Source organism: Aristolochia californica, unplaced genomic scaffold, assembly GCF_029961685.1.
Source record: "Aristolochia californica isolate CCGP_79_NKW_82.1479 unplaced genomic scaffold, dmAriCali1.0.hap1 SCAF_14, whole genome shotgun sequence".
In the NCBI taxonomy this organism is placed as follows: domain Eukaryota; kingdom Viridiplantae; phylum Streptophyta; class Magnoliopsida; order Piperales; family Aristolochiaceae; genus Aristolochia; species Aristolochia californica.
The window spans coordinates 3,297,792-3,407,400 of NW_027181815.1; the positions used below are offsets into that span (position 1 = coordinate 3,297,792).

The following is a 109,609-nucleotide window of genomic DNA, read 5'->3' on the forward strand; positions in this document are numbered from 1 at the left end:
AATCCGAAGTTTTTTAAAGCCTCCATCATCCGTGTTTGTTGAGCAGCGACCTCCCTCTGCAACTATTTCCGGAATCCGGGATAGATGGTTATTAAGATGTGAATTATTGTGTGAAGCGCATCAGTCGTCCAGTAATTCACAATCTTCAGTTTAAGGCATTGAACACGAGAGCAAACAAGCTTCTTACAAATCTCTGACAACATGATTCTATGAAAATTTACAAATGTTATGTTTGACCATCGAATCTGAAGTCACCCTGCCTTCATTTGTTTGTTTCTATTCCATCGATCACATGAGGTCCTCTAATCTAAAGACGGTTTGATGTCGATGGTTTCTGGGTTTTTTATCTCCGTTTATAGCATAAAAACCAAACAACTATTTGTCTTTCTGGCGAAAAATATATATGAACTTGATTCCCGATCGAAGTCCCCAACTGCTCTCTTTGCGGCACTTTTTGATCCACCTTTTTAATTCGTCTGGAACGATCATCTTCAAGGGGCACGATTACACGACCGATATCTCTGTTACCTTGTCTTGTCGCTAAAGATAAGGTAATTGACTCTGAGAATTCATTCCAGCCTCATCAATGACTCAATTCAATGTCGACTAGACTTACGCGTTGTGCGTGCGCGACACTGGATTATTTTTATCTGTAGGAGTCCCCACGTGCTCCCATTTTTTACGACCCATTCAAAGTTTCAAACCCACTCGCCGTTCACGACGGACGAGATTTCTGTACAGTGTGGGTGGAAGGCCTACAGTCTGCATACCAGTGAGAAGACGGAGACGGTCATGGATCGGTTTGTCCGGCCAGCTCACCTACCGAGTAGTGCAAGTTGAAAGAAGAATGGAGCGTTGAAATGACGAGTCTAGGCCTCCACGTTAACGTGTCAAGCGAGTTAAGCCTCTTGATGATTTTCCGACTGTAAATGGGCGACAATTAATCATCGTTTTAATTGAGGTAGCTGGAGAGGGTATGGTTGGGTTGAGAAGACGGAAGGGGGAGAGAGTGATAAAAGATGAGAAGGTTTCATGTGTACTGCAACTTGAAAAAGAAGTTCCATGCTTTGATAGCTGGCTCTATATGGAGCAACAAATCGTCCTCTCCATTAATCAGCACGAATGAGACTGATGATAAGAAATCTTATTCATACTCTTTAGCTAATTAATGAATAATAATGAATTCAAGGTTCTTCGTTGAGAAAATTATTAAATTACTTATTTTTTTAACAAATATTAACAAAAATAACCAAACTTCCAAACTTAGAATAAAAAATATCCAACTTTGACCCGTCAACAACACATCTATATAGCCAAACGCCACATGTCAACTTTGACCGTTTATGTGGTGCAACATCAGCATGCCACATCAATAAACAAATGAAATAATGCATGTCACCTACCACGTCATTGGAATGCAATGTCATCAAACTCCATGTCAGCATACAATTTTTCTCTCATTATTGATTTAAGTTCTTTTGTAATTTTAAAAGCATTAATTCCTGGTTTTTAAAATATTACATTACATTAAATTTAATATAATAAAAAATATAAATTTTGTAATTTAATTATTTAACAAAGGTACGTGTGCTTGACAATGTGGCATTTCAGTGATGTGGTAGGTGATAGGCATTGTTTTCTCCGTTTGACTGATGTGGCATGTTATCGTGTTACCACATAAGCGGTCAAAATTGATGTATTGTGTTTGACTGTACATATGTGTAGTTGATCAGTCAAAGTTAGGTGTCCAATTTTTTGTTACTTCCAAGTGTTATTGTTTTTGTTATGTGGCTCTACTCAAAACATTTTTATCACCGATTTATATATAAATTTATTTAATTCATGTAATTCATTTATTTGACCATGATCACTAGGAGGTGGGTGTCATATTAACATTATATCCTCGAGCCTTATGCTCAATTTTTTATTTGGGTTTATAATATTAAAAATTGAGATAATTCACTTAGACCTTTGCATGTTAGATCAGTAATATAATGTATTGGACATAAAATAGTCACATAAAAATATTATTTGATGCATCTGGTCACTTTGGAAGGTTTGTATTTTCTATAAAATTTTGGAGGTTTTTGTTCCATGAGAAACGCATTTGAAGGGGCAAAGTCATAATTTTGAAAAAATAATAAACCCAAAAATTATTTTTTATTTAAAAATATGGATATTATGAATTTGATAGGTGGTTTTATGGATAAGTATTTTAATATTATTTTAAATTAACTTTATATTAAACTTTATTGACCTCACTAAATTATTGGGGGGGTTGTACTTGGCATGAAACCTTAGCTAGAGTGCGAGTTTAAGTAGGAAGCTGAGATAGAGAAGGAATCCTCGTCGAATTCAGACATGGAGGAGATTTTTTTGCAAATAATAAGTATACAAACCATTTTAGAATGCATAGGCCTTGTTAGTGCATTTTTCTAGATACGATGGAAAAGGTATTTCTAGTAGAAATATGTTTCAAATAACCATTAGTACCTCATATTTTTTAGAAACACTTTTATAGTTGATTTTTTTTACCAGTAAAATCATATAATTTTTGAATAAGTATTTGACAATTGATGCTATAATACTTTCAACACAAGGTAGATTTTCATGCCAATTTTCTATTTGATAATTTGTTTTACTGAAGATTTATCGGATAAGTATGTTAATGTATGAGATTAATTATTAGTTTTTATTTATTTTCCTTTAAAAAACACTAACATGTCCATTTAAATTTTCATGGAATCTTTTTTAAAAACATTCATGTAATTCCCAGTAAGGACTAATAGGATTTTTTTTTTTTTTGTGATTTTAGGGGTCTAATACATTACTTGATATCCTCTTTTTGGAGCCATAGTGGAATCAAAGAGTGGTTCCAATTAAACCGGGTTAGCTGCCCGATCCGGTCCAACTCCTATAATAGTCGTCCCGGCGGAAGATCAGCAGAGCGAGGCATCCTAGCAGTTTCTTTTTTCCTTTTTTCTGGGGCCTATTAACGAAAGGGTGATGTTGGAGCAGGGGACTGCGGGACGAGGAAGGGCGGGCTGCTACGTTGCCGTTCCCTTCAAGGATTCTTCGTCATTGGCTTTCCCCTCATCCCTCTCCTCGTCTTTCTTCCTCCCTGCCGTTGATTCTCCCTCTCTCTCTCTCTATATATATATATATAAATATCTTTCTTATTTTTTTCCTTGATTAATACGGATGGGCATTTTTGAAATCGTTCTGGACCTAGGGGAACAATCCAGGATTTGAAAGGCTTTTTATCACTCCTTTGAAATTTGACGATCCCGTTTCATGTGTCTTTTTTCTTACCATTTTATGAACGTGTCGATGAACCGGATTCTCTTGCTACTTCAGCATAAAGATTTCTCCTTTTGCCTTCAGAGGGATCGATGGGATAAGGAGTTTGCAAAATTACAGTTCGGCTAATTGAGATTTCAACTGGTTAGTTCATTAGGATTTTGTAGGTTTGGATTTATTTATTTGGTAAGGTAGTAGAGATGGATCCTTCGCAAGGGTCCACTCTTAAGACGAATGTGGTGGAACTCGTTGATGGCTCGTCTGCGTCATTTCTTGACTGCTTGCCTGTGTATGTTAAAGAATTGATTGCTGGCGGTGCCGCCGGAGCATTTGCCAAAACGGCTGTGGCGCCTTTGGAGCGGATAAAGATCCTCTTGCAAGTAAGTTAGCTTCTTTTTTTTTTAATCTCTACTTGTTGGTCCAATTGCTTGGTTTACTTTGAGAAACTTTAGATTTTTTTGGCATTCCGATATTCGACTTTTTTTAAGCACTCGTACGATCTGTCTACTAGAGGTTGCTAGCTGCGTTTTATTTCTCAGTTCTGAAGAAGACATTGAACTCGTGTCCAGAATGATAAGGCTTTAGAACCATTAATTGTCTACATTGATCAGATTTTCCCGTGCATTTGTCTCCTAAGATAGGCTTTCTGTATTAATGTCGATGTACCTTAGTAATGCCTGGAATGTTCTCTTGTGAAATAGAACATCATCTGTGAAGCTGCTAATATACTGCTAACAAGCTGCCAAATTTACTTTAATGGCCTTTTGGGTTGGTTAACTCACAATGAACAAGTGTGAGCCGTGAGTGGTTATCCTTTTGAAAAGAGGTTTTGCCGCTTACTCTGTTAGTTTGAGAAATTCTGGTAATAATTCACATAAGCTGGAAAAAGCATACTAGAGAGGACAAGGATGGATACTCAAATCATGCAGGTGTGGGGCATGATCAGGTTTGCAGATTCTTACCCCAATCCCTGCTTTACCCCAGGTTGCCATTTACTTACTAATTGTCGATTTTTAGGAGAGCAAGAGAATCTTATCATCATTAGCAGTTTTCTTTGACCATCAAGATTCCTTTTATTGAGTTGTTGCTGGAATATGAAAAAAATAGAATGACAAGAGGGGAAAGGAAATTCATCAATTATTACGACCTCAAGATTGAATCGCAACCTTGCCACAAAGCCAGCAATCCCCATGCTTTTCTCGCTTCACATTTTTTCTCTTGCCTTTTCACTGATGTGCAGTAGAAGCAAAAGCAATAAAGATATAAATTTCTGCATATACGAATGTTTTTGGGTTTTTGTACTTGTTCCGAATTTTACTTTTTTCACAAGAACTTGAAAAAACTGTAGCAAAAGATTTGGGAAGTTATAGATCAAAATGAACGTAAAGAATTCTACCTTGGCAGAATTGAAACAAGCCTTCAATGTCAATGCTTACCTCTTTATATGAAGTATCTGACTGGGCCATGTTTATATCTGTATCCTATGTTCTTCGTTTGTTTATTCTATTCGTTTTGCCTTCCTATGTGCAGACAAGAACTGAGGGATTTCATTCTCTTGGGGTTTTCCAATCCTTAAGAAAGCTGATGAAGCATGAAGGTGTTTTTGGATTCTATAAGTGAGTTCAACAATTGTTAATACATATTTGGCCTGTTGATAAGTGAAAATTTGCTGTTTTTTAAGGTGTGTATTTTTTTGTTTTTGTTTTTGGGTGATTCAGAGGAAACGGTGCTAGTGTTCTTCGGATAGTTCCTTATGCAGCTCTGCACTTCATGACATATGAACAATATCGATGTTGGATATTGAATAACTATTCAAGCTTGGGAACGGGGCCTTTTATCGATCTTCTTGCTGGCTCAGCTTCTGGGGGAACAGCTGTCTTATGCACTTACCCCTTGGACTTGGCTCGTACTAAACTTGCTTATCAGGTAGTGATGCTACAAGGTGTACAAGTTTTTGGTCATTATTATCATGTTGGATGGGAACAACGTTGTTTTGTTTATTCTAAGAAAATAAAAAAAGGTGATATGGCATAATAACCCATGATGTTTTGCATGGTTTCTTAAGGAAAGATGTTATTTTTCATGGAGTTGACCATAACTAACCCCAACTTCCTTTGTATTTGGGCCCTGTATTATAGGTGAAGGGCACAGGCGCCAGTTTTGGGAACAGTACGAGGAGCTTACATGCACAGCCTGTATATCACGGGATTAAAGATGTCTTTAAGAGTGTTTATCTGGAAGGCGGTATGCGTGCTTTGTATAGAGGAGTAGGTATGTATCAGATTCCAAGAGAAGCATTTTCACTGTTTAGGTTTTGCTGTTGTAATGTGAGTTCTGTACATCTGTTTTACTCACTGAGATTTCTTTGTCTTTGACATTGAGAGTGGCATTTTCCCTTGACCCACACATTTGTTTTCCCTAAATTTTTTCTTTCTCGAAAGACTAGGCAAATTGGGGCGAATTGCAGCTAATTGTCTAGGATATGTGTCATAATGGTCAAACTAGGGTCTGGTATTTGATTTTTAAAGATTACACCAGGCCCATTGTGTTGTTTTCTGCTTGTATCTTATCCTCACCTCCCTCCCCAACTGATGAGGATTTGACATTCTTGTACTGATTGATTTTTCTATTTTTCATCAGGGCCTACCCTCATTGGCATACTCCCTTATGCTGGCCTCAAATTCTATATCTTTGAGGAGCTCAAGACTCGTGTACCTGAAGATTATCAAACGTCCATTGTAATGCGTCTCTCTTGTGGGGCTTTAGCTGGTCTCTTTGGCCAAACCTTTACTTATCCATTAGATGTAGTCAGACGACAGATGCAGGTATTACCCTTAGGGTGATGTATATTACATACACTTGTCAATAAATGCACATGTTTTAATCAATAGTTGTGAATTCAGGTTCAAGGTCTACAGCAGCCAACGCAACAAGCTGACCCAAATAGAGTTAGAGGCACAATCCAAGGGCTTGCCATAATTGTTCGTAATCAAGGTTGGCAACAGTTGTTTGCTGGATTGAGCATCAACTATGTCAAGGTAATGAAAAAAAATTCCCTTATATTTAACAATTTCAGCAAATATTCTCTTATCATTCTTTTAACCATGCATAGGCCAAAAAATACTATCATGAGATGCTGTGAGGCAGCTAGAAGAATTTTGTAGTATGAGGTTGTAGCCATACCCATTTTATTTGAACTGGAACTTTGAGGAAGACTGTTTTGATGGGCATCTTAATGTTGTAGATTGTTCCCTCTGTGGCCATTGGTTTCACTGCATATGACATGATGAAGTCTTGGCTAAGGGTGCCACCTCGGGAGAAGTCTAGAAATGTGTCTTCATGATGTAAGGATGAAACTCACACAATGACAAACATAACTTGAGGAACCATTATGTTCGGCAGATGCTAGTGATGGTGAGCAAACTGAATTGGAAGCTCATCTAGCTTGTTTAAGAGTTACAATTTATATATTTCAATTATATTTTACTTCATGACATTTTGGAAGCCAAAGTGCTCCTCACATTTGGGCAACAGAGATCTAAAGAATTGGCTCGTCTTGTTTTTCCTTAACGGCGCTGGGGATGCCAGTGAAACAGGGAGGAGAAATCAGGAAAGTAATCTTCCTGCAAACACCAGCCAGGCTCCTCTGCTATTACTGTACAGTAATATATCAAGTCACTAACTATAATAGAAAAAGTAAAAAATTTCAGAATGCCTTTACTTATTCAGATAACTTGACGAAGACTGTGACAGCAGTGAGGTCTCTCAATGGTACTACGACACAACACCCATCAAAGATCTGTTTTGCTTTTCAAGAAATTTTCGTCCCGTGGCCTTTTCATTCTTTCCATAGCTATGGGGGGTCCTCGCTTGCACTTGGATATGTGTGTCTATCTTGCAGAGATTCTGTGATGATCGATGCTGACATTACCGTTGGCTGCAAAAGGATTTTACTCACGTCGTGAAAAGAAAGAAATGAAGACGAAAAATAGTTTCTTCAGTTATAACTTAAATCTGCTGGGCACCTTCACAGTGGTTATCTACTACAGCATTGATTGCATGTAGTTGTATTCTGTTTCTAAAGTTTGGTATCTATTGAAACGTGAGAAGGAATTACTGAGCTCGCGGTGGGGTTATTTAATTCCGTTCTGTTATTGGAAGGATCATCAGTCGCTCGGCAGTCAAGGAAGTCTGAGTTCCCTCTTAATTTCCAGGATAGGCGGGCAGGTTCTCGCACTTCGGAAACTTGAAAGTAGACCAACAGCAGATTGGAAAAGAGATTAATGAGGCTTTAATGCAGTTTCCTCTTCTTTTTCTTTTTGGGTCAAACAGTGAAATAACTGTAGAGATCCTTGAAGAGAGCAGAGAGATTCTGGCCCAGTGAGAACGATTGGATCATACGGTCTTGAAGCGAGTTGTCAAAGACTCAAAAAAAGTAGGAATTTTGTGCCTTGGAAGGCAGGAAGGATCGCTTGTTATGAAGCAAGCAATATTTGAAACAGAAGAAAACTAACAAAAACAAAGACACGAAAGGATCAATTTTCATCAACTCAAGTCTCTTTACAGTCTTCTCCTGATTCTTCTACAGTCATTTTAGCATCACCAGTCACCACTCCTTCAAACCACCATGCGAGCTCAAAAGCTCAGTTTTTGCGCAATGCTACTCTTCCTTCTGCTAATAAGGTTCTTGGTGGCTGCCGGAAATAGACCTTTTCCTCCTGTGCTAGTTAATAAGCAAGGTAATGGCCCCTTTTACCTTAACCCGTTCCTCTTACCTGCTCTTACTTCTTTTCAAACTTTTTAGTCCATTTTGGATTGAACTTGACAAGAACAAAAGCAGCTCAACTTTCTGGGATGCTAAATATTCTATTCTTTTGTCAAAAAGAAACAAGAAATGGATGCATCCATCCCAAACAGATGAAACTTTTACTGACCTTTTTTAGTCCAAAACACAGCCTCATCCGCATACTCCTTGCATTCCAGGTGGGAATCGAAACAGGTACCTGATTTCTCTTCTTAGTTTTTCTTCCGTTTCTGTAAATCTTGAACTGCTTATTAGCTGGTTAGATCTTGTTTTCTGAGTAGCTTCTGATTCAGTCAGTTTGTTTTTCTTCTACCAGTTGGAAGAAAAAAATGGAAAAGAAGGTTTCAGAGGTAAGGATACTCTTGGGTCGAGGCCACCAAGCTGTGATCACAAGTGTGGGCGTTGTGTCCCTTGTGAACCCACACAGGTTCCCACCACAACTAATCATTTCGGCGTCCAGTATTCAAACTACGAGCCAGAGGGATGGAAATGCAAGTGTGGAACTTCTCTGTATAACCCATGATGAAAGAACAATGAAGACGGCATTTTTGTTTTATTCTCTGTTTCGTCTGTACCAGATTTGTCATTCATTTATACCGCTCGGCACGATTGTCAAAATTTCCAAGAAACAGGTGTTTTTTGCTCATCTTATTTTTAATTATTCTTGATGGATAGTGATAGGAATTCGAATTCTCTCTCACTTTACCCAAAATCATTAGCGCGTGTCCGTGAGGGAAAGTGGGAGTGAATGAACTATGTAATTTACTTTCACTCTCCTCTCTCGACACTCTCTACATCCCTCGAACGCACTCTATTTCTCAACCCTTGTCTCTCTCGCCAGTACTCGACCTCATCGTCACCCTCAACCTAGGTCAGGTGGAACCCCGAAATAGTTAGCGTCCGCCCAAGAACCGGGCAAGGGGATCCGAATACTAAACCTGACGCCTAGCTCTGATACCACTTGTTAGGGCCTAACCAGATGTTCCACATGACTGCTTCAAAAAAAGGGTCAGGCGGAACCCCAAAATAGTTAGCGCCCACCCAGGAACCGACGCCGATGTTCACGTCCACCAACTCATCCTTTGATCTTACTATTGTTCGACATTGCCCTCCCCTGTTGCAATGCTGCTTCCCTTTCATCTTGCTGCCAACTCTCTCAAAGTTGAACTATAAATAATTTTATTTTTTTAATTATTTTATTAATTTATATAACACTAAATTTTATCTTATTTTATTAATAATATATCATATTTTTTGTTTATTATATTTATTACTTTAATATTAAATTAAATTATTATTTTAAAAGTGATAATTAAGATATTGTAAAAGTAAGAATTTGAAGTAAATATTTTTGTTTAAGTATTTTATATTTTTAATTAATTAAATTATTATTATTTTACTTATAGTTATTGTATTAATTTAGACTACACTAAAATTTATCTTATTTTAATAATAAAATACCCTATTTATTTATTTATTATATTAATAACTTTTAATACTATATTATATTACTAATTTAAGAGTAATAATTAAGTTATTGTAAACGTTATAATTTAGACATTATAAAAGTAACCATATTTAATTAAATTAATATTTATTTTTTATTCCAAATGAGAGGAGCGTTTTTCTTCTTCTTTTTAATTTATTTTTTATCCAGAATTTTACTTTTAAAATCCACGTATCCACGAAGCAGGGAAGGAAAGAAAAGGAAGAGGGAAAATACCATCGCCCTCTCCTTCTCTCTTCTGCTCAGTAGTTCCGCTGCGCGCGCCCTGTCCAGTTTCTCCCTCGCCGTCGACAGGTATCTTTCTCCTTTTCTTTCTCTTTCTCTCTTGTGTGATGGCATCTCTGGCTTTCTCGTTCGTTATTTCTGGTCGGCTTTCCCGTTAGTTATTTCTGGTCGGCTTTCCTCGCTTATCCTTTCCAACCGTTAGCATCGTCGGCGGCTTTGCACACTTCCTGGACTCAGTTCACAATTTTCAGAAGAAACTGTCCTGTTGGGTAAGGGGAACTTAAAAAGGTCCATGATTTTCCATTTAATTTAAGATTCTATGTACATGTAGGCCTGCATCGATGGTCTCTGGAGTGGCTACCAGGGAGCATCATTTTCTGATATACCGGTTCTTCTGACTACTTTTTCTTGCTTTTTGATATCTTAGGTGTTCTTGATTACATTTCTGACTTCTGGGTCCTTACACTTCTCACTATTCTTTTACGGGCATCAGATTCTAAAGCTGATATTTTTGTTGCCGAAATGATTTATAAGCACTTAGACAGCTGTTGTAAACTGCTCTTCACTGTTTTCTGTGGGATTTTTCTGCATTTTTTGTCGGTTCTTTTATAGTAGCCGGTGGTGATTATACTCCTGCTAATTGATTCTCTAAGAAATTTAATCCATTTGGATGTAAGTGCCACGGTAAGAATAAGCAAAAAGATTCAAAATAAAAATAGAAAAGAAGTGCCTGCTTAGTGAAATCAGGCAGTGATACTGACAAGTGGCAACGCATTAGGAGAACTTTGGGGAGATAGATTAGTGTTGTTTATGATGGTGATGTGGTGGGATTTTACCATGATTAACGAGTAAGTGGATATTAATAAACACCAATAGCTAATATGGGTTGAATCTTCTTAATTATAACCTGAGCTTCTTCCTTTCTTGGACAGGTAACTACTGTTGGTGGTTTTGGCAACAAAATTAAGCCACTTCCAGTTAGTTGTTATTATTGTTATGTCCATATACTCTACTATACTGTTAATGCTTCCATCTTTCTCACATATTTTTAAATTAGTTGATCCATTGGTATGTATTGAATCTTCACATTTAATGTATCTGCACAGTTGTATTTGTTCTTTTCATTTCTTGAATTGCTTGATAATTTGTTCTTTAAGGCAGTCATTCCTCCAGTTTCATCTTCTGATCATTCTCCTTATCAAGCTAGATATTAATAAATAATAGAAGCTACATCCCTGCTAACAGGAGAACGGAAGCGCGAAAGCTAAGCACTTTGTATTGGTGTTTGTTTGGCATCAATAGAGAGGGATGAAACAACTAATAGCTCTTGGTTTTGAAGGTTCAGCCAATAAGATTGGTGTAGGTGTCGTCGCCTTAGATGGAACGATATTATCTAATCCTCGCCATACATACATTACCCCACCTGGTCAGGGCTTCCTGCCCAGGGAGACTGCACACCACCACCTCCAGCATGTTCTTCCACTCATTAAATCTGCCCTTGAAACTGCCAACATTACACCTGATGCCATTGATTGCCTATGCTATACAAAGGGCCCTGGTATGGGGGCTCCACTCCAGGTTGCTGCTGTGGTTGTTCGTGTCCTTTCCCAGCTATGGAAGAAACCGATAGTAGCTGTCAATCACTGTGTTGCTCACATTGAAATGGGGAGGATTGTGACAGGAGCTCAAGATCCCGTCGTGTTGTATGTGAGTGGTGGGAACACACAGGTTATCGCATATAGTGAAGGTCGGTACCGGATATTTGGTGAAACAATTGATATTGCTGTGGGAAATTGCTTGGATCGCTTTGCTAGAGTTTTAACATTGTCCAATGATCCCAGTCCAGGCTATAATATAGAACAGGTGTGTTTTTTTTTTTCTTTGTGTTTTCCTATTTTGTCATTTCTTTAGAAATCTTCTCTAGATGCAGTGAGGACTCTACATATGTTTTTTCTTTTACAATGACTTTATACTGAGACCCCCAGGTTCAGTGAGGCTTGAACCTGATACCTTGCACTAGAAAACTCCCCATGAGAGGACTGAGCTGCAGCCCGAATTTCAGTTGGGACTCTACATGTAGAATGTGGTCAAAGCAATTTGAGCATTGACCTGGTGACACCCTGCAAAAGTTCTCAAGAGGTGTCAAGTATTTGATAATAGTATCTTTAGTTGCTGGCTGGAGGCTTTAGGATTGATCTTTATAATCCAAAGTTACATGCGGGTTACATCCTTAAAAAATGACTTCTATAATATGGTTCTTTCTTGGCATAACATCCAAGATCAGAAGTTGGCTTTGTGTCATTCTTTTTTATCTTCATGTTCATCTTCATTAGTGTGCATGCAAGATGCTATGTGTCAATCTATGCAAATAATGGATAGCATGCATGCACACTCACAAAAGGATCTTTATGGCTTATCGTGTGAACCCTCATAGATATTAAGCTTTTTAATATATTTGCAAGGTTACCATGAAAAACACTTAGTTATACTTTTGGGACCAGCTTCCGGTTTCTTCCTTTTGCTTTCTCTACCTTGTGTATGGCTTATCATTACACTTGTAGTTTGGGAATCTCAGACACTTTTCCACTTTTCTTCGTAATATGATTTTTATTATTCTTTGAAATGTCATTTCTTGGTTCATATGGTTTTCGTGTGGGTTATTAAGTGGCAAATGAATGTGTTTAATGCACAGAAGACTCGCATATGAAAATGTTGTGACTTATTCATTGTGTTTCTTTTAAAATTTCAGCTAGCAAAGAAAGGGGAGCAATTTTTGGATCTTCCTTATGCCGTTAAAGGAATGGATGTTTCTTTTAGTGGCATTCTTAGTTATATAGAAGCTGCAGCTGTGGAGAAGCTGAAAAACAATGAATGCACACCTGCTGATTTATGCTACTCACTGCAGGTATCTGAAGCATTTAGTTTAGTCTTTAATTGTAGACATGTGAATGTATTGTAACTACTATCTTATGGCTCTCTTGCTAACCAGTGTGGCATGATACCTGTTGCCTGACTTCTCATGGCAACTCAAACATTTGTTTTTTGATTGGTACTATTGAGACCATCAGTTTATTTTGTCAATTGAGCAGATCTTTCAATAAGGTTTCATTCTCTTGTCACAAGTAAGATTTTTAAGATAGAGAAGGCTGATTTTACTTTTGCATCGCCCATCTATGGTCCTCATCATTTATCTCTGTGGAAATCTGGCTGTGACTCACCCAGACTGCACTGTTAGATACTGCCAATATGTTTGTGTACTCATTAGGCTCTAGAAAATTGATATCATACTTAACATTTTTTCACATTTTGGGGTTGCAGGAAACTGTGTTTGCTATGCTTGTGGAAATTACAGAACGAGCCATGGCACATTGTGACAAGAAAGATGTTCTTATCGTTGGGGGTGTTGGATGCAATGAGAGGTTGCAAGAGATGATGAGAATCATGTGTGAGGAAAGGGATGGGAGGTTGTTTGCTACCGACGATAGGTATTGTATTGATAATGGTGCCATGATAGCTTATACTGGTCTCCTTGCTTATGCGCATGGGACGACAACCCCATTGGAGGATTCTACATTCACTCAGAGGTTCAGAACTGATGAAGTGCAAGCCATTTGGAGAGAGAAAAACCTCTAATACCAATGGTTCTGGAACTGATAACACTTCCCTTGAGTTGGAACGTTTGAGTAATTGTTTTTTTGCATCTTCAAAGCATGTATTTTCCCGAGCCCTCTGCTTCTGTCGATGCAGTGAAGACGGGTAATCTATTCGAATGCAGAGTGTCGTAGTGTTTGTCACATTATTGTCATAATGTAGATTCAGTCTTGATTTATGCCAGGACTTGGTGCTTCTTGGTCACTTTTTAAAGATAATTTGTAATTCAATTAATAAAAAAATTAAATAAGTAATGATTTTAAAATATTTAAAGTGATAATAAGATTTTTAATTAAATAACAAGAATTTTATTTTTTTATTATGAATTAATTCGAAATTAATTTATTTACAATCAATGATAAATAATCATAAAATCTTCAAGTAATTTATATAAAAATAATCGAATAATGAAAAAAAAGGACGAATGAAGGAGCAATTAATGAGGTGTATTTGAAAATTATCTAAAATTAAAACACAGATAATTATGACGGTTTTCACCGATTGACGCAACCTGTTGGGCAGGCACACCGGTTCATGTTAACCTGCGTCCATGACGTTTGGTTCGTGTCCACCAAAAGCCAAAGACGAGCTATCCGGTTTCAGAAGACACCGGGAGGCAGGCGGACGTGCGACTTCTCGAGTCCCCGAAAGTTGATTCATCGATGGCTGAGGCAAAACCTGATCATGTTTCAGGTTTGATTTAATTTTCTCTTCTGGTTGCATTTACGCTTTCCTCCGTTTTCGTCTTTGCGTGGTGTTCATCTCGTCCTTTTTGTTCTGATTAGACTTTTGTATATCATTTTAGTCGGTTCTATTTTCCTTGTCTTTATGTATGAAAATATTATTCTGCTCCAAGTTTTTCGCTTTTGATTGGACAACAAATTTGTCTGTTTTTGTTCTGTTTTCACCTTCATTTGAAGTATCCACTGGTTTCATTCTTTGAAAACTTCTGTTAGATCTGGTCAAATTGTACCAAGAAATTTTTGGTTTTCTAGTTCTTATTCCTTTCATCTGTGTGTTTCTTAATGCTCAAACTGGATGAGTCCGTTGGATATTGATTTTCTAACTTTTATTGTTATTTGCTCGGTGAACATAATTGTTTGACTGCCACTGATACACTTATGCTTTTCATGTTTTGGACAGAGAGTGATGTAAAGGCACCGAATATATTGGAAAGGGCTAAGGAAGAAATCAAAGCTATCGTGCACTCCGGGAAACCCCACCACCATGGGGAAACCCATGGAACCAGTCCGGACATTGATGCAAACACCCCTGTTGATGAAGTCAAGGCCCCAAACATTTTTGAGCGAGCCAAAGAAGAGGTTGAAGCTCTCGTTGAAGCAATTCATCCAAAGAAAGAGTCTGATCACAGTTCCTCTTCCCACAAGGACGGGGGATTCTGGGGCTTCCTTGCAAGAAGGTTTGAGAAATTCTGCTCCCCTTGGGATAGAAAGACAAGATAATGCTGCCCGAGGAAAAGAAAGACAAGATTTTTGCCTTTCATTTGATTTGATCTTACGTGTCTTCTTTCTTGTTTATCTGGCTTCTTTTTCTTGAAAATGACTGTTTGCACTTCTTATGTGGAGAATGTAACGCGGCTTCTAAGCTATGTTGATTAAAAATAATTCATTTCCTTTCTCAATCATTTCTTTTTCGCATTACTGCTACTGAAAAACTCTTGTCAATCTCTTCTTCTATGTGAATGAAAGGTTTTTACTCTCTTAAGAGTCGTATAGGTGGTTTAGTGTCACCCTGGAATATGAGGATGGCCTTTATTCTGAAGTTTTTTTTTTCCCAAGAAGACACACATTTAAGAAATTATTTAGTACTCACTCATATAGTCAGATTAGTAGGTTATCACAAACATACTCCTCTCCTCATCTGGACTTTGATGAGGTACATTAGGGATCCTTGAATTCTCAAACACTAGGGGATGATTGTGTTTATGCTCAGAATGCCAGGGTAAACTTTTAGGCACTCATTTAATACCTATTTTAGGTCATGAAGAACTTACCTTGGTTTCAAGTGCTTTGGCTTTACATTTGTTGAATAATCAAAATATTCTGGAGTTGATATAGGCATGAGAAAATTTGGTCTCAGACTGCAGGGCATATAAGTAAACACTAAATCAGAAGTTCTAGGGTAGTACTGTTCTTGATTGACTGTGAAGGAATAGTTTTGTCACGTTTCCTATCTTGATATATCCTTTTAACAGTTTAGGAGTAGTATCATCAATTATGTATGAAAAACTTCTCTTTTGTTTTCTCTTCTGCTTATCTGTAAAAGTCCCATGGTTTTACACCAAGTACTGTGGTTGAAATTCCCTATAACTGTTCTTTGAGATGTCTCTCTCAGCATTATTGGTGAATGAGGGCTTCTTGGGTGTCTCTTCTGATGTGAAGGTACTGTGTCTTCACTCATTTTTCTCATACTGTGGCCTATATGTAATCTTTCGTAAAAATATGTCGTATTGTTTGAGTGAGAACAACAATGGCTGCCTCTCTGATTGTTTCAGAATCTTTAGAAGTTTGCCCAATGTCTGGGATTTTAGCTGAACGACCTTGAGCAAATTGAAACTTTTGTGTGCTGTGGATGGTGGGTCTGGATCTGTCACATAAAACATTTATACTGAATTGTTTGTATCTTTGTATGTTTTTACCTCTCTAAATATAGAACTGAAAAAATAACTCTAGTTTCCAAGTAATAGAAATTCTATTTCAAAGTCTTATCATGTTCTTTCAGTTGAATGGGAAATGGACCTTCTGAAATGGTTTTTGCATATTCCTTATCTTTGCCTCAACCAACATGCATGTAACAATATCAATGTTGATTTCTTAATGAGCTTTGAACTATTCGTGATAATCTTAGTCTGGAAGTTTGACATGGTCTAGCTCTCTATGCGACCAGTAGCCTTTAGTCTTGTAGTTTACAATGGGACTTCTGTTTGTTTTCCTAGAGCCTCAAAAACTTTGAATTATATCATATAGAGTGGGACTGAGGTTCAATATCAATCCACTTTATGGACATTTTCCAGGATAAGAAATTGGCCTCATTTGTCCTTTTTAAGTGGAGGATCCACTGTGAATGGGTTTTGCCTGTGCTACATGCAAAATCCCGGTGAGCCTCAATTTGATGGTGGTGCTAGAGTTCTTAACAAATGGAACTAAAGTATTTTAAGGTTGTCAGCATTCTTTGCTGCTTCCTTATCAGAAGTCTGATAAGTTTCTCCCTGAATTCATTTGTTGGAGAACAAGTTCAAGACTGTAAGGAAGCTACCCTGGAAACTAAAAGAGGGAAATTTTAGGGTTAAGGTTTCTTGAAGACAATTGAGCTCTTCTGCGACAGTGTCAAGTTTATAGATGAAGGACAGTTTGAGCTTGGACCACTAAAAAAAAAAAAAAAAAAAAAAAAGATAAAAGGATTGAGCTAGGTCTATTGGTATCTCTCACTATGGACCAGATGAAGCATTATTTGCATTGAATTTTATTTTGTTTGATTTCTTGGAAAGAAGTGGATGTAGTTTTCTACACCCAACCCTAACCCACTTTAAAAACATCCTGTCTTTTTGGATTTCTTAATAGGGCAAAAAAGTAGTCTGGAAGCAACCCATGCATTCTAATGCTTTTCTGTCTTCTTTCAACTGATAGAGAGTGATGTGAATGCAGTGAAAATGTTGAAGACACCAAAGAAGCTGCTGAGTCCCACAAAAGGGAGTCCCATTAAACCAGTGCAGACGCAGAAGAAAAATCCCTTATGGAAATCATAGCTTCAAACGTTAAACAAGCCAAGGAAGGGATTCGAATCTCATCAGTAATAAAACATGCAGATAGAACAGATTACAGTTTATCTTCCAAGAGAGAAAAGGGTGTATGAATTCTGGACCCTGGAAGAATGTTGAAGAAAACTCTGCTCACATTTTAGGATGAAGAGAGATTGCCACCTTGGTTCATTTCTCAAATTATTATGCCAATGGAATTTAACTTTTCTAAAAGAAGATTGTGAATTTGTGATTAAGTAGGGATTACATGGTTTTTATTTAAAAATCTAAGATTGTATTTAATGACATGATATAATTGCTTTTGAAATAAGCTGGATCCTTAGAAAATGATGTCAAGCTATTTTTATGTAATTATATTTTCTTTTTTATTTCTCACATAAAAAAAAAAAATGAATCATCTAGATGAAAGTGAATTCAGTCCATTTTTTCTCGATCGATTTGTTCGTCAAATCTCTAAGAAAGCCAATTATCTAGAGATCTTCTCTTTATGTACTAACGATGTTGGAAATGCAATTTTTGTAGTGAACCAGAAATTTTTACTCTCTCCTCACTTCTCTCCTTTCCTTGCTGGTGGGAGGGAAGGAGGGAGCCTTTTCTACCCTTTCCTGTTTTTCCCTTAACATGCCATCTAAGCACACGTGTACAAAGATGAGTTCCAATCTTGCTTTGTAACTCCACTGATAACCCTTTCCTGTTTTTCCCTTAACATGCCATCTAAGCACACGTGTACAAAGATGAGTTCCAATCTTGCCTTGTAACTCCACTGATAACCCTATCTTTTACCTATCTCGAGCCATATTACAACCTAGGCCCCGTCCCACCCACCCCACCTTGCCTTAGTGACAGGGTTGTTATACCACTCAACTCTATTCAATCTCACCAAAAGGTCTACTTCTAATTGTCTCTACCTTGTATCATACAGTGATTTACTAATACATAAAAATTTAAAATTTTCATTTAAAAAATTTAAAGGTATATATTATAAAAACTCATGATATAACTATAATATAAAGATGCCAACTCGTGGTTATCTTTGTGAGTCTTTCTTGATCTTCCAACCAGCTTGTAGTTATTTCTATGAGTTTCTTGATCTTCTAACTTATGCGATAAGGATATCAATTCGTGGTAATCATGGTGAGTCTTACTTCTTACATGCTTGGACACATCTTGTGGGCCTTCCTTGGTCGTGTAGGTTAGAACCCATCTTCCAACAGTAATTTTATTATTCTAATTTATCAAAATACCCTTACTAAAATTACCCTATATTGAAATTTTATTTTTATTATTTTAATTTACCAAAATACCTTTATTATCAACATCGATATAGTGCCTATTATAATGGAAAGCTGATATTTATCTACGCCCAATATAAAACTAATTTAAATTATAGAAGTGTGGTGAGAACTCGTAAAAAGATTTTTATTATATAAATGTCTAATACAACCTAAGGCCCTGTTAGTGCCCCTAATTGAAAATTTATCATAAAATATCTTTTTTAGGATATATATTTAAAAAAAACCTTCAATATAAAATCCTATTAATACTTTACTAAGAAATTACTTGAAATTTTTTAAAATTTTCTTATAGCTATTAAAACATTTTTCAAGGCAAGACCGGAGTGGCTGTTTTGTATGTTAATGGATTTAATCAGAAACCCTAGGATCTTGATTGTTTTTCTATCCGGTCTTCTTCCTCGTGATTATAGTTATCTTTGACCAAGTGCATTCAAATGATATAGCATTCCAGTACTGTGTCTGCCATTGGCATTACTTTCGAAAAAGGGAGGCGCACGGGGAATTGAGAAAATCTCAAGAGTGTAAAGAAGGAAAGAGAGGGAGAAAGAATCAGCGCCAAAAATTCGAAGATAGTTGAAGATAACAAATTCGGAGGAAAGACAAAAGAATGCCAATTGAAGAAGAACAGACGACGGAGAGATATAGAAAAAAACAAGGCAATTACCTCTCGGTATCTTTTGCAAGAACATCTTCCAAGAAATTATCGGCCATTCAGATTCACTGGGCGGTCGGATGCCTTCATCTTTTCTTGATCTTCGTCAACATCACCGTCCGGTTCTTTGACGACGCTCGTTCTCAGCAAACATCAGCGTCGTCCCCTTGTGGATTCCAAGAAAGACAACTGATGAGCGCAAGAACGGCAACGCAGCGGAACTTGACGATGATGCAGATGAAGACCAAGAAGACAGGAAGGCCAATGGTGTCAGTTGTGAGTCTGCGCGTAAGCTTCGGCTTCGTCTTCCTCCCGACGCTCTTCTTGAAAATTTCTGTTAACCCTTAATGACTTTTGTGTAAACTCCTAACCCTGTGCTTTCAATAAAAAGCGTCAAAAAGCGTTTATTTATTCGGGTTGGGCTTGTTACGTTTCAATTAGACCATGCACAAGCCCAGTGGTCTTCGAAACGAAAACCCGTTAATTTCTACAAGAACTTTGTACAAGTTAAACAATGCTTATATTGGTAATCAGCCCCACCGCTTCCCTCCTCTGTTCTTGATCTTGTTCTAAACGCGAAAACTTCCTCCTCAGAGATTCGATCCGACTATCTCCGGAACCAGTTCATGGAACTAGTATCCGAAGCTGGTTTGAATATCAGGCTCGAAAACAAGATGGAGATTGGAAGACGTGTAGGATTTCATTCAGACGATCGAACTATCTCACGTCGCCATGTGGTCTTGGCGCTGAAAGAATATGAACCGGATGGGGATGTCAGGGTGGCGTTCGAGGTTGTGGGGAAGAACCCCATCTTGGTCGTCAGAAGCGGTGGCACTGATAAAAAGGTTTTCAGAACTTCGGATAAAGGTGAGTTGAGCGTTGGCGACCAGCTATCCCCCTCCCTGAAAAAGCCTGTTTTTGTAATTTTGAAGAACGTGGTGTCTGGGGAAGAAGAACATGAAAGGAAGAGGGCTCAGGAAGCGGTGGAGCGCAGTAAGTTGGGGACTTTGGAGGGAGAAGACAAAGGAACGGCAGATACTCTCTATGGTGGAGTGACTGGGAGTGAAGATGTGGGTGTGAAGTCTTTTGACCTATCGCAGATCGATCCCGTTAAAGGTGAGGACTTTCTCTGTGTATCTTGTTGAGGATTTGCTAAATTTGAATTTTTAAAAGAGGTCTTTATGTCCTTGATCCTTTTTTTTTTTTTTTTTTGCCTAAATAGGCATGAGTTTTGAGTTTGTCGAATATGTTGTTCAAGATAGACAAGTGATGTTTTCACCTTCGCTGTTGATGACCCGCCAGGAGATACTCTCTGGGTCCAAAGAATAGCGGATTGAACAATCAAACAGGTTTGGGCAGTTGGATTCACTGGCCTTTGTAAAGTATCGATGTCCCAATGATAGCTCAGATGATGACATTGGTCGTTCCCAACGTGACTTGATGCCCATCAAGGAGCTGTTGAATCCCGACAGTTAACAAAAAATGTCTCAGTTATTTCATGCTTTTGCTTTTGGATTTTTTTCCTTTATTTCCCAATGTGTTCTCATCTTATTTTGAAACTGTTGGTAACTTGGAATGCAGAGTTTGGTTTCTTGGTGAAGGGTCTAGAGTTTAACCATTACTCAAAGGAAAGGATCCGTGATGTTAGACATTGGAAATGGTTTATTGAAGAATCGACAGGAATTAGTGAAGATGATGAGGGAAGGAGTCCCGAAGGAAGGAAGCACAGGAAGAGAAAGGGTAAGAAAATTGAAGATGACGAAGATGAAGATTGGACTGGTGAAAGCGAGGATGACAAGGCATCTATGGCAAAATTAAGAAATTCCAAGAGACCCAAATACTGTAACACTAGATCCAGAGAGATGAAGAAACCCTTGAAAGACAATGCTAAGAAGTCAATTGAACAAAAAACCATGCATGACTATAATGAAGAAGGAGAAGAAGAACAACAAGATGAAGATACCTGAGGTGGTTTCATTATTAATGAGGATGAAGAGCCTGAAGAGGTTGAAGCTGATGATCTTGATGAAGAGGAAGAATTCGATGATGAAGATGAAGATGATGATGATGATGGGACATGGCGTGGAGGAAAATGAACAGGAAGTAAGATGATGGAAGGTGGAACTCGTATCTTTTTCTGTATATATGGGTTGGTATATGTTGATGTAACATTGAGAAAAAGCTAACCTGCCATTGCCAGTTTTGCCGAAGGCGTGACATGTAAGTATGTTGAGTTTTTTGAAGATGTAACACATAAATGTGTTGCCGTCTTATAGTATCTCCTCCACATTGAATTTTAAGCGTTTGCACTTCTATTCTATTTTTAGTTTCTCTACTACATTGGGTTTATACTTGGTGACCCCAAGTCTATTGAGAATTGTCACTTGAACTCAGACTTCAATCTGGCATACCCCTCAAAGAGACCACTAAGCTGTAGCCCAAGTCTCTCTGTGATTTTCACGTTATTTATAAGGTGTGATTTGCTTATTTATATATTTTTATTTTAAGATTAATTACACACACTTACTATATCTCATACCCTAAACCCAAGACCTCACAATAAAAGTCCCCCTATATAGCCATTGAGCCACCCACTCCATTTATGTATGATGCTCTCATTATTTTAACAGAAAAAAGCCAAAAATAAATGATTTTCTCTGGCTTCTTTTCCCACATGTTATGCTTTCAAAGGAGTTATGTAAAAATGGGTTTAACTAATGATGGAGTACAACGAAGCACCATATCCAGCCATCTTGACATAGTTGAGATATGGCTAATATGATCATGATCTTGAATAAAATTAGTCTTGAGGACTGCTCAGTGCTTTTCGGGAGTGTCAATTTGCTCATTAGTGTTTTTCTTTGTTTTTGCTTGCTGTTTGCTTCCTCTTTCTTTTAATGTAATTTCTACTTTCTGGAGTTTCTTTAATGAAATCTCATTTCTTTTTGTTTTCAAAGAAAATGGGGGAACAAATAATTAGGAGAAGAGAAAAAAGAAGAAGTAATTACTCAGTTTCTGATCAGAGAATATCGCCTTTGTTTTCATTAAAAAAATTTACTTCAGTAGAAGAGGAATTGCCCCCGTCATCTTTTGTTTTCATAGAATCCTCCAATTGAGATCTCCCAATCAACTGTCTGTTTTAGATAAAGTGATGGTTGTGATGTTACAATCACTCTGATGTTGCCACCACCTAAAGAAGACCCATTTGTTCTTCTACCGTTCCTCTCTCTTAATTCATTTGTTAATCTACTCTTTTCCTTTTGCCACTTCTGTATGCGCTATTATTTCTGAAAAATCAAAATGGGTGTTTCTCAAAGTACCTCACAACATTGCTTGTGGCAATCCAGGCTTACTAAGAAATCGAAAAACATGGAAATTTTTTTTTTCTAAAGTAACAAGTATCTCTAAAGTAGTAACAAAATTAAAGATGGATGATGGTGAAACCAGGTCTAGGAAATCCAGACATGCCAGTTGATGATACTCCAGTTGATCCTGTAAGGTTTGGTTAACATCGGTTCAGGAGATCAAGACAGGTTGGCCGATGCAAGGGATTTGGGAGAAATGGAACCGTGAATTCGTTATGGTTTGACTTTGATTTTACTGCATGGCTAGGTATGGAAGAGACTTCCATTCTGACTTGAGTTCTAGGATGGTCACATGCATTTCATGAAAGTAAAAGGCAAGAGAAAGAAGCTGCCCCCAAAAGCCATTGAGTAGTAACCTGTTTAAGGATAGGTGAACATTAATGTCAGCAAAACTGGGATGGAGACCCTTTCAGAGTAGATGAGTGGGCTTCCTCCACAGAGACATTGCCTGGAAGATCCACTATGATAACTTTGGAATTCTTGCCTAGATGGTATCCTTGTGTGACAAGAGGATAGAGGATATGGGGTAGCTTGGCTGCTTTCACATCTGTTTTCTGAAAGTTTCAGAAGGGTTATAAGGGATACGGTATAGTTGTCAGTTATACTAACTTACCCTTTCAAGCTTCCTTCCTTTCTTCTGTCTTTCCTCCTTTGTCATTTGTTGTTGTAGTCAACACTCTTCTTACGTGTGGGCATTTAATTATCTATAGAAGAGATTAGGACTATCCGTAGTCTTAACCATTTGAAAATGACTTAACACCCCACTCAGGAGAGGGGCTTAGGAGCTATTTTGATTCTTCCATGTTTCCAAGTGAATGAACAAAGACTCTGGACGGTTTCAGTGATGGCTAGGCAAGTAAAAGAAGGGATTCTTGCAATCAAGTGACTTTGGTAAGTCAAGATCTTGCTTTTATCTTCTATCATAAGCATGCATTTGAAATCTTAGGATGTGGCTCCATCTTTGTGGCTACCAAAGTGTGTTCAAACTAGTATTGGATTTCACTTATTCTGGCACTGCTTGGATACTTGTAGATCATCCTTATTAACTCTCTTTTTATTACTAAAAAAGGGTGTTGTATTACATTCTATTAGTGTGAGTGAAATAGCTGTAGTTGTTAAAATAACTGTAGTTCCAATTTAAGTGAAAATGAAACAGATGTAGTTTTTGAAAGTTTACATTTTGCCTCATATCTGCAGAATTCTATTTCCATATGAGATAGAGGATTTGGAATTATTCAGGAGGAAATTAAACAATGTAATGATTAAGATGCTTTATGATACTTTGCTTTAGTTAGCAAAAACTTATTTTACCTTTCAAATGCTTTCTCCACTTCCTTATTTCGATCTTGATGGTGTTTTTTTATCTACATTACATGTCTCCTACTTCCAGTAGTTTCTGCATTCCAAAGCAAGTAACTGGCAACCTCCATTGAATTCTCTGGAGGCCTAGAAATGGGTTTAATGGAAAAAAAACATCACTGATTATAATGATAGTGGCAAAATCAATTTCTGACAGCTTTCTCCAAATTGGTAAACTTCCAAGTAAAATGTTACTGGATTCTTATTCTTAGCACTTGCAGAAAACTTCTACAGTATCAGTGTTGTTGTCATTATCATTAGCATTGCTAATAAGAGAATTCATGCACCTCAATTTCTATCAAGAACTAATGACCTCTTTTGTTTCTTCAAGCTGGCCTTCTATCAAGTCTCCATATTTGATCATTAAATAAATTAAAATATGACAAGTCTATTAAATGGTTGATCAATGGAATGGCGTGTTTATTTTTCATACAGTATTTATCACTGGATAAACGTTATTCTATTTTTTTGCTTGATCAAATTAGAGAAACTATTCTTAACTTATCCAGGAAATGAGACAGAGAATACCTCTTTTTCATAAGTTTTCCCTTTCAATTGCTTACAATTGCTAATCTATCAGAGAAAGACACAAAAGGAATCCCTTTACGCGAGAATCTGAACAAGGAAAGAAACCATAGTCAGAAGTCGAAACAAATACCGCAGCTCTCATGTCTAATCTGATTGAATTGGAAGAAGAGAAGAGAAAAATACCTGTGTAGGATGAAGAAAATGACAGAAAGAAAAAAATAGAAAATCACATAAATGGGAGAATAAGGGAAAGGAAAGTTGCAGTTGAAGTTCCAGTACCCAAAACTCATGAAGAACTAAAATTGGGTTGCTTTTTAGAGGCTTGCGGCCCCAAAAATTAAATACAGGAACACGTACTCTGTTTTAAAACCCACGTAGTTGCTGCTGAATCAGGAACCTTTTTCCTTCTTATTTTCCATTTACATGCAGTTGAATGAATGAAAAGAAAAGCTGCAGTCATCACCTTCCGTAGGTTCCTTTAAATCCAAATCAACCCAGAGTAGACATTACTACCTCAATTTCTCAAGCTGTATTACCATCATGTGTTGTCTCATAGAAGACAAAAACTAGAAGAAGTTCATAAAAAGGGTAAGATGCTTTTAAGGGTGCAACTTTTTCCTGCAAGTCAATGACCTGTTAAAGGATACCGTCCTCATTAAATTCACAACCAGGGTATTCAGTTGGACGGCAACAATGCAGTTCTACTGTTTGGATTTCATGAGTTCGGCTTATGCTTATCGACTGAGCTCCTGGTTTGTTGTTTTCTAGTAATTTCAGGGGGGCAGCTGTGTGCAGGTTGTGATAGATGAGAGAGAAGAAACAAGGGGAAGTGGTGGGCTCTGTTAATGGTTTTTGAAGGAGGGTGAGGGAGGGAGTGAGAAGGAGAGAAAGAGAAGAATGGGCCACCATTCTTGCTGCAGCAAACAGAAGGTCAGGCGAGGGCTCTGGTCACCTGAGGAGGATGAGAAACTCATCAACTACATTTCCACCTATGGTCATGGCTGCTGGAGCTCAGTTCCAAGACTTGCAGGTGCACATTTAAAAGATGCAGGAAGAAAAATAAAGTGTAGTTCCTGTCACTTCGTTTCTTTTGTGAGCTTTCAAAGTTGCTTTCAAGGCTTCCATTCATTATATTTTTTATATCCAGAAAACTAAACATCTTTTCTGCTGGTCACCGAGATGACAAGATTTTTCTGTATTAAAAATGTTCCCACTTTCATCTGTTTTCATGTTCATTGCAAAGTAAAGTTTCTGGATGATCTTTTTCGTGCAGGTCTGCAAAGATGTGGCAAAAGTTGCAGGCTAAGATGGATCAATTACCTAAGACCAGATCTTAAACGTGGAAGCTTCTCTCCCCAAGAAGAGTCACTCATCATTGAACTCCACAGGATGCTGGGAAACAGGTTATAATATGTTTCTGATTTGGTCTTAACAGATCATTTTCGTTTCGTAGAAAAAGAATCTTCAAAACAGTGCAATAACAGTAAGGTCTCTGGTTCGTGAATGCAGATGGGCTCAGATTGCCAAAAACCTTCCTGGAAGAACAGATAATGAAGTGAAGAACTACTGGAACTCAAGCATAAAGAAGAAGTTCATCTCTCAGGGAACTAATTTTGCAGAGACAACAATTCTCAACAGCTCCAAGCCAGACCCACCATTCATAAACGTGGACTTCAATCAAATGGTCACTTCCTCACATGATGTTTACATTCCTGGTGCAACTACTCCACTAGATTTCGCAGGTGAAGAGCTCAAAACAGATATTATTGGCTACAATCCGGATTCCTATGAAGCGGCAGCACCGCCACAACTACCCTCCCCATTTGAGTCATTTCCCTTTCAGTACTCTACATGGGCATTTCAGCAGCAACTTCACAGTAACGATCAACTGGAGAGTTCCGGATTTGATGTAAGCGAGGGAAATTTCAGGACGCCTTGCGATTCTCTGGTAGGATCCACCATGCCAAGAGCCCTCCATGAGACCATAGACATGGATGAGACTTCAGTCCCATCTTCTTCTTCATCACAGGAAGTTGCTTCAAGCTTGCAACTCCCTTTCTTTTCAGATAGGTCTTACCAGTTTGATCCTCACGTACCCATGAGTCACATGGAAGCCATAGACGTCGTCTTGGGATCATATTGGTCCTCGACTCTTTCATGTGAAACTGGTTCGATGAACCCTGGCCTGGCCACGTACTGGGAGACCTGAGCTTGAGTTATGGGTGATGGAGTCCGTGCAATAAACAGCCGACGGATTTAATGTGGGAGATTCTCAAGACGGAAGGTTCTGTGATGCATTCTGTGAGCTAATATTTATGTAGATGATATATACATCTGAAGGAATGAATGAAACAATAAAATATACGTTGATAACCATTATCTACAATTTCTAACGTACTTCTCCTTGTATCGTATTTCTGAGAATGCTCGGATGCTGATGTTTTTAGCCATGAGTTTAGGATATTCTTTCTTTTTCATCGATGAAGAGATAAGGTATTTATAGAATTACAACACTAAGCGTAGAGTTTACAACTCTTCGGAGTTTGAATTTAAGTGTATTTGGTATTTGTATTTTGATTCTTATCCATATCTCTATAAGAACACAAGACTAAGTTATAGAACTAAAGACAAGTAAAAACTTTTAGGCGTAAGAAAAAACAAATTGTTCTCCCATGCCAAGCTCGTATCTATGCTTTTAGTTTTTCATGTATTTTGGATATGTATTCTAGGATATACAAGGTCTTAACTTAGTTTTAGAAATAGAGGGGCATTTTTATAATTTATATTGATCTCAATTAATAAAAAGACTCTTCTCAATTTCACTCTTCCTCTCAAGAGGGGTTTTCTCCTGAGTTTGAAGTTGACAAGCCTTCTATATGATTTTTCATGATTCCATGAGAATTGGAAATTAAGAACTCTTGTTGTTAAGAATTAGATGTCCTAATTCTAAACTAACGAGAGTAATAATAATAATCGTGAAAAAAAGAAAAACAAGCAATAAAAAATAACAAGAAGATTTATATAAATTCGTCTTAAGATGAAACTTCGTCTTGTCTTCCGCCACTGCAATAATTCACTACGAAGATGAAATAGTTTACAAATAGAAATCACACACACTTACATGTGTTTTTCTCTAACATTTCTCAGTTGCAACTCAAAGTTTCCGTGATGATTATAAAACTCTAATAACAATACCCCCCAAATTATAAAAAAAAGACTAGGGCATCCATTTTATAAGAGTGAAATTTCCAATATACTTTTAATGAAACAACAATCAATATATCATAGATTTGGAAAAGACTTCCCGCCCCTTTTCCAACCCCATAGTGACCTTACCACAAAAGTCGATCCGCGTACTAACTCAGTGTAAGGCATTAATTAGGCTCCATAACTTAACACTTTGTATCGCTAAGTTTTGACATAGTGGAAGCACTAAACAAAAACATTACTTCTGTCTGTACTACGCTCAGTTTGTACCCAGTCAACTCTCAACATTATAAGTGAGAGTTTACACTGCAGCTGCTGATGCTGGAAATGAAGCTTGTTTCACTCGGCTGTAATTTAAATCTATGTAATCTTCGTTTGCTTCTACCCCACTTGAAGAAGCCCTGCGCTGTGCATACATCAACCTCCAGGCTTTTGCTTTTGATTAGTACTCCCCTGGCCAGCCCTAGCCGGGAAAAGAATTACAATGAAAATCTCTTGTAATAAGCATAAATAGTGTAAAGAATACTATGGCCGTATTTTATAACAAAACTGATTGAGGAAAAACAGGAAGGCCAAACGCAGAACTTATATATGGAGCTTCAGTAACGTGCTGGACTACATAATGAGTTTGAACTTCAAATTTTTTTGAAAGAATGGTAGATACAGAGTATTTATTGCTCAACTTTCCTCTGCAATATTGCCCTACTGATTTTCTGCCGTACTTGTGGAGCCAAAGCCACCATGGGGGTTTGAAGCAACTAAATTTAACTGGTTTAGCAGTCTTGAAAACTTCCCAGAGCTTGAGAACAATGACTTACTCTCAAGACGCTCTTTGAGAACTTCGATCAAAACAACTCCTGCAGTCAAGTTTTCGGAGTCATTAGGTGAATAACTACGAATTAACATAACCTTGAAAAGAGTAGCTTTAAAGGTCATGGCATGCACTTATTCATTAGCTTTCCCTTACTATTCATGACTGGAGAGCATTTTGAAATCAAAACACATCAGATTCTACACATTAAGAAATAGAAGATAGATAACCTCATTTAGCACCGTAGGCCAATCAAGAAACTTGCATGGATTTTCGATAAAGTCAAGTCCATGGGGTGACACTGTTTAAGTTTCATTCGGCTAAGAGGTACTGAGTCAACTTTCCAATAAACTTTGACCTAAATATTTAATCTTATTCAATATCACAATGGTATATATTCTTTTCTACCATCAAAAGACAATTTATCTGCAATACATCACATGAACTATGTTATATTTATTAAAAAAAAATTAATAATCAATAAGATATCCTCGGATGCATCAGCATGCAGTCATCACAAGTAAGACCAAGTCGAACATAATTTTAAATTAAGATATTTATGCACTCTGCTTTTATATAAATAATTTGATACTAATAGGATCTATTGTTCCATCCATGGTCTGAGAAAGCTTGTCATTGTCTTGTGCAAAGACCACTATGCACCCCTCACTCTCTTTGGGAGGTGTGCAATCCGTAAGCTTTCATGACCTTATTTCCCTTCCCCTCGCCTTTGATTGGTCAATACACAAACAATACAAAAACAAGTTTGAAAAATTATGCAGTCAACTTGAAGAATAAGCCAAGTTAATCCAGGTAAAAGCTTGTTTCGCAAACCAAATGGACTCTGTCATCAGTCAAGGGGACATGAGGCGTTCAAGATTACAGGACTTTCTTTCCTTTTTCTCCTGGACAGTAAAATTCAACTTGGGTATGGGATTTCCAAATGAAGCTTCTCTTTAGGTAACTAGAATTCTAGTTTCATATCTGGAGGACGAGTATTGCTGCTCCACCTCACTAAATCTTGGGTCTATACCATATTTAAGACCATCTTTTCTGAACACATTTTAAGGCATATATCATATTCTGTTGATTTAAGGAGGAATTAAAATTTTCGAGTCTAAATATTTAGATCTGAGTTAGATTCAACAAAAAGCTGGTTAATACCTGCTTGATGACAACTTTCTAAACAATTACTGTGTCTATACTGTCTAAACCAAATTGCAATAGCTGCTCCACCTCAATATGTTTGACCATTTTGAAATTATCTACTATATCTAGTGTGGTATCCGAGTATTTGTTGTTGCTAAGATTAAGATGGAAAAAAAATTCAATCAGGTGTCTCCACTTAACCCAAACCAATGGAAGTAAATGGGTAGTCAACAACCTAATCTTCTCCTTTCTTCCCCTCTATCAGAAACTTCCAAATCTTAACACTTTGGGCCTACCAAAGTAGTTGAACAATTTATATCCACAACATCAAAGCTCATTCATACAAAATTTACCATTTGTTCGGATAGAAATAAGCAGTTCATACACAACTCTCGTCTGAAAGAAGCGGCATGATGCCTGCTAACAAGTAACAATAACAAAAGCATGACTGGTTAACATAATTACCTTACTGATAGCAACACAAGATTCTTCATTAACTGTTAGGAGATTGGTGACACACATACTCTCATCTAAGCCATTTCCACCTATACACTATAACATCTATGTATAATCCCTTCTCCCAGAAACAAAGACAACCATTGAAGGAAAGTCTTTCCAACTGATAAATACTATATCAGAAGCATTTACGTTCGTCTTATCATTATCGGGTTTTTTTCTTTTTCTTTTTGAATGAAGTCTTATCAATATCAAAATGTTAAGCAATTAGCTCCTATATTTTCTACATATATTTTTCAGAGACATATGATTGATAGCAATTATATGGAAGAGTAAGCTATCAGTATTGAGGTCAACAATGAATTTCGCCACTGCAAATTACGTCATAACGCATGGATACTTCCACATTACATCCTCTTCCATGTACTAGCTCGATTGAAAAATCTTATAAAACTGGTCAAACAAAACTTTCTAGTAATTGAAACATACCAAGAGAACGAAGCATCTTCAAATCAAAATTTTCTATTAGTTTCTCTTGTCCAATCACACTTGCACGTTGATTCACCAGCTTTTTCAAGCTAACCAGCAAATCCTGCAAACAAGTTTATATGAGATACCAAGCAAATTTCAGACCATAAAAAAGAGGAAGAATGTCCACTATTGAATTTCTGTTTAAACAAGGACAGATTTGGATCAAGAATCCTTCGGAGGGCTGGAATAACCCGACTCTTTTAAGCAGGAACAAATTTTAATCATGTTGCATCAATAACATCTGAAAAAAAAACAGTCAGAACAACATGGAATCAGGGACCACAGGTAAGCAGTTTCACATCTACACGGAATTGCAGCTGTCAATCGATTCAACCAAACGATTTGGGTATTCAGGCCAAACTCTGGTTCCCAGAAATTTCTCACGATTTCATGAAAAATATCAATGTAAACAATCAAGGTGCAGAAACTCGAAACCAAAACCTTCGCGATTAACCTCGTGAGGGTTTTGCTACACGAAAATAAAGAGAGAGTTTCACTTTGTGAACTGATTGAAGGCAAAAAAGAAAAACGCTTTTGCTTTGTCTACCATCAATACTTTTCTGATTTTTTTCGAAAAATTCAATCTTTTCTTGATACGGCAATTACGTTCCCTTTTTTCTTTTCTTTTTTTATAAAGCTATGGCAGTCATTCAGATATTTTCTCCCATCACCAACCATAAATTTAATATCTAAAGCCATCTAAGGAATACTTCAACTTACAATTTCTGAATCAGAGAGGGTTGAAAGCCAAGCCACGTCTTCGGGACGACAATTCCCGATTTCTTCCCCTCTATCCATCAGGCAAAAACAACCGCGAAATCTTTGAAAAGGAAGCGAGAATAGTGACTCCTCTTTGGCCTGGCAGAAAACGAAAAGGACAAATATAGGGTAGAATGTTCGTCGCGTGGTCCCGTAAGATGAACGGCAGAGATCACATATCGACGGTCATCCTTCATTGACCGAAAGAGATTTCCGAGAAAAACTGACGACATCTGAAGTTTGAACGGAAAGCGAATTTAAAACTGCGGCGGTGAAAATGAGAGTCCGGGAAATAGATTTTCGTGCCTGCCCACGTCGTGACCTCCCTCTCTCCCAAGTTTGTTTGGTCGCTCGCTTCATGTATTTGTAATCTTTCCAATGACCGATCCCTGCTCTCACTCCTTTGCTTGCTGGTTTGCTCGCCCAAATCGAACCCATTTTCATGGAATTTTGCTCCCCCCCTCGTAGTGTTTCTCCCTCACATGGCCACTACCCCTGCCTTCTCAGACTCCAACGATACCCACGGCAGCAGTATCTGCTACGTTTCCAACGTCGAGACCTTCTCTTCCTCTCCCGACTTCCCCACGGCCGATATCCCCGCTCTCCACCGACTGTCTAAGTATTTCGAGGCAATCTTCCAGTCCCCGGAGTATGTTTTCTACTCGGATGCCCATCCACCGTTGCTTCCTCGGGGCAAGGAGCCCTTTTTTCCGTTCTGTGTTTGCCGCCGCCGCCAAGGATAGGACGTCCAAGTTCGAATTGAAGGAGTTGGCTAAGGATTTCGATGTGGGGTACGATGCTTTCGTTTCGGTTCTGTCTTATTTGTACACTGGGAGAGTGAGGCCGCCGCCAGAGGGGGTGTGCGTCTGTGTGGACGAAAATTGCTGTCACTTTTCGTGTCGGCCGAAGGTGGATTTCATGGTGGAGGTTTTGTATGCGTCTTTCACTTTCCAGATTGCGGAGTCGGTTGGCTTGTATCAGGTTGCGAGTGAATTCTCTGCTACATCTCAAGTATTGTCTTACTACAAAGGCTCAAAATAACCTTTCTTTTTTTTTTCTTTTTCTTTTTTGCGGAGGCACCTTCTTGACATCCTTGACAAAGTTGCAATAGATTATATTCCTCTAATTTTATCTGTTGCTAATATTTGTGACAAAGCTTGTACTAGATTACTTGCCAAATGCTTTGAGGTTGTTAAAAACTCCAATCTTGATGATGTAACTTTAGAGGTATTTGTGCCTGCATTGCTTATTCTTTGTTGTTTAGGTTCTACCCATGTTTATATCATCCATTTTTCCTGTGAATTGAACCGAGGAAATTTATATGGAAGGAGCGGATCTACAGGAGCTACATGAAGCTGTAAAGATAACTGATAGCTTCCTATATGTTAGAGGAACAGAAACAGTCTCTGGCTTTTGATGTTTTAGATGATTGCAAATCTGATCTTGTACTTTGGAGGACGTTTTAATACAGTTGGGCTAGCTAAGTTACTGTTCTCAGCGGAAGCAAAAAGTGGATTGCACCTCTGAGGTACTACCTGATGCCAGATCAAAGCTAACGGGTGGAAATCAGGTTAGGGTGAAGGACGAGCATCTCTCTAGGAGGTTTAAGGCACTGTCTAGAACTGGTATGATACTCAATCCGTTGTTCCTTTTGTGTTTACTTGCGTTTACTGCAATATTCTTGTTTCAAATGGGTCTGTTAATTGGGAATCCTCACCAAATTTGCTCACCTTCTGCCATTTTTGTGAAAAAAACCAGTGGAGGTTGGAAAACGTTATTTTCCTCGATGCTTAGTGATACTCAACGGTATCATGGACAATGATGACCTCGCGAACCTTGCATTTGAAAATTCAGAAGAGCAGTTACAAGAAAAAGTGGAGATTCATGGAAATCCAAGATGCCCTTGGTAAGGCATTCAGCGAGGACAGGGAAGAGAATAAAAGAACTGCCACGCCCTCGTCTTCTTCGCCCGCCCTCGATGGATTCATAACCACGTCAGGCATGCGATAGCATTGTGTGGCGCATATTATGAATGTTGCAGAGAGATACCTTCATTAAATGAAGGTTGCAGTGGCTCGTCTTCTCTTTGTTTCCCTTTTCTCTCATGGAAAAACACAGGCAGCGCATGGGAGGTTTTGTATAATGTGATCTATTTGCTATTTTCGCTTCAGAGACAATTAAGATACTTAACAGTCTATACTTCCTGTTGAAATTTAGCAGAATTGGCAGTTTGTGGTCCTGTGAGATGCTCTTCCTGAGCTAGATTGAGAACGGAAACTAATGTTCGACATAAGATTTACAGAAAAAACAATGAAGATCATGCACTCTGCACAATCAAAATCTATTCTGAACTTGTACGAAAAGAATGTCAAACTTCAAAAAAAAAAAAAAAAATGTTTCTAACGGCAGCTTTCTATATCCATTAAAATGCAAGTTTTCTGTTTCATGAGAACTAGTTTTCCCTGGCATAGCTGCTGAGCAGAAGAAACTCGGTGAGCCAAGCCAGTAGTGCTCGGTATATAAAGCTCTGGTCCTCGGTATTTCATAAAGCATCAGGTCCCCAACAGTCTCTGTTACTTGCTACGAAAGAGCAAAAGAAAGCGGCAGGCTCTGCAATGCTCCTCGATTGTGCACAGTCATCTTCTCCAACCACTCGGACCCTACAAAACAGAGGTAAAACGGACATAATCAACTCAAAAACGAATATGCATTCCCATACAGAATTCGGAGAAAAAATATCAAAGGAGCACTGAAAGAAGAGGGAGATTTGTGAAAACATATATATGTTGGATATAGAAACACAATCATCTTCATCCTCTACGCCGCTTCTCGCTGCTGCATAATCGCCCTCATGCCTTCTGCTTCAGTAACACCACATTTTTATTTATTATCATGTATACATATAGCAGCGAGAAGCGGGCTCAGCATTTCAAAAACACCAGAAAGATCAAAGTTCACCATACTCGTCACAGAGAAAGACAGAGGGCTAAGCAAAGGCCAACTATGAACACCAAGCCAGGTCGAGTCTCTAGGCTTATGGCTTCGAACCCAAAAAGCCCAGCTGCTCCACCAGAACCTGTACATCGTCGTCATCTCCCCATTCTGGCTGTTTCTCGGCCAGGATCTCGACTTCCACGTCAATCTCGTTCTGTTTCCCACACCCCTCTTCTCCCTCTTCGGTGAGTAGCTCTTCGTTCAGTAAATCTTCCCACACAATCTCAGTACCCAAGATGGGATCAGGACCAGTAAGAACTTCGACCTTTCGAGCGTTACAAGAGTTCACCAGTTCGCTTTCCATGGCGGAAAATAGACTCTCGATGTCTGGCTCCGCCACAATTTCTTCCTGGACCGAATCGGAGTAATCTGCCATGTCAGGATCCATAACAACCGCTTCAGGCAATTGGTGTATATCTTCCGAACTCCCGCTTGCAGGCAATCTTCGTTTCTTTCCGACGCTGCCTCGCAGTTCCTTGCGTCGTTCACGGTTTTGGATCAATTGCTGAAAAAAGGTAGGGTTTTTAAGACCTCTGGCCAGAAAGGCCATCGTCTGTTGCTGCCTCCGTTCAGTGCCTTGCAATCGGTCTTCCATGGCAATAAGTTGAGTCCGTGAGTGTTGCTGCTGCTGTCTGAGCTTGACGATTTCAACCATCAGTACGCTTCGGTCTCTTCTGAGTCGCTCGATTTCCTCTTCAATACCGAATTTTCCCAATTCCACGCACGCACCCATATCCTGATGCTGCAAGTTCTGAGAAACATGCCGCCTTCTCTTAATGCCCTTCAACATATGTCTTTGTCCTCCTAAAAACCCTTCATTTGCGAATTCCCATCTATCTGGATCAACCTTTCTGAAACCCTGTAACCATCGTTTCCGAGGTAAATGGTCGAGAAACTTCATGTAAATTTGGGAAAACTATACAAACAATTGCGATCTTACAAACGATTAAAAAAAAACAAAAAACAAAAACAGATGGCGGGAGCTAGTCTCTATTTCATCAAACAGAAGACAAAACTTCAGCAAAAGATAACAGAAATTCGATCATCGTCATCACCGTTAGTTCTGGAATCAGAATTAGCTTCACGAAAGAAGACGACAAACTTCTGAAATGAAGGTACTAGAATTTTCAAGAAGGTTTTAATGGAATCCGTTTCCGAAAATCTTACGGACGACAGAAATTCGGAGAATAAAAAAATTAGAGAGAGACTAAGAAATACGAAGCTTCGGGTTTGTTTGTCGTGGACAACTAAATTCACCAGAAAGCTGGAGAAAGGCCTAGATAAAAAAGAACTGTAATCCAATACTGATCTGCAATGCAGCTATTGAACGGCGACAATGCCGAAAAGTTTGTATTTTCAACATTAAACAACTCCAAGTATCACACCACTCAGTTGATCTCGGGGCTACTAACGTAACCGCTAAAAAAAAAAAAAAAAAAAAAAAAAAAAAAAAATGAAAAAAAAAAAAGAGAATTGCAGCAAATACTTACATATGTGTTAAGCTGCCGAATAAAGCTGGAGAAATTGCTGTGCTTGAAGTATTTGGGGAGGAGATTGGTAGCAAATTTATGAGCATCCCAGACGATGAAACTATTTCGAGCTTGGCTCCATGAAACAACCGCATCGGTTGCCGGGTCTTCAACCATATCAAATGTTTTAGAGAGGAAAGGAGGCGGCCCCGAGTCATGAAGCCCTTCCATGGGCAACGGCGGCGGACCCACAGGAGACGAACCAATGCCGAGATCTTCTACCTTCACCTTAACACCATCCATGTCTTCACCTGTAAACGGCCCGAGACACACACCGAGAATTAATTATGTCCACCAAAACAGTCCCAAACGAAGCACCAGAACCCCGGCTATCTTTCCCCTCCGAACAGGCAAACACCGCGCTCCCGACCAGATTCGTAATCCCACAAAACCCCAAATTTGTCTCAAAACATCTCAGTGCCAGATAAGAGACGAAATCAGATTTCCAGGTCTCGGCAGTTGGTATCGGGGAATTCAAAATTGCAGGTCCTTTGATCAATCGGATAGCTTCAGATAACAGTCGGATACCAGGGCAAAATCGCAAACAAAAAAACACAAACACGAAAAAGCACGGTACCACACTTGAATCGAGACCTCAAGTCGCAAGCTCAAGCTAAAACTGCGGGGAAAGTAGGATTTGCTGTAGGCAAGTGAGCGTAGTCAAGACCAAGTGGAGACGCGTAAAAATAGCAGGTGGCAGTGGCTGCCGGCGAGTATATATGGAAGAAGAATGGAAAGTTCTGGAGAAAATGGTCCTTCACAAGATATTTCCATTCGAACTTTCCCTAGCTGGATATCCGCCCCCCCCCTAAGTTTCTAGAAACTTCCACGCATTTGGATTATGACTTGGGGATTATTAATAAGGCAAAAAGAGATCGAAATCGCCACCGTCCATCTTCTGGGACCCATGAGCAGTGACTAAAATGATTTATTCATCGGCCTTAAAAAAGAGTCACATTTAGTCTCTTTTGTAATATTAATTACTAACCCCTATTCCTCTCGAAAAGGAAATAATATTGCCCGGGCGGATAAACACCGCTGCTCCCCTCCCCGTCTGAAGCGAGACGTGGACTCGTGGGCCCGCAATCATTTTTTGGATAACCTGTTCCATACAGCCGACGCGTGGCCGGACCCACAACCCTTTCCCAATAAGGAAATCACGGTCGTGTCCTTAATATTATTTTAATGTCCATGCTCCTGATCTGGAACCCAACAGAAAAGTGACACCTCCTTTTTCTATATTTTATGATGGTGAAGCTCCTAGATGCTATTAATTAAATATTAATTTCCAGCGGGTCCCATTCTATTAAAAAAATACCTTTCTTGAAAATTCAATTTCTGTGCTTTTAATTTTAAAAAATAAAATAAATTAATTATTATTATCTTTAATTCCCATATAAACTATCGATATGATCGCAAGTCTTTGACGATTGAGATAATGAGACAAAATCTAATATCTTTTCATGCTTTATGAGAACAGTCTACAGAAACCTTCTTAAAAAAAAACTCATATTTTATACTTGAACGGCCTCAAATGTTTCCAGGCTTGGAACCCTTGGTTTTTTTTTGTACAGTGGGGCAGTTTCTAGCATCAAAGGCTAGAACTTGTGAGATTCCAGAAGAGCCATCCAGAAACGAGAGGTGAGCTGTGAATATTCTTTGTCAACTACCTAAACAATTGGTGGTCAAAGCATCATGATTTAGTCTCAGTGATCATGCAATAAATTTTACGATTATTATTCCATACAGACCCTAGAGGAAGAACACGAGTGCATCAAAGTTCTCAATTCTTAGAGCTAGGAAAAAAAAATCACAGCCCAGATTACAGAAGAGCAATGTGAAAGCAGATAGTACACCACCACGTCTTGAAGAGAAGCTAATCGTCATGGAAAAAGAATCTCTGTCCATCAGTAATTTGGTCGTTTATGTCAGTCAGTCCAAGGCTCCTCCGGTACCAGGAGATTAGATTAGGCTCTGCGCGTTTGTTGACTCTTGGGCAGCAAACTGATTTGCTAAGCTGTTATCCTATACCTGCCCTTGGCTACTCTTCTCGCGATCACCCTTCTCCCACCTTTGGTCTCCTTCCTGCATTGCACGAGGAGAAGACACACTGTTAGTACAACACATCAAACAAAAGACATGGAACCAGGTCATGCCCTTTCGATCTTCCCATGCTCCAAGTCAGATTTTCCTAGAGGAGAATTCCAATAGCCAAATTTTGACATAGATGCAGATTAGGAAATCCTCTATATACCAATCATAATTTCCAGACTCAAGTGGCCATAACTGTACAAGATCCAGTTATAAAACAAGTGGAACAAGGCTTTTCTTTTTTTTTTTTTTTTTCTTTAATTCATGGAACCATTGCAACAAGAACAAGGGAGTTACCGAGCAAAAAAACCATGGTTGCGCTTCCGCCTTATGACGCTAGGCTGATATGTTCTTTTTGGGAGCAAAAGCATTGAATTCTCTGGCACATTATCAACTTCTGGTGGAAAGTAAAGAGCATTATCAGCAGGAAATCCATAATGAACACAACCCGGGTTGGTATGCATAAATCCCAACTTTATTAGTGGAAAGGAAATGTGGCCATATTGGAGAAAAACAATAATCTCATATCCCATGCGGGAGGATATATCTTTGAATACCTCATGAACTTGATCCAGAAATGCAACTGCTGAAGTGAGTCCACAAATGAATCAGCAGATTCAGTAGTTAATGCAACTCAATTCCCAAATCAAATACAGATCATATGATAAATTCCCGGCACAAAATAATTACAAATCAGTTATCAAATGCATACTATAACTTTATAAATCAATTGAAAATACCTAATGTCTATGTATTTTTAGTATGATAAAGCAACTGAAACGGACTTCTCACAAGTATCAGTTAAAAGTCCCCAATGCCTAATAAGCTTCATGTGTTTGTCAATATGGTTCTGATAAAGAGAGTATGAGAGTTGGGCATGGAGTTAGAAAAGCACAAATGCTGCTTGCAGCACTTTGTGCCTAAATGTGAGTGTGTTCATGAGAGCAAGAAGGGGAGGGGGTTGGGTTATGCCTAGATTTTTTCGTACTTGCAGGGATTATTGAGTGTTTTTTTTTTTTTTTTGAGAATGAGGATTAATGTATTTCCTGCAAAAAACAATTTAAGACAATTGGCAAGTTTTTCTCTGCCAAAATAAGTCACTTGTTCTATTTCATGTGGAAAGAGAATGAAAGATCACAGATTGTTCTTTCTTTCTTTTTTTGAAAATTTCTTTCAAATTTTTTGAAGAATTAATAACAGAGAGTAAGCCAGAGCAGAACATTGACCCAGAAGTAAACATATTGAAAAGGCATGCACAAGTCCCATTCAGAATCAACCAAACCATACTTGCAGCTAATCTGAGCAAGGTGAGAGACTTTAAACAAGTCCCTACGAGCTTGAACTTGGTCTCTCTACTACATTAACATTCATTTTGATACTGTGGTCATCCTGATATGCCTCATTAAGTCATAGATTCAAAAAAATTTAAAAAAATAATGTTTCTCCAAACAACAACTATGTTTCTTAAAGATTCTTGGATTTGAGATACATAGTGGAAAGGCAGTAACCACCTATATTACATGAAAATAGGTTAAAATGTACTATTGATCTGCAAAAGGGTCAATCCATAGTAAAAGCATATGACCCCAGAAAGACAGGTGACAATCTCTGCAAGCCCAGATAACAGTAGAAAGGGAAACAGAAGCATAGTGCTCCCCAAAAAATCTATTAAAATACGTTAAAAGAATCTCAAAAATACATCTTATTGTTCACAAAGAAAATTTGAAACAAAATGACGAAATTATTCAAAAAAAAATAAACCAAAGGATTGGGTAATCACCGTCTTGTATGAAGAATCGAAGAGAAGGAATACCAAAAGGGTGATTAAATCCATCAACTGCTGCTCTTTCGAGAGCTTTGGATTCATCTTCCGGTAATGAGAGAGGAGGTTCGAGCTTTGACGCAAAAAATGGTAGGAGATGACTAGCGGAGCTCTTTACGAAGAGATTCGCGTTTGCATTCTGGAAACTAGTAGGATGGATGAAGCGATTAACCACAGAAGCACCGGCCCATAAAAGGGTTTTGGACGCCATTTTTTGAGTAAAACCCTACTCCGAGAGAGAGCGTTGTCGCTTTGTCACGGGAGAAAGAGGATCGTCGGAGTGTCGCGCCAATCCGGTTTTGCTTTCGTGCTTTCTCTCTTCCCATCTAATCTGGTCCGCACGATCCATCGGTTCCACAGAGAGATAAATCCTACCCGTTGATTCTGAGAAACAAATCCAACGGAGCAGGTCTGAGGCCCATTAACAAAATCTAGTTAGTGTCGTTGGACAGAGCCAATGGATCTGACGGGACTGGGCAGGCTATTTAATAATTTACTCAATAATAATGGGCTTAAATATTTGGCCCATCAGTCTGTTTCTTACATTTCTTTCAATGGGCTTATAACTGCACTGCTCAGGCAGGCTTTTAGTTTTGTTCTATTAGAATGAGTTATTACCTTAGATTGTTGGACTCTTGTCAATCACTTCACATAATTAATCAACAGTAAATCTATCTGCTAAGTAATTAAATTAATAAATACAGTATATTTGACTACCAATTGTCTAGTAACCAATTGAATTGCCCATTACTCTTATCAAATAGCCCAATTATTATTGATGTAGGCACCAACATAGGCACTGGAGTGTGAATAATTCAAGCTAAGGATTGTTAAGTTGTGGAGTCTAATTAACGCCTTATGTAGAGTCTATGACATATTGTCTGTTGTTTTATTAAAGGTAGTTTAGGAGTTTCACACTTGTATTTTGGTTGTCTTGGTTTTCTCTTTATATTTGGGGGCGCCTTTATTATGATTATCTTCGATCATCATGAGTTGAGAGAGAGAGGGCAGAGAAAAACACTTGGGGGGGGGGGGGGTTAGTCCACAATGAAGTGGAATGAATTCCCCCCGCATTACCTAATTCATAAAAAATGGCGTTAGTGTAAAAAGACTTGAATTGAGGTGAAATTACACCATTTCATTCGCTCAGGCAAAAATGGGAGAAAGTTGTTTCCTACCTATTTTGAGAATCATCAGCTTCCCACTCGGCCTCCATCTCCACTCCCTCTCGACCTCCGTCGCAAAGCACGGGAAGTCGAGCCTCTGTCGTCGGCCTCCCGACTTCTCTTCTCTCTCGGCCTCCCTCTTTTCTCCCTCTCGGCGTACCATCAGAGTGTCGCCTCCATCGCTGTGGCCCCCCTCATCGTCGTTGCCCGCCGCTGAGGAAGACGAAGACGATGTTTAATTTTTTTAAGTTAGGAAAAATAAACCATCGTCATAATTGGTTTAATTATCCAATTAATTAAACCATTAGTTTTTCATTTTTTGTTAATATACTATTAATTAATAATATGTAAAATATATATGATGTTATTGATAAATTAATTAATTTATTTAGTTATTATGTATTTTTTATTTTGTATTAAAATAGTGAGTTTTAATGTTAAACTCTATCTTATGTTATTAAAAAATAATTTATTTATTAATTATATTCACTTATGTTATTTTTAACTTTTTATTTATTTTAAATAATTTATTCTAGTCACACGTAATTAGTATATTAATTTATAATAAATTTTAATTATTAATTGGTTTAATTATCCAATTGCTATAATTAATTAAACCATTAGGTTTATTTATTATATTCTCTTGTGTTATTTTTTAATTTTTTATTATTTTTGTATAATTTATTCTAGTCACACGTAATTATTGTTTTAATTTATAATAAATTATAATCATTAAGTAATATAATATAATTTTTCATTAATTATGATATTAATATATTCTAATACTACACATTAAATCACTTATAAGTGTAGTAACAACGTTTATTTTGTTAATTATATATTTAAATATATGTTCTATTTAAGTATATTATAAAAGGTTACTCATTCTCTTCTTTATATCATATTTTTCATTAGGGGGCACTAACACTGGAATCTATTTTCCAACCACTTGAACTCGTCTACACTAACACCCAAACATGAGTTGAAATTGAATCAATTCATTTTACTTCAATTCAAGTTCATTCTGGACTAACCCCCCCTTGAGTGTGTCGGTATCACTTGTAAACTACTTCATCATCATAGTGAATTATTGCGACAGCGAAAAATATGACGTAGTCTTACCTTGAGGCGAACCTATATAAATATTATGATTTCGTGTTTTATTATTTATTTTTCTACTATTAGTATTGTTCTATTTACTTTTTGTCTCCTCAAGTACTTTGCAAATCTAATGTTTCTGATTATTTTGGCCCATTTATTAGAACCATTGTTCTAAAAGATCGACCTTGTAGAGAAAGAACAACGTGAATATTAAAGTCAGGGACCAAATTCCAACACTCCCCCGCAAGTGCGATACTCACAACACGGGCACCCCATCAATGGGGGACCAAATTTGTTAACATAGATATTGGGGGCAGTGGGATTTGAACCCTTGGTCTAAAAGATCGACCTGAATATTAAAGACATAGGCCAAATTCCAACACCATTGGTAAAAGATATTGAGCTCATTGGCCAATATTTCGACTGTATTTATTGGGAAGGGTCTTGAGGGGATTTGCCTTCCCCTTCCCAACACAGTTGGTCGTTCTTCTATTATAAGGAAAGGGAGCGGAGGACAATTACTCCGGTGGAAGAGGGAGGTAGCTGCCCAGCCCCTCCCTTTTTTGTAGATGGAAGGGGGTGACCAGCCACGTAACTGTGGCTTTCATGATGCTATCGAAGGGCCGTCACGATAACAAAATCTCTTTCGCTTCAGTCATCCGTAAGTACTCATTAGACAGTTCTTTCTACCGGAAGATCTGAACAACTTATTACGATAGCACGACAGAAATATAAACAAACTATCAATCCCGTTTTTCCAGAACTCATGGTCAAAGACTGGTACGCCGGGTATGCATCCCTTCTTAACCTTCGATACGAGAAAGCAACTGTGTTTTTCTGCTTCCTTTCAAGCTTGCGTTGATGCAACTATCCACGTTCAGAGGATCCAGCTCCTTTTCTTCTTTTCTCAGTTAGGTATTTTTTCTTTTCACCGGTTGCTTTCCTATTATCCTGTCCCCAGTTGAATTGACGGACAAAAAGATTAGCCGATCTCGTATCTAAAAAATAAAAGAACCGAAAAGATCGAGCTAGAGTTTCCCATTTCTGGGTGGACAGAATTTCTCCAGAGCCCTAATTGGTTCCTGAGAAACTGGTGATCCGATGTGAGCAGCCCAGAAAGACAATTAACAGATCTACCTCCCCAGAAATCAAACAAACCGAAGAAAAGCAGAAAAAGAGGAAAAAAAACAAGGAGATGGGAGCTGCAACTTTTGGATTAAAGAAAGAAATGACACGCACTTCCTTAGCACTCAAGTATCACTACAGTTCATCAAACCACTCCAAACTCGCGGGGAGCGTCTTCAAACTTCATTCCAATCGCTTATTCCGTAAAAAAGCGACGGGACGACTCTGGGCAGTGGAAACTGCTTAGATCAGATACTACTGCCAAGAAAGGGCCGACGGGGGTGACATCATTTATGACCTGGATCCCCTTCCAATGTTACTGCGAAGCTTCTTCTGGACCCAACGTCACCGGTTTTGATTCTCCGGACCCACAGCGTACTTATTGTGTCGGTGGTGTGACTCTAAGGCTTCTCTCGTTCCACTACCACTAGCCGAACTTACGACTCCCTGATCTAAATAATTCCAACTCAAACTCGTTTTAACTAGAATCCAATAAATTTAATCTAGTTCCAACTCCCATTTATATTTAAAAATTTGCATAAAATTATTCATAAAATTGTATAATTATGTATAAATTTTATTCAATAATCAAACACAAAAATATTCATTTGAAAGGAAACGCTAGTTTTGTTCATTTGTACTCGATGAAATCGTTTAATTCAATTACTAGAAAACCAGATCATATACAGAGAAAAAAGTTTTTAAAAAATGATTTAGGATGACTTAATTGTATGCCTATTATTTGTTTTTTCTTCCAAACATAGACTCATACAGCAACAGTTTTGAAATGTTACTGATCTGTTCTTCTAAAAAACTTGAATGGAGTTAGCATTAAAAGAGTACCTCAAACAATTTGAGTCTCTTCAAGAGCCATGAGGAAGTGACACCTGGAGTTCAAGAAAGAGTTTCTTTTTTTTTTCACGTGCTTATGATTTCACATAAGCGAAGGTCACACGTGCGAAATTGCACGATGTCTTCACACACAAGGGGAAAATTTATTTATCCCCTAACTTGGGTATTTGGTTTTCCCGTGAGACGATGCGAGGGGTAGGGGGTATAGCAGCGCTGGCGAGGAGCTGATGTCGGGGCTGACGACTACGATGGAGGCGACAGTGACGGATGCAACGACGAAGGCAGGAGAGGAAGAAATCGAACCGAGCAGCGGTGAAGGCAGTTGTCGACGACGAAAAGCAGCCACAAAAGCTGACTGGAGGGGAGGAAGAATCCCCCCCAGTTCCCGCTCTCGCTCCCTATTCCTAAACCCTCATTAAGTTAATGAGCTAACTCGTGAACTTTCAAACTGAACCATGGTTCGGTTGAGCTCGACTTGTTAACTCAAACGTGTCTTATATCCAGATAAATCGAATTGAATTGAGACAGACCAGAACCGATCTCGAGCCGCTTGCGAATAGGCTTAGTTCAATACCACCCCTAGTTACCACGGCATTGTACACCTTCAACCGGATCTAAAAGATGCAACGGTTGGGATAGTTCAATCAGTTCTTACTTTTTTTTTTTAAGGGTGGACATTTTATGCTATCAAACAGCGGCAAATAAATATTTAGCCTGATTGATAATTACAAGAAAAATAAGAAAAAGGAAAAGGGCGCACTTGTCGAGGTAGGGCTCGTCGGCTACCCTTTCCATCTTCTAAACACAACGACATGACATGACGTCCCCCTTGCATTATTGTAATCGTTCCAATTACTCAAACACTTCCTCTTTCCGAACGTAAACACAGAACGATGAGAAGAAAATCACCTGAATCTGACCTCAGTTTTCTGTAAATACGGTTAAATAGATCTGTTGCAAATTCTGATTGCAGTAGGATCTTAAATCATCTTCTTCTTCTTCTTCTTCGGTCTAGCTACCGATTTTCAGTACTCTCTCAGGTTCCAGACAGACAGTTGCATTTATATATATATATATATATATAGTTATCATCATGTATACAGACTAAATGACTAAAATTTCGAAGCAAGCAGCAGCAAATCCATCATCCATGGACGCGATAGCAAAGAAACTAAATCCATTACCGAGAAAACAGTACACAAAGCGAGAATTTCGAAGTTCATAACCAGGTGGCACCGACCTCTCTGAGTTTGGGGATGAGCTTGCCGCTGAGGTGGAGAGCCATGAGACTCTCCAGCCCGCCGACATGCGCGCCTCCGATGAAGACCGCCGGAAAGATCGGATCGGCGGCGCCGAGGACAGGCCTGGCCTTCTCCATCTCCACCTCGTCCAGCTCGATCACCGTCGGGTGGACTCCGATCGTGGTGAGTAGCCGCTTCATGACGTGGCACATGCAACAGGAGGATCTGCTGAAGATGATCACAGGATTCTCCGAGATCAGCCGCTGGATCCTCCGCTCCGTCGTCTCTCCGGCGTCGATCGTCAGTGGCGCTTTAGTCGTCAGCACCCCTTGCATCTCCTTTCCTCTTACCTCGTTGGCGATTTCAAACAAAATCTCCAAATCCAGACGCAGAACAGAGAACGAGGGTTGTCAAGAGAAGACGATGAAGAAGGCCGCAAGAGGGGGTGGTATAAAAGCCACAGCAGGTCACATGGGAACGATGAGCTCACTGCCACGTCACCAATAGAAAAAGCCTGTGCTACATCACGTGCAAGAGCCTGACGTCACTCAGGTTCCTTTGGGGCTCCACGTATTAACACGTGGCGCCTTCTGAGCCTGCCAAGTCAGTCGTTTTCTTGTCTGGAGAAGAAATTCCGGAGGAGATTCAATTGCACCCAACGAGAGGGTTCCTCGTGGAAACCACGATGAATCTCGACCACCGTTGTTGCGTATCTTCAACGACTTTGTCTGACAACGTGGCATGCCACGCTGGAGGCAGCACTAAGTTTTTTATTTCTTTTCTTTTCGAATGGTTCCTCCCCTCCACCGTGGCTACTATATATATATTTTTTTATATATTATATAAATATAATAATTTTGAAGTGGAAATTTGCTTTAGTGGCAAGAGCAGAAAAAGACCTGTTTACAGAAAATTACGCCTGAACGACTCCGACGACCTCAACCTCAGAAAGCGTCAAATCGTCGGAGTGGGGTGACGATAAGCAGCACTTAGCGTTGGGTCCCATCAGGTTTTGAGCCGTCCATTTTCCGGATCTTACTATGAATGACGTGGCTTTGGTGTTTCTTGACCGTTCGTGAGGCGGAGATTTGAAAGAAATCTAGTCAGTGCACGTCACGGAGTTGCAGACAGCTCGCCCTGTTTTTAGATTCTTTTGTTCTTTAATTTTCTTTCATCCTCTCGCAGATCAGATGTCTCAAACGCTTATCGATTGTATTCTATCTCGAAACGAAGCAACGCACTGTGGCGGATTAATACGAGAAAAGAGAGAGAATGATAAGAGTTTGGTTGCAGAAGCACTGGTTAAGGAAACAGTAGTAGAAAACGATGGAGAACTCTGAGTAGAGAAAACTATTTTTTTATGAGTTTCCGCTTGTGATTTTTTACGTGCGTTACTAACAGATGCAAAGTGGAAGAATCTGGTTGGAACTCGGAAGGACGATAAGACGTTGATCATTAAAAAAAAAAAAAATCGCATCTCTTCATTCTGCTTACCATAACGAAGGGAACCGGTTCAACACGGGCAATTTTAATTTCTGCTACTTCTCTTTAGCTAACAATGAATTTGACGAAGAACAGGCGATGACAGGAAAACAGAAAGCTGCTGTGGAACGTCTTTTCTCATTTTTTTTCCGTTTGTCTGTTGGCAGAAAGTGCAGTGTGTCTTCTCAGCTCCACTGGCATTAATATCTCTGAAGTGGTAAAACTGTTTGTGTTCTGTAAAATTTTGATGGCGAGAGATTGGACTATAGACGTACATTCTCCACCAGAGGTGGACGTAACATGTTCTTCGTAAATTCGTGACTAATGAAGAAACCTAACTATTCTTATTGATCATTTGACGCCATGGTGGTACGGACGCTGTCTGTTGTGTCATCTATTCAGTCTCATCCAGATCCTTTCAGCCGAAACCAACCACTAGTTTGATGCGCGGGCATGAGAAAACTTGCAGTGATGGGTGTTCTTCAGGCATTTAGTCATAGAGTGAATTCATTTTGTGGTAATTCATTTGCTTTTTTTTTAATCCCATAAGAAGTTTCAAGTCATAATATCGTTTTTCGGAAAAGGAAAAAGCTTCAATGCTTCAAAGAATGGCCACCACATAAATTGATCCCGACTTCTTTTTTCACCGGAAACGTGATCACCTTCGTCGTTTTCTGAATATAGAATCAATCCAGAGAAGGAGATGTTCCCAAAATATCAACAACACAACCACTTGTCTGGATTGCCAAAACGATATAAACAGTGGCGTACGTGATGTCCTTCTTTTTGTTTTCCAGCTTTATCTCTCGTTCATGATCAGTTCATCTTCTTCGTTTTCGGTCATCGGTAATTAACTCTTCTAATAATTTATATATTCAGCTCTTCCGATTTAAAGCAAATAAACAACGTAGCTAGCTCAGAAAAGCCGCACAATCCCAAGAGAACAAACTGCTGCTCTAATGCCCGTCATCAGACCTCAAATCCCGCACTGCGTGCATGATGTAGTCTAGTAAAGTAAACGCGTTCATTTAAGACAGTAGACTGCGAGAGAGAGAGAGAGAGAGAGAGAACTAAAGCTAATTTACTTAAAGAACAAGAGAAGTAAGTGGCCAAGAGCAGTCAATGGGGGAGTTTGTCGCGTAGCGAATAGCACGTGCTTGGGGCAGGATCACGTGCCGGAGGACACGGAACGGGGTGCCGGGGAGGGGAGAGCGACGTGTCGGTTGTTCGGGGAGCTGACTCGTTTTTTGTCCGTATCCATTGACCCAAATATAGATGACGTGTCAGTGACGCAACCGGAGAGGGACAAGTCGGATGGGTGGCGGCCGTCATTTGACGACAGCCTCTGTATCTTTGTCGGGGCCCTTTTGCACAATTTTCCGGCGCACCCTCCCATAACCGGATTTCGCATTATCGGAGACCGAAACCTTGTGGAACCATTCATATTTCATAATATTCATATTTAACGATCGGACTCCGATCGCGGCGGGATAATTGATCATCAGAAAACTCAGAAAAGGAGAGAATCAATGCGGAGAGGTGGAGGAGGAAACCCGGAAAAAAGAATTAAAGAAAAGAGAGAGGTCAGGGATGAGGTCATCGGCGCATGAACTCAGGTAGCTATCTAACTCAGGTAGCGCTCTGCGTAGATTTCTATCTGCCCCTTCTTTTCCCTGTGCGTGAATCAGTACATCCGATCCAAACACGGAACATAAAAATGACATATTTTCTTCACCTTTTCATTTGCTTTCGTGTGCCATGACGAAAGAAGCCCTACACATTTAGCTATGGATCAGACTCGATTATCTGTTCAATAACAATTAGCAAGCACGGTTACCTGTTGGCAACTCAGTTGAACCAAACTGTGGGTAACAAATAAATGGAGGAGTTTAATCTCAGTTTGGTCATGAAACATGTAACTGGTTGCTAGGAACACAAACATCCTCCAATACTTGCACATTCAAAAATTACATTAGCAGGGGGAGAAATACTTGAGTGTAATTAAATTACAAAGAGAAACAAAAGAAGAAAAAAAAAACGCAAAAAAGAAGAAGAACCCAAAAAAAATAAAGAGAATAAATATCAGCATGGATAAGAATAAAATGCACTCTAAAAATCAGCAGTAAATGAGATCCACCTCCTAGTGTATACAAATCTACCCCTGGTGTCAAAGCTTTATTCCTCCGGGGCAAGAGCTGTTGTAAGCCAGTCAGATGCAGAAGTATGCATTTCTGTCTCTGTATATGAAGATAAACACAGAGGCGTAATTGTGACCTGAGAATTGTACACAATAAGAATCAGCCTCAAAAGTACACTATTGACTGGAACCAGAAGAATAATGAGAAAAAAATCAATTGACAGTTGACTCACAAAACCACTCTCTAGTGCCCTGCAATCGAGATCCTCATCTGTGTCTTCTTTCTCTTGGTGCAGAAACTGTCACACAATGTAGTGGTGCTTCCATTACTTCAGAACATGTTTGAAACTACTATTTGCAGGTAATGTTATTCATAACACTTGCTGCTGAAAAGGAAGACAAAATACATGTTTCTTATCCATCTACACTGTTTTACAACATTTAGGAAACTCCTAGTGATTGCAACCAGCATGATAGTTTAGCTTTTCAACCATCAAATAGACTTTTACCATACATATGGTGCATCTTCGGATTGATCTGCTAGGCCACAAGCCTAAATATTTTCCAATTATTCTTCTTTCCACTTAAGTCCCAAAACAATCCTCTAGAAAAATATCTATGGCATAGATTGTGTTGATAGTCACTCTCAAGCAACAGCACAAATTATGACCAACTGGACAACAGTGCTTCCAAGATTCAAGTTTGCCAATCTGGGTACCCCACATGCAGTTCCATAATGAATTGAATGATTTTTTTATTATCGTTACAAACACTGCGTTATCATGTTAGATTAACACTTTGCATTAGTAATTGAGTAAATATTCCCATAGACAAATTGCCATTGATGCACTAATTAAAACACAAACCAGATCTCTTCCAAACAAAGAAGAATTCACCGTATCCAAGATAGGGTTTGAAGTAGATGATGTAAATGTTGCAAGAGCTCCAATTTATGTCTCCAGACGAAAGTACTTCTTAACTTGTCCTTTCTTTGCTTCAGGTTTCCCTGCTTCAGCGACTGACTCAATCTCCACTGACTTCCTTTGTGTAGTGATTCTACGTGCAGCACCCTGCATGACAAATTCCTTTTTAAATTCCTCTCATCATTTAAAAGGTAAACTCATTTTAAAAAGCAGACAATTGCAACAATCTTGGAACTCACAGCAGCAGAGGCATCTCGACTGAGCTGAGCAAGCTGAATGCCTAGGCTCTGTTGCTTTGACATGAAATTACCAGCACCTGCATAACGATTTCCTGACACCGCTTGCCAGCTTGGTGTGGACCTCCACAAACTTCTCCTTGTTACTTTGAAACCCTATTAAGATCACAAATCCAACAAGAACATGCACCAACAAAGAACTTCAAATTTACAAAATCATCATGAAACTGAAATGCTGACTAAACATACATAAGCAATAAATATTTACTATTTAAATTAAGAATTCCAAACTACCAAGTCACTGGTCCTTCCCAACATGACATGCTACACCAAATATTCAGATAGACACTTCTCTGTTTTTACATGCAAGAAACCTGTTGAAGAGAAAATAAAAGAACTCCCCAAGGAAAGATGATTACACATTGGTGGAGGTAATGAAAACCAGAGCTTTCTATTTTAGGTATGAGACTTGGTACATGCGACATCAACATTTAAATAAACAGGGCTAGTCACCAGTATCAGATGAGAAAATATATGTTGTCCATGTGCCTGAGAAAGAGAGAGAGATGCATAGAAAGCATGGTTTGGCAGCAATTACACAGGAAATGGGAGCAACAAAGAAGGATAAAGGGGAAAAAGCATACCCTCGAGACTTGAACCAATAAATCTCAACAAAAACAAATAGACTTCCATCCCATCTAATCAGAATCATTTAATAATGAGAAGAATTAGCAAAATATCTTTTAAACCCTAATCATATGGAGCATAAAAACACAAACTTATTGGATTAAGAACATTAAAAAGAAAGATATCCACATGGACCAAATTAAGCTGCTGATCTGCTCGTGTATACACAAGAAAGAGAAAGTGGGGGGCACCGGGGAGGGACTGGGGACAGGATTTGGTATTCAGAAACATCTTCTTCAAAGCCAGGGAAGCATAATCCTTGAATCTCATAATTGGCTGTACAATGTATAATTTGAAAACTAGATCAAGTGGGCATGATTCATATTCTATATTTTTCTTTTATATGATAATATATAGACGATGCACTAACAATCAGACAATAGCAGGGAATGTTACTCGACTCTGTATATACACTTACCATGATGATGTTTAGATCTGCTATTTATTTCTGAAACAGCAGTAGTAACAAGATGTTGTTAAAGTAAATTGGGGTGGTTTCCAGAAATTTACATTAGAATTAGCTTTAATATTTAATAAAAATGTAACATAATCATTCAATAATTAATACAAACTATTGGGATTGATTTCTTCCTTGATTGCCCTATGTTTATCTTTATAAAAGCTGTTTGTGATAGCGAAACAGGGATGAGGTAACTGGTAACGGATTGCTTTAAAGGTACTAGGTTATTAGATGTAGGCACATCCCAGAACAAGTGAACATAAGTTCTACTTGACAGCATTTAGACAATGTGCCAACTATTTATAGAGAATGAGAGATTCCATGACAATGTTTGGATGGATGTGAGGCCATCCAAAGAAGAAAAATTGAGAAATGATTGTAGTATGAAACAATCACAAAGTATCCTCAAGGGCAATAACACCTTCTCTTTTCAAAAAATAAAAAACACCTTCCCTTTTCAAAACAAAGACCTTTCCTTTTCAAAACAAACACCTTCCCTTTAAAAAAAACACCTTCCATTTTCAAAAGAAACACCTTCCCTTAACTGCAACCAAGAACAAGGATAAGATCACAACAGCATAGTTTTTCACAAGTATCTGATATCCTTTTCTTCTGAAAATGCATATACCCAATATCCCTCCCTTCACTTCTTCTTTTTAATGTTGAACATAGGCACACTCCCCCTTAACCCCAGGTGAGATTTGAACCCAAGACAACTCTTCTCATGAGCTACCCCATAGATCAAGTGACAACTCTTCTCATGAATCCCCCAAGTGACCACTGAGACCAAGGCCTAAGTATCATGAACCAGAAAGCCATCTCCTATCTGTTACCAGTAACTTAACCAACCAAAGAGTTCTATATAAAACAAAGAAAACAAAGTCTTTGGGCTAGAAGGGCCCAAGCAATATTAAATCTGACCTAAATTTACATTTTTAAAGCTGGACAACCAGAAAGAGATTATATTTATGAGAGAGAAACAAAAGTTCTTGAAAGAGAAGGATATAAATAAGGATTAGCAAAGCTATGACAAAAAGGATGGGCAAAGATACACAGACAGCAAAACAGAAAGGAAACAAGGAATTCTTAAGACGAGTCTCCTACAAGAATATGCTGCAGGGTGTCCTACCCAAGAAATCAGCTGGGTGATGCAAGGAGCCGAGGACATAGACAACTTCATCAAAGACATGGAGGAAGCACCATGTGGAGAGAGGATAAAGGGAGGTGTCTAGGCCTGGAAAAAAAGAGACCATAACTCACCTCAATCAAGTTGGAATGACTGAAAGGAACACAGCACCAATGTTAATTGGAGAGCTGCTGTTAAGAATGAGCCTCCAACTAACCTCAAGAGGTGCCCATTGGAGGAGACAACCTGCAACCCAATAAGATCTCAATTTGATGGTGGATAATAAGTCCTACCATTCTAGCATTGTAAAAACATTCCATGCCTCAGGCTATCTGTTTTGAGGGGTGAAGTAATTACAAAGGTAGGTCTCATTTTTGCAATGACTTGGAAAGATCTTGTCCCTTGCCACTAGGGAGGAGACTTTCTACTTTCAGTTAATCATTTGGAGGAACTGTTCCAACTTCAAAATGGCATAAAAGCAAATTCCAGCCCATCTGCTTGTGTTTCATGGCCCATGAATGCATTTTTCATTGGTATATTCTCCACATCCTGGGTCAAGTTGTCTATTTAAGCTTAGAGGTATGGGTAAGTGTTGGAGGGTAAAAAATCCCACCATTCTGTGGCTATACATGTGCACACAAATTGGGCTAGTTGTTTGAAAGTAATAGTAGTCAGAGAGAAGTCCTATGTGGGTTTGGAAAGATCCTATTTTTATTAGTCGGGAAGAGGTCCCCTAACTTTGGCTTGTTATTTGGAAGGAAGAAGCTTAGTTTCAATATATTCACGTAAAGATATTCACTCACCTAGTGCATCAACTTTGCAATGCCACAATCATCCTGCTCAAGCAATTAAAGTTTTACTATTGTGATCCTTCTAAACACACCCAAGAGATGCTGAAGAAGGGAGCTCTCAAAGATTACACCCAACCATACCATGGGAGAAGCCAAGAACCACTGTGGGATGTGAGAGGAGGAAGAAGCAGTAATGGAACCCGAAATAACAAAACAGGCATCTTAGATCCCAGAGGGAAGAAAACAGCAGACAAAGAGGTGGTTTCCCCATAAAAATATGCTAGCAAGTTCAATGCTCAATATGTCTACCCAATGTACCACTAGACGAATAAGATAGATAATAGCACTTGATAAGATTTTTAAGGTAAAATTTTGACTTGGATTTGCATTCTTCAAGATGAAGAAAGGCGCCTGCCAAAGGCAAGCTTTTGAGGAGATCGATGCTATCTGCTTCCCTTTGGCATATACAAAGAGAACAAGAGCTATACAATACATAAAAAAATCCCCTATCAGATGGAGTTGTTAGAAGACCCATCACACACTTGCCTGAGTCCTTCTCCTTGAGTTTAACGACTACCCTAGAACTATGATTCGTCTCAACTAGAAAGATATAGCTTGTCTGACAATTCAAACTCTTACTAGGTCCCCCTCCCCCATGTTTCTTGAAGATCCATTTTGATAAAAATTCTGGACATGTTCAAGTGGGACACATAATCAAAAGATGACGAAGGCAGGCTTCTCTTTGATGCATGGTTTAACTCTTCCAAATCAACTTCAGCTTGCCACTTGAAGTGAAAGGGGCTCCAAGGAGCTCACTAGTTGGTGCTCTTGTATGGACAACGCTCCTTGGTACCCCCCCCCCCCCCCCCACCCCAAAAAAAAAAAAGCCAATCATGCTGTGGATTCCTCAGCTACAGATGCATCAGAGCAACAAGAGGTTCTGCTTTGTTGTCCTTAATGGCTTCTTTTTTTGGTTTGATGTTGCTCTCTTCTGTTGTAAAATTTCTTTATGTTTTCCCTCTCCTCCCTGGATTAGGAAGGCTAACTCTGTAGCCTTTCTCCATTACTCTGAATTAGTTACCCATCATACAGAAAACACATAATAGCACTCTGTTCTCTTCGATGTTTAGTTTGAGGCATGCCTCTCCATTTGTAATGTAATGTTTTAACTATTATTAGCAGAAATAACTTAGTTAAAAAAACATATAATAGCACTGGAAATCTTTTTAATGATATAATCAGACTAGTATGACATCAGAGACATCAATTTATTACTTGGTCTAAGGAAGATGTAGAACCATTTAGAGGCTCTCTTTTTTAATGTTGATACACGCATGCTACACCCTAAACACTGGAGAAACTTGAATTGAAGACCTCGCACTAGAAACCCTTCCCCCATGTGGTCATTGAGCCGAAGGCCCAATCTATCTAGAGAGAGATTCCGTCCTAACAAGGATAACCAAAAAGGTAATGACATTTTTAAAAAAAAGCTTCACATTATTAGGAGCAAAATATCCAGCTTCTGAACAGAATGAGGAAATTAGCCATGCTAAGACAAAAAACACCTGAAACAAGATAAGGAATCCAGTCATACTCTAACAAGACAAGTAAGTAGTGGTCCATGTGTTGCTCAATAGAAAACCCTGTTTGATCTCACAAACTTCCTCCTCAATTGGTGGTGAACTCAGATATAAGAACTAACTTTATCTTTCATTAATAAATTCATCATTAAGAGAAAAGTTTTAAGGACAAGGATAACATATCATTCGATTGTCATAGATTTAAGTACTATTTGTTCTTGTGGGAAATTACAGAAAGCATATATTTAAGAGTGATCAGCATATGAACTAACACCAAAGAACTAGATGAACTGGAACTAAACTTCACTCTTAAATACATGAGAACACTATACAACAAGCACAAGATATCATTACAAGAATTAGACCATAGGATCCAAGAAACAAAGTAATAAATGTTTTAAGTACTGGACTTGTTCTATTTTCTGATGGAACTTTCAAAAGAAAAAATAATGAGAATGCTTCATATCACAAACCTTGTTTGTAGAAGGGCTTGTTGGAACATCTATGTTAAGTGAACAGCTTTTAGGGAATACTCCTTTTTCAATATCCCTAAGGGCTGAACGAATTAATGGCAAACAAACATCAACAGCATCCTTAAAGTCACTATCACTGCTTCCATCCTTCTTCCTATATTAACAAAACCTCATCATGCAAAAGACAAAGATAACTGGAAAACCATAAAATAAGCTTATTCTCGGATGAGACCAAAGTCCAGTCTCACTTACCAGTTCAAGGAAATTGTTAGAGAAGGAACACCTGCAATTAAAGCCTCTCTAGCTCCAGCAACTGCACCTGAGTAGAATCTGTATGGGTGTTTTGTTAAGAGAAATGGAACACAAAGAGATCTAGAAGTAAGATTTTTTTTTTTTTGTTAATGGGTGGCTAGAATATAAGTGAAATTAGTGGCAAATTCACAAAATGGTGAAATAAAATTCCATGTACATACATGTGATGACCACAACTTGTTCCCTTGTTAACTCCACTGATTACCTGAATTTTCAAGTCAAATGTGTAATTGATCGTAATAATAGAAATCATAACAATTACTCAAAATGACAAGCATTACTAAAATATCACTTATTTTGTTCATACCAGAGCAGGCCTCGACCAAGAAAACAATGCCCCCGATAAAGCTAATGAGACGCAATCAGCAGGAGTCCCTACCAACAGCAATTCAATTTTAAAAACCTATCTGGATTTTAAGCAATAACGATCTGACTAAAGGTTCTCGTAAAGATGCAGTAACCGGTGAGACCTTCAAGAACCGATTAAACATATATGATATTCTCACTGTAACTCTCGTAGTTTAAAAACGGAAAATTCTATTTTTGAGAATAATCAAATCAGGAGCGAATTATACCGGCAACTTCAAAAGCCGTCGCGCCATGGATTTCGGTGGAGCTAACAGCAAGTGTTTCGCGAATTGTCACCGAGTGTCCAGAGACAGATTTATCTCTTCAGTCAAGAAGAACAACACTCAAATAAAAACAAAAAAGAGCGAAAAATACACCACGTTGCAAATGAATAAAAATTAGAAATTATCCAGAGGAGTAGAATCCTACGATTCAGGAGCACAAACGTGAATATCGCACTGTCCATCACGGACCAAAGCATCGACAAGGAGCGTCAGACCGGGTGCTTCTATTCCGTCCCCATTTGTCACAAGCACGACGGGCTTAGAACTGCCTATATTAGTCTCAACGGACACCGGCCCAGCATCCGTCGAAGAAGGCTCTGATTCTCCGGATTTCGACTGTTCCTCGTCGTTATTACCTTTCCTACTCATAAGAGCTTCTTGCAAATTGGAAACCAGAGAAGGGGGCAAGAAGTTGTTCTTAACAGATGTCATTATTCCGATAAAGAGCCCAAGATTTTTGATTGAACACACCAGAAGGACACTCAGAAAGACTAAAGATCACAAAATCACAGAGGTACACAGATTCCACTTTGAAGGCGAGGAGATAAAAAAGGCCTTCCGAAAAGAAAAATTGATTGAAGGGCCTTGCTCGAAGACTGTGAGACCCACCAGAGTCTAATCCCTCGAATAATCAGATAGAAATGAAAACAAACAGTCGTCGAGAAGCGATTAGACAGGCGGCAATGGCGCAAAGAAGAGCGAGAAGGAGGAAAAGAAGAACGAGTCGTTTGGATTTGTAGGAGCCGATGCCCAGAGGAGAGACAGCGAAAGAGAGAGATATAGTTCCTAGTTGACGGGGAAGAGATATGATTGTGCTGACTGCTGATGCAATTTCCTTCATTCTTTTCCAACTTCTCTTTATTTACATCGCTTCGTCCCAATTAACGGACCAAAAATAGCTCAATATGTGTAACAACCCCACAAAGACCCGATTATCCTATAACATATATTACATACATGCCTCCGAATATTATCCGACTCCGACCCGACTATGACTACCACTTTTAGGGCAATGTCAATGTGAAACCTCCCGACCCAATTTTTTCTAGTCTAAATCCGATTAACTCCTCAGTCGATACGGATTAAATTTTGAATAATCGGATCCGCTTTTCAACCCGATCAACCTCTGGATCCGCGACCAATCTCCGAAACTCATTCGCAGCAGCAGATCTCATTTATGGAGTCGGTGCTGAAATGAACTGGCGCGATATTAAATGGGGTACTTGAGCAACATTAAATAAACACTCGTACAGACGAAAGCACATCGAATTTTGAATCTCTTTTCTTCCCATGAGCGTTCAAACTTCAAACTCCAAACTCGAATCGGAACGATAAAAGCGAAGGAGAAAAAGTGAAATTCCTGTCGAAAAGAATCGCCCTAAAGGTGTTCGGTGAAATGCTGAGAGATCGTCAAAGTCTCAAAGACAGTTTCTGTTTCAAGTAAATTTGACTGGACTCGTCCCAAATCATATGATTAACCTAGCGCAAGATTCAAATAATGCTCGATGATGTTACTCGGTGGTAAGTGTCAGTCTTTCCATGCAAAAAGTCGCTCACGAATATTTTTTTCCTCTGGATATTAAGAAACACAGACCAGGAGTGCACGGAGGACCCACGAACGAGCTTTTCCCCATGTTGCGGACGTGCTTCTTCTCTGCTCATGGGCTGTCCCTCGCACGAACAGGCTTGAAAAACGATGCGTCTGATTTTCCCATACCAACTTACTGTACAGGGTGGGCATCATGACTGATCTAAGTTCTCTAAGCTCTGTGTTAAAATGGAGTAAGGTGGTTGGGTTGAGTCTGGTCCCCATTGCTGGAGCTTACGAGGTCTTTTAATAATGTTATCTCGTTTGCAGTTGGCTGTTTGCGGAGAAAATCAAGGAGGAAGCTTGCTGGAGGTACTCTGGATATTCAACAAATTCTGCTATTGCATTTAAGCGTCATTTAATGGTGTATTTGTTACTTTGTTCAGAGAGCACCGAAGTCAGCAACCTTGAACTCCATTTAATGGTGTATTTGTTACTTTGTTCAGAGAGCTCTGAAGTCTGCAACCTTAACTCCTAACCGACCCACTATAAATTGAAAAGGAAGTTTTTATTGAAGGTGGAATGGTTGAGCTAAAAAATATTAAATAGAAAAACCATGATGTTAATGTATGAGATTTTAAGATCTTAATATCACACGGATACTCAAATAAACAAGAAAACATCAAACTGTCAAGACCAGGGGAGTAATAGTCCCTCCCCACTAGCATCAAAGAAGGGAAGCAAAGGGGAGGTTCCCCTCCCTTGAGAAAGGAACTGATAGAGATAACAGATAATATTTATCGGTAATCTCAAAATCCTTATCTTGTATGATAGATATGTAATCTCAGGTAGAATTTAATCTATTTGTAACCTATAAATACTTGTATTGATGAATGTCAAGCACGGTGAAACATTTATTCTTCCTTCTAATTCTTCTATATGGTATTAGAGCGATCGATATCTTTGAACAATCCTCCTTCTCGTCTCTGAAGAAGCAGAGCCGCAACTTTTTGTCCCTCCCGCTCTACAACTCTCGACTCTTTCTCCTCTCTGTTGTTGTCGTGAATGACTTCGTCCCAGACTTGTGCTCGTTACTATAACAGTGCATCTCGCCACCAGTGATCCGTTGGCTCAGCCTCTTCTGGCTCTCGTTTGAATCGCCCAAACTACCGCCATCAGGTGACCCAACTCCGACGGAGCCTCAAAAAGCTACTGATGACCACAGTTGATCCACCGACTTGGCCTTTCGACACCCGACCCCAACAGTCCCTACGAAGATCCAATTCTAACTCCGCCAAAGGTCGAAACCAAACGACGCACATGCCGTCCATGTGAACCCCACTTGCGACTCTCACAAGTGTGAGAAAAAAAAAGTCACACTACCCTCCCCTCTACATCGACAACTCAACAACTTCTTGCTCGACTTACGACATACATCATATTTATCTCATATTTATCTTGTTGGAAGATATAGTGGACTGCCATTTTATACTAGAAGATCTTACATACCATTTACAACAAGTTGGGCGTTTATGATGTTCTCTCACCCCTAGCTTGAGGGGGAATGTTGGAAGATATGGCTCACGGGCCCACAGAGTGGTGGCATGATGGTAAAATAAAGAGTCATCTCATAAAGATGGCACTGATGTAATTAGTTTATGATTTATGTCTCTTATTCACTCTTACTAGGGTGAAAGGTATTTTTATAATATTAATACTTTTGATATCTATAATACAATATAAGGGGGAGGGTTTGGAAAAGCCCATTACCCTAATATTCTTCATTTTTTCTCCAAATTCGTCACTCTTCCTCTTCTCCTCCTAAAACCTTCTCTCCACAATTCTTCTTCTTCTCACCTCTTAATCCTCTTTTACTTTTATTATACATCATGGAATCCTAAGTTTTAACATATCTCAACAGTAACCTTCTCTTCAACATAAATTTATTATTTATTTGTCATCCAAGTTTGTACTCATGGCTCCTGAAGAAACTGAAGCCACCATTCCTAATACCCATGACCCAACCAAACACCTTACGATGATCAACATCCACAATTCAATCAAACCCACATCCACCAATTATCTTTGCTAGAAGCTTCAGATGGAAAACCATTTTTACTGGTTATGATCTCTACAAGTTCGTTGATGGTTCTCATCATGCGCCCTTAGCTACAAAGACTGTCAATAATCTCGCCTCGCCCAATTTCGAATATCATACATGGTTTCGTCAGGACAAAATAATTTTTTGTGTTCTTGTCGGCTCTCTCATGCCATCTCTCATTTTGTTTATCACTCGATCAAGAACCTCTCATGAAGCATGGGATACTGTGGCCTATACTTATGTCTGGTTTTTGCATGGTCACATCAAGTAGATCAAGGAACAATTCACGCATGACGCTAATGGATCTCAATCAATTACCAATTATATGCAGTTTATTAAAACACGTGTTGATGAACTTGTGGCTTTAGGAAAACCTATGGATGTAGATGTCTTCCACTCTAACACCAAGTGGTCCTTTTCATAGGTTGCCCCCTCGAAATTTTAAAACATGACAAGTTGCCTACTTGGATACCAATATTAGGTACCTAGCCAATTTGTTAAAAACTTTAGAGTTGATGAAACCTTAAAAATTGAGCCTTTAAATCTATCCCATACTAGGCAGGTTGAACTTCATTATCCATACCCTAAGTTGGGCTCCACATGACCATAACAAAAAACTCATCCAACTAAAAAATATTTTGTATTGTAAATCTTCTTTAATAACATATCTTTTGTTAAAACTTAGGATTTTAGATGTATAATCAAAGTAGAAGAGGATTAAGGAGTGAGAAGAAAAAGGAGAGTCGTGGAGAAAAGGTTTATAAGGATAAGAAGAATAGCAATGAATTTGGAGAGGGAGAAAGAGGTTGGAGAATTATGGTTATGGAATTGTTCGAAACCCCTCTCCCTTAAAACTCTATTTATAAATCATAAAAGTATAATATTATAATTATACCCTTCACCCTAGTAAGAGTGAATAACAAACAAAAAATATAAAGTAATTACATCAATGACCCTCCAACATATTCATATGTTATAACACTCCCCCTCAAATTGGGAGGTAATGACAATGATCCCAACTTGAAACAAATAACATGAAGATAGTAATAAGATCCTCTATCATGATGTCCCATGGATAAGTACGACACCAGGCACATACTCTCAAAGGGTAGAAATGGATGATAAGTTGAAACCAACCTCAATGATTCTGAACAAATATAGTGATAATAATCACTAGAGTAGGTAATGTCTGTCATTCACAAGACGATGATAAAAAAAATCAAAGTGTACCAATATATAAAAGGGATCGACCAAAGCAATGCTCCAAAAAGGGTTGGCCAAAGATGTAAATGAGAATCAAATAAAGAACGGTAGGAGAAAGGCTGCTAAATAATAAAAGGGTAATGAGAATCAAAGGAAGATAAAATGATGGGGCCACCATGTGCTTTATTTTCCTAAGTAATGTAAATCTCTATCATATGAACCAATGAACCAAAGCCAACAACAATTAGCAAGTAATGAACCCAAGGCAAGCAACCAAGGAAATCTTCTTCAATAATAATGTCTCAATCAAAGAGACACAATAGCAAATGGGTAATGAGCCAATGCCCAAATAACACATACTAAATATGTTGTTATATAACAGCAGATAACCGATAGAGAGTAAAAGTCCTTAAGAGTAATAAGGATACATGAGATAATGTGTAGCAAGTCCATCCTTGAATAAGTAAGACATGCACTAAATAATAAGCAAGAATCAAGTAACAAGCTGCCAATAAGTTGAACCCAGTGCGGTTAATCTTCTAAAAATGAAACTGAATTGAGTGTTGCTAATTCTGAGAACACCTGCAAGGTCTTCTAAAAAACAGAGAAGAGTGGATAAAACAATAGTGGATGTTGCTTCCACGCTTAATGCATCAATGATTAATTTAGACACCAAACCGAGAGCTAGCCATATTAAACCAACTAATTAGCATTCAATGACATAAGTGTCATGTTTCCGAATATAGTCCACGCGTAGAGATGTAATTACAAAATAAAACAGATTTTAAAAGGCAAGATAAAAAGCCAAAGGCAAAGTTTGAACCTAGACCAGTAATAGCTTGAAAGGATTTCACCAAGTGATAGGCTGAGATAAGCTATAAGGATTTCTCATAACTAGAAAAGAAACACACATTTGAAATCTGATCCTAGATCAGAATCTCCATACATAGATACTTCTGTAATTTTCAGCATTAAATCAAGTAACTACTTTTTTGGAAAGTTGCCATAATTCAAAATAAGATCACTTCTTCTCTTTGACAAATAAATCAAGAAAATTTTATGAAAATAAGATGATCTTCTAAAGATTCTTTCTAGATATTGTTAGTTAACAAACAAAAAACTTTCCAAGGGTAGATCATGAGATATTTTCCTAGTTTTGTTCATCAATAATATCAACTAAAAAAGTGAAGCAAAAAAATTGGCTTAAATTTGGATCTTTGCATGCAACACGATACCATCATGATCTTTGATTCTTGCAATGCAAATATCTCCTTAAATATAGATAAGATTGACATTAAATTTTCTCCCATTGAAACTAGACTTAAATACCTTTCATCCAAGTATAACTTCTCTTTTGAGATAAATTATCTGATATATTTTGGACTATATAATCTGGTCGAACTGAGTACCCTTTCTTCCATGGCCAACATGACCGTTGGCTCTTTCGAGATCGATATCTCCATCTAAAAAACTCAGATTGATAATTCGTTAATTAGGTAAGAAAATAAGACTTATAGATATTTGTTTTGATATATAATTATCCATATAAAGTCTTGTTCTTGATGTCATAAAATGGCTCGAAAGTTAAAGTTCTCTACTGCAGCACGAAACTTTTCTACTACTTTACCTTTGCTACTTCAGATGTCGATTTCTCTTTCTAGAAAAAATTGATTTTAATAATTTTTTGTTAGTTAAAAACTAGACTCTAAGACCTTTCCAAAGTTATATAAATGTATATATGAAAAATACGACAGAAGAGTGAAAGATCTAATGGAAAACAAGAATCGGGAAAGAAGACATAAGAAAAAATGAGAACCGACTCCTATTCCTTTCCTAATTTAAGTGAAATTGGTAAAAAAAAAAAGATAAAAGAAAATTATTTTTTAAAAAATAAAAAATCATTTTTTCTCTATTATAATGAATTTTATTAGATGTATTTAAAAATTATACATAAAATATTAAATATTTGTGAGAAGAGAAGATGACATATGATAAATGTCCAAACAGTGGTCTAAGGCGCGTTTCTGGCCGTATCCATTGAACCCTAGGCTCAAGCTTAATTAATAATTTCGAAGGCTTGGTCAGTGGGCCCAACACGTCCCACGTCAGTCACCTTGAGCATCAGTCGAGCTCAAGCCAACTTAAGGGATAACCACCTTATCTTTAACAAATGCGACGCCTCAATACAGGTTTTATATGTGACAAGTAGCATTAGATTAGTTAGGCCATAGCTTTCTCATGGCTACCAATTAGATATATTATTGCATTAAGTCCAGGAATGCCACGTAGGATAAGGGCGACCGCGTTTTCAAATAACGACTAGTTCAGCTGTGTCGCCGGCTCATGGATTTTTTTTATTTTTTTATTGTGATTTAATTTAATCGGGAATTTAACTTTTATTTTTTAGATTAATTAGGCCAAAATACAAAAATAGATACGTCAAAATAATAACCGACGAGGGGGCCGAAAAATTCTGGTATTGGTTCGAACGAGGAGACTGGGGAGCGCTCTCCATTTTCTCCTTTTTCTTGTTTTCTTTTCCCCTCTTTTCTCTTCCACTCCTCGCCGTCTTGGCCTCTCCTTCAGCGCCTGGTCGACCGCTGGAGAATGCCAATGTTGTCGATCTGGTTTTCTTCCTGACTTGTTGGATACCGGCCGGGGTTTTTCTTGCTTTTCTTCCTCATGGTTACAGGTACTCTAGCTTTTGCTTTTTCACTTTTGCTTTTCCGTCTTGAGTTTCTTTTTTATTCAGCTGGAGATTCTCATGCGGGATGTTTCTCGTTATTTACCTTTGATCTCGGGGTTTTTGTGCGCCAGGCTTGATGTGCATTACTTGTTTCTTGCAATTCGGGTCGTTTGTAGGGGCGTCGGTCGTTCGAATTCAACTAAATTTTGGTCATTTTTGTCTTTGCTTGTTGTGTGCTTTTTATTTTAGCTTGAGCTTGGTTACTTTTAATGGAAGAATTGATGGAGTTGGCTCAAGAGCCTGATGTGTGGAGACATTTGGTGTTTGCGGGTCTGGAGTTTCGTTGTCTCCTTCCTGTTTTCAGTTACCTTTTCTCACTATGGTAATCGGGAGGATTTTGTTGATTTGGAGTGAGATTTTGCCAGATTTACCACTTTTTTTTTATGGCTCAGTAGAAATTATGATTAGATGCATTTAAAGCGGAGGTGCTCTATGAACCGTTAGTTTTGTTTATTTGGTTGGAAGATGGAAGGATTAATTTCGTACTAGAGGTGACTGAAAGTGGGAAAAGAGTGTCACAGCTGCCATCTCCCTATTTTACCGATTTGTTTTTCTGCGTGAAAGCTCATTTTGTTAATCTTGCTGTGGCTGAATTAGTACCCCTCGCGGGTTTTTTTCTTTCACATTCATTAATTGTGAATTTTTTATTTTTTCCTTTTCAGATGATACCTTACGGAAATATACAATTTGAATGCCTCACGCCTATGGAATTCTTTCTTTGTTGGAGGAATTAGCAAACACCAATTCTATGGATGGTTCAATTTCAATTTTGAAACTGTCTGAGAGGAAACAATAAAAGAAGATGCCTCGAGCATCCAGGATAAAGGAGAGGCTCCGATGGAGCAATCTCTATACCTTCTCTTGCATCAGGCCAACTGTCTTAGAGTCAGATGGCGGAGGGCATGCCCTTCTAGGACCTGGATTTTCTCGAGTAGTTTACTGCAATCAGCCTCGAATGCACCGAAGGAAACCCCTCAAGTACCCATCCAACTACATATCGACCACCAAATATAATGTAGTGACTTTCCTTCCCAAGGCAGTCTTCGAACAGTTCCGGCGAGTTGCCAATCTTTACTTCCTCTTGACAGCTATTCTCTCAGTTACCCCACTTGCCCCTTTCTCTGCTGTTAGTGTGATTGCTCCTTTGGCTTTTGTTGTTGGGCTAAGTATGGCCAAAGAAGCTTTGGAAGATTGGCGTAGGTTTATGCAAGATATGAAGGTAAATAGTCGAAAAGTTAGCATCCATAAAGGGGGTGGACAGTTTATTAACAAAACTTGGCAAAAAATTAGGGTAGGAGACGTGGTCAAAATTGAAAAGGATCAGTTCTTCCCGGCTGATTTGTTTTTGCTGTCTTCAAGCTATGATGATGGAATATGCTATGTCGAGACCATGAATTTGGACGGAGAGACAAACTTAAAGGTAAAGAGATCCTTAGAAGTAACCCTGCCTCTGGATGAAAATGTGACTTTCAAGGATTTTACTGGAACAATCAGATGTGAAGACCCCAACCCTAACCTTTACAGTTTTGTGGGCAATTTTGAGTATGAAAGACAGGTTTATGCTCTTGATCCTAGTCAGATTCTCCTCAGGGATTCAAAGCTCAGGAACACCTCATTTGTTTATGGAGTGGTGATATTTACTGGTCATGATAGCAAAGTCATGCAGAATTCAACCAAGTCACCATCTAAGAGGAGTACAATTGAGAGGAAAATGGACCAAATCATATACATCCTTTTTACACTTCTTGTTCTTATTTCCTTAATCAGCTCTGTTGGTTTTGCTGTAAAAACAAAGTTTCATATGCCTAATTGGTGGTACTTGCAACCAGAGAACACCTCAAATTTATATGATCCACAGAGGCCCGCTTTATCTGGTGTTTTTCATCTAGTCACAGCTCTCATACTTTATGGTTACTTAATACCAATCTCTCTCTATGTCTCTATTGAGGTTGTGAAGGTTTTGCAAGCAATGTTCATTAATCAAGACATTCAAATGTATGATGAGGAAACTGGTGACACTGCACAAGCTCGAACGTCCAACTTAAATGAAGAGCTTGGCCAGGTTGATACCATTCTCTCAGACAAAACGGGCACTTTGACATGCAATCAGATGGACTTCCTTAAGTGTTCTATTACTGGGGTTTCATATGGTTTTCGTTCAAGTGAAGTTGAAATTGCAGCAGCAAAGCTTATTGCAGCAGATCTCAATGGGCAGAACCCACAAGTTTCTGTTCCTGTTGAAAGCCCCAGGGATGGGGCTTCATGGGCAGAGACTGGTACTAGTCTTACAGAGATTGCACTGGATAGTGGATTAAGCCCAAAAGTAGAGAAGTCACAGAAGCCTCAGATTAAAGGGTTCAGCTTTGAGGATGATCGCCTCATGGGTGGGAATTGGTTAAGAGAAGTGAACTCAGATGTTATTTTGCTATTCTGTCGGATTCTTGCACTTTGTCACACAGCCATTCCTGAGCTTAATGAGGAAACAGGAAGCTTCAATTATGAAGCAGAATCACCCGATGAAGGAGCTTTCCTTGTTGCAGCAAGAGAATTTGGGTTTGAGTTTTGTAAGAGGACACAGTCGAGTGTCTTCATCCGAGAAAGATATTCTTCCACTGGACAGCCAGTTGAAAGGTAATGATAATAAAGTTTGAATATGAGAACCTATAAAACAACTACTTAAGTTAAGATGAATATTCGATTACATTCACACTTGTTCTTCTAAGTCACTTTCATCTTCATCTGAAATTCTATATCAGGGAGTTCAAAATTCTCAATTTATTGGAATTCAGTAGTAAACGTAAACGAATGTCTGTGATAGTGCGTGATGAAGACGGGCAGATTCTTCTCCTCTGCAAAGGTGCAGACAGGTCTGATTTACATGTCCTCTGTTTCTATTTTCCCCATCCTCAAATTATTTGTTCAACTCATTGAGGCCTTTATTAGGCGTTCAATATTTCAATAAACAACTCTGGTTCATGCAGCATTATATTCGAACGGTTGTCAAAAAATGGAAGAACATATGAGGAAGAAACCAGTCGGCATCTAACTGAGTATAGTGAAGCAGGGTTGCGCACCTTGGTACTCGCATACAGGAAACTTGAAGAATCAGAGTACACTGCTTGGAACAATGAATTTCTGAAAGCAAAGACAACTATAGGCCCTGAAAGAGAGGCATTCCTTGAACGTGTTGCGGATTTTATGGAGAAAGACTTAGTTCTTGTGGGTGCAACAGCAGTTGAGGACAAATTACAGAAAGGGGTAAGTTTTTGCTTAATGTGAATGTCTAACAAGGATTATTATTAACTTCAGCGTAGTGATTTTTCTCCACTGTTGTTTTTTCCTCCTGAAAAGGTTCCTCGGTGCATAGATAAACTAGCCCAAGCTGGTCTTAAGATCTGGATCCTCACTGGTGATAAGATGGAAACTGCAATCAACATAGGGTAGGCCCTTTCTCTACCGAAAATCATGTCGTTGTTTCTCACTGGCATTAGGAAGACGATAGCTTTTTAACCTCTGCTCCTGTATTGCAGATTTGCGTGCAGTCTTCTTCGACAGGGGATGAGACAAATAACCATAACAACCCCAAATACAGAGCTTCTAACCCAAGATAACAAGAAGGTATGGGATTGTTTGTTGTATCATCCATGCTTGCTATGGTTTGCCAGAATACCTTACACAACCTGCAGGAAGTTGATTTCATGTTAGGCTTTGTTGCTCTGTTTGATGACTGGTCAGGCTGTCAAAGAGAATATTTTGATGCAAATAACTAATGCCTCCCAAATGGTGAAGCTTGAAAAAGACCCTCATGCTGCCTTTGCTCTCATTATTGATGGGAAGAGTCTTTCTTATGCATTGGAGGAAGACATTAAGCACCAATTTTTGGCTTTGGCAGTTGATTGTGCATCTGTAATATGTTGTCGGGTCTCACCTAAGCAAAAGGCTCTGGTATGTTTAACTTATTATCTGTTATAAGTGTCTTTTTCATCCTAGAGTTGTTGTTAGTTTTGGTTGTTATCACATACAAGCAGTTGGCTTTCGTTTTTTGTTGTCTCATCTACCTTATAAATTTTCTTGACCAGGTCACAAGGTTGGTTAAAGAGGGGACTGGGAAGACCACTTTGGCCATAGGTGATGGTGCAAATGATGTTGGCATGATTCAAGAGGCTGACATTGGGGTTGGTATTAGTGGAGTGGAAGGAATGCAGGTTGGTATTGCACATAGTTGTATTTCTATTTTTTCAAAATCTTTGCTTTGGCCTTCCAGAATCTGGATGTTGGCCTAGAAAGTATTTGTTGGATATTTGAGCATTCCTTGGAGTTGTTTCATGGAGTTCGATTAAGTTTTAGCTATAGTTATGGTAACTTTTTGTTGTTAAGTTACTTTCATCATTCCTGCTTATTTGATAATGTTAATATTTCATGGAAACTGAATTGGAATTCTCTGTCCTAGTGTATTTTGTGGCCACGTGTGTGGATGTCTTCTTCCCATTGTATTTGTTAGCACTTTCTGTCCTGAAGCAGAAGCAACAGCATTCGAGATTGTAGCTTGATAAGGAATTTGTAGTACTTATTGAATTTGGGAGTTACTTCTTTAATGTTAATAGTTTATTTGAGCTAATGAGAAATTTAATGCCATCAGTGTTTTGAAAAAAGCTACTAGATTCGTTGCTGTGCAAAGATGGTCTTGCATCTGTTTATTTCTCTCAATCCTATCAAAGCATGCTATGTATCACTTCTGGCAATCTCAGAAGCTTTCAGCTATGTGCAGGCTGTAATGGCTAGTGACTTCTCCATTGCACAATTTCGGTTTCTAGAGCGACTTCTCGTTGTTCATGGCCACTGGTGCTATAGGAGAATTGCCCAGATGGTAAGACATGCCACTTCTAGTTAGTTTTTGTTCTTTTTAACTGCCTAATTTTCATTATCTTTGGGAGACATTCTATTCCTGTAGTCTTGGCTTGTTATGTTGAATCTTGGAATTTATTTTATTTGTGTTCAGGTTTGCTATTTCTTTTACAAGAATATAGCATTTGGTCTTACCCTATTCTACTTTGAGGCGTACACTAGCTTTTCTGGGCAATCTGTCTATGACGACTGGTACATGCTTCTCTTCAATGTTATCCTGACATCCTTGCCGGTCATATCTTTGGGTGTCTTTGAACAAGATGTCTCCTCTGATGTCTGCCTACAGGTTAGCTTTCTACATGGCTGTTGTAAAATTTCTTTTTTTACTGTGCTTAATCTGGCATTGGATGGTCGTTTAATTTAATTTTACTATAAATATACAATCTGCAGTTTCCAGCACTGTACCAGCAAGGACCCAGGAATGTATTCTTTGACTGGTATAGGATCCTGGGTTGGATGGCCAATGGTCTTTATGCATCACTAATCATTTTCTTCCTCAACATCAACATCTTTTACGACCAAGCATTCCGTGCTGGTGGGCAGACATCAGATATGTCCTCTGTGGGGACTACCATGTTCACCTGCATCATCTGGACTGTCAATTGTCAAATTGCCCTCACAATGAGCCACTTCACGTGGATCCAGCACCTCTTTGTGTGGGGCAGCATAGGGACTTGGTATCTGTTCTTACTCCTCTATGGAATGGTGTCTCCAATCATATCCGGCAATGCCTACCAGATCCTTGTAGAAGCTCTGGCCCCGGCACCAATTTATTGGTGGGTCACACTTCTGATAACCTTTGCTTGCAATCTCCCCTATTTGACCCACATCTCCTTTCAGAGATCATTCAACCCCATGGATCACCATGTCATTCAAGAAATCAAGCACTATAAGAAAGATGTGGAGGACCGATTCATGTGGACCAGAGAAAGGTCTAAGGCAAGACAGGAAACAAAGATTGGGTTCACAGTCAGGGTGGAAGCAAAGATTAGACAAATCAAAGGGAAGCTGCAAAAGAAATATTCATCATTAGGAACGCATACAGGTTCATAATGAAAATGGCTAGTCATGGTTCTTTCTCTCTCCCTTTTTTATTTTATTTTTATATATATATATATATATATTTTTTTTATCTTATCTTGGGGGGTAGAGGCATATATATTCTTTTCTTCTCTTTCTTTCATTTTCTCTTTCACACTATTCATTCCTCAGCAGTTTTCGTCCCATTACGTTGGGTTGGTTTCCGATCCAAGCAGTGTTGAGGGTTTGTTGCCTGTACAATATTTATTTGTTCGGATGAAGCGAATGGAAATAGTTGATCTGTATAGTAGTTTTCACACCAATTTTTTGTTTTGTGTGCTGCTGGTGTACGTCACGTCTCTGAACAACTCTTATTAGAGCCTACAATTTAAATGGACTGATTATAGTGATCTCATAAAAGAAGAGAAAGAGAATGAGAAAAGAAAAAAATTCTCTTGTTTGGTGGGTTCCAAAAAGACCCAGAAAGTGGCCCATATTCTTTAATGAGTTTAACAAAATTAGATCATTTAATTTTAATTTATTTTATTAAATAAAAAATATAATTAAATAATAAATATGTTACCAGTACAAAAAAAAAAATATAGATTCCTTAAAATAGTTATGTCGGAGAAATGATCCGAATGACTTCAAGCTTGGGGCCTGAACGGATTTATATTTTATAGTTACCGATGAAGTAAACACTTACGCTTTACAAAGTGAAAAACAAGGAAGAAGGGAAAACTTTCAGGCGATTTTTTAGTTCATTCACCGATTCCAAAATTTTCTATTGCCAAAATGTAAAGGCCCTTTCTACTTCGATTGGTTACGAGCGAAATGAGGATTTTCAATTTTCTTTTTAGCGATTGTAAGAATCGACGGTACTTACTTGCGTCCCTCACTTTCAGAATATACACTAGTCCGGTGGTCTTTTTTCCCCCTTTCTGATCTGGTTGGTGTGGACGTGGACTTCGACCTGGGGAGCCAATAGCTTGTTTTCCGATGAAACGAAAATCCCCTCAAGTTTGATTCTGCTTTCTGCAATCTGCATGCTCGGTTTCCATGGAGCTGCTGTTGCCGCCTGCTGCGTTATCTGTCCCTGCTTCTTGCATTTTATACCGCCTACCATGGAAAGCTCCAGTTCGACTCGCTGCTGCTCTTGCCTTGAAAAGATTTCGTTTCTCGCCCTTCAAGCAGAATTTCCAAGCACGTCTTCAGTCTAGTACGTAAGCTTGGATGATACCCATTATGGTATTTTGCTTTGTTTTAACTTTTTCTTTTAACATCCCTTTTGTTATGTATGAATATTCCTGTGTATTAGGAAGCAGGACGAGTATCTGTTTGACTCTACAGTTCTAACGTGTGCTTCTATCGTTTTTCTCCGCTCCTGTGTATGCTGTCTGGAGCGTTTCATGCCGTTTCCTTCTCCAAATTGGTTTGTGCTAGTAGTGATGTTCTGACTATTCTATCTAATGCGGCCTTTTCTTTCACATTTTGTGTTGTTTTCATCAAGTAGGTTACCATCTTATGTCTATGATACTTGTTTCAACTATCGATTGTCGAGCAATTGCTCGCAAATATGGTTTACGTTTTTATTCCCTTCACTCAATTCGCAAAGTGTCAAGTAGTCCAAGTTGCTATCTTCCCTGCATCCTCATCTTCTTTTGCTTTTTTGTTGCCCCGATCAGCTGAAATGCAGTATTGCTTGTATTTCATAGTTTCTGTTAGTTTGAATTTTGACTAGAACCTGATTTACTGAAATGGCTTCCACTTTGTGCTGCAGGTGTCATTGACGCAGCTACTGAATTATCTTCGGGTGGGTCTGAGGTTATATTTTTAGGCTCAGGAACTAGTGAAGGAATTCCTCGAGTGAGCTGCCTTACTAAACCTTTAAAGAATTGTGAGGTAGTACTTCAAGAAAAACCTTGCCGTCAAAGTTGGTTGTCAGTTGACAAAATTGAATTTAGAATAGCAGCTGTTGATCATTCTGGGAAAGAGGTAGCAGCTATTCACTGTTTGTCTTACCAGGTTTGCTTAAAGGCAACAGTACCGGGAAATAAAAACAAGAGGCTGAACACAAGCATCCTTATTCGCTATCTTAGTTCTTCTGGAAGACAAAACATTCTGGTGGATGCTGGCAAGTATGGAATGATTCTTTAGGTTACAGTTTTCTTGCGCTAACTGAATACCACTTGCCTCTTTTCTGTTGGTCATAATTAAGCTAGTTTATTTCAAATGCTTTTTAGTTTAATTGTTTAAATCACTCTTGGTCTTGCAACAAAAAGTTTTCTATATAGCTGGTTAAACCAAGTAAAGAAAGATGATTGAGGGAAGATTCTTGAACTGCCATCAAATTAAGTACCATACAAAGTAAATAAAAGGTGAATATGTCAAAGAGCAGAACAAAAAAGGGAAAAAAAATCGTACTTCATCTGTAGTATATTGAAACATATAGTAGACTCTGCTGATGAGAAAAACAAATGTTAGTCGTACTTAAAAGTAAAGAACAACTGCTTGAGTGTCGAGTGGGAGTCAAAACCATAAAATTTCTTCATAATGGATCAACCAAAACAGAAGCGTAAACCAAGATTTGATTGAATTTTGGCATATGTACCTGCTGCTTAGAAATATTGTGATCCTTTACTTGATTGTTTCCTATCACTCTGGAGTTGTATTTTTCATCTTTAGACTTTCCTCAGCCTTAATCAAGTCTCCTTCTAATGGTTTTCAAAAGAAAAAGGAAACTTGCTGGTTTAATGTGAACCAAGCTTGTGATTGTTTACCACTGTTCTGTTACTGTTTAATTGAATACTCTTCATGGATGTTGCTCCAATTTCAGAGAGGTGGAGTGTCAATTTGGTTTCTGAAGCAAAAAATGTTGTTTTTTCTTGTGTTTACTTATGTATACCAACAAATTACTAATGTTTGAACAGAATCTGGCCATTTCATTTGTTCTGTTATATGTTCTGTTATATGTTCTGTTGTTTGATTTTGGTCTTTTTTATGCTTAAATATTAAATTTTTGAAGTGGGAAGAAACTTATTTGCTAATGGGCATTCTGTAGGTTTTTCTACCATACTGCTCTTCGATGGTTTCCTTTATTTGGGTAAGATTTTCTTCATTAAATCTTTTGAAATGGTCATATTTTAACAGTGTAAAAGACTTAACTCAGGCTTATGAAATTGTACATAAATTTGACAGTTAAATATTGTTTCATAGGCATTAAGAACAAAATGATATTTAGGGACCTTTTGTGTCATCATAGAAAAACTAAATAAAGAAAAAATCGTTTTTCCTTTAACCAATTTTCCTATTGAATTTTTTTCTCTTTGATTGGTTTCTTGCTGTTGTGCCCTCTCTCTTCTTTTTTTTCCCATTGTTGTGTATTGTAGCATTAGAAAACTTCTTTTTTCTATCCCCTTTTAACTTTTTGTGGGCCAAGATGAATAGAGGTGAAAACACCTAAAACCAGCACAAATGCTAGAAATTTTTTTCTTTTGCACTTTTTTCCTACAGTTTCTTATTGGTACAAACACACCCTTAGTAAAATAACTTATTGTACTTCTTAATGCTATCAAATCCTAGCTGGACCAACTAGTTGTTGGGTTCCACTAGACCGGTCCCCTATCTAGAGTTGAAAGTTAAAGACCCTAGAGAGGGCAACAAACTGGCTGACCAGGTTGGTTCTTGCAGTTTGACTGGTGAACAGTGAGAATTTGTCTGAACCAGGCGAGTCTCCCTTTCCACTCCCTTTTGTTTCATTGAGACCTTGGTGTGTGTGTGTGTGTGGCGGGGGGTGGTGTGCTCCTTGTACAGGGGAAGGGCCATGCCGGCACATAGAACAGAAAGGGCGATGAGCTCCCCCCCTCCTCCCCTCATGGCATCATTCCATTCAGCCACCTGCTTTTTGGGGTTGAACTTGTTGACCAAGACTTACCACTTGATAGGGTTGATGGTCGGGTTGGGTCTGATAACTTTTGTACTTAGTGCAGACTTAAAAAATGCTGTAAAAATTAGAAAAAGTTAAAAATAACATATTTTAAATATATTTAATGAATATAATTTTTATACAAGGCATTGTTTTTCCCGTATCATCTCTTTCCCCGTGACTTATCAGACCTAGTTTTCACTTTAAACAGGGCGGCTATTCTTCTCTCTTGATATAATAAGATGTTATAACCTTTAAAATCAAATTTGTCCTGTGAATCATTGTAGTTAAGTCAAGCCAAATTTGGCTTCTATTATCATCCTTGTCAAGCTCAATCTGATTGTGAGCTTGTAAGAGTAAACTCATGGTGAGTTATAGCTGGAGGAATCAAGCTTGAAATGAACTCAAGATTGACTTGAATATTGCATCAGATGAGACTCCTTACAATGGTTCTTCAATGTGCAAGTCCTAATTCAAATGTAATGGAACAAATAATAATCATTAAGAACTAACATTTTACAATTGTTATGCTATTTTAACAATAATTTTTATTCTTGTATTCTAGCAATGAGGTTTATTCTTCTAAATGGTACTGTGTTAGGTATTTTCATTCAAAAGGATTCTGAGCTCTGCACTAGTTATCCATTTTTTAGTCTGTTTTTTTTCGTCTATTTTTATTTTCTTTTTCATTCCTATCTCTTGTTCCTTTAAATTTAGTTATAACTAAGTGAAATTTCTGTCAGGCTAAGAACAATCGATGCGGTCATTATTACTCATTCTCATGCAGACGCAATAGGAGGTCTCTTACATGTTCTCTAGTAAATGTTTCTTTATTTCTTCTTATCATTTGACTAGAGAAAAAAGTAAAATGTGATGGTAATTTTATCTGATTTGGTACTGATAAAAGGTATTCCCAAATTATTATTTGCATCATGGATGGATTGTCTGATGAATTCCTTTGCACTAATGGTTGTTATCACATTTTTTTCATGCTACGTTATCACTTTAACTAAAGTCAATTTCCTTTTAGCTAATTTAGAGGCATGAGCTTGTAATATCAAAGCTAATTCTAGTTTCTCCACAAGCCAATATTGGAGATGGGAAACCTCTATTCATTATGCTATGTATTCTTGTTGGATTAGTAAAATGTTTGTATTGAGTAGCTTTATTAAGAGCTGGGCATATATCATGTCCTAACTCTGCGTTCTGAGCATTCTGAAGGGTTATGCTGTGAACTTTCAATTCTGCATTTGAAGCATAGCTAGAGATGAAATTGATGAAGTGAATAGTGCTACCTGTCTGTTTATTTATAGGACAAAATACACATCTTAAATTTAAGTTTGACTTGTAGCTAAACCTGGAGGAGATACTTCCTTTTCCTTTTGAAGATATCATATGGTTGAATTAAGCTTATGGGTCTGAGTTTCTTTTCTAGTGTCAAGCGGTTCAAGTCCTGACAATCATTAGAGAAATTCAAAAAATTGTATCTGATAACCTGAAACTTGGAAGCAAATTCTGATCTGGTTGAAAAATAATAAAAGAGCTGCTCATATTGCTTTCTGTCCTTTCTTTGCAACGAAAAGAAGAAAATAAAAAACTTATGGCTGTAATTATATGCTTGTATATGCTATTTCCCTGCCAGCAGATAAGTTTCTGCAAGAATATGGGTAGATATGGTAGTATGAGTGCTTTGAGCAGTTATAAATAAGACTAACCGTGGTTGTGCCTGTGATCCAGGTCTTGATGATCTACGTGACTGGACCAACAATGTCCAGTCCCACATCCCAATTTATGTTGCAAAGCGTGATTTCGAGGTTGAAAACCAAGGATTTCCATTACCATTTTCCTAGCCCAACATAGAACTCATTTTGTAAGTCAATTTGGAAATGATTTCAGGTGATGAAGAAAACTCATTTTTATTTAGTGGATACGAGTGTTGTTATACCTGGCGCTGCTGTTTCTGAGTTGCAGTTCAATATCATAGAGGAGAAACCTTTCATTGTTCATGATCTGAAGGTAAGGAATTTTAGGGATTACTTTTTGAGTTTTGGTCTAGGACCTATTTGGGAAACTTCTTGGCTTTTAGCCAGTGTGCCTGCTCATAAACTTGTTAAGTGGTAATATACTATGATAATTACTGAAAACACTTGATAGTATTTTTAAACAATTCCAGATTGGGTACTGTTTAAATACTTTAAATGGATCTCTAAAGGTGAGAATCTGTGAGACATTTGAGATACCATATATGAATCTTTCGTTCTGTCTGTCAATTTTAATACTAAAATACAGGCATCAACTGTTTTAGGTCACTCCTTTGCCCGTATGGCATGGACAAGGTTACCGTTCCCTTGGCTTTCGGTTTGGCAATGTATGCTACATAAGGTAATACATACAACTACTTGTTTCCCATGGTGGCTATAAAACTTATCAGGCTTCGAGTTTGGAATTGAGTTCCTAATTAGTTTTGTAGCAGTATCATGGTTTGAGCTATTTTTCCATTTATGTTTGTAGTGATGTGAGTGAGATACCGGAAGAGACTTATTCGCTACTCAAAGACTGTGAACTTCTGATTTTGGTAAACCTGTTTCTTATTCTTCTTTAAAACTGTAAGATCCTGCTACACATTGAAATATATATATTTTTTGGATTATCATCTTATATCCATTTGTGCTTGTTTCTATTGGACTATGTAGGATGCACTAAGGCCAGATCGTTCTTCTTCTACACATTTTGGACTGCCGAGGGTACTGGTCATACTCTTCACATTTTTAGTCTGTCACAACTAGTATCAATTTCTAAAATCTTTTCAACTTCAAATGATTCTCCAGGCTCTTGAGGAAGTTCGAAAAATTAAACCTAGGCAAACACTTTTCACAGGTAAATTCCATTCTTTCGTGTCAAAACCATAATTATCTTTGTCAACAGTTTCCTTTTTCATTTTTCCCCATTGGAGGTAACTTGTAATGGCTAAGATTAATGTTTAAAACCATCTGTTCAACATGCTGGCAAGAGTGAGCTTTACCTGTCACACATGAAACCAGTGACTAAAATTATTATTTGTTTTCTTTTAAAAATTAAGTCTCCTGTTTTTGTGCATGAAGGGATGATGCATCTAATGGACCATGATAAAGTCAACGAAGAACTTAAAAAGCTGAAGAACTCGGAAGGTTTAGATGTTCAACTGAGTTATGATGGCCTTCGTGTACCGGTAAATCTCTAGGGTTTATTCCATATTTTCATGTTCCCCCTTTCAATTTTGATAAGTTTCTCTGGTAACATTTGGGAAGCTCATTGATCTTGAAAAAACCAATGTGAAGAGGTACTGTGTCATCGCTCGTAAGATTGCTATAATTTTCAACCAGATGAACATTCTACGTTCTGATCCAAATTGTGGTGTACTCAAATTGCATTATTGGATAATTAATTAAATTTTCTTTTATGAAAGTCAACATTCTATGTACTTCTAAGTGAATCGTAGGTGTCAAAACCAAAAACTGATGTGCTCTGGAGGGGGTAATGGTATGGGTGGTTTCACCATTGAATGAGTGGTTTCAGATAGTGTACTGTTTTTTTATTTGTGTTCATAATAGACCAAATATGAGGTTTGTTTTGGTTATGAAAAACAGAACAAGAACAGCTAAGTCTGACAACAATGGGGAACTTTTGTTAGTGTTTGCTTCCGCCTTAGGCTCCACTCTGGCTGGGGAAACATTTTTGGTCAGAGAAAATGACCAGCTCGAAAGACCAACTCAGCATTCAAGAGAAGGAGCTGTCCGCTAGACGGTGGCTCCCAACTCCATTGACTGATCATGACCGTGCAAATAGCCCCTTGATTGGTCCAGGTTCTGTGACATGCATGTGAATGGCTTCCCTTTTCCATCGCCATGATGTTGAAAGGTCTTGTGTCTTACTATTACCATCATCCTTAATAGGATTATGTTTTCTATATCATTTGAGACATCTCAAACTTTGGAGGTACTGATATGATATAGGAGGCATATTGAGTGGTAGTGTCATAGTTTAAGGGTCCAGATACCTTATGTTATACCTCAAGGGACATAACCAGTGGTATTTATCAATGAAGTGGGATATTATCAGTACTGAAGTGATGATCTGCCAAAAGGGTGTCAGCTTCTGTATTTAGTTCTGTAAAAACAAAAGCCTGTGTACCCGGTAAGCAGCCACTGCTGCAGCCAAACTGGACCCAGAAGAGTACAATAGGAATATTCGGCAGTAAGACCACCCTGGCTGCCACAACAAGCAGATGGAGAAGCATCTAATGTTAGAATTCACGAGCTATCCAAAGCAAAAAGTAGCCCAGGAAGGTCCCGGCATCTGGGTGTCTAGCAGTCTTAAGTGTCTTGCAAGATTTTATTTTGATCTTAAAGCCTGAATCTATCAGTAACCTTTTTCTCTATATTTCTTCTTCAGATGCATAAAGAAGATTTAAAATTTTGCATGACACTTTGTTGAATTGATAATCCCCACATGCGTGGGACCTACAGATGAGGTAACGCATATCTACCAACCATACTGTGGGCTCCATCGGCTTGCTTTTGGCATCCAGGGTCTACCACCGGCACTTACCAAAAGGGAATATCATCTTTAATCAAACCAGTTGAAAGGACAGACCTCACTGTGTCTCTCATTCATTCTCAAATATGGACCAGAACATTTCATGATATTTTTGTTTTCTTCTCTCCCACTATCTGCAATTCCTTTTTAAGCAAAAAAAAAAAGAAAAAAGGGTGAAATGAAAGATTACCATCTCTTATTAGTTCTGGTGCCAAATAGCAGCTCTCAAGGGTCTTTTGTTATCACTAACTGTTAAGTTCCATACAGTAATTGTATCATTAATATGTTTGATAAACAATGAACATCAAGTAACACTAATTGGATTTTAAGAAAAAAAATTTGAATAATAATCTCCTGTTCAAATATATATTGCTAAGATATTGCAACTCTAATAAATAGGGTAAAGATCCAGTTCTAACAGCGTTTCAGTGAAGGCAAAGGTGAGCAATTGCATCAGTAAAATGCTTCTTCTGAAAGGTATGAAAGAGGCTTTTGAGAATTGTTTTTTCTTTCTGCATTTATGGAACTTTAAAGAGTGATCACTCATCAGTTGCCCTATTGGATGTCCAGTTGAAATTACTTTCTTCTTCTGCCACAGATGTTCCCTCCATTTTTATCAACAAAAAATGCCAGGACCAATGCCATTTGTCAGTAATATATGACATACAATTGCGCTCAATTTGCCTCTTGGAACCCTCCCATCTGTACCGACAGGAAAAAAAACAGCTCCTTCAGCTCTCCATTTCAAGACGGTGTAAAACAAATTTGCAAAAACACTATAATAATAGCCTAAACTTGAATTCAATACCTTACTTGAATCGGTTGTCTTGAAAACAACCTCCCCTCTATTTCGATGTGAGAGTTTATTCCGTTCACAAGGCACTCATCTCTGAGAAGATGAATTCGAGAATAAGAAAACAAGACTTCCCATGAATATGCTTTCTCCGATGCAACTTACAGAATTATCAAAACTGGGATCCTGATAAGAAATGGGCATTTGCTGTCTCTCTGCCCAACCCTCTCCGGTTTCCGACGAAAACATGGAATTTTCATCTATTTTTGTTCGTAAATACGTGCTAGAGTAGCAGGAATTTCACATGGTTATCCGAGCAGACTATTTGCCTGTAATCTGGATTATTAAAACAGTTCGTGTTTTTTTACGGGGCTTGGAGGGGGGAGTGTGATGAGCTGGGGGTGCATACTTGCAGAGCCTTTTTGGCAATTAATCAATGTAAAGGGAAAGCAGAAAATGACAAGGAAAAAAGCTTTTTTTAATGGGATTTTTATATTGATCGAGGGAACACGAAGTCACAAACTCATCGTAAACACTGTTGCCCAGAAATGCTGTAGCCTCCACAAGGACTCATCTCTCTTATTTTTTAATCTCTGGCTATATATTAATTCCTTTGCTTTATTCAATTCGGCAGTCGTGTTTGTACCACTTTTTTTTTTTACTCGGGATATCCTCCACTGCGTACAGTAATCAAGCCTTTCCAAGGAAGATTCAAATCAAAGCTTGAGCTCGAGCTTGGAATCGGTTTTTAGATGGGTCGACTCGCTGAGGACAACTAGCACATCGACTTTTCTTTCAGCCAAAAACAATTCTTTGACGGATCATGACTATTTCTATTCCCTCCATTGATGGTGCAGCAGCGAAGGTACAGAATTGATCAGGAAGAAATTAACAAGGGTCCACCTGGTGTAAGAGCTCCATCGGTGAAACAGCACCTGAGTGGTCCTCATACTGGAAAATGTTTTTGTCCCTTTAGGAAGAGTTCTCTTCCTAGATGGTAAATTAAGGAAAAAGCTTCTTGTTCAGAAGCTCTTCATATATATTTCATCTTCTTACTCATCTTGTGAACTTTAACGCTTGAAAAAGCTGAAGAGAAAAAAAAGGGTTACTTTACGTAGAGATCTCTCGGTTGAATGAAGAAAGTTTCGGACGATCACATAAAACCCGATCAACTCAGTGCTTGGATCATCGTTATTATTTGTCAAAAACTGTAACTGGGTCAGAGCCTTCTTCTGATCATCAGGCGATTCCTGTCAAGTCACCGAGCCATTGACCTGATTGATACTGGTTAATGAATGAAGCAAAGCTGGAATTTTTAGTTAAAAGAAGAAAACAAAGAACTGTTTTCTATGAGCATGTCTGTAGTGAAAATCAATCAATGAAGCAATGATGTTATTGTAAATGCAGAAAGCTGATGAGGGCTCCTTTTACTATACCCAAGTAAAATAAATCAAAGCCTTATCATTCCCTTGAAATCAAAGACTCTTTTACTCGACTTTTTAACCTTTCAGGGAAAGGTATTGTCATCAGACCTTACAGTAATGGAACAGTAATGACAGCAGAAACCAAAACTATAAATTAACAAGGTTGAGGAAGAAGGAAATCTAGTTTTGAGAAGTGAACAAAGGAAAAGACAGAAAGTGATACGTCAGACAAGTCTTTTGGGCGTGGGTATTGAATGGGTGGACGATTACAAGAGGATTCCTCATCCACATCTCGCACCCTTTGCAGAAAATTCCCCTCCATACCTTTCCTTTTCCTTGTGCTCTCTTTGTTTTTTGTTTATATAACCAGAACAACTTTTAAATATTTCCTTCCCGTTTTTTTTTCCCCTATTCCGTTATTTCCATTATTTGTCTATTTTGAAGCACAGTTTGCTGCAGAGCTTGACTTGCAGTTACCAATTTGATTTATTTTCCGCTTCGATTTCACTTGTTTGAAGAAAAAGAGCTGAAAGAATCATCATATGGATCTCTGAACTCGGAAGAGAGATGGGTTTCATTACAGGCTGCAAGAGACGTTACAGGAGACAGCGACTCGAGTGCTGATTCCATCATCGGTTTCGCAGTATTTCTTTTTTCTGTTTTGCTGAAAAAAAAAAAAACTATTATAGCTGCTTGGGGGAGTGTGAAATGATGGTCTTCTGATGCCTTTTGATCTCACGGGTTTCCTTGTAGAACTAGATCTGTGGGTGCTTTAGCTCCCCTTTCTGTTTAAAGTTGTAGAATGAAGAAATATTACAGTCCCGCCGTTGCCAGTAGCTCCCATATCCTGATCTACTCCAATTCTTGTGAGAGTTCATCGAAACCCTAGAATTTCTCCCTTCAGACCCGCTTCACCTTTGCAGATGATGAAGGGTATGGTAATTCAGCAGCAATCGGTCATGGAGGAGAACATGTCGAATTTGACTTCTGCATCAGGCGAAGCCAGTGTATCTTCAGGCAACAAAGCTGAGAACGGCCATAAGTATCAACAGTCCTACGCTTCGCCGAATCCACCTCCAGCAAAGAAAAAGAGAAATCTACCAGGAAATCCAGGTCTCACCTAAATACGAGCTCGAGACTCGGTTCTTTCGTTTCTGTAAACCTTAAATTTTTTTCACCAAATGAGATGTCGTTTTTTTTTTTTTTTTTTTTTTTTTTGAATATTTGAAACAGACCCTGATGCAGAGGTTATAGCTTTGTCTCCAAAGACTCTCATGGCAACAAATAGGTTTATTTGTGAGATCTGCAACAAAGGGTTTCAGAGAGATCAGAACCTTCAGCTGCACAGGAGAGGCCACAACCTTCCGTGGAAGCTAAGGCAAAGAACCAGCAAGGAGGTGAGAAAGAGAGTCTACATATGCCCAGAGCCTTCATGCGTGCATCACGATCCCTCGAGGGCGCTCGGCGACCTCACTGGCATCAAGAAGCACTTCTGCAGAAAGCATGGAGAGAAGAAGTGGAAATGCGATAAGTGTTCCAAGCGTTACGCAGTTCAATCGGATTGGAAGGCTCACTCCAAGACTTGCGGTACAAGGGAGTACAGATGCGATTGTGGAACGCTCTTTTCACGGTAAGCAAATCCCAAACTTGAACAAATAAAATAGAATATCAATCAACTTCATTTAAGATGAATGGAATAGCTCAGGAGGCCTCGGCAGCTTCATTCATTACTTCTCTGCTTCCTTCAATCAAACATTAAATCCTTCTGAACAGATTCATTTCATCTAAGGTATACACAGTCAATGTCCTTCGTCTGTGTCTATCCAGCGGAAAACATCAAAGAAGAAACACAATTGTAAACTGCACTCCATAAAGAATGTCTGCTGGGACCCGGAATTCATGGAATTGGAAACCTAAGTCTCCCTTCGGTCTTTCTTCACTTTGCTTTTCTTTTTGGATTGTTGTGACAAGTTTGAATTATAGCTCCTTGTGTTTTTTGTTTTTTTTTTGTTTTTGTCTCCGGTTTGTGCGTGCAGGAGGGATAGTTTTATCACTCATAGGGCCTTCTGCGACGCATTGGCGGAAGAGAGCGCGAAGGCCATTACTGTGAATCCTCTGACGAGCCCTCTTCTGTCCTCACGAGCTAGCTCCTCGACCACCCATATAAATCTCTCAGCCCAGTTCCCTCATATCTTGAGAAGCACAGAAAGCAGCTGCAGCAACATCAACAGCCCAAGAGAGCAACGACAGCAATTCAACCTCAGAACAGAAATACCTCCATGGTTAGCATGTCCGCCAGTGGTGGGGGCAGGCCCAGGGCCGCTGGTACAAACTCCCACTGCCGTCAACAACCTTGATCTACCAAGTTCAATCTTTTCATCACGGTTAGACCAGGAATTCTCACAATCCCCAGTTCAATTTCCCCATGACAGCAATGCTCCTTCTTTCCACTCCGTTGCCTCTCCCCACATGTCTGCAACTGCTCTGCTCCAGAAAGCAGCTCAGATGGGTGCAACCATGAGCAAACCTTCTGCTTCGTCACCGTCAGCGGTAATAAGAACGGGGCAAGGTCACATGAGCACGGCAGCGGCTTCTATCGCCTCCTCGACTGGTTTTGGACTGAACTTCTCTTCACGTGAAGAGATGGAAAACGGTTTTGTTCAAGGTCTGACTGCTTTTGGCAATAAAGGTGCTGGGCTTCTGGACCAAGCACAGGCAGCAGCAGCTCCATCGCTGCTGCAAAACATGATGAGTTCTCTACCTTCAGGTACAGGTTTTGATGGGCCTTTTCAGGAGGTCTTTGGAGGAATATTAGGGCCAAAAAGAGAAGGAAATGCCATGGAACACATCGCAAAGAGCCACCACAGGAATGAAGAAGGCGGTGGAAACGATGGGTTGACGAGAGATTTTTTGGGGCTCAGAGCCTTCTCCCACAGAGACATTCTCAACATGGCCGGCTTAGACCCTTGCATGAACTCGTCCTCCTCGTATGAGCAGACCCAAAATCAAAAGCCATGGCAGGGTTAGCTGCAAGAGAGGCTGCATGTGTTTCATCTTCGCATGGAGGCGGCCTAGCTCTCTTAACTTATTCGATCTCTTTCTTGCTCGAGTTCTTTTTCTAGTATTTGCTTGTTGACGTTTTTCCTCTCCCAAAGGGAGGGTTGGCTCTTCCATGTCTCTATCCTTCAGAAACTCGATGCTCCAATGCCTTTCTTTTTAATTCTTGTGTTTAATATCCTTAGTGTACTATTTTCTCTCAACTCTTCAGGAGAATTCATCCTCAAAATCCCATCCCCACCATCTTAAGGCGAAAAAAATGAAATCCAGAATAGATTATGGCCAAAGCAGAAAAGCAGCCTGTCTCTCCCTTCCGTTATCAGAGAAACCCATAATTTTTTCATTCATTTGTTATTCAGGAATGATGAAAACGGAAAAAACACGACAAACCAAAAACCAGAAAAGAATAAACGAGAGAGAGAAACATGGAACTCTGTGCATGTGATGAGTTGAAAACTTGAAATGGTTGTAAGCAATCTGTGGCTGTATCTCGTCTTCAATAATAGATTCTCCACATTTGTCAAACCCAAAATGTCTTTTGTTCATCCCTTACGGATGGCTACTGTTAATCAACACCTTTTACAGTGGGTTTTCGTCTTTCATCTTTCGTAGGCACGATCGTAGCAGCTGTAGGTCAAAACCCAAAACCAGTGAGGTGCATATTGATAGTTTTCTGTCTTCGCCTTTCCCACTTTACTTTTTCTTCTTTAAAGATGAGACGTAAGCATCTGATGGGCATTGTGAAGTTGAAAAGCTTGGATTTGCACATCATTTGCTCACTTCTGCATCTAAAACAGTGATTTGCTGCATCAGAGCCTCTCTTTGAGTAGCATTAAATGGGTGTAGATTTTTTACTTCTTTTCGTGACATAATATGCTTCAAATGATTATTCTTTAGCTTACATTTACTCTCTTTATTGCTGGGTTTTCTGTCTCCAAAGAGTCTTGAATTATACTGGTTCTTTTGTTGTTGCTTCTTTCAGTCACGCACTCTTTCCTCTCTCCGTCCGTATTGAGGGCGACTAATCTCTTCAGTTATTGAATTGAAGAGACGCTTCCTTAATGAACTCCCACAATTTTTATTTTTATCTTTATAATTAGGGTTTGCTCCCTTCAGTAGGATGATGTAAGCTAGAGTAGCTCTGTTGGAGAATTGAAGGTTATTGGGTTACTCGTGTCCACGAGATTGATTTCCTAAGCAGTCTATCAGTATAAGATGGATCAAGGTACTTGGTTGATATGTGACTCACATAAATGAAGAATCCTCATTTCATACTTAAATCAAGGTACTTAGATTTTTTATTTATTTATTTGTTAATTTCGGTTCAGCCAGAGAAGACATACATTTATCCAACTATCTAATTCAAGATCACAAAAACTCATTAAAAATGCGCTTACTTTGCCATCACGTCAGGAATCTGTGATTTTCTTCTAAAAAACTAGTTTACAAATACACCCAGCTACTGATTAGATTACACCAAACAAACAATCATTATCAGTTGAAGGTTTTGGCAATAAAGAGCCCACCAAATGACAGGATAAGTCGTCTTCCTTGGGCATATTTTGCTCTTGTCTTGCCAGGTTAGCATCAGTTTGGGTGGGGGAGATGGAGGGAAGACCCAGACTCTTCTTTCTTACTTAGCGTTGATACAGGTAATCATCCATTTTTGAAAAGGTTTTAATTTGGCCTAACTCTGGGTCTTTACCTCACATCATCTACAAGACCAACAAGTCTTTTCTCCAGGCTAGCTTACTGTTTCTGAACAGTCTTCCTAATCATCAGACACCCCCCAATAAGCCATGGTTGATCATGAAAGCAATCTAAGATACATCTTAAAAGGAAAAAATAGAAAATTTGCTGCGGAGTCAAGTCACTGGGCCGAATTCAAAGGATGGTGTGATTATAAATAATCTCAAACAGTTTAGTCCAATCAACCTGACAGAAAGATGCCTATACTGTTTCTGGGTGTAGTACATGAGAGAAAAGCAATTCATATGCTTGCAACCTAGACACTGGAAAACAACTTGTAAGGCTGCTGATTCTATGTATCTTCCTCTCTGTTTAAGCTTCCGTATTTTCACCAAACTTTTGAATCTACAGGTTATTGACAGATTTTGCTGTTCATTTGCTGCAGCCCTTTTGCCATGGAGACCTGTTGTTGCGTAGAGCCTAGACTCAAGAACGGTTGGCAGTGACTAAGCAGGAAAGAGCCAAAGATACGAGCGACTGTGGGTGCATGTCTTCTCCTATTGGGGAGGAGAAAAACTATACCGAAGCAGCAAAAGACAATCCTGAACTGGATGACTGAAGGAGAAACGCCAAGAAAAATCATCATCGTCATCATCATCACCAAAGCAAAAGGTGAAACACACAAAAGGGTTATACAATTCACGCCGTCCAAGAGGATATGAACGTGTACGTAACCAGGCAGAAGAATCTCAAGGGAGATTTGATTTAAGTTCCAGCAACATCTTCAAGAGAAATAGATGGGTGAATGGTAAATAAGACCAGAAATGAACGAGAGAGAGAGAGAGATAAAGATAGAGCTCGTGTCTTTGTTATGGGTTTTGAGATGGGAAAACGAGAGAGATTCTTTGAAGACTGTTTTTCCATATTTTATCTAGGGTTTCCAACTTTTGAATTATATTGTCAACGTCACTGCTCTGGTCGGGCACTTTATTCGTCTCTCTTTTATCGCATTAAGGAGAGGTGAAACCGTGAAAGGGACGGTGGGTGATCTTTTTTCTCTCCATTAATGAGACGGTTCCGCGTCACAGGAAGAAAAAACAGAGAAAAAAAGGAAGAAGGAGAACGAAGAAAACGAGAAGGAAAGAAGAGAAACGGAGTACCGGGAAGCGAAGTAGTTTACAAAGTTTTTAGTAATTTTCATGATGGAGTGGAGGCAGCCATCACGAGGTTGGTGGACAAAAGAGGCCAGCGCAACCTACAGTTCCACACTCTCATCTCTCTCTCTTTATTAATTTGCTGTGCTTTTTGTCTCGTGAGAACTTGTGAGCATCTCAGAAAAGCTGCCAAAGTGTGTGTGTGTGTGAGAGAGAGAGAGAGAGAGAGAGAGATTTTTGGGTCCTCCGTTGACACAGGGGAAAAAAAAAGCCTAAGCCTCGGAATTAGGCTTCTAGGCTTCCTTTATTTTTGACTTCAAGTCCACTCTCCCACCCTTTCATACTTGCTTTCTCCCAATAATTCACCCTCTTTTCATCATCCCCTTTTTCTCACATGTAATATAACATAACAAAGAAAAACTGGGAAATTTTCAAACTTAGCTCATTGCTCTATGCCCTCTCTGGAAATATTCTCCCCAAACCCAAATTCAGAGGAATGAAACTCCTACTGCTGCACCCACCCTTCAATGCTTTCGTTACATTACCTTATAATTTTTATTTTTATTTTTTGTTATTGGTGAAATGTATGAATACATAATCGTCAGGCTACCCAGTTCAACCATGGTCGACTCTGCACTGCTCGAACAGAATCAACTCGCTGCAATACTACCCAAAGTGAGCCCAAAGCAGACTGAGGGAGGGGGTTCAAGAGCCCCAGTTTCTGGAAGTTCAAATAACTGTCGGAACTCGTCAATCTGATTGATCCTATAATTGAAGCTCTTTTCGTGTTCAAATGAAAAAAGTTCCATTAATCTTGTTTGCTTTAGTCAACAACACATCCCAAGATGTAAGCTGAGATTAAAGAAGCTGTCAACAACCCGACTAGTGGTAGGCCCTCCCCTGGCAATGACCAGATAATGGTTTAAATTTTTGAATCAAATTGATTAGTGGAGTTTAAAACTGAATGTTTTTCATCTCTCGCACTATCTCTGCCTCTGTCGTTGGAAAGAACGAAAGGGAAAACAAAACAAAAAAGTGGATGCTTCGGATTCCCTCATTTTCTGAGAACCGTCTCAGGTGCCTCCAGGGTGTGAAGGCTGGTGGACAGCCACAAGAGCGTGTCTGCTGCCGAATATTATTGGGGGGCCACTGCGTTGAACTGCATATCTAGCCCTATCGAAGCTGCTCCACCACCAGCATTGCAAGCCATGGATATTGCTGATGCATACAGAGTAATAAAGACAGTAGAGTAGTACACCAGAAAGACGAACGCGTGAAAGATGCTTATATCTCATAGTAAACATTTTTCAATTGCGTGGCAACTTTGCTGACATTTTATGTTCTATGTTAGATACACTCAAAACTAATGCTTTATGGGCTTCTTGTCAGTATACATAATCATTTATCAAATGGAAAAATCTAACGAACCTAGAAAAACTTGAAAGATGAGGCAGCCACCACCCCAGGGTAAAAGTTTACTCCCGGGCTTTATGAAACTGAAAACCTGTACAAAAAGGAGCATCATATATCAGAACTAGCTCCAAAACTGTATAGGAGAAAGCTGTTCGTTGATCGTCAACATCTACACTTCAAGGTTCAATAAGATGGTATAGTAAACACTTGCCTTGAAAACCATGCTGCAGAAACCTCTCTGTAAATATTTCAATGGCAAATAAATTACCTCTAAAAAGAATTTCGAATTTTTTGGGTATGTCAATAACCTGCAACTGATTGTTAACCGATATGTCAATTTGTGAGGTCTACGCATATAAAAGTAAAAAAATAGATAGAATCATATCTGTTATGAACCTATTCATTAACGAAATTCATCATGAAAATAGTCGTCATCTTCATCATCGTTGAAGATAGCACTATAAAATACATATGGGTGATCAATCATCTCAGCCAGGGTCAATCGCCCATCCTTATCTGCATCAGCCTGAAAAATTAATAAAACAACATGTTAAACATCTGAAACCAAATCAAATCAGAAATGAAGCAGGAGTATGCAAGATAGGCCATAAAGTTCATGAATTGATGAATTTCGAAAAAAAAACCAACCAAAAAAAGAAGAAGCAATCCATCCATTAAATAACAAAAGTTTAAAAGGATCACATGAATCATCTGCTCACAGAAAGTGTCTTCAGGCATTTAAAGCAAGTAGTCACTATGAGATTATATTGAGAAGTCATGCCTGAAGTGGATCAAATCAGTCTGGGATTATTTAGGGAAATCAACGCTCAAAGCATTTAAATTGCACAGGTATGACTTTAGATACAGCAAAGGCCCTTCCCACCTGAAGGTGTGCAGGACTACTGCAGCATATATTTGCATTATCATATTATCAGAGAAATACTCAACTACCTACTTCAACACTAAAGGTGATCACTGCAAATATTTCACAAAAGCACCAAAACAAGGATGTCAAAATTTTAAAACTTCAAAGAAAATGGAGAAACCAATTATTGATCAATTCCATGGCAAATGTGATCATCACTCATTGTAGAATAAGCAAACTAGTCTCCAACTCAAACGTGAGCATACTGTAGATGTTTTCCGACATTACAATAGTTTCATGGAGAAATAATTTGGGAGCCACTGATCAGTCTACTCCTCTTCTAATGTCTGGACATGCTCTGTAAGAATGACTTCCTCAACAGTCAATCCCAACACCAAATCACACAGAATACTACTAAACCTTTAATGCCATCCCAAAGAGCATGGTAAAAGAAGATTAACAACTCATGCAAATGCAGGGATGATGGCTTAGTTTCTCATTCAAAAAAAGGCAAGCTGCTTCAACACCCTTTAAGGCTAATGAGGTCATAGATTAAATTTTCTCTACAAATACTTACCTGTGTTATGACGTAATCTGCTTGCTGTTGTGCATAGTATCGTTCTGTAGGATGAATTTTATCAATAACTGGTAGAAGTTCATCTGGTGACAAATACCTGATCAAAGAAAATGAAAGATACCTAAGAAAAAATTACATCTCCTAAGGAATTCACTGACCATAATTTTAATTTTGTATCATACCCATCCTTGTCATGGTCGAGATCTGAAAACATTTTTTTTGCTGGTGACTCCAAGGAATCACTAGATTGATGTGAAGCATTATAACCATCTTCATCATAGCTTCTTATCAAATCAAAGATTCCATGAAAAAATTCTTGAAAGTTCAATTTCCCATCTTTGTCAGAATCTCTTTCCCTGAAAACAAAAAAGGCAAATGTCTAGATGAAAGTTAACATGCAAGGACAAGATTACAGAAATTCAGTCAGTAAGATTATTTGGACAATAAGAAATTCATCAAAAGAAAGTAACCTGTCTCACTACAGCAAAATTTTATTAATTTTTATTAAACAGAAAGTATAAAATGCTTCAAAGCAAGGTCCACAGACATGGTATAATACGAAGTCTCTGAAAATAGCAGCTCATATGTAACTTAAGACAGTTCAAATAAAAAACATTTAGCCAATGATTTGCATGTTGTCTACATCTCTTATCCCTGTGTAGAATATTATAATGTTAATCAAAGCTACAAAAAATTTATGCTAAAACGATTTCAAATGAACCAATGATCAGAAATACAACTAGATCAAATATGCAGGTCATTTGGCCTCCTAGAAACAAATAAAAAGTTGCAAATAATATATTATATGTTTACCATATCTCACAAACTCGTGGGAGAAAATTGGTTAGTTTCTTTTTTGACAACCTAAGTGACAACAATAGCTGTATCTGTGTGGGTTCATGGCAATGGAATACCCAAGTTCACCGCAAAGCCACTATATTTGGAAGCCGTGCAAGATTGGAAAGGTCATTTTGAGAATCAACAAGGGATATATGACATTTTGAATGAGGTGTCCATATAGAAGAAGGTAAAAACAGAATTATAGATTCGTATGAGAAGCTCTAAAGTTTTCATTAAAATATTAGATACTGAAAGAACCTTAAAAAAAAAAGGATTATAACTCTGGGCATAAAACACAGGAAACTGACATTTCTAAAAGAACCTAAGAGACTCCAGTTTTTTATGGAATGCTCTTAATGCAATTCTTCTACAAAAAGTGTGTCCACGAGAAGCAAGATCAGTAAGCCTTATAACAATGTCCTATAAATGGCTAATTATGGGTATCCCCATACCTAGCAATAGATTAAAGTTAAAGTCAGGTCCAGTCAATCCAAAAATGACTAGTTGAATTTTGGAAGCCTTTTCCCAGAGTACTAAGCACAGGATTTCTCTAAACCTGAATCCATGTGGAACTATTCTAACACTCCCTCTCACGTGTGAGCCTTCTTTATGGCTCCTACATGTGGACAACTTTAGGTAGAGGCCACATATAAGTACCTACTATGATATTACGTTACATTGGGTCCAGGTCCTCTCCAAAATAACTGAAGTTAAAAAGTCCCTTCCCAAGTAATAAGCACAAAAAATTTCTAATCAGGGATCTATGTAGGCATTTTTCTAACAGTAAACATTTTTTTTTTCAAGAAGGTGATACAGAATGTGAGTGTTGGATTAGAATTTTTACCTACCACAACTAATGATTCAGCTAAGTTGTTAGGCGTAGTTGCAGTTATTGTACCAATTTTCTTACTGAAAAGCACTCTTAACCAACATAATTAATAAAAGATAGTAAAGCAAACCGAAAACATCCTGTAAGCAGCCTGCATGAAACTCCCATTACCACAAAGCCCTAAGTTTAAATTTATCAACGGACATAAATTACAACGTTTTTTTTAATCAAAGTGGATAATAAGGTATCATTAATATTTAGATTACATAAGTATTGCATATATCTAAGTTCGTAGAAGATGAAACAGTCAACAGGTCTTTTGCAAAGCGGTGCTTAAACTCGAAGACCACATTACATCTACCATAAATAGATAGTACTTTAATTCAGATTACAGAGCAACCAAAATAAAGAATTCAGAATCATAGCGATCATACCTTACTTCTTCTTTGGCCAACCAGCTAAGTAGCTTGGGGTTCTTGCTGTCAGCTGGGTGCAGAAAGCTGAGAAATTTTCAACGGACGGACGTCAGTGATAACATGCAAACATCGGGAATACAGACAAAAAAAAAAAAAAAAAAAAGAGGAAGAGGAGGAAAGAAAAGTTACTCGTTAAATTCTGTCTTATTTAGGTAGCCATCCCCGTCGACATCTGAGGCATTGAAATGATCTTCTTTCCACCATCCCATATTATCCGAATCATCTGATAGATATCAAGGAATTAGGATCTCAACTTGCAAACATTATATATTGTACAAGTACATGGGAAGAAAGAAAGAATAATGGTGGCAGAATCCCACCGTGAGATCGGCGCGACCAGCTGGGGGCCTCGTACTCGTTAAAGGAGATCAGCATATCGTGATTCTTGTCGTGAGTCTCTATGTCCCTCTCCGTCCTATGCATCACCTCCTTTTCAGCATTCCTCAAATTCCATTCGGTGAGCTCGTCAAGGCTGACGAAATCGTCGGCAGGGTCCAGATCGACCTTAGGGAAAAGCACGATAATCCTCTGAGTGACATTGAAGCGGTCCTCATCGTTGAGGTAATCCTCAGCATCCATGAAATCCTCCCACTCGGGCTGGGACTCGGCGGCGGGCGCGGCCTCGGCCTCGGACAAGAATTCCTTGTGGTGGTCAGCGAAGTACTGCTTCTCCCATTCCTTGTCCTCGCGATGGCGCTCGATTTCGGCAACAAGGGGATCGAAGGGGATCCTCTCGTGCTTGTCGAAGGCGAAGGAGGAGCGGAGCTTGAGGCGGCGGTGGTTTGGGGCTCTGGGCTTCCTGGGGGAGTAGGAGATGAGGATGAGGAAGAAGATGGCTAGGATGACGTAAACAATGGTGGTCGCGGGTCCCTTTCCCATGTCTCCTCTTCTCCGTTCGTGCCTCGCCCTGCTGTGCTCTAGAAGAGCGAGAGAGAGAGAGAGAGAGAGAGAGAGAGGGTTGGAACACCAATTTATAATTTTAATCGATTCAATTTATAAAAACAAAAGGTGTCTTGGGCTGCGAGTCGCGGCCAAATTGAAGTGGGGCCCGGTGTTGTAACATATTGACAGTTTCACCAAAATGAACATGGTTTGCTCGGACTAAAACAAAGCGGGACCCACATGGTGCACGGTGGTGGAAATTTGACATGTGATGGCCGGGGCGTGCGGACCGCTGACCCCGGACCCCGGACCGGATTATTTATCTAAATTTCGATGAGAATTTTGTCATTTAATTTTAGCGGGAAACCTGAAACCATGACAAGAATAGAAAATAGAAATAGAAACGAGTGGATGCCGGGTTGGTTGAATTAGACGGGGCGCTTTGAGACTCAAGCGGATCGAGCCACTTAGAACTCGGATCGGTCGGGATTTGAGTTGGAAGGGTTGTGCACGGGATCCTCCCTCCCTTCTTTAATCTCGATAATCTATTAAGCTGTATCTACGTATTAAACTAAAATTAACGGGTATAAATATCCGCCCTCTTACCCTTTCCCTCTCCTTCCTCTTCTCTTTCTCCAGAGAGTACTCTCCCCGTTCGCTTTTTTTTTTTAAGTCTGCGGCGAACCAGGTAAGAATTCTATCATCTTCTGTACCTATTAACTTTTTTCTACCGTTCAGTTCTCTACCCTTCTCATTCTCTCTTTTTTTCTTCTTAGTTGAACCAGTTAGAACTCTCTCAATCTTCTGTTCCCTATTTACTTCCCCTCTACTATTTCAGTTATCTACGTTTTCTTTTCTTTCTCTTCCCCTAGCTTCTCTTAGCAGACTTCATCGATAAAAATTTCCTCTTTTCTGGGTTTGCCTGATTTTTCGGTATTGAGGTTTACCCAATTTATTCTTGCCTCTATTGTTTTTAAATAGGTCCTAGACTTCCTAGCTGCTACTCTTCATTTTTCTCTTGATGTCTGTTTTGATTTTTTTTAATGATCCATAACGAGAATTACTCCAATATTCTTTCGCTTCTTAAAATTCGTGTCACTTTCGTATAAAAAAATGCTGTTTCTGCAAGTTCTTATTCAGTTTCTTCAATTTCTGTAATTTCACATAGCTTTGCTTCCTAGCTGCTCTTCTTTTCTCTCTTGAGAATACTTTCCCCCTTTTTTTTTTAATGATGCAGAGCGAGAGTTACTCCAATATTCTTTCCCATTTCTTTTTATTTCGTCTTAGTTTCGTTTAAAAAATTGTAGTTTCTGCAATTTCTATAATTTCACGTTACTTATGTTTCGATTTCAGCCTCTGCATAACTATTTAACCACTATTTGTTTTCGAAGTGCTTTCAATATCGCTGCTTTAAAACTATACCTTACTTTTATTATCACATTACTTAAGTGTGATCTTTGGTGAGTGTTCTGCTGCAATCTTTTTTTCCTTATTTTCCTCTTCTTTACTGCAGGTCTCTATTTTACTTTTCTCTTTGCCGTTGGCTTCTATACTGTACAGCGCAAAATAACTAACGCATGTTCCCTGTCTCTGTCTCTCATTCTTTCTCTAAACTTTGGTTTTACCCAAATTTTGATTTATTTTGTACTCTGATTAAAAATTTGAATAACTTTCTACCAAAATAAATAAATAAATAAATTAACCTTTGATCAAGCAATTCCAACATACAGCATATTCAAAGTTAGAAAAACCAGCATACCTTACAAGAAATTAAAAAAATTGTTAAAAAAATTGTTACATATTTCAGTTTTATTTTAGTGTTGTTTGCAATCTGTAATCTTCTGTGAGTATCCTACAGCATAACTTTACTTCTTTGCTTGCTGGCTTCTACTCTACCATCTGACTAGCTAGAGCTGTTTCTGCTCAGATTTGGTACCAAAAAATTTGCACCGACTGCCGTTTCTACACCCAACTCTGACCACCGGTGAGTTTTTTCCTTCATAGAACTATTTTTTCTTTTATAATAACTTGCCTAAATGTGGATTTAAATCTTATTTTGATTTGGGAGCAAGGATTGGCAGCATACACAAATCAACCCAGCATGGGGCATAATAACTAATTCACTCTCTCTCTCTAAACATTGGTTCTACCGAAAGAACAAAAAGGCTCTTAGTTACAAAAAATCCTATAACTCATACATTACAACGCTGATTTGAATGAAACTTGAAACATAAGAGCTCAATGAAATTATCTATCTAACAAAACTATGTTAAGATAAATCAGAATATGGAAAATAACCAAAATACCCTCGGACTAGTATTTTAACAAATGGTACACACCCAATGACAACCAACAACAATGGCATCTGTATGAGGATTGATGAAGGTCTGCGTTTACCGAGTTTGTAAGGTGTCTATCTCATCATACATAACTTTCTTCCACTCAAGTAAAGGCAAAGCTTCTTGCACTTTAGTATGTATAGAAACATTGAACATTGAAGTTTACCTGAATGGTGGAGATAAACTATGGAATTAAACATACTTGGGATATCGAGTAGCAAGTATTTTTTTCTTTCTTTTGGCAATGAAAAGATTCAAATCATCAAAGATAGGATCCACATATTGAATGAAGATGGTCTTAACATATTATTAGAGGGAGCCATATCTGAAGCTAGATGTTGTATCCCACTGCTGGATTGCTGCTTGTTTACCTTTATACATTGATATACCTATGAAGGTTTATCTTGAATAGAAGTGGGAGGTACGGTGGGACTATCAATAACTAGAAGCGTTATAGGAGACTTAGCAGTCACTATCGGAGGAGGCAGAACTCAAATGAGGCATGAAAAAATGGTTTAGTTTCAAAAAGTGTCACATGTGTTGAAATATAAGTTCTTTTGTTAGCAAGATCACAACATTTATAACCTTTTTGAGTATGAGGATAACCAAGGAAAAGACATTATATAGCTCTAGGAAAAAACTTATCATTTTGTGGACCAACGAAATGAATAAAACATAGTGAACTAAACATCGAGGGTGTAACATAAAACAAAGAACAATCTATCTTAAGCACTTGCATAGGAAATTTTCCTCCCAAAACCGAAGATAACATTTTTTTAATCAAGAAACATGATGTGAGAATGACATCTTCCTGATACAACTAGGAGACATTCATCTGGAACAAAAGATTACGTGTTACTTCCAGCAAATGTCGATTTTTATGCTCTACAATTTCATTCTGTTGTGGGGTATACACACATAATAACTAATGAATAATCCCATGAGAAGTACAAAACGAAAAAAACATATAGTTCATGATCTCAAGACCATTATCTGAATGAAAAATACAAATGGAAGCACCAAATTGAGTTTTTATTCATTGAAGAAATTGACAAATATATCGAAACCTTCAAACTTCTCCCTAAGGAGACATGGCCAAATGATTCTAGTACAATCATCTATAAATATTAAAAAATATTAAAAAACCAAACAGGTTGGAAGTCCTACAAGGACCCTAGACATTTGAATGTACTAATTCAAATGGAATTTGATTATGGTTGCTATTCAATGGAAAAGAACTTATATGGTGCTTCCCAAGTTGGCGACATTGAAAAGATAAATTTGAAGGTAAGGTAAGAAGGAACTAATGTAACTTCAAATGAGATGGATGTCCCAGTCCTATGTGCTGCAAATAAGGTGTCATAGTTTGATTGTCTTGAATGGCATCCAAGTAGTATCCTCCTCATATGCAAATGTTGAAGCACACAATGAGAAGGAAAAAATTTAGTAAAACAGTTTAATGACTTAGTGACTTGACTTACTAGCAATAAATTGTGTGGAAACTTATGAACATATAAGACAAAAGACAAAGAAAGCTGATCTGTTGGGTGAACAACCCCTTCACCTATGACAGACAAAGAAGGTCCATCTACAAATCGAACAAAATTACAAGAAGAGGAAGGAGATTAATTAGAGAACAAGGATGATATACTTGACATATGGGCTAATGCCTAGAAATCAATAACCCATGAGGATTGAGGAGACAATTAGCGCATACGTACCTGGTGTAGCTATAGTTATATTGGTTGAGGATGAAGTGTTGGCCACAGTAGGAATAGAAATAGAAGCAATTATAAGTTAACTCAATCGATGAAGAAGTTGTTGATATTCATCTTGGCTAGTGGTAGATCCATGTGCATTTCCAGTGCCTTCAGAGATGGTGACATTGGCTCATACTGGTTTCCCAAATTTACGCCAACACTTTTACAGTTATGGTTGATCGATCACAATGTATACACTTCCTATCTGCATGACTGCGACCTCGACGTCCACCACAACGTCCACCATTATGACCATGTATTCGAACTGCCCCTCTCCTTCTAGATGTCTCAAGACCGAATGGGAAGTGGAGGATATATTAAGGGCAGCAGCATCTGAAGGTTTAGTGTCCCTGCTGGTTTTGGATACAAATGTACTTTCAGCTCTAATCACCCTGTTATAAGCTCTCCCTAGTACTAACATAGTCATCTGCCAACATTTAGAACCTCATACTCAGGTTCATATCCATCCAGAAATCTGGCCACTGGAATCTATTCTTCTCTCTCTCATAATCTGTAGGGTCTTTGGTAAAAGGATGAAGCGCTGTTATTTCCTGCAACACTTCATGCATTTCTTTAAAATACTTTTTGACAGTATTTCCACCCTGCTCATACTAAAGAACTTGACATACAATTCATAGATGTGAGACAGATTTCTCTCTTGATAAAAGATAAGACTCAAAAGTATTCCACATATCTGTAGCAATGTCACAGCTAACTATCTGAGTACTGACATGTTTCTGCATAGAATTTAACAACCAATGTTGAACCTGATGATCCTTTACTTCCCAATCATTAGTTATAATATCAAGAGGATCCTCTCATATATACTTTGCTTTTCTCTTAGCTACTAAATATTTCTTAATAGCATGTGACCAAAACAGATAATTCGAATAATCTTTGTTTCTGTAGACATAGCATTCTTAATTTGAGTGATTACTTCTAGTATCTGCCATAGTGATGTTCAACGACCAGCAACTACGCAGATTACTTTATAAAAAATTCTATTAGAGCCAAGATGGTGTGCACAACTCCTGTGGGGCCCTACTTCACAAAATTCATCTAGGGTTTATAAAAACCCAAATTTGATACTTGGCACCAATTCTTGTAATTAATCAATAACAACACCATATAAGAGTCCAATTAGGTTTGTGCAAACACACTTGTGTCCTAAACTAGGTGAAGCAGGCATAAAACCTCTAGAGTACTTGAGAACTGCTTAGATAGCAACACATATCAGGCATATAATTGATAAATAACTAACCTTTAAGTTTTATCAGCTGAAGCAATTGAAAAGACCAATCTGGAGAGAGGCCGTAGCCCTCAAGAAGGAAGAAACTCTGACTTTAGGCTTTGATTTATGGATTAGAATGCTCTGATACCTTGTAAAATAGATAGATTGGAGAAGAACTAAGAAGAATGAAGAGGAGAGGACTGTGTTGAGCAGCCTACTCAATAGGGAAGAAAAGTCGATCCCCATTCTCCTTTATTAATCTCGCCTAGGTTTACAACTGGACAGAAATGCCCCTTATAAAAGGATTTAGACATCAATGAATAAAAAGAGTTAAAGCAACTGAAAAATTGCAAATTCAACCAGACAACTATAAACTAATAATATGGACAGCCTTGATTACAATGTTACTGAATTAACCACATGAAAATACTGAAATACCCCTAATTTCTAACAATATTTATAATATATTGATAAATTTATATCACTAATACAAAATTGTTTAATTGTATTCTTGTTTTCATATGGAAGATAGCTGCCGTTTATTGCCACAGTATGTTCAACATATGGTCTGCTTCAGGCCATATTTGGGAACTCTGTGGCACAGGATAAAACAACAACTGTCATAGGACATGAAGGTGAACATGAAACAATTAATGAGCCACCACCTCCATTTATGAAGGTTGGCATGATTTTGATAATTTGGATTGGGAATTCTCTTTTTTGGTGACGCCACTGCTAGCATGTGTTTAGATACACATATAAGGGGATTTTGATATTTGTCATCAGATAAGAGTAATTTAGAGGAGGTGATGGATTAGGTAACCTACTGCTAAATGACTAGTAATTGGATGGTTTTGTTTGGCGATGCTTGTTTATTGTGAGTATTTTTTTATGCTTATGTCAGTGGCAGTGTTCCATAGGATGTGGTTTGTTCTTTTCTTCCTGGTTTGTTTCTCAAATTATGTAATAATTATTTAGTCAATTGTTCTACAATGTTGATAGGGTGCCACTTATGTAGACTGTAAATATTCTGTAGACTATCCCTGAATGTATTGATAATATTCCGACTATTTTCTGTGGCAGGATTAATCGACACAGGCTATATTTATAAAAGAAAGTTTAGTTTTTTTGTTAAGTTCAGACTTCAAAGCAGCAGCAGCATTCATTATTGAGTCTGAAAGTCCTGATGGCCACCACAAAGCTGCTTGTATCAAAACTTAGTACATCATGTCTTCGACCATGCTTCTTTCGTTCTTTCTCCGTTGCTGCGTCATATGCAGGTCCTCCCCCAACTGCACCTCCTCCCTTTTCTCCTGAAGTCAACACTTTACCTCCTGATGATGGCACCACTATCTTCATGAAAGGTGTTCAGATTTCTGCTCGACCCATCTATCTCGACATGCAGGCTACAACGCCTGTTGATCCACGTGTCCTTGATGCCATGCTCCCCTACTTGTGCCACCGCTATGGTAATCCTCATTCACGCAATCACCTGTTTGGCTGGGAATCTGATCTTGCTGTAGATGAAGCCCGGAGCCGTATTGCCTCCCTATTCAATGCCTCCCCAAAGGAGATTATATTCACTTCTGGTGCCACAGAGTCCAATAATATCTCAGTCAAGGGAGTTATGCACTTCTACAAGGACAAAAAACGACATGTCATCACATCCCAGACTGAGCACAAGTGTGTACTTGATTCATGTCGCAAACTCCAACAAGAGGGGTTTGATGTCACATACCTTCCTGTGAAGAAAGATGGACTTATTGACCTTGATCAGCTGAATGCAGCCATCCGACCTGACACAGGCCTGGTTTCTATCATGGCTGTTAATAATGAGATTGGTGTAATTCAGCCGTTGGAAGAGATAGGTCAAATTTGCAAAGCACGTAATGTGCCTTTCCACACAGATGCAGCACAAGCTCTGGGGAAAATTCCGCTTGATGTAGAGAAGATGAATATAAGTTTGATGTCCCTTTCTGGTCACAAAATCTATGGTCCAAAAGGGATTGGAGCACTTTACATTCGGAGACGACCGAGGGTACGTGTTGAACCACAGATGAATGGTGGTGGGCAGGAGCGTGGTCTTCGAAGTGGCACTGTACCCACACCATTGGTCGTTGGAATGGGGGCTGCATGTGAATTGGCAATGAAGGAGATGGATTATGATACAAGAAGAATTTGTAAGTTGCAGGAACGCCTTCTGAATGGCATCTGCTCAAAGCTTGATGGTGTTGAGGTCAACGGCTCAATGGAACATAGGTATCCTGGAAATCTGAACTTGTCATTTGCTTATGTGGAAGGGGAGAGTTTGTTGATGGGGTTGAAAGAGGTGGCAGTTTCCAGTGGGAGTGCATGCACTAGTGCCAGCTTGGAGCCATCTTATGTGTTGCGGGCTTTAGGAGTGGAGGAGGATATGGCCCACACGTCCATCAGATATGGGATTGGACGGTTCACAACGGAACGTGAGGTTGACCGAGCTGTGGACCTAACAGTGAAGAATGTGGAGAGGCTGAGGGAGATGAGTCCGTTGTATGAGTTGGTGAAGGAAGGAATTGATCCTAAGTCAATTCAATGGGCACAGCACTGATGGATGATATCTCCTGTTGTTTTATGCTGGTTTCTTCAGTTCGTAAGTTGTTCTTCTTTTTCGTTTGTAGCACTTAATTAAATTTCTGTTGGTTTTTAAATGAGGAGTACTGCAGAGTAATACAGATTATGGTTAATCGCTAGCTGCTTTACAACTGTTCTCTGGAGGTGTATATGTAAATGGCAACTACTCAGTCATGTATGTAAAGAGACCTGACATGAGAAACATTACTAAATTTTCTTCAGAATAAGTGGAGCATCATCTTAGCAAGTTATGTGCAAATGTCATGTAATGCATTTACTTCTTGTGTTTTGATGATTGTGTCATATGTGCAAATGTTGGTTAGTTTATCTTTTGTTTTTGCTGGGAACGTTTGTCTTTTGTGCAAATTAGCTTGAAAATCAATTCCAGGTGAATTTGAAGCTGGTAAACTATGCAGGATGGTTTTGATTTTTATACTTTTTTTTTTTGTTTTTTTTTTTTTTCAACTTTCGTTATTCTATCACTTAGCAACCTGAATCGGGTGGAAATCACTTCCCATCATCTACAGAAGGGTAAATTAGAAGAATAATATCGTTGCAGTAGCATGTGTGTACAATTTCCATAAAATGAAAAACCACAATAAGAGGGATTGTTTCTATCTACACCATGTCTTCCTGCAAAAAAAGTGGAAACAAGGTCAAATAGTAATATCAGATCCATGGTTCTTGTTGTTGTTCGGGTCTCTGTTCCGAATGGAGAACCTCCCCATTCTGAGTTGTTTCAAGATCCTTGATTATTGGCTCTAACTCTTAGAGGACGGCATATTTGGTTTGATTGATCCTCCACCCTGTTTGCCTACGCCCAGTCTTCTTCCAGCATCTTCGAATTGTAGAGCTCTTCCGAAGCCAAGGGGCCATCCTATGAATGACATGATTGGCTCTCTCCATTTGAAGTTTATCTATTTTGGTTGAAAATTTATGTTCATATATTTTATCTTAAATTTTATTATTTATAATTACTTAAACGAAGCTTTAAAAAAAAAAAATTAAGTGCTTTGTTGCGACTCTGAAGAGAATGCAGATTTTCAGATTTGTAACCCGTTTAAGACAGGTTAAGTTTGAATCAACCTGTTCAACGACTTGTTTAGTTTGATCGGAAACAAATCCATCGCTACCCGTATAGTCAAAACCGACTACAGAGGAGTCGCAACGGGACATATGTTGCTCCCAACAGCTTTGAAACCCCATCATTTGCTTTTGGTTCGCTACAGTCAGAAGTGAAAAACAAATCACTGCAACCTAGAATTGGACGATAATATCATCAATAACAACTATAACTGCAGTAACTTCGTTTTTCCATTATGATAACAGTTGGAAATTAACCTGAAAATGAATGTAAAAAACTGCTCTACAAGCATCAATTGTCTCAAAAAGTTTCGATTTCTGCTTGACAATATATAACATACTCACATGCGCTACTTGTTACAAAAACGCATAGGAAGGCTGAAAACCCACAGGTAATTTAAATGATGTATTGAAAGCTTGCTTTTGGAAGATCACCGCAGTAGAGACATTATGTGATTACCAGTTCCTAGAAGCATTCTCATTCTTACTCTTTAGGATTCTTACCACTGCAAGATACCCAAAGTCATGGACACCTTAAGTTTTCAGTCCTCATGTTTTTAAGGGAGCCTTCTTCTCTCTGTCAGATATTCTGGCTGGAGTAGTTGAGTGAGACTTGAACCGGCCTCTTCCACCATCTTCCTTCTCCTGCAGGGAGTTCATTCAAAGCATTATATTTCATCAAATTATATGAAATATAGTACTTTTTTTTTTTTAAACAATGGAAACAGGGACTTGAGACTTGGCAGCATTTAGCCATGGAACATTCAGTCACCGAGAAAGAAAAAGAAAAACATGAAAAAAAAAAAAAAAGGAGAATAACAAACCTTTTTCTTCACTATCTGAACCACGTCTTCATCGTGAAGAACATGAGAAAGCCCACAATGTTGTGGATAGTGCCTCGCACTTATGCCCCAGACCAGCACATACTTCACTTCCTTAATGAGACTACGATGTATATGATTACAGAAGTCTTCAACGGTGCAACCACCTCTGTCCTAATTTATATAAAATATGAACAAATTTATTTCAGGTTTAAGTTAATTGCTGGAAATTGGTTCATATTTCATTCTCCATAATAGTTGAAAAAAAAAAAAAAAAAAAGAATAAGAAATCTACCGCTGAAAGAACTACAGGATCTGAAAAGTCGGGTTGTTGTCCTTGTGGCTTTGTATAAACTCTAACAAGCCCCATTTCCTCCCACATCTTTGCCAGTAATCTATCTAAATTAAGCTGTAGGAAGAAAACAAGTAAATCAACACTCCACACCTTAATATAGAATTTTGAAAATTAGTTGCCTACCATTTCTTTAACTCTTAAGGACAGTCTGGGCCACTATAGAAAAACAAAATGTCAGGAAAATCTTTTTCCTTTTGACCAATTTTCTCATTGAAAGTTTTTTCTATTGGAAAAAATTCCCTTTAACTGTTTTTCTTGCTTTTGTGCCACCAAAAGAAACAATGGAAAATTTAATTATAGTGTTTGTTTCTACACTAAAAACAAAATAAAAATATTGTAAGTAACAAAATAAGAAACTCATAATTTTCTTTAATGCTTCATAGTTTATTTTCCCATGATTTACTAATAGAGCAATATGAAACTCATGATCCTATCCTTTTTAATATTTTTTAAAGGCAAGAGGAATCAAACAAAATAAATTTCTCATCCCCACAAATTGCACAAACACTAGAAATTTTGGTCAAACAGAAAATTTTCTCCTAGGCAATTTTTCTTATGGCTTCCTATTAGCACAAAAAACACCCTTAACATGAAGTTTTAGATAATTCAATCAATCTGCTTTAACATGCCTTGAGTTGTAACCCTATGGAATGTCACATTATATATAATGCAGATCACTTGCATACTCAGGGAAAGTGGAACCCACCTTCAAATTGCAGCTGATAACAATAGAATTCGGCTGTCGGGACAGCTTGTCAACATCATCTATACCAACGACGTCTATTTTGTTATAGACATAGACGCATTTGATGTATTTTCGGTTACCTTCTATAACATCTATAAGGTCATCAACAGTGGCATCCTCACGGAACAACACCTACAGGAAAATAGATGTAATAAATACTGGCTAAGGAACTGATAAAGGTGTTTCAAGGCCAGATCAAATTATGCAATTATGTGTATTACTGTTGCTACTATTATTCATTTCAGTAGTACAAACAAAAAATATTTCTCCAACAATTTGAATAAGAGTGTCCAATATCTGTGCGTGTGCAGGTGGGAGGAAAGACTACCTCTGCATTGTGTATTTTGTACTCGTGTAGGATCTGATAGCAGAGTTTCTCATCCACATGAGTCAAAGCACAAGTGCTGTTGAAGGAAATTCCTCCAGTCTTTTTCTTTTTGAAATATATCTGCCGAGGTACATCCAAGAAAACTTGTTAGATGGACCAGAAGACCTAAACAAATGAAAATAGTTTACAAGATAAACACCTAAACAGTATGGCAAAAAACAGGTCAATGAAGAAATATTCCAATTTTCCCACAGCACTTTCCTTTCCAGATTATAGTAGACGACACCAGCAGCTAAACAGATTTTTTTATTTTTTATTTTTTATTTTTCATTTTTGAGAGCTCTATACAAAAGATTACATTCAGAGAAACTTCCGAGGAGATTAAGACTACAAGAGAGTCTAAAAACAAATAACACTGCATCCAAGCAAGGCAATTAGAAAGAAGAGAAAGCAAAGAGAGAAAAAACTCTTAATCAACTTAATCAATAGGAAGCTAGTTTTCAACAAGATGTTTGGCCGAATATAGATGAAACTATTTAGAAATGGTGAAGAAGGAGTTCTATGATTCTGACTTTAATTTGATGCTATCTAATCCCACATCATTAACGTCTGTGCTGCATGATTAATCTTTGCCACAGAGAAACCAATTCATATTTCCTCAGTCTTTAAAGGGTTTCCTACTAATAGCATGTTTCATAGATCTAAAATTTCATGAACTCAAGGGATTTTACACCATTGAAGATCCTCAAGACTTTTAGTTCTAAATTATGCTCGATATGGATGCAGTAGGAGACAGAAGTCAATATGCAACAACATGAGGTTCTTTCATGTCAGAAATTATATGAGTAGAGAAGCATAAACTTGGATAACCTGAGATGGTCAAACTAAAAAATTAATAGGATTAAACGAAGAGGGAGTGATTAACCCATTTGACAAAAATCAATCTACCCTAAGGTAATTACTATGTAAACCATAAATGTAATGATACTTATACACGAATTTTGCTTAAAACTGCTCCTCTTCATACTGTTCATGAATGAGTAACAAAGATCACATAGAATTGGCAAGGGCCTCTCTTTAAAAATCTCAAATAAAAACATTGTCTGGACTTTATATATTTGCATGCACAAACATAGCCACACATATATTATTTATATCCATTTTCAGCATTACAAATATAGCTATTATAGTTCAAATAGCAATGCTATTTACACTAGGAAATAATCTCACTTGAGGTGGTCTTTTGTTTAAGCGCAAGCCAACAGCCTCCAGCTCTTTAGTCAATATTTGACGGTGACCTTCACTCTGTCAGGACATTCAATTATTAGGAAAAATCTAAGTAGAGAAAATCATGGATGAACAAATGTCAATACTACAAATGCCTAAATAATAAAAAAGATTCAAAAGGAACCAAAATCTGTATCTCCCTTAGAGGTCCATTTTGCTAAACTGAATTATTTGCAGCATTACATAGCAGAGGTCAAAGATATTATCAATGACAGAAAGCCATAATAGGAGCGCTTCAGCAAATATAATCTAGAAAAAAAATAAAGAACAGTTTTATTTATGGTTTGAATTTTAAAAGAAACTATCAAAGCTAAACAGGTAAACTGATTAAGACATGAAGGCTTACTTTTGAGGCATCAAGAACCATCAAGATAATGTCGGACGACTTGGAAACTGCAATCACCTGAGAGAGAACTACAATCAGAAGAAGATTTTGAACTCAAGAAAATCAGAATAAGGAAGATATTACAAGTAAAAAAGAGCACAATTAAATTAAAGTAACATTTTCAGAAAAAAAAATCTAAGTACTCCCAAGTATTGGTTTAAACCTATATATATCTTTGAAAAGACTGGATTCAGAGCACGTCGTATACAAGAATGAATCTTTCCAGTGGACACATAACGTTTGTTAGGTCATTTACTGCAATCATAAGCAAGGCCTCTCCAGGAGAAGTTCTCTCTAAGTCAGATGGCTTCTTTTCTGAAGTTGGTTAAAGATACCCAAGGACGCCAGAAACTTAAAGCGTATTAAATAACACCAGATGTGGCCATTGAGTAAACGCTCAATTCACTGGATGCTTAACATATCTCTGAGGCAGCTTTAGCAGAAAGAAAACAAGAATGAACTGTTAGATGGAGTTATCACCAACAAAAGTGAGAGAAAGCTTTGAAGATGCGGATTGAATTTTGGATCTGTAAGGTTTCTGATATAGGGGTGGTGTTTCGTTCAATTCTGAGCATACAGAGAAATTTTTTATTTATTTACTTTTTTTTTTTTTTTAAATGATGCTACACAGAGAAAATTTTTAATAAGGAAAAAAAAAAGATGCGAGTGATAGTTTCTATCATGGTCCAATAACTATAAACACCACTAATGCATTAAAACCTGATGGTGAAGCAAATAAATACATGCTCCGAACAACCTTTAGTTAACAACCTCCCCTGGAGGTAAACGTGGATCACAAAGACTGGACCTGAGAAGGTTAACAGTGACTTCTCATACAAAAAAGAAATCTAAGAGTACTTACATAGTAAGTGCTTGAAGAATTTTAACAATGAAGAGAGAGAGACAGAGAGAGAGAGAAGTCCAGACAACTTTAGAACAACAGCAAACAGAAAACGGACAAGATAGTAGATAAGAAAGTACTACAGAATGTATGAGACAACAAATTTAGATAATTCATGGTATTCATAACTGAATAAATCAAAACAGGCATCTTAAATATTAGTAACAACAATTGCCACAACAAATACAAAACCACATGAGTCCAATTACCTGTCTACCACGGCCTTTGCCTTCAGAAGCTCCTTCAATAATTCCAGGAAGATCAAGAAGCTGAATTTTAGTATCATTATAATGAATAATCCCCGGAATGCAAGTAAGGGTGGTGAACTCATATGAAGCAGCTTCTGAATGGGTTCCCGTTAATAGAGTCAAAAGTGTTGACTTTCCCACACTACCAACATAAAAACATGCAATTAGAGAAATGAAGTCAGTTGCATAAGCTATAGAACATAAAGGACTGCCTACAAAACTCAAGTTTGAAGATGGTGCAGAATAATGTTCTCATGAAGAACAAGTAAATGCTTGAACTTGGTTCCCAATCCAGTCTGACACTTTGAGCTGGGTTCACTGTGCGCATCTCTCTCCATCAAGTCACTCTAGTTCCCAATGTTTCTTTTTTCTTGTTCTGAATATTGATTGTGCAACACAAAATATACTCCAAAATTCATTGAAACCTAAACCCAAGACCATATAGCAAATAACCCCCAATATGGTCATAGAGACAAAGGCCCAATTAGTATATGCTTTCGTTTTTCTACATGAAATTTTTATATTACATACTTTTCATGTTACTTGTTGGATTAAATGATTATACTTTAATCATAATACAAATGAAAGAGCATGTAATCATGCTCAGCATCATATGGACCCATATAATTTTGTTAAGAGTCTTAGTACATATACCTTGGAAACCCTATTAATGCAACACGACCATGGCCATATTTTGTAACCTCAAAACCATCCCCAGCTCCACTTGAGCCCTGATGCATAAAAACTGGAAATAGCTAACATTACTGCTTCAACAATCACCTGAAAATACTATTAAAGTAACTGTAGTTACAGCAAAAAGAAATGTGAGGACAAGGAGTTCAGGCACCTTTGGAGGCTCCAAAAGTTGTGTCCTTAGCTTTGCTATTTTTGCCTTTAGTTGCCCAAGATGGTACTCTGTCCAGCAGTAAAATAGAAATGAAAAACGTAGGAAATCTTCAGAAATTGAGACAATTGAGATAAAAGCTGATATATCAAAATTTTATTGAGATGAAAGTATTTTGATGAAAGCCGATATATCAAAATTTTGAAGATGATCAAAGTCCCACATTTAACATATGAGAACTAAAACCACGAAACTCATACTAACAGCTGTAGGACTGAGGAAAACGAACCTGTAGCTTTATTTTTCTGCGTTCTGGCCATCTCGGCCTCAATTTCCTTAATCCTTTCAATGATACCCATCTTTCCTTGATATAGCTCTGAAACAAATCACAATCTTTTATGAGAAAAATACATGGTATGAAACAAAAGCTGTTGTGGCTGAAGGAAGAATCAATATATATGGGATTTAATTTTCCAGTTTTCTACTTTCGAAATCGAAGATTGTCAAAATTCTCGATGTATGAACCCCATTATCAAGCGCAACAGGAAATTAAATCAAGAAACCATGAAGCTTAGAATGTTTCATATCTAAAAAAATCGATCAGATTAGCGTAAGCGCGCTGGCACTCTCAAACTGATTGTCAGATAAAAGAGGTAATTCCCAGGCATATATCATAAGGAACTAAAAAAATCCACAAAGGGCCAAGCTAAAAGGAGGCTAGGGTTGGTTACAGTCACTGAGAGAACTATAGATGACAGCAGACAGACCTCGGGAAAATCTCTATCTGCGATTCAATGTCATGTATCGAAGCCTCTGCAATAGACGAACAGCCTGCTGTGGAGCTTGAGAAAAAACCTGGGTCGATGAGAGTGGGAAGCAAAGAAAAGAAAGTTGCGAGATTTCGCAGGACAATGGAGACTAAAACTGCACACAATCAGTAAACAAAGTGCAAACAGTAAAGAGGATACAAATAAAGTGCATTACCGAAACTGGGCCGGACGATTGTCTTCACGCAAAATGGACGGCCGCAAAAAAATATCAGCCCACTTCCCAGGAGTTCAATTTTTTAGATTGTACTCGATCCAAATAACTGTCATTATGCGCAAGATGATACAATTATTTTATTCATTGGTCATTGACGCAAGATGATACAAATGAAGCTTGTTATTGAACTTTGGCTATATTCTGCCCTTTTCACTCTTGGATATAATTAAGTATTTTATTTTATATATTTAATTAAATAAAAAATCTTAATTTAATTTTAAAAATTATTTATTAATGTAAACAAGTTGAAATTTATCTTAGATTATTAACATAATAGTTAAATAAAATTATCTTATAAAAATCAAATTTATCAAAGTAATTTTATATAATAAAATACCTTTTTTTATTTATATAAATTCATGATTTTAATATTATATTTGATTTGGAAAAATTTAGATATTATAAAAAGCAAAGATTTTTTTGAACATTTTATTTTTATATTTTTTATTAAATAAATAAATAATTATTTTTAAAATGAGGATCCAGTGGGGTTCACCTTCATTTTGGTGTCACAATTCATATGTGGCATTGGAATGAAGTTGTCTTCTTGAAGCATGTCACCCACCTATTCCTTTCTTCTTTTTTATAGTGAAAAGGCATATTCTATCTCAAAATCAGGAAGTAACAGGAGTCCAGCATGCTCAGAGCTGAGACTGTCCATATTGACTGGGCATCGGCCACCTCAAGGTTCTGGTTCACTCACGGTCATGACCTGTTTATCCTTTTCTCATTCATTTAGAATTCAGGTGTAGTAGAGCAAGCCTCACATTTCTGGGCATATGTTACTTTTTCTCAAAAATCAAGACAAATAGAAAAAGATTGCAAGATGTTGAAAATGAATAGAATAGAATAGAATAGAATGGCTTATTCATAACTCTACTTCTGCTCATAGGTTTACAGACATCTTGACTTACAAAAAAATACACTCAATGATCCCTCCACAGACACTGTTACAAAGATAACTCTCTTAGTGATAAACGATGGTAATGATCACACCCGGATGACTTGGATTTACTTAATGAAATCAAAAAGTGAAGTTAGTTCATTGTTCAAACAATTTCACAAAATGATAGCCACTCAGTACCATTCTACAATACAAACTTTTCGTAGTAACAATGGTGGAGAATTTGTTAATCAAGGTTTGAAAGTACCCCTCAGCAAAATGGGGTCGCAGAGCGAAAGAACCGCCAACTTCTTGAGGTTGTTCGTGCCTCCTTGATTAAAGTTCATATGTCGATTGGTTATTGGGGTGACGTCATCACAACTGCAGCTTATCTTATTAACCGAATACCATCGACTGCGTTACAATTTAAGACTCCCTTGAGTGTTCTTCATAAAACTATAAGTTCACCTGCAATGCCGAATCTGCCACCTAAAGTTTTTGGGTATGTAGCCTTTGTTCATCTCTATAAGCCATTGAGAAATAAATTGGAACCTCGAGCTCTCAAGTGTGTCTTTGTTGGTTATGCTCAACATCATAAAGGTTATT

At 38.2% G+C, this 109,609-nt stretch overlaps 17 protein-coding genes across 27 annotated transcripts; 10 read left to right on the plus strand and 7 right to left on the minus strand.

Annotated features, from left to right (window-relative positions):
• The first annotated feature begins 3,023 nt into the window (after positions 1-3,023).
• LOC137950312 (mitochondrial carrier protein CoAc1-like) lies at positions 3,024-6,796 on the plus strand. 2 transcript variants are annotated; one of them, XM_068796706.1, is made up of 7 exons: positions 3,024-3,680; positions 4,831-4,916; positions 5,019-5,226; positions 5,439-5,571; positions 5,941-6,125; positions 6,204-6,338; positions 6,545-6,796. In XM_068796706.1, the coding sequence occupies exons 1-7, from the start codon at positions 3,501-3,503 to the stop codon at positions 6,641-6,643; spliced, it is 1,026 nt and encodes a 341-aa protein (XP_068652807.1). In that variant the 5' UTR covers positions 3,024-3,500; the 3' UTR covers positions 6,644-6,796. The 2 variants fall into 2 exon arrangements, with proteins under 2 accessions (XP_068652807.1, XP_068652809.1); XM_068796708.1 differs by lacking the exon at positions 6,545-6,796 and adding an exon at positions 6,413-6,523.
• Positions 6,797-9,815: 3,019 nt separating this feature from the next.
• Positions 9,816-13,686, plus strand: LOC137950692 (uncharacterized). 2 transcript variants are annotated; one of them, XM_068797287.1, is made up of 4 exons: positions 9,816-9,905; positions 11,082-11,699; positions 12,586-12,741; positions 13,155-13,686. In XM_068797287.1, exons 2-4 carry the CDS (start codon positions 11,145-11,147, stop codon positions 13,467-13,469), a joined length of 1,026 nt encoding a protein of 341 aa, XP_068653388.1. In that variant the 5' UTR covers positions 9,816-9,905; positions 11,082-11,144; the 3' UTR covers positions 13,470-13,686. The 2 variants fall into 2 exon arrangements, with proteins under 2 accessions (XP_068653388.1, XP_068653389.1); XM_068797288.1 differs by lacking the exon at positions 9,816-9,905 and adding an exon at positions 10,053-10,105.
• Positions 13,687-14,049: 363 nt separating this feature from the next.
• LOC137950478 (uncharacterized) lies at positions 14,050-17,601 on the plus strand. The gene is made up of 3 exons (XM_068796959.1): positions 14,050-14,180; positions 14,631-14,907; positions 17,153-17,601. The coding sequence occupies exons 1-3, from the start codon at positions 14,150-14,152 to the stop codon at positions 17,208-17,210; spliced, it is 366 nt and encodes a 121-aa protein (XP_068653060.1). The 5' UTR covers positions 14,050-14,149; the 3' UTR covers positions 17,211-17,601.
• Positions 17,602-19,764: 2,163 nt separating this feature from the next.
• LOC137950693 (protein pxr1) lies at positions 19,765-21,492 on the plus strand. The gene is made up of 2 exons (XM_068797289.1): positions 19,765-20,328; positions 20,794-21,492. The coding sequence occupies exons 1-2, from the start codon at positions 19,839-19,841 to the stop codon at positions 21,177-21,179; spliced, it is 876 nt and encodes a 291-aa protein (XP_068653390.1). The 5' UTR covers positions 19,765-19,838; the 3' UTR covers positions 21,180-21,492.
• Positions 21,493-25,261: 3,769 nt separating this feature from the next.
• Positions 25,262-26,807, plus strand: LOC137950650 (transcription factor MYB26-like). Its single transcript, XM_068797230.1, has 3 exons — positions 25,262-25,494; positions 25,738-25,867; positions 25,974-26,807. The coding sequence occupies exons 1-3, from the start codon at positions 25,362-25,364 to the stop codon at positions 26,671-26,673; spliced, it is 963 nt and encodes a 320-aa protein (XP_068653331.1). The 5' UTR covers positions 25,262-25,361; the 3' UTR covers positions 26,674-26,807.
• Positions 26,808-27,991: 1,184 nt separating this feature from the next.
• Positions 27,992-31,760, minus strand: LOC137950176 (uncharacterized). Its single transcript, XM_068796557.1, has 3 exons — positions 31,339-31,760; positions 30,577-30,679; positions 27,992-28,528 (listed from the first exon to the last, which is right to left on the minus strand). Exons 1-3 carry the CDS (start codon positions 31,414-31,416, stop codon positions 28,374-28,376), a joined length of 336 nt encoding a protein of 111 aa, XP_068652658.1. The 5' UTR covers positions 31,417-31,760; the 3' UTR covers positions 27,992-28,373.
• On the plus strand, positions 31,671-33,610 carry LOC137950177 (regulatory protein NPR1-like). Its single transcript, XM_068796559.1, has 3 exons — positions 31,671-32,357; positions 32,451-33,002; positions 33,136-33,610. The coding sequence occupies exons 1-2, from the start codon at positions 32,029-32,031 to the stop codon at positions 32,728-32,730; spliced, it is 609 nt and encodes a 202-aa protein (XP_068652660.1). The 5' UTR covers positions 31,671-32,028; the 3' UTR covers positions 32,731-33,002; positions 33,136-33,610.
• Positions 33,495-36,566, minus strand: LOC137950175 (heat shock factor protein HSF30-like). Of its 2 annotated transcripts, XR_011111924.1 has the most exons (3): positions 35,862-36,566; positions 34,341-35,230; positions 33,496-34,037 (listed from the first exon to the last, which is right to left on the minus strand). XR_011111924.1 is itself a non-coding variant. In XM_068796556.1 (2 exons), the coding sequence occupies exons 1-2, from the start codon at positions 36,141-36,143 to the stop codon at positions 34,412-34,414; spliced, it is 1,101 nt and encodes a 366-aa protein (XP_068652657.1). In that variant the 5' UTR covers positions 36,144-36,566; the 3' UTR covers positions 33,495-34,411. The 2 variants fall into 2 exon arrangements, 1 of the variants encoding a protein (XP_068652657.1); XM_068796556.1 differs by having other exon boundaries at positions 33,495-35,230.
• Positions 36,567-37,486: 920 nt separating this feature from the next.
• Positions 37,487-40,067, minus strand: LOC137950636 (uncharacterized). Of its 2 annotated transcripts, none has more exons than XM_068797209.1 (3): positions 39,805-40,067; positions 38,289-38,388; positions 37,487-37,985 (listed from the first exon to the last, which is right to left on the minus strand). In XM_068797209.1, exons 1-3 carry the CDS (start codon positions 40,022-40,024, stop codon positions 37,913-37,915), a joined length of 393 nt encoding a protein of 130 aa, XP_068653310.1. In that variant the 5' UTR covers positions 40,025-40,067; the 3' UTR covers positions 37,487-37,912. The 2 variants fall into 2 exon arrangements, with proteins under 2 accessions (XP_068653310.1, XP_068653309.1); XM_068797208.1 differs by having other exon boundaries at positions 37,493-37,985; positions 39,772-40,067.
• A 4,809-nt stretch (positions 40,068-44,876) lies between these two features.
• On the minus strand, positions 44,877-45,736 carry LOC137949848 (glutaredoxin-C6-like). The gene has a single exon (XM_068796059.1). It carries the CDS (start codon positions 45,631-45,633, stop codon positions 45,277-45,279), a length of 357 nt encoding a protein of 118 aa, XP_068652160.1. The 5' UTR covers positions 45,634-45,736; the 3' UTR covers positions 44,877-45,276.
• Positions 45,737-48,721: 2,985 nt separating this feature from the next.
• LOC137949847 (uncharacterized) lies at positions 48,722-56,919 on the minus strand. Of its 4 annotated transcripts, none has more exons than XM_068796057.1 (10): positions 56,283-56,919; positions 56,081-56,175; positions 55,813-55,880; positions 55,667-55,710; positions 55,446-55,523; positions 55,194-55,347; positions 50,080-50,232; positions 49,898-49,987; positions 49,151-49,216; positions 48,722-49,054 (listed from the first exon to the last, which is right to left on the minus strand). In XM_068796057.1, the coding sequence occupies exons 1-10, from the start codon at positions 56,567-56,569 to the stop codon at positions 48,956-48,958; spliced, it is 1,134 nt and encodes a 377-aa protein (XP_068652158.1). In that variant the 5' UTR covers positions 56,570-56,919; the 3' UTR covers positions 48,722-48,955. The 4 variants fall into 4 exon arrangements, 3 of the variants coding, with proteins under 3 accessions (XP_068652158.1, XP_068652156.1, XP_068652159.1); XM_068796055.1 differs by having other exon boundaries at positions 49,874-49,987; XM_068796058.1 differs by having other exon boundaries at positions 48,964-49,054; positions 49,890-49,987.
• Positions 56,920-63,464: 6,545 nt separating this feature from the next.
• Positions 63,465-69,943, plus strand: LOC137949520 (probable phospholipid-transporting ATPase 4). The gene is made up of 11 exons (XM_068795583.1): positions 63,465-63,661; positions 64,378-66,346; positions 66,472-66,582; positions 66,697-66,973; positions 67,067-67,155; positions 67,246-67,333; positions 67,451-67,660; positions 67,795-67,920; positions 68,484-68,582; positions 68,715-68,906; positions 69,011-69,943. The coding sequence occupies exons 2-11, from the start codon at positions 64,518-64,520 to the stop codon at positions 69,671-69,673; spliced, it is 3,684 nt and encodes a 1,227-aa protein (XP_068651684.1). The 5' UTR covers positions 63,465-63,661; positions 64,378-64,517; the 3' UTR covers positions 69,674-69,943.
• Positions 69,944-70,366: 423 nt separating this feature from the next.
• On the plus strand, positions 70,367-78,097 carry LOC137949522 (putative hydrolase C777.06c). Of its 3 annotated transcripts, none has more exons than XM_068795586.1 (13): positions 70,367-70,859; positions 71,421-71,542; positions 71,666-71,778; positions 72,702-72,743; positions 74,309-74,364; positions 75,303-75,379; positions 75,462-75,581; positions 75,871-75,947; positions 76,077-76,140; positions 76,259-76,309; positions 76,394-76,442; positions 76,667-76,773; positions 78,071-78,097. In XM_068795586.1, the coding sequence occupies exons 1-13, from the start codon at positions 70,700-70,702 to the stop codon at positions 78,077-78,079; spliced, it is 1,047 nt and encodes a 348-aa protein (XP_068651687.1). In that variant the 5' UTR covers positions 70,367-70,699; the 3' UTR covers positions 78,080-78,097. The 3 variants fall into 3 exon arrangements, with proteins under 3 accessions (XP_068651687.1, XP_068651685.1, XP_068651686.1); XM_068795585.1 differs by lacking the exon at positions 78,071-78,097 and having other exon boundaries at positions 70,421-70,437; positions 70,546-70,859; positions 76,667-76,953; XM_068795584.1 differs by lacking the exon at positions 78,071-78,097 and having other exon boundaries at positions 76,667-76,953.
• Positions 78,098-80,558: 2,461 nt separating this feature from the next.
• LOC137949920 (protein indeterminate-domain 7-like) lies at positions 80,559-83,617 on the plus strand. Its single transcript, XM_068796165.1, has 3 exons — positions 80,559-81,470; positions 81,591-81,987; positions 82,394-83,617. The coding sequence occupies exons 1-3, from the start codon at positions 81,281-81,283 to the stop codon at positions 83,382-83,384; spliced, it is 1,578 nt and encodes a 525-aa protein (XP_068652266.1). The 5' UTR covers positions 80,559-81,280; the 3' UTR covers positions 83,385-83,617.
• A 3,903-nt stretch (positions 83,618-87,520) lies between these two features.
• LOC137950813 (uncharacterized) lies at positions 87,521-92,186 on the minus strand. Of its 2 annotated transcripts, none has more exons than XM_068797441.1 (8): positions 91,578-92,186; positions 91,387-91,480; positions 91,216-91,281; positions 89,295-89,468; positions 89,113-89,209; positions 88,067-88,196; positions 87,939-87,984; positions 87,521-87,761 (listed from the first exon to the last, which is right to left on the minus strand). In XM_068797441.1, exons 1-6 carry the CDS (start codon positions 92,134-92,136, stop codon positions 88,074-88,076), a joined length of 1,113 nt encoding a protein of 370 aa, XP_068653542.1. In that variant the 5' UTR covers positions 92,137-92,186; the 3' UTR covers positions 87,521-87,761; positions 87,939-87,984; positions 88,067-88,073. The 2 variants fall into 2 exon arrangements, with proteins under 2 accessions (XP_068653542.1, XP_068653541.1); XM_068797440.1 differs by having other exon boundaries at positions 87,882-87,984.
• A 579-nt stretch (positions 92,187-92,765) lies between these two features.
• On the plus strand, positions 92,766-100,322 carry LOC137950811 (cysteine desulfurase, mitochondrial-like). Its single transcript, XM_068797438.1, has 3 exons — positions 92,766-92,827; positions 94,067-94,123; positions 98,553-100,322. The coding sequence occupies exon 3, from the start codon at positions 98,656-98,658 to the stop codon at positions 100,054-100,056; it is 1,401 nt and encodes a 466-aa protein (XP_068653539.1). The 5' UTR covers positions 92,766-92,827; positions 94,067-94,123; positions 98,553-98,655; the 3' UTR covers positions 100,057-100,322.
• A 1,053-nt stretch (positions 100,323-101,375) lies between these two features.
• Positions 101,376-108,024, minus strand: LOC137950812 (developmentally-regulated G-protein 2). The gene is made up of 12 exons (XM_068797439.1): positions 107,844-108,024; positions 107,366-107,452; positions 107,080-107,147; positions 106,887-106,963; positions 106,194-106,374; positions 105,045-105,101; positions 104,642-104,716; positions 103,412-103,531; positions 103,045-103,215; positions 102,279-102,392; positions 101,987-102,157; positions 101,376-101,807 (listed from the first exon to the last, which is right to left on the minus strand). The coding sequence occupies exons 2-12, from the start codon at positions 107,433-107,435 to the stop codon at positions 101,712-101,714; spliced, it is 1,200 nt and encodes a 399-aa protein (XP_068653540.1). The 5' UTR covers positions 107,436-107,452; positions 107,844-108,024; the 3' UTR covers positions 101,376-101,711.
• Positions 108,025-109,609: the final 1,585 nt, after the last annotated feature.

What these genes read in the sequence shown, in the direction of transcription:
- LOC137950175 (XM_068796556.1), bottom strand. Translation starts at nt 36,143, where the DNA reads ATGGATGGTGTTAAGGTGAAGGTAGAAGATCTCGGCATTGGTTCGTCT. An exon ending in TTCGGCAGCTTAACACATAT is followed by an intron (nt 35,231 to 35,861) that starts GTAAGTATTTGC and finishes CGATGGTTACAG; the next exon opens with GGTTTCAGAAAGGTTGATCC.
- LOC137950693 (XM_068797289.1), top strand. Translation starts at nt 19,839, where the DNA reads ATGGAACTAGTATCCGAAGCTGGTTTGAATATCAGGCTCGAAAACAAG. An exon ending in GCAGATCGATCCCGTTAAAG is followed by an intron (nt 20,329 to 20,793) that starts GTGAGGACTTTC and finishes CTTGGAATGCAG; the next exon opens with AGTTTGGTTTCTTGGTGAAG.
- LOC137950692 (XM_068797287.1), top strand. Translation starts at nt 11,145, where the DNA reads ATGAAACAACTAATAGCTCTTGGTTTTGAAGGTTCAGCCAATAAGATT. An exon ending in CAGGCTATAATATAGAACAG is followed by an intron (nt 11,700 to 12,585) that starts GTGTGTTTTTTT and finishes TTAAAATTTCAG; the next exon opens with CTAGCAAAGAAAGGGGAGCA. An exon ending in ATTTATGCTACTCACTGCAG is followed by an intron (nt 12,742 to 13,154) that starts GTATCTGAAGCA and finishes TTGGGGTTGCAG; the next exon opens with GAAACTGTGTTTGCTATGCT.
- LOC137949920 (XM_068796165.1), top strand. Translation starts at nt 81,281, where the DNA reads ATGATGAAGGGTATGGTAATTCAGCAGCAATCGGTCATGGAGGAGAAC. An exon ending in AAATCTACCAGGAAATCCAG is followed by an intron (nt 81,471 to 81,590) that starts GTCTCACCTAAA and finishes TATTTGAAACAG; the next exon opens with ACCCTGATGCAGAGGTTATA. An exon ending in TGTGGAACGCTCTTTTCACG is followed by an intron (nt 81,988 to 82,393) that starts GTAAGCAAATCC and finishes TTGTGCGTGCAG; the next exon opens with GAGGGATAGTTTTATCACTC.
- LOC137949522 (XM_068795584.1), top strand. Translation starts at nt 70,700, where the DNA reads ATGGAGCTGCTGTTGCCGCCTGCTGCGTTATCTGTCCCTGCTTCTTGC. An exon ending in ATTCTGGTGGATGCTGGCAA is followed by an intron (nt 71,779 to 72,701) that starts GTATGGAATGAT and finishes GGCATTCTGTAG; the next exon opens with GTTTTTCTACCATACTGCTC. An exon ending in TCATGCAGACGCAATAGGAG is followed by an intron (nt 74,365 to 75,302) that starts GTCTCTTACATG and finishes CCTGTGATCCAG; the next exon opens with GTCTTGATGATCTACGTGAC.
- LOC137950478 (XM_068796959.1), top strand. Translation starts at nt 14,150, where the DNA reads ATGGCTGAGGCAAAACCTGATCATGTTTCAG. An exon ending in AAAACCTGATCATGTTTCAG is followed by an intron (nt 14,181 to 14,630) that starts GTTTGATTTAAT and finishes TGTTTTGGACAG; the next exon opens with AGAGTGATGTAAAGGCACCG. An exon ending in TGGGGCTTCCTTGCAAGAAG is followed by an intron (nt 14,908 to 17,152) that starts GTTTGAGAAATT and finishes ATGTGAATGCAG; the next exon opens with TGAAAATGTTGAAGACACCA.
- LOC137950813 (XM_068797441.1), bottom strand. Translation starts at nt 92,136, where the DNA reads ATGGGAAAGGGACCCGCGACCACCATTGTTTACGTCATCCTAGCCATC. An exon ending in TTGGCCAAAGAAGAAGTAAG is followed by an intron (nt 89,469 to 91,215) that starts GTATGATCGCTA and finishes TTTTGTTTTCAG; the next exon opens with GGAAAGAGATTCTGACAAAG. An exon ending in CAGATTACGTCATAACACAG is followed by an intron (nt 88,197 to 89,112) that starts GTAAGTATTTGT and finishes TTAATTTTTCAG; the next exon opens with GCTGATGCAGATAAGGATGG.
- LOC137950650 (XM_068797230.1), top strand. Translation starts at nt 25,362, where the DNA reads ATGGGCCACCATTCTTGCTGCAGCAAACAGAAGGTCAGGCGAGGGCTC. An exon ending in CTCAGTTCCAAGACTTGCAG is followed by an intron (nt 25,495 to 25,737) that starts GTGCACATTTAA and finishes TTTTTCGTGCAG; the next exon opens with GTCTGCAAAGATGTGGCAAA. An exon ending in CACAGGATGCTGGGAAACAG is followed by an intron (nt 25,868 to 25,973) that starts GTTATAATATGT and finishes TCGTGAATGCAG; the next exon opens with ATGGGCTCAGATTGCCAAAA.
- LOC137950176 (XM_068796557.1), bottom strand. Translation starts at nt 31,416, where the DNA reads ATGGATAGAGGGGAAGAAATCGGGAATTGTCGTCCCGAAGACGTGGCT. An exon ending in CCCTCTCTGATTCAGAAATT is followed by an intron (nt 30,680 to 31,338) that starts GTAAGTTGAAGT and finishes ACTTGTTTGCAG; the next exon opens with GATTTGCTGGTTAGCTTGAA. An exon ending in GAAGATGCTTCGTTCTCTTG is followed by an intron (nt 28,529 to 30,576) that starts GTATGTTTCAAT and finishes ACTTGACTGCAG; the next exon opens with GAGTTGTTTTGATCGAAGTT.
- LOC137950812 (XM_068797439.1), bottom strand. Translation starts at nt 107,435, where the DNA reads ATGGGTATCATTGAAAGGATTAAGGAAATTGAGGCCGAGATGGCCAGA. An exon ending in GCATTAATAGGGTTTCCAAG is followed by an intron (nt 106,375 to 106,886) that starts GTATATGTACTA and finishes TTATGTTGGTAG; the next exon opens with TGTGGGAAAGTCAACACTTT. An exon ending in TGGTTCTTGATGCCTCAAAA is followed by an intron (nt 104,717 to 105,044) that starts GTAAGCCTTCAT and finishes ATGTCCTGACAG; the next exon opens with AGTGAAGGTCACCGTCAAAT.
- LOC137950636 (XM_068797208.1), bottom strand. Translation starts at nt 40,024, where the DNA reads ATGGCGTCCAAAACCCTTTTATGGGCCGGTGCTTCTGTGGTTAATCGC. An exon ending in TCGATTCTTCATACAAGACG is followed by an intron (nt 38,389 to 39,771) that starts GTGATTACCCAA and finishes ACTTTCCACCAG; the next exon opens with AAGTTGATAATGTGCCAGAG. An exon ending in AACCATGGTTTTTTTGCTCG is followed by an intron (nt 37,986 to 38,288) that starts GTAACTCCCTTG and finishes CGTGCAATGCAG; the next exon opens with GAAGGAGACCAAAGGTGGGA.
- LOC137949848 (XM_068796059.1), bottom strand. Translation starts at nt 45,633, where the DNA reads ATGCAAGGGGTGCTGACGACTAAAGCGCCACTGACGATCGACGCCGGA.
- LOC137949520 (XM_068795583.1), top strand. Translation starts at nt 64,518, where the DNA reads ATGCCTCGAGCATCCAGGATAAAGGAGAGGCTCCGATGGAGCAATCTC. An exon ending in GTGGAGTGGAAGGAATGCAG is followed by an intron (nt 67,921 to 68,483) that starts GTTGGTATTGCA and finishes AGCTATGTGCAG; the next exon opens with GCTGTAATGGCTAGTGACTT. An exon ending in ATAGGAGAATTGCCCAGATG is followed by an intron (nt 68,583 to 68,714) that starts GTAAGACATGCC and finishes ATTTGTGTTCAG; the next exon opens with GTTTGCTATTTCTTTTACAA.
- LOC137950312 (XM_068796706.1), top strand. Translation starts at nt 3,501, where the DNA reads ATGGATCCTTCGCAAGGGTCCACTCTTAAGACGAATGTGGTGGAACTC. An exon ending in GTACTAAACTTGCTTATCAG is followed by an intron (nt 5,227 to 5,438) that starts GTAGTGATGCTA and finishes CCTGTATTATAG; the next exon opens with GTGAAGGGCACAGGCGCCAG. An exon ending in TGCTTTGTATAGAGGAGTAG is followed by an intron (nt 5,572 to 5,940) that starts GTATGTATCAGA and finishes ATTTTTCATCAG; the next exon opens with GGCCTACCCTCATTGGCATA.
- LOC137950811 (XM_068797438.1), top strand. Translation starts at nt 98,656, where the DNA reads ATGGCCACCACAAAGCTGCTTGTATCAAAACTTAGTACATCATGTCTT.
- LOC137950177 (XM_068796559.1), top strand. Translation starts at nt 32,029, where the DNA reads ATGTTTTCTACTCGGATGCCCATCCACCGTTGCTTCCTCGGGGCAAGG. An exon ending in GAGTCGGTTGGCTTGTATCA is followed by an intron (nt 32,358 to 32,450) that starts GGTTGCGAGTGA and finishes TTCTTTTTTGCG; the next exon opens with GAGGCACCTTCTTGACATCC.
- LOC137949847 (XM_068796055.1), bottom strand. Translation starts at nt 56,569, where the DNA reads ATGACATCTGTTAAGAACAACTTCTTGCCCCCTTCTCTGGTTTCCAAT. An exon ending in CACGTTTGTGCTCCTGAATC is followed by an intron (nt 56,176 to 56,282) that starts GTAGGATTCTAC and finishes TCTTGACTGAAG; the next exon opens with AGATAAATCTGTCTCTGGAC. An exon ending in CAAGCCCTTCTACAAACAAG is followed by an intron (nt 50,233 to 55,193) that starts GTTTGTGATATG and finishes TGATCTTAATAG; the next exon opens with GGTTTCAAAGTAACAAGGAG.